This window comes from Mytilus trossulus, chromosome 1, assembly GCF_036588685.1.
Source record: "Mytilus trossulus isolate FHL-02 chromosome 1, PNRI_Mtr1.1.1.hap1, whole genome shotgun sequence".
Classification (NCBI taxonomy): domain Eukaryota; kingdom Metazoa; phylum Mollusca; class Bivalvia; order Mytilida; family Mytilidae; genus Mytilus; species Mytilus trossulus.
In genome coordinates, this window is record NC_086373.1 from 12,555,761 (window position 1) to 12,685,113 (window position 129,353).

The 129,353-nt window shown below is 32.1% G+C and overlaps 2 protein-coding genes and 1 long non-coding RNA gene across 3 annotated transcripts; 1 reads left to right on the plus strand and 2 right to left on the minus strand.

Annotated features, from left to right (window-relative positions):
* Nucleotides 1–432: 432 nt before the first annotated feature.
* On the minus strand, nt 433–43,778 carry LOC134715498 (VWFA and cache domain-containing protein 1-like). Its single transcript, XM_063577706.1, has 23 exons — nt 43,616–43,778; nt 42,577–42,639; nt 41,338–41,502; nt 39,781–39,989; nt 38,395–38,563; nt 37,091–37,307; nt 35,921–36,046; nt 32,172–32,245; nt 29,811–29,952; nt 28,753–29,032; nt 27,070–27,181; nt 26,477–26,657; nt 24,750–24,883; nt 21,673–21,839; nt 18,979–19,089; nt 16,271–16,369; nt 14,113–14,215; nt 13,422–13,517; nt 8,843–8,983; nt 6,634–6,737; nt 4,981–5,100; nt 3,262–3,395; nt 433–1,542 (listed from the first exon to the last, which is right to left on the minus strand). Exons 1-23 carry the CDS (start codon nt 43,748–43,750, stop codon nt 1,271–1,273), a joined length of 3,354 nt encoding a protein of 1,117 aa, XP_063433776.1. The 5' UTR covers nt 43,751–43,778; the 3' UTR covers nt 433–1,270.
* Nucleotides 43,779–87,297: 43,519 nt separating this feature from the next.
* On the plus strand, nt 87,298–88,710 carry LOC134715507 (uncharacterized). Its single transcript, XR_010106735.1, has 2 exons — nt 87,298–87,667; nt 88,172–88,710. It is a non-coding gene; the product is annotated as an uncharacterized LOC134715507 (long non-coding RNA).
* Nucleotides 88,711–97,447: 8,737 nt separating this feature from the next.
* On the minus strand, nt 97,448–98,929 carry LOC134715512 (uncharacterized). Its single transcript, XM_063577727.1, has 2 exons — nt 98,739–98,929; nt 97,448–98,102 (listed from the first exon to the last, which is right to left on the minus strand). The coding sequence occupies exon 2, from the start codon at nt 98,090–98,092 to the stop codon at nt 97,709–97,711; it is 384 nt and encodes a 127-aa protein (XP_063433797.1). The 5' UTR covers nt 98,093–98,102; nt 98,739–98,929; the 3' UTR covers nt 97,448–97,708.
* Nucleotides 98,930–129,353: the final 30,424 nt, after the last annotated feature.

The window sequence follows — 129,353 nt, forward strand, 5'->3', positions numbered from 1 at the left end:
AAGAGGATGATGGTTGGTATCAAATAAAACGTTTAAACGGCCCGCTGCTTTTTACACCAGTCCTTAGTCAGGAACATGATGCTCAATGGTTGTTATTTGTTAATGTGGTTCAACAGTATGTATCGTTCATTTTATAAAGGTTATACCGTTGATGGTCCTGTTTTAATTGCTTTACACTTGTCATTTTTGTGGCCTTTCATAGCTTGCTTTTCTTTGTTAGCCAAGACTCTGTGTTGAAGACCGTTCTATGACCTATAATGGTTTACATTTCCAAATTTTTACTGGATGGAGGATTTTCTCATTGACACTCATACCACGTCTTCTTGTTACCCATTCGTTTGATGTGTTTGGACTTTTGATTTTGCCTTTTGATTTTTGATTTTCCTTTTTGAATTTTCCTCGGAGTTCGGTATTTTTGTGTTTTTACTTTTTACTTCTATAACCTTTTACTCAGATTAGAATAAATTCAAGTTTCTCGATGATACAGTTCTAGTAATATGATTGATTGAATGCGATTGTCTGGAGATCTGTGTAAATTTAATATATGGTTAGTATGATTGGTTTATTCCAATACAGGGTATTAGTGGAGTTACGTCCCTTTAAATAAAAAAAAAAGCATTATTCCTGTTAAACAGGTGACGAAATTTATGAAATATATGCAGAAAACAAATTTAAAGTAAAAGTTGTTATTGTTTGCCCTTTTTGTATAGACAATAGAAGTTGGCCCTTTATATTGGAGACTTGTTCACTTTGATAGTCCATTAGTCTAAATAGCACATGTTAAGCTAGCTGGTAAGATTAATTCGTTACACAGTGTACTAGTGACCCCAACCGTATTATATATATGGGTCAGTTTATTCCATATAGGGTTTGGGCGTCGCTTTTACACTTATGGAATTAAGTAGCGGGTTATTTAACAGTGTGCACCACATTTTTTATGTTATTTTGAAAAAATATTACAGTCATTTCTTTTAATTTAATTCTAAATTCAATTTTAAACCGTAGAAAACTATGAAAAAACGTTCATGACGTCACGGTCACATGACTGAATTATGCCTTTGGGCTGATAAAAAACAACGCCAGCCAATCAGAAGACGCGTTACATCCAAAATTAGATTATTAAGTAATAAAAATACCTGACATCAATCACTTGAAATTATAGCACATTTGAATTAAACAATATAGGTATATACAATACAGTATCAATTGGTTTCAGATACACATCCTGTCGGATATAATGATTGTAAACTTCAATGTTCGACCAATTTCTTTAATGAAAACCATCGTAAAAGTTTTGATCAGCCTTGCCCATGGATTCGGAACCTTTACTTTCTTGTTTCTCTGTATACTGAGGAAGTTCATGATCACCAATAGCATCTATATATGGATCAATCTCATTTGGTCTATCACACATTTTGAAATACTTTACCCCACCAAACACAACAAGAGTTAGTATTATTCCAGCAACCACTGATCCAATGACTATCCCTATTATTCCATTTGAACCAATGCCTTCTGATTGGTTTGGTGTTGAAATTGCCGCTAAAATAAATGACAAATTTAGTTTTCCGCAAAATTGATTTCTTATAAATAAAAATAGTCTGCAAAATAAGCAATTAACAATCAACCTACTTGTGTAGTTATAACAAAACAATCAACTAAAAATAGCAAGAGTGCATACGCTGCAATGTCTCGTCGTCTTTTCTTACCATTGATTTTAAGTTGGTAGTTCTGAATATAAAGCTTGACAACAACTATAGCATAACCCTAATTAGATCCATGAATTGAAGTAAGGACAGAAACATCACACTGGAAATACATGTACACTTTGCAATCATTCCATACCATAATAAATCGAGAATGGAAATCTGAAAAATGTCAAAGAAACCACAACTTGACCAAACAACAGATATCAGCCGAAGGCAACCTATGGATATTCAATGCAGTGAGAAATTCCCGCTACCAGAGGCGTGCATCACCTGGCCCCTATACACACATGTTAACTAGTTCAGTGATGATAGACGTCATGTCATACTAAACTCCGAAAATATATAAAGAAACAAAAACTAAAAATCACACAAGACTATAAAAGGCCAGAGACTCGACTTGGGACGGATGCAAAAATGTGGCGTGGTTAAACATGTTCTTTTTTTTTTTAAATATCAACCCTCCCCTTTACCTCTAGCCAATTGCAATGTAAAAAAAGGCACAACAATACGCACAGGAAAACTCAGTTTACAAGAAGTCTGTGTCTGATGTCTGAAAAGGTTACAAAGGAAACTATGCAAAATGACAATGATCATAAATAAACAAAGGATTAAATTTGCTGATGACCGTACCTTGATCTATAATGGTTTACTTTTATAAATTGTGACTTGGATAGGGAGTTGTCTCATTGGCACTCATACCACATCTTTCTATATCTATTTACAATATAGTTGACCTATTGCATACAGTATTTGAGAAACAAACTTAAGCATTAAACTAAAAACTAATAAAAACTAAAATAGGACCAATGAACCATGAAAATGAGGTCATGGTCAAATGATAATTTCTCGGTATATGAGAGACCCCATGGTGGCCTTCAGCTGTTCCATGTGCTTTGGTTGGGTTATTTTCTCTTTGACACATTCTTACTCTCCATTCTCAATTTTATATACACCTGGCAATCAATTCATATACCAAATAAAGTTGACCTATTTTTTTCCCTTTTGTAACCACACCCTCGTTAACATGGCTTGGGTTACTCTAGTTAGGGACGTGTAAACTTTTGTTGCCATGATCGGTTTCAACATTGCATCGTATGTAATGTTGCCGAGAAAAACAGTGATAGCAAAGAACTGTTACGTTTTTTCCCCTATATAGTGTGCTTCCTGACAGTTTTAAAGAATTGGTTAACACTGTGAGACCGGCCATGGTAGTTTTAAAACATCCTTAATTATCATATTGCTTAAATATCTGCTAAGAAATCCCCGTTCTAGGGTGAAACCTTTTTCTCACGATAGTTCAGAGCCCATTGCTTCAAGGAGACAAGGAGAGGTTGACTGAAATATCATAATCGTAAATAGTTCATTAATCGATAATTAATATTTTTCATCTAAAAACGTCAAAGTTAACACAAAAATGCATTGAACACATTCAAATTAATGTCTCCGTTATGTTTAACATATGTATCACGTAAAGCAATAACTGTTTGTTTCGTTTAAATATTGGGAAAACACTAAAGTAATAGCTGTTTTCAACGTCAGTTATAACACATACCACATGTATCTCTTTTATCGGGCTTTGTTTTACCAAAATAACAATCTTCTTTTAGCCTACAGCATGGGATAGCAATTTGTTGTAGAGTGTCTGTATACTCGCACCATGTGCACTCAGCTTCGCTATAACAGTCTCTAAAATTAAACTTCGATAATTTTACGAGATTCTCCTTCAAGTATACATACAATACAATACAATACAATACAATACAATATTTTTTATTGTGAATCAAGGACGCCCTAAAAGAGCAGTATAATTACAAACAATTTGTTACAATGATTATTATTAATTGGCATGGACAAATGGCCGTATGAGAAAACTGTAAACCAGAGACCGATTGACTATAAGAGGTGAACAACTGTAGGCTACCTCAACAATCCACAAAAATACACTATAAGAATAATAGTTCGCGATCGTTTTCGTTCTAATTATTATCCATCTTTAGACAATATCACTGAACAGAAATGGTGAAAGTCATTGAGCTGATGATTAAAAGGACACAGCTAACATCAAATGTACTCATCTCCCAATCACACACGTAAATATACATTCTTTAATTATGAACAGAGAACATGACTATATCATATGTTATGATTTTAGGCTAGGCTAGTATTTAAACAAAAATTACATCCAAAGTATCACTTTCCGAGATAAGAACGAAAACTATTTCACTGGGACAATGGTACTGAAATTTAAACAAACCAGATATAATTTGATTTAACTTGGTTTATACCTAATTCTATCAATATCTGAAAACTTTAGAATGTTTCTTTCTCAAGTAAAGCTCATATTTCTTTTTCTGAGTCCCTTTTTAATCTAATAAGCCCTTCAACGTTACTATAATGTCTAGATTTTCAAACGTTTTTGGTTCTTGAACAACTGTGGAGACATTACTTGTCGAAATGCCTATCTGATGAAGGAAGTTATGTACCATTATATTTATCACTACCACTGGGTCGATTCTTTTGCCAGTGGACTCATTGTTTCGAAAAGTATCAACAAATCAGCAGTCAGTACTGCAGTAATAACATAAACATACTGATATTTCATTATCAAAATTAATTCAGTAGTCCAACTTAGTATATTTTAACTATTGCAAGGTGACTTTTCTTACATTTAATTCTGCCGATTCCTTTCAGTTGAATATTTCAATGTCAAATAAATCATTCAATCCTGGTATATATGATGTGTTTATTTGTAATGTTTTCCACTAACAATAGGTTGAAGGCACCTGAAAACCTTTCCATTGAAAATATTTGAATAATGCATACTTTTTGTTTAGGATGGGTAGTTGACGAGGTTACATACATTTTTAGGATACTTATAAAATACAGAAATAACAATTTATTGAACAAAAAATATTTTGTATTTATCTTTTGAAACAAAAAAAGTTATGTCTTTCTTTTGAAAGAAAAAATACGGCCACAAATCCGAATTTTGAGCTAATATACAAAATTTCGACCTCATTTAACTCAAAAAGTAGCATATGGAGGTATTTTTTTTTATTACATAATTGATTTAATCAGGCAAAAAATAGCCAATATGAAAATTTTCATCAAACTGTAAATACAGGATCAAAACTGTATCGTATGTCTTTAATGATTTGATTCTACTGACAGAATGAAAGACACAATAGAACAAAGAAAATACACAACCCTATTACATAATTTGGGAGTTTCACAAAAGACAACTGTGGAGTGTCATAAATCCAAATCTTACTGTCTGTTCGTCTTCTTATAACAAGTTGGTACATAGCATGCTTTCAGTCCATCGGTATCATCAGGCTCGTTTTTACCAGATGTGTCTGGAATTCTAGCACTGCATGGTGAACTGGCTGATCTGAAAATAGAAATTTAGAAGTGAAGGACAAAAGTTATTGCAACTACAAAAAACTAGTCGTTGTAGATCTATAGGCTTTTCTCTTTTAAAACACTATCATTTTAAAAGAAATGATTACTATAACCTTAAAGTGTTTCATTTATAACTAATATTTTCTTTTATCAGAGGTAGCGAACGATCTTACGATAAATAAGTGTGATAAACCATATATACTTGTGCTTCAGTTAACTTGACTTTTCCCAGTGCCTGTTCATTAAAATACGTATTTAGTCAATGCAATTTACATATATATTAATTGATCGAACTGACAATTTCAATTTCTTTTCAATCATTACAATGCAAACCCTTTGATTGTTGTCTACTGACGTGCTGATATCGGAAATAATAGTTGCATTATAGCATGTACCTCAATTTCTGCATTGTTTAACATTGTTAACTGTATTTTATTTTTGTGTAGTGTTTCATTGACCAATTTGTTGATTTATCTTTGACTAATTTAAGGAGGCTCGCGGGTATAAGATTTTCATTTAATTTTTATTACAAATTTTATAAATTACCTTTAGTAGTTGTTACTTTATCATATAGCACAAATATCATTTCAAAAAAATAATTCGTTTTGGCCCAAGCTGACTTTTAAAATGTAGATATCATTGAAAAAGCTCGAAATTAACTCCCTTTGGTGCAAAAATGCTATTTTTTTGGCATTATAATTGAAATATCTTTTTTTACTCATCGGTGACCTATATTTTTTATTATTGTTTTCAAAAAAGCTAATCATAAACTAAATAATTGTTAAATTTAAGCGATTTCTGTAATTAGGTTCTTTTTTTTATTTCGATATTACTTCTTTTTCTCCTATTAGTTAAACAGAAAAACAGTACCTTTACAAAAATGTATGTTTCTTTCGAAGGCAGATTGTGAGCGTAAATGATCGGTGACCCCTCTTTTTTATTTCATTTTTCCATTAGGCAGAAGATAAAGTTCATTTATAGAAAAAGTTAGCGAAATCTTATATCAAATAAAAAAAAATGATTTAGACCCGCGAGCCTCCTTAATGTTTGAAATACCTCTTTCCTTCTAGTTATGATATCACTTTTTGACTGTCATTTAGAAAACATGTGTTACTTGTTATTGTTTTTTTTATTGTGTCGCGACGATAGTTAAAAAAATATGAACAGTTTTCAGATATGACCCATGACTTACTCACATACTTTGTTTTATATGAGTACACAAATGATATATCAAAACTTGCTTTGATACAAATACTATACATACAAAAATTTTCCTGAGCATTTATTGCCCTAAATGTTGTTTATTAAAGTGATAAAAGTACGCATAGAATTATCTTTTAGGTTGCAAAATTTATAATATATATGGTGAAAAGAAAGGCTGTGTGTAAATCGGAGATTTTTAAAAGACAGGATTACTATGACCTTAAAGTGTACATAGCATGCTTTTAGTGCTTTTAGTGATTTATTTCTTTGAATGTATGTATCGTTGTAAATTAAAGTAATAAATGTAGTTTGTACTTGCTCAGTTTTATAACTGTTTGAGCAAACATCATATATTATAGGTTCATGACACAAACATTGACAGGAGTTCTTGCATTTTACGACATCCGGGGTCTTTGATCCATCCTAAATTCATAAAAGAAAACGTAGTAATAACAACTCAGAAAATGTCAGATGGATTGCAGTCTGGACTTTCCTGCATTAATATGACAGTTGCAAGTTTAAACCCCCAAACAGGATAAGCCGAAAGAAAAAAAAAATGTTTGTAGGGTTCATAAATGGAATGGTAAAAGTTAATCTGGGCCTGATATTTTGCATTAGTTGTTTTCGCCATTGAACTTGTTGCCAGTAACTGTGAGTACTCTTAACTTTGTATTTAATGTAGGTTTTGTTGTTGGGACGTATGAGTATCTTGCAATCGCCACGTCCACTCTGTTTGTATTACTTGTATTTGTGCTGTGTATTGATCTGATGAGTAAAATCCTTTTCAACTGATTTTTGTATTTTTTTCGTATGATGTATAGTTTCAACACTATCCAGTTGGTAAGGGGAAAACATGGAGCCCGTTAACATGTATAACCTGGCCCCATTTTGTATGCATCTGTCCCTGTTGTTTTTTCGTTCATTTTTTATTGTACATACATTAAGCTGTCCGTCAGTGTTTTACATTTTTTTCGGGGCCTTTAATAGCTTACTATGCAGTATGGGTTTGAATGATTGTTGAATGTCGTTACGGTGACATATAATTTCATAGTCGTCATTTGTCTAGTATGAAGAGTTGTCACATTCGAGATCATATGACATCTTCTTGTTTTGAATAGCGGTATACTACTGTTGCCTTTATATATCACTTTCACTACGAAAGGGCTAACAACTTTACAACGATAAAAATTAACATCGTAAAAATCAATCTCGAATTTCATTTAGTCACCGGAAACAATATATTAAAAAAAAATTGGGTCAAAGCATTTTTCATTTATTTTATAGTACACAGAATGTAAGCCGCCGGATCATCCACCCACCAACCCATACGTCCTTACGCCTGGCCGGCCACCGTATATCACGAAGTTAATAACTTTCCATCAGAAATTTGATTAATGAAGGGAAGAGTCAATATATGTATCCGATTCTGATTATAAAACCATCGACTTGCTAGTTCTGCATTCCCCCCAACTATTCGCCTTTTATCGCCACGGAAGTGTTATTTTCCATTTTCCAAACCAAATGATGGTAATTGGTCTAACGATTTAAACGACAATGCAAGCTGCAGTTATCCTTAATAATTACGACATCGCTTTATCGATTGCTTATTTGCCAACATAACTTCTTAATTCCCATGAGAAATCTTGGCATAACATAGAAGCAGTGGTTATTATAAGGTACCACAAGGTTTTCAACAATGAGAATAACACAGGCCGAATAGTCATTCATATGAGTCTCCAACTTGAAAACTGTGAAGAAAAAAGTAAAATCACAAAAATACTGAACTCAGAGGAAAATCAATTTGGAAAGTCCATAATCACATGGCAAAATCAAAAAACAAAACGCATCAAAAAACGAATGGACAAGAACCACTTTGAATAGTTTAAAAATATTACCTGCTGGTATTCAATTTCAAATTCGACCAAACGTATACATTGATTTAATTGTTGATGTTTCACTTCATTTTTTAATCATCTTCGTGTCTAGCGTTATTGAAATGTTAGTTTATGTTATAACCAAAGAAAATGACGCGGAATAAAAGGAAAGAGATGTTTTAAGGTAGTATAAATTTCAAGATAAAACAATTTTATATATATAAAAAAAAGAATGCACATGTCCTTTTACGAAAAAGAAGAAAAGTTCAATAAGCCTTGCTTTTTTTCTTTTCAAATCTTGTGAAAATAGAAAACAAAAGTCGCTGATGTATATGTCTCGATTTGAATGTTTCCTTCTAGATGAAAGAATTTGTGTACGTCTTAATGGGTTCGTTTTGCGCAGTATTTAGTCTTGTTGTGTTTTGTAGATATAGTTTATTTTGTCGTTTGCTTCTGATTGAACGGTAGTGGCATTTGAAGTAGTTCTTATCTCAGAACTGAAACTTGTTTTCTTTTATTCGTTATAAAATAGCTACTTCAGAAAAGCTATATATCAAAAGAATTGTCCCCACTTTCTTTGAATGATAGCAACCGATTAAAACATAAGAGGGCACACATCGAGAGTAATAGTATCAAGAAGCAGATTTAACTTACACAAGTACATGTGCCTGATGGTGTCGATGTCGACTGTAATCTGATTATAAACAAATTACTGTCAGCAACTGGTCTCATCTCAAATTCATTATTAGTATCTTTAAAATCCAATCCACTAGCAAATTGTCTTGGCAAGAATACCTGTGTACAGTTAAACAAAACACTAACAAAAGGTCTTAATGGATTATTTACAGGTATGAGTTACATTTTTGCAAATACTTTATACCGTAAAAATATTCTATAATGACTGAGTACATACTTTTAAAAGACAGAACAATTATTTTTTAGGTCATTATCAGTCTTTCGGTTAATACTAAGACTCAACCTCTCTATATTTCAGAGAATTTGCCGAACTCAAATACTGTGACCTGACAATGGGTGTAACTGTATAACTTTGCCTATTATTCAACCAGTTTGTATTTTGACAATACAAATGAAACCTCTAAATTGACCAGTTGGTATTGATAGAGTTGAGTCTACCTTGATGCTACCTGTAAAGTCTTTATTCACCTACCCCAACCTTACAGCAGCTTTTTATCATAAACATTTTCTTCACCTAGGATTATTCTACTAAGAAATTAATAGGGAAGAAAATATTTTTGGTTTTATCCTTTTAAATTCCATAACTGATAATTTATCTAAATTTTACTAAAAATCCTAAATCAGTAAAACGTTTTGTAAACCGCATGTTAATATGTATGAAAATTAAAACTGTTTTTACATAATAAATGATTCTTTCAAATTTTAACCTTTTTATATAAGTGTTGTCCAGGAGTAAGTGAAACAATATATAGCTATTTAGGTCTTTTCAATTTCAATTTACAGATGGATATGTTGTACTTTTCTTCATATTTCCAGTTAAAGGTTTTCTTTTTGGATGTTTTTTTCAATGTTTGAAATCTATTGGATTTAATGTGCATACAATTTTGTTTGATAAATATTATGGAAATGAAATCAAATATTAAATTTCTGCAGTGGATATAGGTTTATATAGTGATATAGTGAAAAAAAGTATATTTCCAATATATTCCTTTCGTGAGGGTAATTTTTATGTGAATGTGAAATTGGAAATAATCATTAAAAAGTTCTAGATCTTATATTGTTCAATTTGGAAATATATCATAGGAAATGAAACATAAATATAAATAGGAATACTATGAATATAATAAAATCAAATGATCCAATGAAAAACATGATTAAAATATTCCATGATATTTGAGGGAGGATAATTATGTTGAATATAATGACGGAAAATTACAATTCAGGAAATTCTGCATTATTTAAAGATTCTGCACATGTTTATTTGGGATGCATATCATGAGATATTTAACAGAATATAAAATGAAAATAGAAAAACTCTTATGAAGAGAGAAAAATGTGAAGAAAATTTCCCAAAACGTTAATAAAATAGAAAAATATTTTAAATTTAATTCAAATAGCGAAACTTGAAAATTGAACGAGTTTTCAAATATAAATGGATATACTTAAAAAAATCTGTAAATTCAACTATGATTTTGATATTTCTATATGCATAACAATGTGAACGTGGAATGAATCAATAAATATAAATCAAGGTAAGGAAATTATAATGTAATTCGGATTTCCACAAGAGCAAAAACAAATTATAAAGAGTTATCTTCCACTAGAAATAAAGAGATAAAAATAGGTCTTTTCGACAATATATATAGAAGAAATTCAAGCTTTCATAGTATACAACATACAACTAAATACTCTGCAAGAAGAAAAAAACATGTATATATTTCTAAAATATCAAATGTCAGTAAATGTTTTTTACTCTTTTTCCTTCAAATTTGTTGAATTTCTTTTGCAATTGTTTGACCAATTACTTCTAGGAATACACTCATTCAAATTATACAATTACTGTTATTATAATGTTTTTTCCTTTAATTTTCTTTTAGACTCTCTAATGAAAATCATGGGAAAGCGATATTTTAGCATTATATAGCAAATATTATACATGAAATAAGTTTGCATCTTGTGGAGATATTTTAGCTTTATTTAGAACATACTTATTTAGACTGAAAGAATATTTTATGCAAAATTGAAGCCACATGGATAAGTTTTGAATAACCTATGTCAGTTATACTACATCAGTAATAATTTAACAGCTGAAATGTAAGGAAAGAATCAAGCTAGACTCTAAATGCATATCAAAGTGATCATCTATTGTCAATTGTATTGTAAAATAAGGTCATGTTCACATTGACATAAACGCAGTGTTGTGTTAGTGTAACTCACACGTAAACTAAACACAATTACGTTCCCATTGATAAAACTCAAAGTTTACATGAAGTTTAAATCCTGTTTTGTCTAAATGCAGTCGATAGTTACATGTAATGTAGGCTGTTTATTGCAGGTTTAGTGTACACAAAACTAGGCATTTAGAACATTAATTTTAGCATGCATATTTTAAGAAGAAACAAATTTTGAATAATATTGATATTTAATAACAATTATAAATAAAGTTCTTTACAGAAATATTTGAAAAATTTAATAAATTTATTTGTTATAAAAACACTTAACCATGTTAATGTAGCTTTATTAACCCAGTATAACAACTCAAAGCATCATCATTTCCGAACAAATAAATTATTTAAAATGGTCTTCCCGTATCGACTAGACGTACACAGAGATATTTTTAACTGGTCTTTACTCAAACAAAGATTCACTCATAAATGCATTATTAAAAAAAGTGTGAGGTTAATTGATTTGTTTGTCTAGTATCTCAGATCCGTTAAAAAACACTCAGAATTAAAAAAAATATACCATTAGCCCCCCCCCCCCCCCCTTCTTTTTGCCAAACACTCTTTTGAAGAAAATACCAACCAAAAACAGAAAAAATAGAAATGTAAGGATAAGTAATATCTGAATCCTTTTTCTTCGTCTGTAGGCACGTTAAAACAGTCTTCGTTTTTCAATGCTTAAGCGAGATATCTTTAGTAACTTAAACTACTGCAAACCACCAAAATGGCTTTCATAAAGGAGCAACCTCTTAACTTGAAAAAAAGGGGGGTCTGTGTCAATTTTATTTTCGCGCGAACCTTTTTTCACTTTTTTCGATGCTATCAATCTAATTTTTTTCAATATTTAACACTATAATGTATGGGGAAGCTCCGGGTTGATTCAGGATAATTTTTTTTATCATCGGTATGACCAGGATACTTATTTCTATCAAATTGAGGATCAGATTATTTTTCAAGAAAAAAAAACATCCCCCCCTTCTTTTTGCCAAACACTCTTTGGAAGAAAATACCAACCCAAAACAGAAAAAATAGAAATGTAAGGATAAGTAATATCTGAATCCTTTTTCTTCGTCTGTAGGCACGTTAAAACAGTCTTCGTTTTTCAATGCTTAAGCGAGATATCTTTAGTAACTTAAACTACTGCAAACCACCAAAATGGCTTTCATAAAGGAGCAACCTCATAACTTTAAAAAAAGGGGGGTCTGTGTCAATTTTATTTTCGCGCGAACCTTTTTTCACTTTTTTCGATGCTATCAATCTAATTTTTTTCAATATTTAACACTATAATGTATGGGGAAGCTCCGGGTTGATTCAGGATATTTTTTTTTATCATCGGTATGACCAGAATACTTATTTCTATCAAATTGAGGATCAGATTATTTTTCAAGAAAAAAAAACATCCCCACCCCTTTTTGAAGTCCCCTAACTGCTAAAAAAATTGTCCCAAAAATTTGCTTTCGGTTCTACGTGTAATAAACATTTGAATGAAATAAAGTTTACAGGTGTGAACAAATCTTATGTACAGGTAATTAAACAAGGTGTATAGATGTGAACAAATTTAATGTGAAACCAGTGTGCATTACATTGAACTAATTGTAAACAGTTTATTGTACATGGCGTGAGGTGTGAAAACGGCCTAAGATATGTTCAGTATATGTTCAGACGGGTTAGTAGCTGCATTCCACATGTACAACGCTACACCAAATTGAACAGTAGTCAGAAAGGAAATATAGTTCTAGATCAACTGCAACCACATGTATAAAAATAACCTAATTTAATTTACAACAAGGACATGTTTGAAAATAACAATGAATAAAACTTAACGGTTTTAGTTTAAGACCTTTTCAGTACTAGTGCATCTTATTGCTAGAGAAACGATTTTTATCAAAATGATGTTCATATAAATTTTTAACAAAATCTATTCATATCTTTTTTAAACAAAACTGACTAATTCTAAATTTCAAAAAACAACAACACATACAATAGAGAATGGAAAAAGTATGTTTACCAGAGTACTAATACTCTTTAAATTTTAATTTTAGTAATTGTTATTAAAGAAATGTGAAACTTATCTATAATGCATTACCAAATATAAACATGTTTTCAATTTTCTGTAATTCAAACATTCAGTTTAATTAATTGCTATACAAATTAAGAAAAACAGATAGTTTTTTTTTAAGATATTATTTTGTGAACAATATGAGAAACACAATACATTTTCTTAATACAAAACATAATGGTTTGGTATGTACAATTACAAAACTAATTTAGCAAATATATATTTCGTTGTTGTTATAAGATAGTATAAGTTTTACCCTATAAGACTGCAGATTTGTGTTAACAGAGAAATCTTGGCATTGTACCGGATTCAGCACTCCTTTACCTTTCAACAGTTCTGCAATACCATGTTCCTAAAGATAATTGCAATAATAAGTTTATTAAGTAAGTTATATTTTGATTGCTAAACAATTGATAGTAGATATGAATGATGATTGAAAAGTCTTTGAACTCTTTAAATTTCGAAGGTGGCAGATAGAACTATTTACACACTTTATTTAAGAATATCTGATATATCATTACCTTGAGTAATCAGGAATGCCTGACTAGATGTTTTTAAAAAATCACAATCAATCTCATTTACCAGATTGAAAATATTTAAAATTAAAAATTGCACAATGTTTAAATGAGTGAAAAGGAAGTATAAACCTATCATGATACTTATTCAAAAGTCATGTGAGCCAAATATTGACATTCTTAGGCTTTGTTATCTAGAATTAACAGAATAAGGAAATTTGTGGCATAAGCTTTCACAGAAACTACACGTCTTAATATTCAAAACTAATTGAAGTGATTGTGATTTCCTATTATTTACCTGGGTAAGAACTTATAATTACATCTCTTGATATTATATATATTATGTTTTCCCAAAATAACTGCTTATGTAAATGCTCATTTATACCTATCCATACCTACCTAGTAAATAAAGGTATTTCAAGTAAAGCTTACCTTGACCGTAATATGTTTAGGTTCATGAAAGTCGGATTCAACCTCAGATTGTTTGAAGTGAGGATGCATTACAATAAATCCACTATTGTCCAAAATAATGCAACTGTAAGCATACGAAAGAAAAATGGTTCAAAAGTAAAAACAAACATCAACTAACCAGCTTACCAACAATACATGAAAAATTAATTAATTCTTATTGAAAGAGCCAAGTGATATCTGAAGCTTCCGATTTTGACCGCTACATAATCAGAAAAGTTATTCTGCGAATATAAATAAGCTTTTAAAACACCCAAGACCCTACTTCTTCGATTATTTTATTAAAGAAAATAAATTTGTTGAAAACTAACATATTTACAGTTTAATAAGATCGGAAATTTCTAAACAGACAAAATTCTTCAAAGCCTCGATGAATCAACATGACTAATCTTTACTCGCTGTGTAGAAAAATAAAAAGTAGGTTACTGCTAAAACCAAAAAAAGTGTATGTAATTAACAATTTATCATTGTCAAGAATCTTCATGACCATTACAAATGAGTCATGTTCTGTAGTTACGTACAAGGTTCAAAGATCTTCATTTTCCAAAAAAGGACACCTTACGGGACCCAATGACATCAATACACAATATATTCTTATTCATAACACATAATCAGACAAATGAAGATAAAATTAAAATTCACATAAAGTGAATGAGATTTTTACGTACAAATGATTGACAAAAATATTTGACGTCATTCAACGTATTGACAAAATTTAAAAAAAAACCAACAAAAACGTGTCTGACAGTTATATATAGAACTCTCGCGCAACATTATATCCCTGTCAAACTGCTGCTCGAACATGAAAAAGTTCTGTTTCATATTACCTATCATAAATGAATGAAAACATTTATAAAACGAACAAATGTAGGAACAAGAATATAATACTTTATGAAAATGTGATAGCAATATAGCTCCCACTTCGAGAATGATGTATCATTATATACTTATGTTTAATTATTGCTATTGTCATTTTTCTGTTAATTTATTGTTAACAAAGTATTGAATGATTTGAAAGAGGGACGAAAGATACCAAAGGGACAGTCAAACTCATAAATCTAAAACAAACTGACAACGCCATGGCTAAAGAGGAAAAAGACAAACAGACAAACAATAGTACACATAACACAACATAGAAAACTAAAGAATAAACAACAAGAACCCCACCAAAAAATAGGGGTGATCTCAGGTGCTCCGGAAGGGTAAGCAGATCATGCTCCACATATGGCACCCGTTGTGTTGCTTATGTGATAACAAATCCGGTAAATAGTCTAATTCGGTAGGTCACATTCATAAAAGGGAAGGGGATTGTAGTTACGACGTAAGGAACATATCCGATATCATTTGTGAAACCATTTAGGAACTTCTCAGGTAGAATGAACAGAAGTTATCAATATCATTTAATTTTACTTTCTACAATTTATATGAATATTACTCATCAGATAATTCAACAAGTTGTGATTATGTTGAACGCATCTTTCTTTTAAAAAATGAGATAAATGATACGACAGATACAGTTATGTGTGCCTTATATCTTGTATCTAGAAACTAAAAATGAGGGATGGTTGAAAACAAAATGTTTCGACAAAAAAGATGATTTCAGTTGTTTTAAAAGTTGTGAACTTCCAATTTCTATGCAGCAACATTCCAGGAGAAGCCTGCATGCATACTGATGACTTATTTTCCTGATGATCCAATATTCCAGGGCTTTCATTTCATTTCACGATTAACTTAATGATGCTAACAATGCAGCTACTATATTAAGATTTCAAAGTGGTGAAGTTGAAATCAAGCCTTTTGTTTCACAGTGTTCATTTTCAAATCAACATCAACAGTTAAAAATATGAGAAGTAAAGAATAGGCATACAAAATGTAAATCTTGCCAAAAATTGACATAGCATACACAATGACATAAATGACAGCTTGGAGCTTAATCACTGGATTACAAGAGTATCTGCAAGTATGAAAATACTGAAATACATAGAAAATATGTAATTTACGTGAATCAGTTGAACTTCAAACAAATTATAGTGTTATTTCAACATTTTCAACAGCTTACAAAGACTGCTACCAAAATACTGTCAATGTTTTTTGGGACATTTCTTTGGACTGAATTAATTACCTTATTCCGTCATTACAGGCAGGATAAATGTCACTTATGAACCAATTAAAATACAGTAACGGGAAGTCTGCAGCAATAGTGGCAGTGACCGCATCGGAACTGAAATATGTCAAAGCATAGATAAGTATGAAGAAATATAATTTTATAATATTAATTTTCAAAAATAATTAAAACACTAGTTCATGTCTTATTTTAGTGTACACTACACATATGATTTTTTTATATGTTTCGTTTTGTCATTCTGTGACGTCTAAAAAAGATATCTTACAATCTTTTATGTTTGCTAATAATAGATGAAAATTATGTTTAACGTTGCTTTGATATCTGAATTTTGCTTTAGTCTAACAATTTAGTCAAGTTGAGACTTTCTGGCGATACTATGTCAGCTTATTCTGCGAATAAAATAAAATTGAAAATGTGTTCCCTTGCATACATTTCACGATTTGAGATATTACCATCCGGTCAGTAGTCAGCATTTTCTTGACTGTCCTTTTGGTATCTTTCGTCCCTCTTTTCTTATGACATGAAATATTATCAATCTAACAAATTGCTGTATTTTTTCTGTTGATACGATTCGGGATTATTCAAGCAACGAAGTTGTTTTCTTTGTTAATGCATAGAATACAATGTTTTGTTTCATGCACCGATGATAAGATTATTGAAAAAAAACAAGCCTTTTTGCAAGCCAACTGTTCAAAGTTTTGATTTTTCTACCCTGTATACCACATTGCCTCACATTCTCATTAAGAAAAAAATCACACAACTAATTAAATGGGCATTTAAAAAGTCAGAATGTGAATATATATGTTTAAACTCTTTGAGGTCATTTTTTAGTAGCAATAAACAAAAAAACTATGTCAATTGGACATGCTTTGATACTATAGATGCCCTTGAATATTTACTAGATAACACTTTTGTTCGCTTTGGGAATTCCGTATATCGTCAGTTTATCGAAATTCCAATAGGGACTTACTGTGCACCACTAATTGCGGACCTGTTTTTGTATTGCTATGGGTTACAATTTATGACAAAAATACGCCAAGACCCATCGAAACAACATCTGATACACAAATTTAATAATACTTTTAGATATTTGGATGATATTTTGGTTCTAACTATTCTAAATAATGACGACTTCAGTATGTATATTAAAGAAAGTTATCCTGTTGGACTTACTTTAAATAAAGCTAATTTTAACAATAACCACTGCCCTTTCCTCGATCTTGATATCTATATTACTAACGGAAAGCTGAATATTAAAATTTATGATAAAAGAGATGATTTTTCATTTCCTATCGTTAATTATCAATTTTTAGATGGTGACGTTCCCTTGTCACCATCTCACGGTGTTTATATATCTCAACTTGTACGATTCGCTCGTGTATGTAACAATGTTTTAGATTTTAACGAGAGAAATTTATGTATTACTGAAAAATTGTTACACCAGGGTTTTCGATATTACAAACTAGTCAAAACATTTACTAAATTTTATCATCGGTATAAGGACATCATTCTTAAATATAGCTCAACATGCAGAATTCTTATACGTTCAGGTATTTCACATCCAATTTTTTATGGAAATATTCTTTATAAAGCACATATGTATCAGTATTCACCTCAGAAACTTACAAAACCTTTGAATAGACTTATTAAGAAGGGATATAGTTACGATACTGTTGTCAGGTCATTAAAGATTGCATATTTTGGCGTTAATATTGATTCACTGATAGGGTCTTTTGCGTCGGAACTAAACACATTTATTCAAAATCCAGTTGTTGGCATGACACGGGTTATGTTCTTCTCGTATATGTTATGATGGTATGATACTAAACCCCTAACGGGAAGGATTGTGCCTGATGTTCATATGATGAAATCATAATCTTTCAGTCATTTTAATTGAAGTCTGGAGCTGGCATGTCAGTTAACTGCTAGTAGTCTGTTGTTATTTATGTATTATTGTCATTTTGTTTATTTTCTTTGGTTACATCTTCTGACATCAGACTCGGACTTCTCTTGAACTGAATTTTAATGTGCGTATTGTTATGCGTTTACTTTTCTACATTGGCTAGATGTATAGGAGGAGGGTTGAGATCTCACAAACATGTTTAACCCGCCGCATTTTTGCGCCTGTCCCAAGTTAGGAGCCTCCGGCCTTTGTTAGTACTGTATTATTTTAATTTTAGTTTCTTGTGTACAATTTGGAAATTAGTATGGCGTTCATTATCACTGAACTAATATATATTTGTTAAGGGGCCAGCTGAAGGACGCCTCCGGGAGCGGGAATTTCTCGCTACATTGAAGACCTGTTGGTGACCTTCTGCTGTTTTCTTTTCTACGTTCGGGTTGTTGTCTCTTTGACACATTCCCCATTTCCATTCTCAACTTTATGTGTCTTACCGTCAATAATGACAGTTTTAAGATATTATATATCAGCAAGTTATGTACACAAAAAGTTAAACAGCACAATGAAAGGCTCTCCCAATCTTCGTATAGGGTAAACAATGAAATGTTTTTGAATGAATCAGTTTTCCAATAATCATGAAGATCAAGTATTTCTCGTTAACAAGAAGTTCTTATGTGCCTTGAAATACATGCACTCTATAAATACAAACTTATATGGCATCATTGTTTGCCTTCTTTATTGAAAATGATTTTATAATCACTACGCAACAAGTATCTATGTATCAGAATAATAACTTGCTATTTACCCTGCTTTATGTAATGTATGTATAAATGTCAGAACTATACCGGATCCCCAGCCATCAACATACGGTGTTGTGATATACGTTGTGTTTGGTTGTCCTAGGGCCTGGCGCCACCTAAAATTTACATAATTTTGAAACAATAATTGATATTTTTTATTATTGAATTAAACTTTATTGTAATATGAAATGCATTTTTTCTTATATGTTTATGAAAAAATTTGCTTCAAAAGTTTTTTGAAGGAAACCCATATTATAGTGTATGCAATTTGATGTAGTACCATACTTTAATAGCAAAATATAAAGCTTAACTAGAATCGAAGGGAAAGAGTGTGGAGCTTAGCCAGTGTACAACATGTCAACTTTCATTTGAGTCCATGTCTGAAGCTCCACCCCATTTTGTAACAATATCCGCCTCTTAAATATTTACGAAACTAAAAACGTTAAAGGTTTTTGTTTTTAATTTTTTTGCTTTTTTCGGGGGTTCATACTATTATCTTCATGCTTGATCAAAATTTCAATTAAAAAAAAATGTGTAGGGGTGGGGTGGGGGTCTCATATCTAAGCAAATGTAAACCAATACGTTAAAGGAAGATTTGCATTCATCCCAGCTTTCATTGGTTGAACTGTATACTACAGACCTCACACAATTTAGTATACTTTTCTTGAACCAGTCATATAAAATGTATAAGCTTAAGTCTGTCAAAGGAGGTAATAAATGATTTGCGACAATGCAAGTTCTACATTTAGGATATAAATAAATATCTTTTAACCAATTCAAATACTAATATCTATTCAATTTCACAAATATGTACTGAGTAAGCATCATGTAAATCATTTAATAAAGAAGTAGAAATTTAAAGTTTTAAACAAGGGAAATAACAATGAACATTCTGAAACTGATTATACTAGTAAGGGAGACAACTACATATACACTTTCATATTCAGTCAACGTGCATCACTATGCATCATCTATAAATAAAGCGGTGAAGAGGAATAATTTTTTTCAATACAATGATTGTACCTATTATAAATAATAGATGCAAACAACAGAATTGAAGGTGGAAATAAGCAAAGAATTACGGTCCATTCAAGATAATTGTCTGTGTCTATTGGAAGTAAGTTCTGATTGTATTGCGCATTTCAAATACCTGTAAAACATAGAGTTTTTGTTCGTAAAACCTAGTTACAGGTAGAAAGGCTAAAACTAGAACAGTAGTGCTACTGCACAGCGCAAGAAAAAAATATACAAAACAATTAACGACAAAAACACCATCTGATTTACAGGTTTCTGACTTGAAAGAGGCACATATAGCATATAGAGTGGTAACAAATGATATCAAGCGCCCTCTCCATAACACGGTACAGATGTTCAACAGTAAAACATATGGAAAAAGTGTAAAATTCAGTTGTAAAGGGCTAAAACTCATCACAAAAACACACACAGGATGTCACAGGGTTTTGATACATCCCAACAACTGAACTGTTGTTTTTCTATGGTCGGGTTGTTGTCTCTTTGACACATTCCCCATTTCCATTCTCAATTTTATCTATTAAGATACAGATCTGAGAATGCTCGAATTTAAGTGACAGCTAGTTCAAGGCCAATAAAAACTTACAAAAAAAATCATTTATATAAGCAAATTATCGATCAGCTGACACCCGATATCCAATTGATTAAATGTAAAGACATCATAAACAGTCAAGGAAAAACATGACCTTGTGCAATGCCAATTTTCAAAATGCAGACATCAATAGATTGTAAATGCGTGAATGTGCAAAAGGTATATGTATATTACAATAATATTAGTTTAGGTTTAATTTACAGGTAACAAAATCAATATCTCTACCAACACAACCAATATTGCAACATCTAATTACAGTGTTTAATTGGTATCCTTTAAGAAAAACTGTATTCAAAGGATCGTTTAAATTAACTGATCGTTTATAAACTTCCGGTCTAGGTATACAACATCTCTATAAAAATAGAATTTACTATCCCGTACAGTCAAACTTAAAGAAAACGAATTTCTTTTTATATGGAGGAACTTTTTGTCGAAAATTTAATGTTGAGTTTTCTTGAAAATATCAAAAGATTTAAATCTATGATAGAAATTACCAATCATATTTGATTTATTCAAAATAAGTTTCTTTGGATTTATTTCGGCAGTAAAATTACATTTAGAATAGTAAACATAAAGGCAAGGGCCGATTTTAAAAGATTTTGGTAACTTTTTCATCACCAAAGTGTCTACTTCAGTCGATTCAATTAGTGTATGTGATTTGATCCGATATTATCATTAAAGACGAGCAGAATCTGGCTTATTAATGAGAAATCTATAAAATATGCAATGATATGTCACTTTTCAGATGTTTTTGTTTGGGTCAAAATGAAAGTCGGCGCATCCGTGTTCATTCTCAATCTTTATATATGTTATGTAAGTATCATCAATTTCAACTTGCATTTTAATATAAAGAAGTAACACAAACTCGGCCACTTCCATTTGAAATGGAAACCGTCTTAAATTTAACTCAAATGCTAAAATTGTGAAAATTTCAGTTATTTAGCATGACTTTATGATGCTAGTCAAAAAACATTCCAATAAATAGCTAAACGAGTCTTACGTATTTCTTTAAGTTATGATACAGAACAAACCAGTGCAACACTTTACATAACACTTTAATAGATATGTTTCTCACCAAGGTCTTTTTTCATGGTCAAAGTTTTTATGCATCAAAATTCCCGGATAAGTCCTCATGATTCCTGATTTTGTACCAATGTATCGCCATGATACAAAGCTGACTTGGTTTTGCTTCCAAAACTGCTCAGCTTTATAAGTAGCCCAAACAGATGATCGCACTGTTGACTGTAAAAGTTTTGATAGAACTAGCAGTATTTATTCATTCTTGAAATTTTAAATGTGGTGTATTTTTTTTACGGTATCACTGAATAATTAAATGTTTGAGACAAATGGCATTTTTAAAAATATAAATTATAAAAGGACAATATCAGAAAGATAATGGTTAAAAAAAACCACCACCTTGAATCACCATTCAATCGTCTGCAATTGTCATCACGATTTTGTTTGTTTATATAGACGTTTTTTCTCTATCTCGGTGTGACCAAACAAATGTAACCTGTAACAATGTGGAAGATATATAGATGTATGTCACATTATATTTAACTTTGACTTACAAGAGATACATATAATGTAGCTATTTTTTGCATAATTATATAATTAAGGTGGTATGGGTGTCTTTCGCCATCTTGGATTGTAAAAAACAGAGAATCTAAGGTCCATATTTTCTATCAAATTAGCAAAATTTTATTCAGGAATTCAGATATTTAATGTGAAATTTCATTTAAAAGAACCAATTTATAAGAATATAACTTAGAAATAATAATATTTTTACAAGTGTAGATTATTTTTGGTTGTTTTTGAATATTTTCAAATTGGCATTTTAAGGGGAGGTAACTCTATTAGAGTGCATTTTCTGAAGGACTCTACATGAAATTTTCCTATTTTGTCTTTTTGCCGGAAAAAACGTACGGTGACTCAATCTTTTCTTTTGATATTCTCAAAGCATTGTATGAAAGTAATCTTTTCCTAATTTATTTTACAATTCTATCATTTTGTTTAGTGTCTATTCACAAAATGGTGTTTTTTCCTGTATAATCCATACCAAATTTGTCATTTTGTCACAACCTGTAGCTTGAGAAAATGCGCGGTGACCTATCATTTTTATAATATTTTTGAACATGTATCAATAGATACTAAATTTTGACAAAGTATGAACAAATTCTATCATTTTTATTTTAGACTCCCATACCACCTTAAGGCTTGGTATATTCATGTTATGTTGTCATTTTAATGATTTATTTAACATTGTCTTTTAAGCGGTAGTTTGGCATATCATATAACCAGGTTCAACCCACCATTTTTAATTTATTAAAATGTCCTGTACCAAGGCAGGAAAATGGACATTGCTATATTATAGTTCGCTTCTGTGTTTTTACATTTTAATGTTGTGTTTCTGTTATGTCGTAGCTAGTCTCCTATTATATTTGATGTGTTTCCCTCAGCTTTAGTTTGTAACCCGGATTTGTTTTTTTCTCAATCGATTTTTGAATTTCGAACAGCGGTATACTTCTTTTGCCTTTATATATAACGATTTTGAAGATTTAATAAATTTTTGATCAGCTGACATTGAATACAAAATATAAGCAACTTTTTTGATAGGATCATATAGTGACACGTGTATAATCCTGATCATCACTATCAGAAATATATAAAACCCTCAACATTATAAAACAATAATTCCAAAATATATGCCTATATATATCTAATAACAAGACAATATCCATGTTTTCCATAATATTGTATTCACTTATGACATAGTGAATTTATTCTTTCGATACATTTATATTGACATTGAATTCATATATATTGAATTCACATATATCAAATTCATATATATTGAATTTATATATATTGAATTCATATATATTGAATTTATATATATTGAATTTATATATATTGAATTAATATATATTGAATTCATATATATTGAATTTATATATATTGAAATCATATATATTGAATTTATATATATTGAATTCATTGATTTGGAGGCACACGTACGATGTTTACGATTTTCTAAGAGGAAAGGGGGATTGAATGTCACATCCTGCATTTTTTCAACGAAGAATGAATCAAGCCTGTTTCCTTTACATTAACTTTATCCCCAAATGGTAACTTGTTTACCTCTGAAATCTTTTTGTACATTAATTACTTGCGAAGGCTCATTTTAAAAGTCTCAAATGTGTAAAACAATCACTTTTTATTTGAAATGGTTCTTGTTCCCGTCTACACCGAAGTGCTGACTACTGGACTTGTGATACCCTCGGAGACGAAACGTCCAACAGCAGTGGCATCAACCCAGTGGTGTAAATAGTTATCAAAGGTACCAGGATTATAATTTAGTACGCCAGACGCGCGTTTCGTCTACATAAGACTCATCAGTGACGCTCATAACAAAATATTTATAAAGCCAAACAATTGCAAAGTTGAAGAGCATCGATTATCCAAAGATCCAAAAATACGGCAAAGGTTATCTAATCCAGGGATAAGAAAATTCTTAGTTTATCGAAAAATTCAAAGTTTTGTCAACAGAAAAGTTATAATAATGACCACTTAATTGATATTCATGTATCTTATATGGTATATCAATGCATGACACAAAATCACCAAACGCAACTGCATAAACTGTTTATATCGTGACAAGAAACAATGAAACCTTCAACCTCAAAGCAAGTTTAAGGCACTGATTATGTCATATATATTTGATAAAACAGGAAATGTCGTTCTTTGTTATTCCATTTTTTTTTATGAGATGAGTATTGCAAGAAAGATGCACAACTAATTTAAATAGGGCAACGAAATTCACTGCAATAAACTGAAGGTATGATGTTTTTAAAAATGTTTGAAGCAAACAACAACGATCATACATTGTTATTCTTAATATGACAATTTAATTGGCTTACATGGTTTGATATTTCGACTTCGGAGAATAAATATAGTTGCTTTGGTTTAAAAGAAAGTTTAATGGTCAAATCAAAGCAGTATTTGAAAAAGAGGATGAAGATATATGTACCATGAGAACATCCAAAACAAATGATGGAAAAAAAACTGACAAAAAATGTCATAACAACGCAATAGTTTTGCCACTGATTTAATAAAACATCACTCATTTGCTTGCTTTTTTTTTTAACTTACCTTAAACCCTGGATTACTTCCCTGTTTCTTGATATAATTTTCATATTTCGTGACATTCTGGGCTGTTTCGTCACTATCTATGAATTGAAACGGGTTCTTGAAAGCAGACTGTGTAAATTTGACAGAACTGTGAGCTGAAAGATCAAATTGAATAATAATCGAAGTATTCTATGCAATTATTGAAACCTTGAATAAGAATTGCAGACAACATTCTTATTGCATTTAAGAGATTAATGAAGATGTCCTAAAATGCGTTCGGACGGACCAAATTAAGAAGAGAGTGATTTCTAATCACGAGCAATGCGGCGATACTGTTCTGATATACTGTTACTCTCCGGTGGGATTGAAATATTATGTTTTGAACGTTTCGTGTGATTAGTAGGTCAAGCTCGCATTATTTAAATAATGTTAGATTTATTATATAACAAACAAAAAAAATTACAGAGCAAAAATTTAGAAGCAGTTTTGATCTTACTTAACTGTGGTCGTAAAACAAGATCAGCAATATAATTTAGAATTATGGTGTTAAAAAAACAGCGTTTATTTCTTTTCAATCAGAAAGTAATTTTTATACTTTAGTTTTCCTCTTTGGTATCCCCGGAAATGTTAGAAAAACGAACACCTGTACTCAGATACCAAAGTGTTCGACAAACTCCACTTTCTGTAACAGCTATTACGTCCCACAGGTCAATGAGAAATTGTTAATAAAAAGTTTATATCTTAAATTTAATATTCGGGTAAATTGAAAGGTTGAAATATATCAAACATTAACGATGATTTATTAATTCGAAGGTTATAAGGATAAAGTAACAGTTAGTTACCAAAACTCTTTTGCGTTATTCCTATCTCTTGGTATATCGTATCAACACATGTTATAGAAGTAATACGACGGAAGTGATATGTTAATCATCTGATTTATACTCCGGAACACCATAGACCATCACCGGTTTTACCCAGGTTTTTTGTTGTGTATGTTTTATCTTGTATACTTTTTGTGTCTTTTTGTATTTTCCGATGGCGTTGTCGCGGTCTTTTTTTTCCTTCTTATTCGTTTAAATATATCAACTCGGTATTTTTGGCCCTTTTTGTTTTTGATGAGTACCGTCACCGGCATTGTTTTAATATTAATTTTGATGACGTTTTACTGAAAAGATTTGAGTTTCTTTCATTTGTGGTCATAGCCTTATCAACTTTAGTGATGTAAATTGAATGATTCCAAACATAGTGTAAATGATACAATTCATGGCAATATATAAGTTATGAAATAATCAACTCAATTTTCAATTGTAACCATTGAATTATACAATCAAATATAGTGATACCATAGCACAAAATAGTTAGTGATAATGTGGTTCTTCCACTTTTGTTTTTTTCATGTTTACAATTTTCCTGAGCACCATATATAGTCATCCGTATTTGATTTTTGGAGCATTAAATATCGTAAAATTTGGGGGTTTTTTTCTAAAGAGAAGTTCATTGTCTAAGATTGTAGATAGTATTGTGTAACAACCAGCTTTGAAAAATAACCTCGTTAATATACCCATTGATCTATAATTAGACCCATAAGTGGCATACGGTTGCTGTCTGCTCTTTGGTCGGAGTGTTGTCTTTTTTTTACATATTCCCCAATTCCATTCTCAATTTTTATTAACATAACAACTATATCCTTGCACAAATACATAAATGTTAACTGTGAATTTGATTCAAGATTCACAAAGTCTACCTACCCATTGTAGCTCGTCTCCTGTAAAATTTACAAGTTTTAAAGTTGTCCCTCGAAAGACTCCGATTATGGAACATAAACACATTTTGCAGATCTGTGTCGCTAAGTGGAAACTGTAATTCGTCGATTTCGGAGTATGATTTGTTCACCAGAACAATACACAGAGAAAAGTTACTCCGAGGTACCTGTAAAACATCATATCTCTCTTGTATATTTTGTCGCTAGGCTATTTTTCTGTTTATATTGTGTTATGTGACAAAAAAAAGAAACGAGGCAAATATATATAACAAGAAAGAATAAACAAACGCAAGGAAGCTATTACAACAACGAATTACGATTGAGATTGAATTACAAAACGTATCTGTTTCTGTTAAGATGACCAAGTGACGAATGCGACATAAGTATAACTTTCTTAAACTGAAAGTTATTTTAAATGAAAACGTTTTTTTGCTTAATCTGAAACACACTACAAAAGCAAGTTGTCACATACGCGTTTACCTTACATCATTATATATATTCAACACTTATATTCTTAAATTGTTTATTTTCCTTTTGTTAAAATATTTTAACCTTAAAACTTGTTTTATATGAACTTACAGGACCCCAATGAAAATGTGCTTTTAGGGTGATATCCTTGCTGCCCTCATTAACAAGTTTTCCACGTGGTTTTGTGAACAACTTATTAAACTCTAAAGTTCCATTTCCTCCACTGAAATATGTAAGTGCTTGTATCAAAACAATTTATAATCAAATTGAAATATATGTTAAAGGTTCGTTTCATTTATTGATACAATCAAATGAAATGCTTTAGCATGCGGAAACACACAGTCAAAATTAATGTTCAAGATTGCTTCTTGACATTTTCTACCTTTATAATCCCTATTTACCGATATAATGTCCTACTATGTTGAATTTGATTTGGTTTTTTTATTTGAGCAGTTGGTTTTCCGATGAGTATTTGTTTTGCAAGACTGCTGGCCGACTTGTTTTATTTACTAATTTGAAGCAGATTTCATTTAGAACGATATCAAAGACAAAACAAAATAATCCTGCACATTCTTTAACTTGATGGTATATATATATAGTTAGGATATTCCGTCACTATATAACTCTTATTTAAATGAGTGGGTAAGTCTCATATACCACTGATAACTTGATATTACGGATGCAATCAAAAGTATTAACTTAGCTTGATATCTTGAACTTTTCCACGATACTGACACAGATGGACGACTTTCAACTAAAATCTTATACAAACGTACTGATTTCAGTTGTCTAAAAGTCAACTACCAAGCAGAAACATACTCTACTCTATCGTTTAACTTAAACACATTTACTTTTTTTTTATGTAACACTCGCGCATGTTCACTGTACTGACTTTAGTAACAGTGACGTGATCTTTCAAAAATTGCTGCTCAAATATAACTATGAGGAAAAACGGCTTCAATTAACACTTTATAAGTTTTCCAGTCGGAATCATGAATTGGCTGACAGATCCAATGTGTTGATATCTCAGTTCACTAGGTTAAAATAGTGAACGTTTTCTTGGTCCTGGCTCATTATATTTTAGATGCAAGTATCGGCGTTTTATTTGTATTTTATCGATTTTGTACTGTTTCAAAAGTGACATTTGACTTCGCGTGATGTACATGTAGCATGACAGATGATGTAGGATTATCAGGAGATGTTTACCCAGCCGTCGATCCGTCCGTGTTCCTTGTCTTGGTTATATTTGAATTCATCCTGTTTTCCTAATGATTGTTTAAAACCTTTTATAAATTTACATAATTTGAACATCAGTAGTCTATGTGTTAAAAACCCACTTTATCCTTTTAGATCTTAAATAAGACAAACTTACTAGAAAGCAAATATCGATGTCGAACAAGATCCAATATAAGCTTTGAATTGAGATTGATAATTATTTTGTTAACACAAAAGGTTTTGACATGGGATACATTGCTGATTATTCTTTAAGGTAACGTTTTATTTACCGAGTCATTCTTCTTTTGTCCATTAATTGGTCATTTTTAACAAACGTGACGAAATTGAGATCACCTTTAGTGGATGCGTTCAATTTCTTCATGCGGCTCATTCTTTTTTTTGTATATATTTTATGAAATGTGGATGCCTTTTCTGTATCTCCCGTCTATTTTCCCCGTAATTTTGAAAAAGTTATACATCCTTTACAAGAATCATAAAGATAAAAAAGTAAACAGCAAAATTAATATCTCTTAAGACCAAAATAGAAAGTGTTTTCTTATAATAACAGAAACTTTATACCTTTTCATTGATTCAATAACGAGCTTTGCATCTGATGCACGTTCAAGAACACTTATATCAACTAAAACAGGATCTTCAGAAGATTTTACAAAGGCGGCATTAGGTAACAGGGGGTGCATTAAGACTCTGCCAGTTCCATCTATCATGAATCCATAGGAATATTCTTCTTCAGAGAAGTACTCTATTTCAGACAGTAGTTCACTTATTTTCACATCAGTACACATAACTCCGTGAAACCCTGCGGCTAAATTTACAGTTCGACAGAGTGAAGTTATCAATCCTGCATTGGTATTAATATCATTTGCATTAAAAATATAGTATTTTTACATGTTTCAAATCCACAATACACATTGTAACCTATTTGATAAAAGCACGCTTAATAATAGTTTAAAACATTTCGTTGTCATCACGATTCTAACACAGCCTTACAATAACAGACACAAAAAATATACATGTGTTCCCTTCTGAAGTAGAAGGTAAATTAAGACCGCTGTGTAGCTTCTATAAATTCAATGCATTGAATAAATCTTTTAGATGTCGGACAGCTATAAGTTTTGATGTTTTAAATTTTTATAATTTATTTATAAGGATGTCAACTCCTTGCAATCAATGACAAAATAAAAATGCATTGAATAAATCTTTTAGATGTCGGATAGCTATAAGTTTTGATGTTTTAATTTTTTATAATTTATTTATAAGGATGTCAACTCCTTGCAATCAATGACAAAATAAAAATCTGCCACAGTACTCAGATGCCAGTATCTCGTATTTCACATCAAAACAAACCCCACGACTAACCTCAAATTGAAATTTTCTTAAAAAGAAATGTCAATGATAGTAAACTATCTTTCTATGATTATTATATTTGGCTCGTATCAATTTATCCGGACTATGTGGAAAACACAAATCTTATGTTTAAGACCTTAAAGTAATTTTACATCTGAATCTAAAAATCATATAATGCTATTCCAAAATCAACAAATTAGACGTGATTTCATATGAGTTCTTGGGAAAAAGTATAATAAATATTATCTTTAAACTGTTGTACTCGCCCGTACCGATTTTAGAATATGGGTCAACATATGGTGACGTAAACGTCTGGTCAGACTGGCCGTGTGCAATCAGATTATCGTAAAATGTTGCCAATTTTACAGAAAATAGATTCAGTGTGGATGTATCAAAGTGTTCGAAATGTCCCCTCTGAAAATAAATTGTTGATTCAATTAACATGATCAATGTTAAATCAATAAATAAGCTATTAAAGTTTGGGTCTTTTTTTGTATAAGTGTTGTAATTTGATCGGTATTTTTAAGTTTGCCATATGAGTAAGATGTCTTGTCTAATTATAAATAAAGGCAACAGTAGTATACTGCTGTTCGACTGTCATAAATCGAATGAGAGAAAATAAATCGTTGAAATAGTTAGAGAATTTAGATTTGATATAACCAAACGCAAAAACCGTGGAAAAGCGAAACGAAAGACTTTCGAAAACACTGTCAGAACCATCAAATCAACCTTTCTTATACTTAAGTATAACTAACATTTGAAAATGCCTGTACCAAGTAATGAATATGACAGTTGTTGTCCATTCGGTTGCTGTGGGACTTTCCGTTTTGAATTTAATCCGAGTTCAGTTTTTTGTGATTTTACTTTCTACTCTTTTCATTAGGTTTACCGACCTCGTTAAAACGAACATATGATGCATTTTGGATTGCATACACCAAGCAATATTTTCAGAAAAGTTTCGTTAGGATACTTCATCAAAAAAAATTGGTAGTGCAAAAGATCAAAACCAAAATTAAATACTGAAATGATTCATGATTCATTTTAGAAATTATTAAGAAAATAAGGTTCCAACAGACTCGTGCAATTTGATCTAATAGAGCTTTTGGTTAGAATCTTACATTTCAAATTTGTATTACGTAGTTTTGATTTAACCTTGAGATTCAAATTACAGGCATTGAGGAATCAGGACGAAACTATACATAAAAATACTTTGGACACAAAACAAATGTTAAGTTTAAAAATAATCTATACTTCTTGGTTGATAACGCAGTCCGTGGAATATTCAACTCGATGGTATCATCAGCTTAGCAATCAGAATTTCGGTACCATAGTGATAAATTACATACTTGTTTTCTTATTCTACTTTTTCATTCGAGCCTTTTGTAGACAAACATGTTTAATCATACATTTATTTATGCATTTGTTTAGAAAAGATGATTTGATTGTACATACTTAGAGAATGACAATTGCACTGAACAGCATGAAAACATTAAGACAGGTTGTGTGCCAAAAGTGGTATCCCTTTTCTTAAAAAAAACCCTACACAATACAATCACCCCAACTTATAATGCTTATATGATTTCAGACAAATGTTAACACATCCTCTTTTGGCACTTATATGGCGGCCTTATAGTGTAAATGTTAGAAACTATAATAGAGAGGAGCATTTGAAGTTGTCCCGGCCCATGTCGTAAGGTGAAAATGCTGCATTCGTTGAAGATGAACATTTATCTAATAAGCCAAGTCTTTTAATTTCACCTTTCGGTATATTGATTATGTACTTTCTCTTAATATTTATAGATTCAGTGATAATTTAAATTTATCCAAGTGAACTTAAAATTAAAGATACTAGCTTCACCGATAAATCTGCTTCATATTTAGACCTCTTTCTCGAAATGACTACTGATGGTAGGTTGAATACCACAATTTATGACAAACGCGATGATTTTAATTTTCCTATAGTCAATTTTCCATTTCTGTTTAGCAATATCCCAGCGGCACCAGCATATGAAGTATATGTGTCTCAATTAATGCGTTACTCTAAAGCTAGCTCAAAGTTCGTTGATTTTGTTGAACGAGGAATACTGCTTTCTGCAAAAGTTGCTAAGACAGGGCTATGAATCAATCAAGTTAAAGTCATCATTCAAGAAATTTTACGGTCGCTATCATGAGTTGATTGGCTATTATGACAAAAGTGTGTCAGATATCATATCTGATATTCTTCTTCACTCATAATAACCCTTTCATCATTACCGAACTGAACAAAGAAATAACACGACGGGTACCGTATACGGTACAGGAAATGCTTACCCTTCCGGAGCTCCTGTTTTCACTCCCGTGATGTAAATGTCCCTTGGTTTTGTGAGTCTTTGTTTACTCCTGGGTTTTGATTGTTATTGTCTTATTTCCGATGTAAATATGTAACGGTCAAATAACAATTTGAAAGACTTTAAAAATGTTAAGACCTCGAGCATCACTGAAGAGATATTTATTCTTGAAATGCTCATCTAGTGCCGTGAAATTTGTATGTCTATATCATTCACATTAAAATAAATTGTGGGGTTGAATTGATGCCTGTTTGATGAGTATCCACGCTGTAACATCTTTTATTCGTTTTGATCATTAGTACATACTTGCGTAGGTCCAGAAGACGGATCATTCAAGGTCTGTTCGGACATATTGTGTAACTGAACTTTAGCCTGTTCATCTGAAAGAAAAACACCAAGTATTGATTAATGACGGATGCTTCATGAACACACAGGGACAATTGAGATTGAAAATTTGGAGGAGTTTATGTTCACTTTTGTTTTGTTGTGTTTGTGGTCGATATTGTTTTTTGCCATGGCGTGTTCAATTTGTCTTCGAGTTGTAAGTTAGAAAATTCATTTGTGCTATTTTACACAATCTTATTTTCGTCAATATTTTATTTTGGCGTTTCAGTATATATCAAAACTATTCATACAAACGATAAACGCCTCCAAACAAACTACAGGGGAATCACGATTACATCCGTACCGAGCAAAATCTACTGTAGTGTCTTGAATTCACGCTTATGTAAGCAGTTATAGGACAACGATATATTGTGTGGGAAAAAAAACTGGCTTTTATCCAAAACGCAGTTGTGAATAGCATATATATAGCCTTACTTCAGTTATATCAAACAGAAACATATCAAAACAGTCTACATTCGTCAGTTTTGTAGATATGAGGAAGGCGTTTGATTCAGTATCTAGAAGCCTATTGTGGTATAAACTCCGACGTGCAGGTATTCACGGAAAATTTCTTTCCGCTATATAGTTACTTTACGAGAATGTCAAATGTACAGTCCGCGTGAATGAAAGATACACTTCATGGTTTGATGTTGACTGTGGTGTGAAACAAGGGTGTTTGTTATCACCGGCAATGTTCGCGATCTATATTAATGATTTGTCCGAACGCATTAACAATCTACAGTGCGGCATTCGAATAGGAGATGATCTTTTAAGTATCCTTCTTTACGCCGATGATATAGTGCTTATTGCAACCGATGAAGATAGTTTGCAAAAAATGTTAGATGTTGTCTCAGATTGCTGTAGTCAGTGGAAACTTGATGTTAATCCGTCCAAGAGTGGCATAGTGCATTTCCGAAATCCGTCTTTCGATCGTAGTAACTTGTTCTAGACAAAACATTACCTATGCTACGTCATATAAATATTAAGACATGTGGTTAGATGAACATTTAACGAATGACAAAGCCGTACGCGAACTATCAAAATCAGCGAGCAGAGCACATGGTTCATTGTATGGCAAATGTATAAGCGCAGGTGGAATAACACACTCTGTATATTCCAAGTTGTATTCAACTATGGTTGAACCAGTGTTATTTTATAGTTCGGGAATATGGGGCACAAAACTGCATTCAGTTATAAACTCTATTCAGAACAAAGCAGCTAAATTTTTCATGTATATTGGAAGATACACGGCGAATACTGTGGTTCGAGGAGATATGGGTTGGACCTCGTGTTTTACGAAACAAACAACTGCATGTATACGATTATTAAGTCGGATATTGCGATCTGATGATACGCGCTTAACTCGGAAGATTACCGAGTGGACTAAAAATCGATGTAAAGGATGGTACGTTAAAGTGGAAAGGTTTGCTGAAACTGTTGATGCCACTGCTATTCTTAATGATACATTAATTTCTACAAAACCTTTTATGCGAACAATAAAGGAACACGTTGATGCTGTTGATAACAATGAATTCAAACAAGAGTTTGTAAACGGAAATAAATGAAGGACATACCGTTTATACAAAACAAACGTTAAAACAGAGTGATACCTTAAGCTAAAACTCCCCAAACATGTGCGTCGAACTGTTTCCCTGTTCCATAGCGGGTGTCTGCCGTTGGTGATCGAGACAGGCGGATATGCCCGACCGCAAACACCATTAGATGAAAGACTTTGCCGACTATGTAATGGGAACGATGTTGAAAATGAAAAACATTTTTTTGTTGTTTTGCCCATTATATGACGATCTTAGGTTTGAATTGTTTGCAAAAGCTAGAACTGTAATTGATGGGTTTGATACTCTTGATATGGACAGTAAATTCTTGTGAAGATGTACAAACTTCTTTGTCATATGCAATTTTTAAATCATAATTTTAACTCAAATAATTTATTCATTTTGGAAAGTCTTTTTACTTTTTTATAAGTATAACTGTGATACTTAATATTTCTATTTCTTATTTTTAAAGCTTAGTGTGATGATAATCGTTTTTAGAAGTTGAATTTTATACATTTAAACTATTAAAATGACTTGTTTAGTGATTTTTTTTAACCTTTAGATTTTAGAAATGTTTCTTCATAAGTGTCTCATTAGTCTACATAAGGCTGGATATTTTGTCATTTTATTTTGTGTTGTTTATGTAATTGTGTGGATATATATATGTCTGATCACCTATGTGACACCATAATAAAATAAATCATTATTATTATTATTATTATTATTATTATTATTATTATTATTATTATTATTATTATTATTATTATTATTATCATTATTATTATTTGCTTTTTTTTCTACTCATGAAACTTAAAAAATTCACAAAAATTAGCATGCGTACTCACAATTAGTCTCGGTAATTGAATTTGTTACTTACTGAAATTACATTTTTTCTCTTGAAAACTTATGAAATCTTTAAACTTGTCTATGTACTTGCTGCTTTTATTTTGCAATTTATGTGAAGCAAACTTCAAAGAAGTATTAACGAAACATCAGTTTGTACCAATTCTATTTAAATGTTTCGATTACAATGATCTCCCCTAGAAGAAATTTGTGTCCCTTTGGTTATCACGGTGAGTACGTGCAGCCATGGATTTGTGTTTTGTTAAGGAAATAAAACATCAATGAAAGGATCATATTATACTCTTTATTGTAGTGCTGTATCCATAATGTTCAAGGAAATAACATCTATTTATAGTATCGGTAAATTCAAAAAAAATATTACTGAATGATTTCGAAATAAGGGACTTAGAGTAAAAAAAGAACGTGTTTTGCTGATGAATGGGCTTTCTATATAATAGCTCACCTATATTCGTAGAATTTAATCTGTAAATTTTCAGGAAAGAAAAGTGATAATTTCTTAGTATTCTCTATACTACAGACGACAGACACACACATGACAACCTTTTTTTTGCCATTGACAGCACACCAGAAGAAAACGTGTTACTGAACCCTGTGTCCGAATCAATGCTCGAGCCTAACAGGATAATAACGTCGGACCTCGTCAGTTCAAAAAAAATTTACAAAAATCAAAATTGTGTCATTATGTAACAGATATATGACATCATTTAGAATAATGTAGTTTACTCGGTCAATACGACGGCTATAAGTGAACAATAAAATTGAGAATGGAATTGTGAAGCTACCACAGATAACACATCTTATATATGACCACAACTCAGTCCTCTGATTGGATAGATTTTCATCCGCCGACCGAAAATTAACGATTCCAATATAAAGAATTCAACATTTTCCCGCTATACTGATCGAAACGCGGGAAAATATTATTATTTTCAGATTTTCAGACGAACAACCCTAAGACTAAGTTTTATGTAAATTTTACCAAAATCCTTGACATAGCTCATGTACTTATTACAGTGTTTCTGAAGTCTTTATAGGTTGAATATTGATTCTTTTTTATGATGTTGTTATGTGTTTTGATGTAGATCAATATGTGACACTTTCATAAACTAGTATTTATCTTACTTATTTATCTTAACTTGGTATTATTGGTAATATGTTTAATGAAACTCTGGTATTATGTTCTTCCATTAAATAATTATATATGGTATTAGTTCTAGTTCAGTAAATGAATTATATGATAATGTATAACAATACCTTGTCCAATCAGGTAGGTAAACATAGAAATTTTATTTTGAAGTTTTGAATTTTCAGTACTGATAACTTGTACAGGATCAATGCCGGATGTCGATTTGCCGTCGGTGATGAAAAGAATTAAACGATCTAAAAAAAACAACAACAATACAAAACGACTGATTATTCAAGACTTTACTTGCTTGAGACATAGTTCCAAATATGCCTTAATTTTTCTTGTAAAACAAGAAAGGAGTAGGTCCGGTAGGGACCGATTTTGGCCTCAAATTTCATGTTCATCTAACAAAAGATTTTGACCACTATTTAAACACTTAAAAAATTAAAAACGATCCGATTCAAGTTCAAATATGAAAAATCTATCAAATATGCCAAAAAAATGTCATTTGTCAGATGGTTGTTGGTAAAAATGAAAGTGCCGCCTAAAATTTAACTAAAATGCTAGAACTATGAAAATTTCAGTAATTTAGCATGACTTAATGGTGCTAGTATTGGATATATGTGCATTTTATTGTCAAAAACATGTATGTAGCAGAAGCAATCTACTATCCAATAAATATTTAAAAGTTTACATTTTAACAGTTTTGTAAAACTGCTTTATTTTGGGGACAAAAAGTAGTCTTACTGAATCTACTCCTTTAATACTGTCAAATCATTTATTATTGTGGGTAACACTTTTTTTAAATTGAGTGGAACTTGCATTTTTGTGGATATTTGAATTTGTGTCCTTGTTCATGTCTGTATATAATTCACCAGGAAATTTGTGTTTTGTTGCACATTAAAAATTAAGGTTCACACAATGTTGAAACAAAATTGATCCTTCACTTCGCTTGCTGTTTGAAAACCTTTTTAATTATTGTTGTATACCATATTAGTGTTTTCTATTATTGTGTTGTACAACGATCAGACAGTAAGTTTTATTGATTAAATTAACTTACGCTTGTCATTACAAAGCTTTTCGAAGCCTACTACTCGGTTTGTGTTTGCCTAATTGTTGAAGGCCGTACGATGACATAAACTTAATTTTTTACTTCATTTGGTTTCTGTTAGAGAGTTGTCTCATTTGCAATCATACCACAATTTATTTCCACATGAAATGAATATTAGAATTTTTTTGTATGTTTAATATTCTCATTGATATATATTTCCACGATTGTTAATTCAATAAAAAGTTACCTCGGTTTTCAACTTTTACATTGTCATTGGAAGAATTGAAAAATCTAAAAGCAGCAACCAATGACTTTTCAAAGTTTTTCAAATCTGACTGCCCAACGTTTACACTGAAGACAAACCCTATTAGTTTGTCTGTATTTTCTTTTGTGGCAAATGCAAGCTCACTGTGATAACATTCGGATGGAGAGATTGCATCTTGATTGAATGTGACAACTCCAACCTAGAAATATATATAAATGAAAATTATCTATTTTGTAAAGAGATTTCCCTTCTTGAATTGAACTAGTATTGTTGATGTATACCTAACAACAAAATTGTTTTCATTTACCTGTGTATAATATTTTGCAAATGGCGAATGGCGAATATATTTTCAAGCTTATTGGTTTTTTTTCTGTAAATGTTTTTAACATTTCACAAGTATATAATCCTGTTACTTTAATTAATCATCTCATATTTTATTAATTCAGTGTGTGTTCCCTTTGCTAATATGTGTTTTTATTGCGTTAAGCCATTTTCAATAATATAGTACTGTGTTTTGCAATGTTGTAATTTTACACTATTGTTTTAAATAAGGGTGAAGGTTTGTTACTATTAAAACGTTTAAACCCGCTTCAATCGTTTGCACATGTCCTAAGTCAGGATCTGATGTTCAGTAGCTGTCCTTTGTTGATGAGGTTCATTAGTGTTTCTCGTTTGTCGTGTTTTTATAGAGATAAGATTGTAGGTTTTACCGGTTGAATGGTTTTACACTATTTGCTGTTCGGTGTGGGTTAATGCGCCGTGGTGACGATAATGGTTTGCTTTTATAAAGTTTGATTTCGTTGGAGAGTTGTCTCATTGGCACTCATACCACATCTTGTAATATCTATGAATGCATTGCATATACAATAAAGCAAAAACGGTTAAAATATAAGAATGTGTAAATGTATTATTGTTAAAAAGTACAACACACAGAAGAACTCGGTATGCCCTTTATCTTGGTATGTCTCACAGTTCGGTGAAAGATGTTATAAATCTGCGGATATGTATAATGCCAAATACAAACTTGTTTTGCGCTTTCTTAAACTGTTTGTGATAAGATTTCATTACTGTTGTCTGAAGTATCGGATGTAATTCTAAACCATGTTTTCGTGTACTTTTTGTTCCCTTGCTATTATCTTACTTTTATAGAAATAAGGAAATATTACATTAGTAACTTTTAAAATATCATAGAAAAATGCCTTCAAACTGATGAATTTCGTTGATAAATTATTTTTGTAGTTTTAATAGTAACGATTATTATTTTAGGGCCATGTTAATTTACTTACTCTGTCATTAGGCTTTAGTGTCTGAATCACATTGTTTGCTGCTTCTCTTGCAATGGAGATTTTTTGTTTTGATTGGACACCTCCAGATTGTTGTAACATTGATTCACTTGTATCCATTACAATAACGACATCTTTATCCGTAGGAGAAGCTGTTGAAGCATATGGAGTCCTGAAAGAATAAAACGTAAACATCAATCAATCAACCAGAAATACATGTAAGATAGTCTCATAATTAAGGGGTCTCGCGGGTCTAAATCATTTTTTTTTTAAATTAATATAGGATTTCGCTATCGCTATGTTTAAATGAACTTTATCTTATACAGTTTATTTTTTTGCTGAAAATATTATACCAGCGAGCCTCCTTAAACAGCACAGATAAACTAAAATTATAAAAAGTCTTGAATTGGCATTAAGAGATAAAAGTAAACATAATGTTATTTTTGATTTGTTTAATCATTAACAAATTGATGAATAAATAGTAGCTGATAGAAAGCTAACGACTATCCTGTAAATACGAAATAGTTTTTTAAACATCAGCAATCCATTCTTGAGTACTAATTTTTTTTTTATGGATATGCTGTTTCAATATAACCGTGTTTACTTGTCACTTTCACTTAATGAATAGTTTACATAACTATAAGAAGATGTGATATGATTGCAAATGAGACAACTGGTCTCAATAGCTCAAATCCAGTGGATTTAAGCCAATATAGGCGACCGTATGGTCATCAGCAATGAAAAAATAACATAATGTTAAGTCGGGTTTAAAATACTCCGACATGAAAATTTTTAAACAATTCAAACAAAATCATAGGGCTTATTTATAACGAAACAGTTTAATACAAACGAAAATGACAGACACAAACCAACAACAACCACTGAACTACAGGCGAGACTTTAAAGATGTTTGTGAGCGCTACCCTCCTCCAACTTTTGATGGTGGTGTAGCAGCACAAAATAAGAACAAATCATGAACATCAGTCGATGCGCTTTACTCATCAGATCGATACAAAGAAAAGCATCAAACATAATCACATGCAGATAGGGGTGTTTAATATAGTTATTAGAAAAAATGGCTGAAATTTTGAATTAGATAATCATGCGGTCGCCTTTAAAAATAAGGTGATCATTGCTATCTCAATTTTACAACTTGTGAGAGCTGTTTGAATCCATCGTACGTATGATATATTCCCTACATTACCACGTTTATTGTTATGGTGTTGATTTTGTACTTATTATTTCACAAATGTAAGTTGTAATATATTTTTTGCCGGTATTACCCACTATTTGGTACATATTTATAGACCGCTTTTTTTGTTTTTAATACTGAACGATCAGACAGATTGAAAACATTTTTGTATGCAATCTAAAGTAATTTAATCTTACGTAAATCTTGGATCGAAATACTGACAGTCTGTCCACTTTGTTGCAGGATATAATACAAATACACCTTCTGTAGTACTGTAATGCTGCCACAAAAGATTCCTATTGTTTTGGTAATCTTTCTTCATTATGTCACTGATATCATCGGTCGGATATTTTAAGTTAAAACTTTTTATCGAGGAAGTAGTTACACATGCTTGTTCAAAGTCGACCTGAAAACATCGAAAATGTCAAATCATTAGGGATTCACAATAATTGAATTTACATATTATATTTGTATTTACATAAGCATCGTAGTTTATTGCTATTTATGGAATTAAAAAAGCATTAAAAATGCAAAATATTAAAATGTAGGCAGATGAAGGCAGACTGTGAATAAACTCATCATAGATACCAGGACTAATTTTGTATATACGCCAGACGCGCGTGAAATACCTCAGATTTTTCTGTTAAAATCTTGACCATTTGGTAAAATTGTATTCGATAATAAATACGGAGAATAAAATACTAAAACACACTTCCTATATTAGTTCCGAGGGAATGATCCCCTCAGTAGTCAGTACTTTGGTATTGACATGATTTATACCAAACTTTTCTAAAATTGTCCTTATATAATTTCGACATTTTATAGGATCTAATTCCAAATCGACCTTGGTCATATAGCTCTTCAAATGTTTCGGTCATTTACCATCCTCGGATTTCAGATATTTAGCTTTGAACGTTCATGATGAAGGTTAATCTAGAATACTGTGCTTTGGACGCATGAAATTATAAACACGTGGTTTTAATTGTTTTTCTCAACATGTTCAACATTTATGGACATATTTCAGTTCCAATTCTTCAGCAAGCAAATCTTTCTATGAAATATTTTTTTATTAAGAATTTAAGTCATTCGACTATTGATAGACGTAAATTTACCTAACATTTTGATTACAGCCTTGCCCTACAGTATTTTGTGGATAGTAATCTCATTTCAAATGGTACCACATTTCCTTATATCTAACTAATCCATAGCTATGAATAAGACTAGTTCTGGTTGACGAAAGAATATCAGATTCAAGTAAACGATTGTTTCGATAGACGCTGACTATATGTTTTTCGAATAGCGTTGACAAGAGTGGCGTGAAGTTTACTGACCCAGCAAAACGGCAATAGGCCGACGTTTTGTCTCATGTACATGAGATGAATTTAAGTAAAACATGGATTCTTCAGTTTATCATGTTTATTTTTGTTCGTATCAAAAGCTTCAAACATCCTTGAGACTTGCAATTTATTCTAAATGGTATAATATTTTTTTATGTATCATAAATTCTTTTTTCAAATGAATGTTCTGTATTTTTGTACATTAACTTGAATTTCCTATTGCGATATGGAAATTTAAAACAAAAAGTTATGCAATATCTCTTTTTAAGCAAAATTTTTTGTGGAACTGTGTATGCAATAACGTATTTTGATAAGCAAAACAAAATATGAACTATCAGACAATGTATCATGTTGTAAGCAAAGCTGCTTTTATCTTACAATAACTTTTTATAAAAAAAAACATAAAATTGATCTGACCTTTGTCTGAAATTTCAGTGCGTAGTTAAGACTTTTGTCTGATAAATCACAACAATTTGGAAGACCAATTGTATCAGAGTCTTTGTTAACTGACACAAGTTTATCCTTCACATTGTTCAACACTCTGTCTAGATTTACTATTGTAGTATCAAGATTGGATTGAATCTGAAACAATTATATTATTTAATGTATTTTCAGTATATAATAAATTTTCAGTTTTATACACAACATTTTCAAAGGAGTAGACACGAAGTGTCGAAGGTTGTTCTTAATTAAAAAAATAAGGCAATAAAACAGAGAATGTTCTTATATTTTTTAGATGTTATTCAACTTCAGAGCGCACTTTATACTACGTTATTGACGGGAGGTTGATAGTCATGAAACCAGGTTCAACCAACCATTTCAAGTCAAGAATATGGCAGGTGTTATCAAATATTTAATTTTCATGTATGATGACGTTTGTTTTTGTTGCAATTCAGTGTATCGGTTGTTCCTTTGTTTTCACGTTATTATTGAAGGGTATCCTCGTTTGAGATTGTAACACATATTTGATTTCGCTCATCGATCTTTCAACAGTGGTATACTAATGTTGCCAATATTTATCATGCAGTCTGGATATTGCAATGATCACACAATCGTATTTATCAAAAAACTAGTAAACAGTCGTTATCATTAAATGCCATTCTGTGTCAAAATGCAGATTTAAGCAAAGAGGTAAACCAATTGAATGCGGTATTTATACAACACAAGATGGCGATATGTAAATAATGATTCATGCTCTAGATTGATATACAATTTCAAGTAATTTCACCTGTTATTTTGCTGGTTAATTTTTTCTTCATACACCACTGTTCATACGGTTGTCGCTGGTTCATATCTAACTTATTTGTTTCTCGTTAACCTTTTTTTTTTAATTATGACGTTAGCTTTCTCAATTGAATTATGTCATATTTGTCATTGCTTGGCCTTTTAGGTAGCATATTGTTAACAGCAATACACCTGTAGTAGCTATATATCTGATAAAGTGCTCCCACACTGTAAACGAGACCTATGACTTTGGTTCTTCTTGACATTCTAGTTTAAGCATGCTCACTCTAGAAATGCTATCATCTTGTTTTCTGATACTAGGAATCAATCGTTTCCTATTTGAATTGTTTTTAATTCAGAAATAAATTTTAAACCATAGTTTTTCATTTTTATTTTTACATGTTAATTGTACCATTTCATCATTCTACTTACTCTTTTCAATATTTCATCTCCTGTGTCCGCTTTTTGTACATAAGGAAACTGATTAAATTGTTTCTAAAATTAATCAATCATTAATTGAATAATAAATCACACTTACACTATGAACACATTTCGTACATCCAAAGCGCTAGATGGACTAACCATCATCATGAACGCTTAATCATCAATAATGTTAAATCTCCTACTATGCTTGTAACTACTATCCATTATTGTTTAGGGGCCAGCTGAAGCCCGAACTCGGATGCGGAATTTTCTCAATGAGTTGAAATTGCAATAGGTTTTGTGAAAATTTTGTATCCTTGACACACTCATGTTTTCAATTCTCTACTCTATCAACCGCTATGCGAATCGCACAACCGTATTCATGTGACGAGCAACATTTATGTGAGTGAGACACAAAACTCATCATATTGGCCAATCAATTCGTTATGGTGACTAATAGCTATCAAAGGTACCAAGATTATAATTAAGGACGGCAGACGCGCGTTTCGTCTACATAAGACTCATCAGTGACGCTCATATCAAAATATTTATAAAGCCAAACAAGTACAAAGTTGAAGAGCATTGAGGATCCAAAATTCCAAAAAAATTGTGCAAAATACGGCTTAGGTAATCTATGCCTGGGATAAGAAAATCCTTAGTTTTTTGGAAAATTCAAAGTTTTGTAAACAGGAAAGTTATAAAAATGACCACATTATTGACCTACGCAATGTAGATTTCTGTCAATTCTTCTGCATACATCTGTTGTTAGGACATTTTTACAATAAATGAAGTTGTAAGTATGAAAAAACACATGCGTAAGGTATTGATTAAGATATATAACAACAATATATATAAAATCTGTTATTTTCTGTTTATATATTCCCACTACCTATATATATTTATATATTTATGCAATTAAATATAACACAATTTTCTTCTAATTTAGTCATGTATTCATCATGCAAAAAATGACAAAGAATGTTATTTTGGGAAAACAGTTAGTCACTGGAAATATTTGGGCGGTCTGCTGTGTAATTATATGTTTTACCTGCAAATAATTAACACCAATTTTTTCTTTAATAATTTTCAAATGGTTGGCTAATAAATTTCCATCTATGCTATCATCTGCTGCCACACCAGACTTTGATCCAACACACATCATCAGGATGAGAAAAATCTTCATCTCAATTTGTATTGAAATGAAAATTTCAAATCCTTTAATAAAAATGGTCTATGTTTTTGCTGTTTGAGAAATGAATAAAAGATGAATAAAAAGTTAGCGTTGCATGTGCAAAAACTTGTCTTAGTTGTGCAATCGTTTAGCAAATATGAGTAAATCTGCCTGATCACACGTCATTTTTACCTTATCTAAATACTACACATGTATGGTCAAAACATTTCTTAATCAATCTCAATGTTTAAAAAACAACCACCCATGATTATGATGATAAGTTACTTATTTTTCTATTTGTTGATATATAGGAATATTTACATAAAAGTCAAACATTTAGGACTATTTTTTTAAATTATATATAGAAATGTATTATGTAATCTTCATATAATCTAGACCTGGGTAACATTAAATAATATGTTTCGACATACCAAAGCTCCATGTGATTTACACATGCAAATGAAGAAGAACTGTATAACGCATAACGCAAAACATATGTTATAAGTGGAAAATTAGAAACAACGAGTTCAACTAAACGTGGTGTATATGTTTTTTTTTCGCGTTTTACACTCATTCCTTTGTCTAAAGTAGATACAACGATTTGCAAATCCCAGAGTCAAACTTCCAAATGTTATCGAGTACAAAATAAACCGAACGTTTTCGATTTAATGGATGAATCACATCTTTTTTACTAATTTAAAAAAAAGTATCCGTTCGTTTGTACAAATATTATGGGTACACCTGCTACCTAATTCAGAGAGTATTATTTCCTGTCTCGTAATTGATTACATTTAATGACCAAATTAACGAATCAGAATTTGACTCATCTCACGTCTGGTGTACAAAAAAAATATTTGAATCTTTATTGATTTTTTACAACCACAGCTGGTTGAATTTTTATCTTAGAAGGTTAAAATGAGTAGCACTTGCGTTGACATGAACTTTTATTAATCCCTTGAATAAGCCTATCAAAATAGATCATTACAGAAAACAGACATATTTCTGATTCAGTATTATGGTTTCCGTACATCTGTCTCATATATTTGGAAAAATGCGTTATCTCTTCTATCTTATGAACTATAACTGAATAAATTCGTCGTTCAAAATAGGTGAATGTTTGTGTAGAAAGCAGATACAATTGTCAAAGACCTTTCATAATTTGCTACGAATTTTATTAAAAACTGTTTGCTGTTGATACAAAAGATTCAAATGACATGAAATAGTTATTTGGTAACCGACTTCGTTTTTGTTGTTATATTAACCAACCTGTTATACACCGGGCATGAAACACGTAAACACATGACGTTTTACGGCTAACAACGTAATGAGGTTATGCTGATTTCGACGTTTGTTGTTGAATATATTTAGAACATAAAGCCTCGGTCACACCTAAACGGATAGCTCAAACGGATGCCTAAAGCCTCGGTCACACCTTACCGGATAGTTCAAACGGATACATAAAGCCTCGATCACACCTTACCGGATAAGACGAACGGACGCCTAACGGATGAAAATAAAAGTTGTCCGTTGACAAAATTGTTATCCGTTTGGAGTCCGTTGATGTACTGACCAACTAAAACGGACGCCTAACGAATGCATATCGGACATGCAACGGCTATGCAACGGAAGAGAAACGGAGGCGTTCCGAACAGAACGGATGTCGAACGTACATCCAACGGACAAGTACCTCATAAAACGGACACCTAATGGGAGCGTACCGGATAAAACGGATAAACAAGATATACGAAACATTAAAGGCGACAATTATAATACATGCAAATCGCATTAATATTGAAAATATTCTGTGTAACTGGTTTTGGTTTGTTCTTCAAAATTCCGTTAAAGGGCACGGTCTGACCTGAATAACAGCGTGTTTATCCGTTTGATTGTGAAGATGTGCCCTTCTTCTAAGATCGATTATGAATAATAAGCATTCATGAACTTTAAGAAATCTAATTGGCATTCCTGACGAGAAATTTTCAATTATCCGTTTCAGATCCGTTCATCATCCGTTTTATCCGTTATACGTCCGGTAGAAGTCCGTTTAACATTCGTTCAACATCCGTTTTATCCGTTAGATGTCGTCCGTTGGTGTATTTATCTGCCAGACCTCCATCGGAAGTAGAACGGACACGTAACAGATACAAAACGGAAACGCAACAAACGGACGAGTACCGTACAAAAAGTACGCTTAACGGACATGCAACGGATATGGACGGACGACTAACGGATAAGAACGGTCATCTAACGGACATGAACGGATTGAAAATAAAAGTCATCCGTTAGACGTCCGTTCGAGGTATCCGGTAAGGTGTGACCGAGGCTTACCTTTTTTCAATCCGTTCATGTCCGTTAGATATCCGTTCTTAACCGTTAGACGTCCGTCCTCATCCTTTCATGTCTGTTAAGCGAAAGTGTTATCCTTCGACGTCCGTTCTGTCAGGTGGAAAATTTTGAGCATGTTCAAAACTTTGAACGGACGTCCAACGGATAAAATGTCCTTTGAACAACCGTAAGGCGTCCGTTTTGTACGGTACCCGTCCGTTTCGTCTGGAAGATAAATTCACCAACGGACTTCTACTGGACGTTTAACGGATAAAACGGATGTTGAACGAATGAGAAACGGACTTCTACCGGACGTATCTGTATCGGAAAAATGACAATAGCAAATTATTGAAATGTCAGATTTCTTAAGGTTCATGTGCTTAACATGTATAAGTAAAATCGCAAGAAATTTTTCAATATATCATGTTCATCCCTTTTATCCTGTACGCTTCCGTTAGGTGTCTATTTTATGCTATACTCGTCCGTTGGATGTACATTCGACATCCGTTCTGTCCGTTACGTTTCCGTTTTTCGTACGTTGCATATACGCTGTTTCCGTTATGCATTCGTTAAACGTCCGGTTTTTTTGGTCAGTACATCAACGGACTCCCAACGGATAACAATTTTGTCAACAGACGACTTTTATTTATATATGATTGTCGTCCGTTTGTGCTATCCGGTAAGGTGTGACCGAGGCTAAACGAATAATTTCTGTCAATCCGTTTATGTCAGTTAGACGTCCGTTCTTATCCGTTAGACGTCCGTTCATATCCGTTGCATGTCTGTTTAAATAGCGTACGTTTTATCATTCGACGTCCGTTCTGTCCGATGGAAAATTTTGAGCATGTTCAGAACTCTGAACTGACGTCCAATGGATAAAATGTCCGTTGAACGTCCGGTAGCCGTCCGTTTTGTACGGTACTCGTCCTTTTCGTTTCCGTTTCGTATCTGTTACTTGGTTGTTATACATCCGTTAGAGGTCTGGCAAATAAATTCACCAACGGACTTCTAACGGACGTCTAATGGATAAAACGGATGTTGAACGAATGCGAAACGGACTATTACCTTAGCAATCCTGTGTCAATCGTAATAATTTTGCCAACCGCTGATGATTTGGCAATAAACGCGTCACGTCTACTTATATATCTAGGTTGCCGATTGGTCAATTTTATGGGAAAGTCTAAATGATTTGACGTCATCGGAAAATTTGAATGTAAAAAAGGAAACTCGTTACTTATTAGACATACCAAGTCTCTCTCTTTTTACAGTTGTTTCCAGAAATTGAAGTAGAAAATATATGTTTGACATTTCAAAGTAAGATATTTTACCTCCTTTTTGGAAACCTATAGAAAATTATTTACCAAAGAGCTGTGTTTTTCTGAAACAAACGATACTATCAGTTTAAATAGGTATGGGTACCTTTGTTATCTTAATTTTATCCTCAATTATATCTACTATAGCAAATTAAGTACTCCCTTAAACATTTGCTTGCAGTCATTACAAATCTGTTCAGTAAATGTTTAGACTGTTCAAAGATGTTATTTGACAATTAAAAAAAAACAATAGTATGCAAAATTTTCTGAAAAGGTACTGATCATTACTGGGTTAACTGCAAGCAAGATGCACAAACCTTACTCCATAAAAAGACTTTTCAAATGATGTTAAGATAATATTGACCGGTTTTAGAATAACCGTTGTCAATAACACCTTATTGCGTTTTTCGGCTTTTAACAGTACAATCTTTGAAGCTAGACATATTGCAAGTGATTAAATGTTAAGACGTTCAATTATTGTTTAGTCTTAGAGGCATGCTTTTTTATTAGATGTTAGTGGCTTTAAACTAGCTGTCAGATAACTTCGAGTCCTCTCAGATCTGTTCATTGTGTCTTTTTGTGTCAGGATGTATAAGTACCAGGCCACGTCTACTTGTATTTTTTGTCTATCGGATGAGTTAAGTCTTTTTCAACTGATTTTTATGTTTAGTTCTTATGTTGTACTGTTATACCACTGTCCCAGGTTAGAGGAGTGTTGGGATCGCGCTTACATGTTTAACCCCGCCACATTATTAATGTTTGTGCCTGTCCCAAGTCAGGAGCCTGTAATTCAGTGGTTGTCATTTGTTTATATGTTACATATTTGTTTTTAGTTCATTTTTTTCATAAATAAGGCCGTTAGTTTTCTCGTTTGAATTGTTTTACATTGTCTTATCGGGGCCTTTTATAGCTGACTATGCGGTATGTGTTTTGCTTATTGTGGAAGGCCGTACGGTAACCTATAGTTGTTAATGTTTGTGTCAGTTTGGTCTTTTGTGGATAGTTGTCTCATTGGCAATCATACCACATCTTCTTTTTTATATACAGTTTATATCTGGATTAAGAAACATATAGTCCATTCACTTTAATTTACTATAAGACTATGTCTGTACCAATTAAGGAATATGATAGTTGTTATCCATTCGTAAGTTGTGTTTGAGCTTTTGATTTTGACATTTGATTACAGAATTTCCGATTTTAACTTTCCTCGGTGTTCGGTATTTTTGTTATTTGACTGTTTCTTGTTAAAAGAAAAAAAATATTATAATGAACAAATGATCAACGTGTTATTTTGAGAACATTCAATTCGACATTTCTTTATAAATAAAAAAAGAAGTGAAGTATAAATAAGTTAGCCAACAACTAACAATACAGCACAATAATCGCGAGTAAACATAGTTTTATGTTCTTTTAAAACAATAAGCGCGTTGACATTATGTATTGAATCGTTCCGAGACTAAAAAAAAATGAAACATTCATTTAAACAAAAGCAATCATAGATTGCCAATCGACATCAAATTTTCTGTATGTTAAAAAATGAATATCTGTCAAAAGACACAACTACAAAAAAGATAACGGCTTCAACCCCATCAGTTCACATAAACACTGCATTATAAAAACATATTCTTGACAGAAATTGCAGAAAGCATCCTTCGCACCTTTCGGTCTTAAAAAAGTTTAAACTTAACATGCGACTGATGTCACTATTTTAGTTCGTTCCAGTGCTTGGAATTTGTTATAAAATTAATTTCAAACAATTTCCTTGACATAGATATAAAAATATGTTCCGATGAGACAACACTAAATCCAAATAACAATTTATAAAAGTAAACCTTTAAAGGTCAAAGTATATACTAAATTTAGTCCTGATATCTATGATGAGTTTATATACCACGGATGAATAACGTCCATAAATGCAAGTCAAATGGACATGATATTATTTACTGCTTTTTGGTCATAAGATAATGAGTGCTGAGTGAAATTTTTTCTAATGATTTTTTTTTCACGATGTGCAGACATAAACTCATACAGATTACTTAAAATGCAGTCATTTTCTTCGCATAAATTTTCTTGAACAAAAGTACATTCTTCGCGGATATTTTTTTCGTGGATTAATATAACTATACAGTCATTGCCCCTTTGAAATTTGTTTTTCGTTGAAAATTTATATATATAATCAATTATTTTCCTAGAAATTCCCCAACATGAATTTCCTAAAACTAATGACGTTTCCACAGTCGTCAGTTTTAAAACGTATCAAATGAATAAAAGGGAAGCATTCAACGAGAAAATCAACGATGTGGTCCATATAATTAAACAATTAACGGGAAACAAATATGAATAGCATAATAATAGACGCCTGACATTATAACATGCATCGTTTTGCCTTTTAAACAAATTGTTCCTTTGATCATAAATTATTTTCGAGCCTTTCTAGTCCTGTGTTGTCATTTTGATGTTATATTTCACATGGCCATAAAAGTGTGAGGTTTGACATGCCACAAAACCATGTTCAACTTTCCATTTTTTCCTTTAAAAATGCCCTGTACCAAGTCAAGAATATGGCCATTGTTATATTATAGTTCGTTTCTGTGTGTATTACATTATAACGTTGTGTCGTTTGTTTTCTCTTATTTTTTAGTGTAAATTCAAATTGCGATAAGACGTGTCACGGTACTTGTCTATCCCAAATTCATGTATTCGGTTTTGATGTTATATATATGTTATATTTGTTATTCTCATGGGATTTTGTCTATGTGTTTTACATTTTAGTGTTATGTCGTTGTTCTCCTCTTATATTTAATGCGTTTCCCTCGATTTTAGTTTGTTACCCCGATTTTGTTTTTTGTCCATGGATTTATGAGTTTTGAACAGCGGTATACTACTGTTGCCTTTATTTAGTACTACTACATCGTACTTTTGTTTGGCCTTTTTAACTTCTTTTGATTCGAACGTCACTGATGAGTCTTTTGTAAACGAAACGCGCGTCTGGCGTAAATACGAAATTAATTATTGAATCTCTGATGAGTTAATTTGTAACTGCGTCAAATTTTAACTATTCCAAAGATTTTCTAGGTATTTGTTTTTTTTGTATGTTAATTAAGTTTATTTATATTTGTAATAGAGATACAATTTAGATAAAGCGTACAGGTCTGATATGGAAAAAAAAAACATTTCAGTTTCGATTTCCTCAATGGTTTCATCTTACCCTTTTAAATACACATCTCTTGAAAGTTGATATTCAACATAGTGAATATTAAGTAAGGTAAACATCACAACTACATCGACTAAAACTTTACTTCAGTTTATATTGGATTTGGTTTAAATAAAGCTAATATTTACCACACTTTAAAATATTTTTTTACAGCAGTAGTTAAAATGCAATAAATTGGTCAAACGGTTGGTTTAACTCATATATATATAGTGTATTGTGGGAATATGATTCCACTAGAAAAATATTACCTTTAGTGGAAGTGACTCCTTTTTTACAGTTATCTTATTTTTAACCTTACAATTTAGATGATTTATGGTTTGATGAATCAAAGAAAGCGCTTCGAACACAACACATATATAGTGTTATTAAAATTGGCATATTTTTAAAACTCTTGTCTAAGCAGACTGTATGTTTATTTTTAAATGTTATCTTGTTATTTTCGGCATCAAGTTGATGTCGCAGTGCCGGAGTCATCTAAACTTGTTCAAAAAGGTTGAACAATGAGCTTGGCCGAAATTATCGTCATTTACTTGACTCTTATTTTATAAATCTCTATTTCGATACCAGGACTAAATTGTGTATATACACCAGACGCGCGTTTCGTCGTAATCAGCGTTAAATAAGAAGAAATTGGGTTTGCATTTCCATCAAAGCAAGCTTGATATGGAAGTTGGGTAATCTAAACCTCATAAAAACTATCCTTTATATTTAAAACAAAATTAAGGTTTGATTTGTATCAAAGGTGTTGGTTCGCAATGTATATCTTTGCATTAATTTGAATAAATTTTACAGAATGCAGAATACACATTAGATCAGATGTTAACTATCCCGAATCGCTTTAACATTCCATGAAAATGATACATGCACATAAAAGCTGATTCTTGTAGAAATTATCTTGTGGTAGAGTTTATAATTTAAAAGCAGTGTTTTTCTTGGAGAAGATTTCAAACTGGAATATTTGTGTTTTACTATAAGAGAAATATGAGATAATGAAAACAGATTTACGAAAATGTATGAAAGTTCAAATTTTAGTATCCATTTTTTCATTGTTCATCGATTATTAGCTTAAATATTGACTAATTGTTTAATGAAAAGAGGTGTTTTACTTTTGGATCGATACTTTGTTTGTTATGTCCATTATCGTCAATAAATGTTTCTTGCTTTGTTTTGTGTTGATCTGACGACTCCTCTTCGACTCTATTTTACATTTGTTCATATGATGTATTTTCACAAAACTGTCAAAATTTATCAAAATCCAAAGCCCGTAGTTTCGGCAAACTTAAGCGAAGAACAACTTATCTTAAACTTGATATGTAACTCATCATGGTTTATCATATTCCAAAAAACAGCCCTTCATCTGAAGACGTTTAGAAGAAAAGTCCGAATAACTGCGATTTTCAACAATTTTTCAAAGTCCAAAGCTAGTCACATCGGCAAAAATAAGCGGATCGGAACGGAACGAAGCTGAAACTTGATCTGTAACTCATTATGGTTAACTCACATACTTGCATTCAATCCAATATCTGAAGGCGTGCAGAAAGAAGTCCGTATAATGGTTTGTTGCCAAATGACGTAATGAAAGAATGACGCAATTACGGATGACAAAATGACAGAATGACGGAATGACGGAATCAAAATCACGAACAAGGGTAAAACTATATTGCCGGGCTAACTTTTTTGCGGGGCCATAAAAAATGAATTATAATATATATTAAAAAAATCGCAAAACTAGTACATTTATGGTTTTTGATAATATACGAAAGGAGCATTATGATTTCATTACACTTTAAATGATTGGTTAAATTATCATGAAATAGTTTTTTGATATTAATAAATTTTAAAGGTAGATTGAACCCGATTATAGCTTTTATTTGGTCAATAATGGAATGCATTTCATGATAATTTAAAAAAAAACAACAAGAAAATAAAATGAGTAAATACTAACCCTCCGTAACTGCTTTATAATGTTCATGTACCAAACATCACCCAAAAATAATTTCAAATCTTAATTTGGTTCTTTCCTTTCTTTTTGTTCATGTTCATTGGAGCGAGATACCACGCAAAGTACGGATATTTTTAAGAAATCTATATTTTGATATATTTTGCATCATTCAAATATAGTTATATGATATTTTTTCCGGTTAGAACATGTAAGTAAATAATTACCATTACAAAATTGTATTTGAATTCAATTTGATAAGGAAAACTTTAAATTTTGTCATTATTTCAGAATGTATATGACAAACAATAAAGATATCTTTTTTCATTGAAGATGCTTTGCTTTTTGATAAACAAATTCAACTGTCTTCAACAAAATCAGAAACGTAATTTGATAAATAAGAATTACGGATATAAACAACATGATTTCAACTAAACTTTACTTTTCTTATAAAAAAAAGAGTAGGATATATATGCTTATAGTTATTTATTTATATGAACACTTAAAAAAATATAATTCATAGTTGTTTATCGTTTTGTTCTGCTTATGGTTTTTTCTGTCTTTATATTACCTCTTTTTTTTTTAACCTTTTGCTAACACGTGAGCCTTCACGTGTTATACTAAATGACTTGAATGGTTCTTGTCCTATTCTCTACAAAGTTCTCATTTGTTTATATGATAGGGATATTTAAAATGTACATCCGTTTAAGAATTTGACGTTGATGAGCATCTTAAGGATATACACCTCTAAGGAGCCAAAAAATTCTAGATTTAAATTTTTGTTCTTAACTTGTTTTTTGTGGTTTATATGACTGTCAAACAGTAATTGGTAATGAAAAAATTCATATGGTGTTGCACTTTTAAAGTATCCAATTTTAAAAAAAATCCCATTTTTCATTTAATGACGCAAAAAAAATGGCTATTATCGTGAAAAGAAATACACTTTTTTTCATACTTTCAATAAAGATGAAGTGGATAAATCTGAATAAATTTAACATAAAAAAACTAAAAGGAACGTGTTAATATAAAAATTTTTGTTATATTTTGATGCTTTTTCGTGGCAATTTTACCATGATTTCAATTTTGTAAATTTGTGATTTTTCTCTATTTTTAACAACATGCAAATGATCTCAAGTTTTTTGTTATAAATGATTGGAAAAATACATAACTTAGTAATTTGAAAAGACAAAAGTGATATGGGATCGATGTACATATGTCTGGTAAAATCATGTTTAGTACGTCTTACCTATTATCTGATCTTTTGGTTGCCTTGATTGGTAACAAAATTTGAAAATTTTATTACTCAAAAACTGCTTATTGTAAATACCCATTTTTTTCACAGAGTTTAGTTTGATTATAATAATTATCAAATTTATTGCTATTTTCCACTTGTATCATAAATTTTGTAAATAGTTCCAGAACAACGTTTCAACAAGACTGAAACGTCAGAAGAATACATACTGAAAAAACATTTCATTTAAAAACCTCTCTGCAGAGGAATATAGCAAATACTGGAGTCCCTATGCCCCTATCATAGAATAAATAATGAATGTAAAAATTTGATTGAAACACCACTTATGAATATTGCAAGAACACATAAGATTTCAATATTATAAGATATTTATTTATGTTCAACCTATTATTGCACTATCATACATATTCAATTGTTGTTTTATTATTTAATACTTCTTTTGTGTGAAAATACCATTCTGTATACCTTTGTTCATACATGTTGTGCTAGTCTATTTGTTACAATAAAGAAAATTCATTATAAAAAAAAAATACATACTGAAGGTAATATATCCTATCAGAATAAGAAATCACTTTTCATTTATATCAACATTTTTCAGAATCCAGAAGAAATTTTATATGAGTGTATTCATATGAGCACGCTTTGTTGGTACAATGTTTGTGTGAAAAAATGTATATAATATAAATGTTATCCAAACAATCATTTTACATTTAAAACGTTACAAAACCTTTAATGTTGTTTTTACCTAGTGAATACAAATTGACATTGCAAGGAACTTGGTATACAATTTGATTCTGATGATCTGGGAGCAGTTAACCAGTCTTTTTTGGGAGAAGACTATATAAGTTTGATTAATTTGTGTCTCATCTCTTTTGCATATTTACGCAAATAAAATATGTTTCAACTAAGCAGTTACCGGATATTCTGGATTTTGCTTAATATGTTTAAATTCGTTAACTAATTATTAATTGATAAAATAAAATTATCATAGTTACCAGGATTGAAAATTTGTATTTTTACCAGACGTGTGTGTTGTCTACAAAAGACGCACCATTGAAGCACGAATCAAAAGTACGAAGTTGAAGAGCATTGGAACAAAAAATGCCTATGAGTATAGCAAAATATATCTAAGGTGATCTATTCTTGAGGCAGAAACGCCGCGATTCTGCCGTAAATACAAAATTAAATCCTGGTATCTATGATGAGTTTATTCAGTATTTTAAAAATTCAAATTTTAAAAACAGTTAGTTAATAGAAATTATGACTACATCAATGATAACTCACGTCAACACAAAAGTGCTGTCTACTGAGAGGGTGATACCATAGGAGGATAAAAACTCCACCGACAGTGTCAAAATATTATAGGTTATTATCAAGGTCGTATGCAAATATTTATCATTTTGAGTGTCTTGATATTTTAAGATAGCCTTACAAATTAAAATGAAGTCCTTTTATATGACTTCAATGAATTGTTAAAACAAGAGTGTTTCTTGTTAATATGTTCAGCATTACACGGTCTCAATGTACACAGTGGATATAATTGACAAGCAATTTTATGATTTCTAAAGGCTGCAGTTAAAGCCAAAGTAAGTTTTGCTTCACAGTATTTTACAACGTTATTTTCGGCATATATTCATCATGTTCATATGCTGTTAGGTTACCTTACAAACTGATATCATTGAACTCCAACCAGTGTTTAAGATACAATTGGTTTTGTTGAGTTCAGCATTATTGTGATTTTTACTTTTTACATTAAAACATGCATGTTTATGACAAATTTAAAACTAGGTAGATACTAATAAAACATAAGTTTTTCTTTTTTTTCTTTGAAAATACCCCCAAAATTACATCCTTTATATTAATTTAATACTGCAACAGCAAAACATCTCTTATAAACTATAGTGTTTATCTGTGGTTTATATAAGATATTCTATTTAAACTGATAATCTAAGTTAACACTTTTAAACCTATATGTAAAATTGGAAGGAACAGCGTATACTTCTTTTCCAATCCATCAAGATCATCAAGTGCTGAAACTTTGGAATATTTGTGAATATTCTTAATATCTTTACTTCGTTGTAACATTTTGCCTTCTGTCACTTAATATTTCCGTCACTTAATTATCTAAGTTAAAATGGGGAGATCGATACATTTGTTTTAAGACGACAACAATAGATTCATTTTGTGCTGAATAGTGTTGATTACAAACTTGTCATCTAAGGCAAAATTTGATATAAAGGTGACGCTGTTTAAATCGATCTTAGTTGAAATAATCCCCAAAATTGCTTGGTTAGAATCTTATATTTATTATAAAAAAATTTAACCCCCTTTGTTATGCAAACATATTTAGAAGTTTTAGTTTTTAAATTCTCTTTAATTTTGTATTCAATTTTCTATTTCTACTGCACCTGACATCAGGACAATGAAACATGTACAATTAAAAAGTACCTCTGAACTGACATTTGAACTGTAAGGTTATATAACTTGTCTTTCTTGTTCTTCTCTAAACCATATATATCCTTGCTTTTCATGCCATTTGTACCTTTTATGTGCAACTGATGGTTTACCCTTAGGGAGTTATGCCTTGCCTAATATCTCGAAAATGTTTCAGTTCACCATCTCATATACAATAAATAGACTACATGTATATTGCATTGCAAAAAACCGTAAATATGCCTAAAATTTGAATAAAACGGACATGTTTGATTTAAATTTATTAATTATATGTCTGTGATATAAATTTACACAGTTTTGACTGGTGGATCTTACTTATTTCGATCTGAGCGTCACTGATGAGTCTTATGAAGACAAAACGCGCGTTTGGGCTTTGATCATTATTAAAGGCCGTACGGTGAACTATAATTGGTAATTTCTGTGTCAATTGGTCTCTTGTGATAAGGTGTTTCAATGACAATCATACCACATCCTCCTTCTTTTATTTGAAACCATAGATTGCAAATTGTGAATTTTGATTCATTAAGCACTATTGACAAAAAAAACTCAATATGACATAAAAAGATGGAGATTCCTTATAGCATTTACAAGTTAGAACTCAAGCCTGCATCCCCACACTAATTTATCTCAATGTTCTTATTAAGGTTGCACTTGTAAATACAACTATATCGTGAAGTGGGTGACTCGGACAACTATAAGGCTAACAAAAACAAAGGCGTCTAACATGTATGTCTCTCTTTTCAAACTCTCAAGACAATATGAGTCACAACAAGGTGACGTTACAATGTATAGCGGCAGTGAGAACGTTACGTTTATGTGTTACTTCCAATAAGCTCTTTCCTAATTGATTAAATTCAAAACTATTAATCGTTAAATTTTGGTTTCTATGTTGATATAAGCATACTTAGTTACTACCAAATAGAATTGTGATTTTATATCGATCAAAGTACTAAAAAAGGTCGTTGTATTACTATAAACAGGTATAATGAGAATTTGAGCTAGCTATGAAATAAGTTTTGATCCGCCATTTTCTATACAAGGAAATCCCTGTACTATGTCAGAAATATGATAGTTGGGTGACCGATAGTTGTTTTTCCATTTATTTGTTGTTTTTGAGCTGTTGGTTTTGTCATTTGATTAGGGACTTTTTGTTTATAATTATTCTTTGAGTTTGGTGTTTTTCTTTTTTTACTTTCATTAATCATTTTGTCAAAAACCCAGCAAATGTGAATGAAAAACATATCCTTCAAATCTTGTTAAAAGATGGCATGTCCTTGATCACTCTTCTCATTCCCCTTTGTATGTAAATAAATTCCTTAAGTTTTACGCACCCTCTTTTGTTCATTTAAGAGTTTATGCGTATTATCTTTTCAGCTGGTTATGCTAAACAAGTTAAAACAAATAAGAAAAGCAGATTTATACTTACACTCTTTAATGTTCTTATCGTACACGTTGTGATTTTGTAAACTCTGAGTAAATTACGAAAAGAAAGGACAAGGTGCGATAAGACCCTGTTTTGGCCTGTCTAATTAATCATTTTTCAAATTTTGTTTTTGCAAGCTATTTATCGTGTTAAAATATTTTCTAATAGATATAGGAAGATGTGGTGTGAGTGCCGGTTAGAAGTTTGAATGGATTAACATCTAAACCAATAATTTCAACAAATTGAGAAATGTTACCTGCTCGATCCACGAAATTTACTTGGAGTTGTCGATCTTATCACAGGGTGGGACATAATGTGTAACAAGAATAGTCAGGTACAGTTAAGAGGAAAAATAAGATGATTAGACAATATATACTGATGTAGGTTACAAGAGCTCACCTATTTTTTAACATTTTACCGGCAAGTAGTGGTACTCAGAATAGAATCATGCACGGCTTCTGATTGGTTGATACAGGATTGGAATTACTTTTAACCCATAAGGTTTACAAAATGCAGACAATCATATTAACTTTTTACAAAGTATAGAACATTTCTCCTTTTCGTCACGTCAGAACCATTAGAAATATGCCTTTTTCATTTGGCGATAAAAATAGACGATTTTTTTCAACTGTAGTTTGGTAAATTTTTGCCGCATGACCATATTTATATATCAATCGGATCACCGCCATCACTGCAGGTGATTCGATGGATAAATCTGTTGTAGAGTTGTCACTGATTCATATGTACTTATGAATATAATTATTTTCTGTGACTGTATCTAACATTAATTTGTAGGATCCTTTACTATAGATAATTTAGCTGAACTGTAAGAATAACATCCTCATGCCTTATATATAATGTACTGTAGTACGACGCTAGATTAAAACTGACGTGGGAAGGTAACACCCGGCCACCGAAAGCTTTTTTTTATGAAGCCCAGGTGGTCGTGTGGTCTAGCTATTTGGCTACAGTGCAGGCGATTTAGTGTCACGATATCTCAGTAGCATGGGTTCAAATCCCGGAGAGGGAACAACAAAACATTTGCGAAAGATCTAACATTGTTGGGTTAATGTTTCGACTAGTTGTATATACATAATATACACAGCCATGTATTACCATCACTGCGGGTGATCCGATAAATAAATGTGTTGTAGAGTTGTCGCTGCATGGCTCAGACGTACTTATATGTATATATATGGTTGTAATGCAACACTGACATTTCTTGTAACAGAAACTGATATCCGTTTTCCCTTAGTTTGTGTAGTCTTCGTGAAAAAATTATACGGAACAACACTGGTTACCTATGGAAAATGCATTACGAATAATTGCGCTCTTGTAACCTATATGTCCATTCATCAATTATTAATAAATTTTAAACCATCTTTCGTATAAAACAAATACGAGGACTTTGCTTATGAATAGCAATCATTACTGAATCAACATCGACAGCATTCGAACGATTGCATTATAATTGTAAATACTGTAAATACGTTTTAAAAACTTGTTAAAAACAAGCCAACAAAAAACTATCAAGATGGTAAATAATTTAGAATTAATCCAAAAGTTATAAATAATAAAATTGTAGTAAATCACTGGTTTAAAATTATAATGAATTGAGCACATTTTGCATGCACTAAATGTATGACGTAAATAAGAGGTGAAATGGGACGAGCATAACTAATTCGACAAATGTGTATTTTCTAAATGACATGTTACATAAGCTTTTCGTATTTTCTCATGTTTACAGTACTTATATAGTAACATTTTTTTATTTCACTTATTTTAGATAAAATAGGTCATGTGGTTTTATAACAAAAATAGGTTAGGGTTCAACATATTCTATTTTCAACCAACATCAAGTGAATTAAGTAAGGATTTCACTCGTTCACCACAAAATGTATTCGATGATTGCAAATTTCGCGAAAAATTAAATTAAGGTGTCACATCGAGGGTCCCATAAATCCGAGTATGCCAAATGTTTACTTAAAGAACATTTTATTTTTGCAGAACCTTGAGAAATTTTACAAAATAATGCATTGACAAATAAACATGAATATACTTTGTGTAATGTCATGTATTTTTGTATAAATGTCCAATGTCGGCTATATCCCTATATAACATACAAAACTTGCTTTCATACATAACCTTCCTCAATAAATGTAATAATAGTTTTGTAGTCATCGATTGAGAGAAAACAAACCAGGTTAAAAACTTTAACCGAGGGAAATTCTTTATTAATGCACTTTATGTTGCACGTTGTAAATACAGCTGTTTCTTAAAACACGCCTCTCTTGGGGAGATCTTGAATATTCATAGAAAATTAATTTTGTTTACATGCTGATTCCCAGTTATGCTCTCTGTGTTCCATCTCACATAAACATAACTTGGGAATGTTACTGTTAATAAACATGTGCATATTGTTTACAATTTCAAATCTGTGGTAACCTTTCATTCGAGGTAGGATGTGATTAAGAAAGTTAGTTTTAGTTTAAACTCTGACAAGTTCAGGGCATTTAAACGTTAAAAATATGCCTCACAGCCCTATATTTTGACCTTTGAAAAAAATTGTGGTGCATATGAACTTTCAATTCAAGGATAAGATTTTTTTCAAAACTTCTTAGTGAAAGTGGTACAGTGTTAGCCGTAAAAGGACTTCCTAGGGGAAATTACATTATCAATATTTAAAGAAATGCAACCTTTAATGGGTTCTACCGAGAATCAGATATAGGTCAGGAATCTGAGCAGGGTTTTTTGTATACCTCCCGTCATTATCCTTTGGTGAGAACAGTAATATGCACTTAATAGGTTGATGAAATTTAAACTCATATTGTTAATAATTCAAGAAACAATATAAGTTGAAGATATTAATATCAGGGGTTTATTTCAAAAGCAGAGAATAACTAAAAGATGTCTCTAGTACTATTTAATAGAAGGAAATTCTGTTCCTTATTTATCCTTTGATTTGAGTGTTCCTTTAGTTTCACTTGTTCTATGTATAATATAAAGCAGATATCAATAATATCATCATTTTAGCTACATGTAAAACTAGACTTAATCCATTAATTTACCATTGGTTTTATAAGAGACTTTCCACCTCTACCTGCTCGATCTTAGAAATTAACGTGTATGCCCATTCACTTTTTGATAGACGTCATTCCCACTTTCTTTTAAAACAATTGCGAGTCCAAGCATTGCGACTGTTACTGAATCAACATCAACAATAGCAGTAGTGATTCATTGCATATGTCTTAAAAGCAGTGTTCTCATTATCCAAAAAAATATTTAGAAGTATCAGATCGAGATTGGATCAAAATGACCGTATCCATTCAAAATGTATATTCTTGTGAAAACAAATTTTTACTTTTTCTAATATTAACTTGAGATATATTGTAATGTATCTGTGTGTTGAATTTTTATAGACTTCGCTGACATATGGTACATTGAATAAGTCAAAGGAAAACAATAGCCCAACAAATGATAAACATTCAACGTTTTTCTTAAATATCGGACATCTACTAAGTAAAATGAGAGAGTGTCAGTCAAAAAAAGACACCATGTATCACGATTCATTATCTGTTTTTTTTTTTACTGTTTGCAGTTTATTCAATCATCCGGTCCGATAAGCTGTTCACAAAGTAGCCAAAGTCAAAATAAACGAACAGACTGTATGCTTGACTATTCTGATCTGTCCACTTGTAACTCAAGCAGGTTGAGAGTTGGCTGTTGACATATAGCCTGGCAAGTAGCAATTACTTCTGTTAATTACGTGATATACACTGTTTAAAAATACAACTAACAAAAGATTATCTAGATGATAAATAATCAAAAATTTAAACAAGAGTAAATTAAATTAAACACACATTAAATAAATAACTAGTTTAAAATTATAATTTACAAAACACATTGAATACGATAGATGTATGACGCAAGTAAGGTGAAATGTGGATGAGCATACCTAATTCTGGCTGTCAGTATTACATGTACAATCCGTATCTCAAATACATCAAATGTTTATTTTCTAAATGACAAGTTAAAATAAACGTTTTGTATTTTCTCATGTTGACATTACTAATATAGTAATATTTTATGTTCCATGCTTTGTTAAAAAGTAGGGCATATTGGATTTTTTTAAATGAGGTTAGTGCATAACATATTTTAATATAAACAAACCCTTTAAATTATCAATCGTTTCTAAAAAGATATCTTCTAAATGACGTCAATTTGATCATGGAGGGTTCCATAAATCACAGTATGCAAAATGTTTACCTGAATAACATGGTCTTTTGGGGGAATAAGGACACACATACATCTTACAAAAATACATACATTGCAGACAAATAAACATATCAAAAAGGTTTTTTGGTTCAATGCTGCACAAAGATATGGTTATAAATGTCCAAGGTCTGCTGCAATTAACAGCAGAGTTTGCAATTTTTATATGATTCTTCGATAAACACAATGTTATGTTGGATCTTATTTGTACTTAGATATGATAATAAAAGTTATCAATTAGTCTGATGAAACTCGCGAGTGTAGTATAATCAACATCAATATCAACTATTGTGAAGGTCTCTGAACTTTTTCCATTGGTTGACTCGCATCTGAATACACCAACAGTAAACATGAAGATAAAGAAAACGTTTACATTGAAATATAGAGAACAGTGCAACTATAACAGACTTCAAAAGAGAAGAAAAGGGCTCGCTATTTCTTACATGAGTTTTTTTTTCTGTCATAATTTGGGATATATGCCGTTTGCCACTAAACAAGGCAGTCTTTTTTGAAATGGAGATTTTGGACCAATTGATTTAAAACTATTTACGGAAGGTTTTCTTGTTGTACTACCGTCCGGCTGACCGCGAGTCTGTCTGTCTGTCTGTCTGTCAGTTCGTTCGTCTGATCGTCAGTCGGACAAAAACCTATAAGCACTGTAACCAATTGTCATGAAACATTGGTGCATTGTTGATATCTTTTGTCGTTATCTCCGTTTCTTTGTTTTTTTATTTTTTTTTTGGATTTTAATTTTTTTTAATTTTGGATTTTAATTTTTTTAGATTTTGGATTTTAATTTTTTAAGATTTTGGATTTTATTTATAAAAAGAAAGAATATTTCTAGTTTTTAGGAAAAACACATGAAAAATGCTTTGAGCAGTTTTGAGGAAACTTTGGTGAATGGTTTATAATCTAAGATTTTGTATCAGTTTCTAATATTAATAGTCGAAACTGATTTAAGCAAAAACAATTCTAAGTTAAAAACTTAAACCGAAAGAAACACATCAACTTTAAAGCAAACAACGGAATTACATTCACGCTGAACTACATATATAATATATCCAAATCAGGCATTAGGATCATTGCATGATGGCCTTTTTTTTTTTTATTATCAACAAAGTGCATTGTTTACAGTCAATTCTACAGTTTGATGAAAGAATTTCCGTTTTGAATTTTATTTGGGGTTCGAATGTTATATATTTGGAATATTTTTATGCGTTGCATTTCCCTTTTTTATCAATAGAAATGAAATAAAAAACGGAAAATGATATTAACACCTATAATGACACCGCTTTTATAATATGATCATGACAACTTTAAAATTATTCTGATGGATGTAATCAGTTTTATTTTATAATTATCTAATTAGTTAAAACTCTTAAATTTTAATTGAATGACGTTAATTGTGCTAACATGCAAATCATTAATGATCTTGTGTCCTTAATTAACAAAACAAAATCTTTTGAGACGTCAATCTTTAAAGACCCAAAGGTAGCAATAGACCTTTCCGACCTCTATGACAAATATGTTGTTGTCCCCGCAAATATGTTGTTGTCCCCGCAGATAAAGCCCCAAATAACATCGTTTTTGTGTGTAAAAGTAATTACATTAACTGCTTGATGAAATCTCCAACAGAAATGGCATGGAACAAATGGTAAAAGATAAGCTCATCAGAAAAGCAAGGACTAAGATTTGATTACGCTAGCTTCAAAATTAATAATCGGTTTCATAATGAAATAATGCACTTGTGATGATGAATAAGTTTATGTAAATTTCATAACTATTCATTTTCTTTCGAACACGTGTTTAGTGGTCCAACAAACTAATAATTTTGATTTTGTTTATCCCATGTAGCTCTTGTCGTTGCATCCAATTGTCCTTTAACATCTGGCAAAACATTTTAAAAAAAATATACAGATATAGTTTGACGTCGTTACCTGTCCATTAAATTTTAATAAAACAATATATCTTCAGAGAAGTATTAAATGTCATTTTTTTTCTTCAACTTAATGTGTTATTTCATGATCTGTCAAATAAAACAACAAGCATACACACAAAAGATATGAATTTAAGAAGTGTGGTTAAAAAAAAGAAATACGCAGAATTTTCCTTCTCCGTTTTAGAAGACACTTCGCAAAAGTTACTTTAAACATTTTCTCACAAAGGTGCACTTTGAAATGAAATAAAGTCCTGTTGTATTTTAGGTGTGATTTTTCTTTATAAAAGATAAAAGAAAATGACTCTGGTTATGATTTGAGAGGTTTTTCCCTTTTATATGAAGTTCTCTAAATACCTTCGACATGTCATCTATTAGAACATATGCAATTGCATTGTAAGCATGCCTTCTTCAGGTCATCAGGTCATGGCTGCACTTGTATGATAATATATACGAGAAATGCATGCATAAACAGATAATACATTACACTAAACATTTATTGCATTCATATGGTGATAAAATAGCAATTAAAATATCATAAACCTACGCCTGCAGTTTAAGACAAACACGGTGTACGTGAACTTCCTAATGTTTAAGATCAACGACCATTTCTGTCGGCCTCTTTATTGCAAAATTTTCATATGTTATAATATTAAAACAGTTAATTTACAGGATAAAAGTGACTGGTCATTTTGTATATATAACAAAAGGACCCTTTGTTTAAAGAAAATTGTTAAATTTGTCATAGTATTTGAAAGAAAATAGGGGTTTGGTGGCAAATAAAGGAGTATGCCTTGTTCGGCCCCGAAATATAGCAGTTTTACAAATTGTTAAAATGTTAACCTTTAGCTATTCGTTTGAAGATAAAATACTTCTGTTACATAAATATGGGCTGTTTTTGACAATACAATGAACATTTATAAGGTAAAAGCATTATTAAGTCATGCTAAATTGCTGAAATCGTCACAATTCTAGCATTCGAGCAAACTTTTAGACGATTATCAGTTCAAATCTTTCACACGAACTAATCGAATCGACTGAAGGTAAAGCCTGTAATTTAGTGGTTGTCGTTTGTTTATGTGTTACATTTTTGTTTTTCGTTCATTTTCTATATAAATAAGGCTTTTAGTTTTCTCGTTTGAATTGTTTCACATTGTGATATCGGGGCCTTTTATAGCTGACTATGCGGTATGATCTCATTGTTGAAGGTCGTACGGTGACCTATAGTTGTTAATGTCTGTGTCATTTTGGACTCTTGTGGACAGTTGTCTCATTGGCAATCAAACCACATCTTGTTTTTTATACTTAAATGTTTAAAAGAACTAGTGTTCATAATTTTTCATCAGATGACCCTGCAATTTGAGGCCAAAATCGACCTTGCGAACCTATTCATATTGTCTTTAAATATTCATAAGCAACCTGTACACTCCAAAACGTTTTTTGCTTAGTCGTCGGTCTAATTCTATTTTACATATACTAAAATTACCATGGTACATAGGGCATGTTTAACACATGTATGTAAAATAATGTATCGATTATACCGATGTATATTGAAGTATGTTTTGTGTCAGTATTGTCATGATTTTCACGATCAATGCAACGAGTACCAATTATGGCGCAAGATCTGCTAGATTTCCAGAAGGAAAATTCTGCGGATTTCTTTTTTAACACACTACTGAAATTCAAACTTTGTGTGTGTATGCTTGCTTTATAAAAAAAAACCGGGGGTTTAAAACTATTTGAAAGAAAATTTGCACGGAGTTAAAGTTATCATTAAACTTCATCTTTCACCATTCAGATTCTATCCCCTTATTATATAAATCAAAGTTTGGTGTCTGGGTTAATAACATAATGCCATTGAACTTAAAATATACCCCATAAACGCGATTTCGGAATTCAATAACTCTCTCGATGCACTTGGATTAATACAACATGTTGACTTTCCAACGCATATTCACGGCCGTAGTCTAGACTTGGTTATCACGGAATTCACGAATGGAATTAGGTCCCTGGCTTTATTTAGTCTACGCCGGAACCCTATTCGACATTATTCCACCATCTATTACTGTGTACGGATTTGCCGACGACCATACTGCTAATAAACGTTTCGTGCCAACATTAACGAATGAGATGGATGCAATTCGTGACTTACAGGACTGCGCTGTTCTTATAAACACCTGGATGAACAGTAACAAACTAAAAATGAACAATGCGAAAACAGAGTTTATTCTCTTTGGCAGTCGACAACAACCCTCTAAATGTCAGACAAAAGAAATAATCATTTGTGGAGATGTTATAAAATCAAAAACATGTATACGGTACTTAGGAGCTTTTCTGGATGAGACTCTAAACTTCAAAGACCATATTACTAAAAAATGTAAGACAGCAATGATGAACTACTACAAAATAAAGTGCATAAGATCCTATCTATCGAAAGAAGCAACTGAAACTTTGGTCTTATCTTTGGTTATTTCACATTTAGATTATTGCAATGTTATACTTTTGGAGTTTCACAAACTGATTTATATAAATTGCAACGTATACAGAATATGTGTGCCAAACTTGTGTTAAACCGTTCTAAGTATGACAGTGCCAAGCAGGCATTGTTTGACTTACACTGGCTTCCGATCAAAGCCAGAATTACATTTAAAATCTTAACATATATGTACAACTGTCATGTAGGTAATGCACCGTCATATTTGATCAATTTGTTAAATCCTCAAGTGTCGAAACGTTCATTAAGGTCGTCAGAGTCATCTATTGGTTGTTATGCAGTCCCATATAACAAAAAGAAAACTTTTTCAGATAGAAGCTTTAGTACTATTGGGCCAAAATTGTGGAATGAACTAGGTACAAATGTAAGAAACTCTGAATCTTTGGATATTTTTTAATGTCGGTTGAAAACATTGTATTTCCAAAATTATTTTGAACTTTTCTGACTTTTTTCTTGTGTATCACAGTATAAATTTTCAATTTTTGGTATTGTACATACATATTGTATTTTTGTTTAGTATTTTTGTATTTTATTTGTCTTTTATGTACAACGCCATTGAATACATATTGTATATGTAGAAATAGGCGTTTAATTAAGTTTTCATGTTTCATTAAACAGTTTGATAATCTACACATCTCAGTTTACATATGTAAACTTAACAGATGATAAGTTTAGTCGTTTCAAATTTTCAAATATTTAACATTCAATTATAATGCGTGCAGCACTAAACTACAATCTATTATTTATCATCCGGCTGATTCGATCCGTTTCTATTGTTGATCTCCTTGATTAAGAGTTACTACTTAAAAAGAAAACTAAAAAGTCTAAGAATAAAATCGAAAGTTCCCTGAAAACGATTCGAACGATGCTATGCATCAATTGCCGTAAAAAAAACGTCTGAACCCTGGTCATTCTTTGTAAAATCTCTGTCACTATTTTCGTGCGTATGACATAATCAAATCTACCTTTTGCTGGATAGAAGTGTCTGCTTATTTATTTCAACATAATGTGCGCTTCAGTGTATCTATAGAATACTAAATGCTAAGCCTTTTGGTTTCAGATCGTTATGTGTTCTGTGAGCTAAGGATTGTTTGTTTTCTTCTTTCGTTTGGTCATTTTTATTGTGTGAGATAAGTAACTTCATACTATTATCAATATGAAATGCATTGAAATAAGCATACCGATGACGGAAAATACCGTATGAAATAGATGAGCAATTTTACATTTAATAACATGTCTACATAACTTCTTACACCAAGGATATGCATGACTGTCATAAATGTAATAAAATTTAAAATATTCACCATCAAAGTGGAAAATATTCATGAACAGCTGTCTTTTATTAAATAGACAACAATGTTCTTGAAAAATGTATGGACAATAATTAAAATTGCTACTCTCATTCTGTGCATGATCATTTTCTTGGTCCGAACTGTCAGAGAACTATCTGCAATTCAATACAACAAATGCCTAGTATCAATGAAACTTGATTATTGAATCATACGTCTAGCAATACTATTAACAAATTTTTAAACTGGGCTTCCTATGTGCCGCTTACCTTACATTACGTATATATAGTATCATTACTAGTTTTATTTTAGTATTAATTAAAAATAGAATCATAACAAATAGATCATTGAACTAGACAAAAACTCTCATCCTTCAAATGTGATCGAATATGTCACCAGAATGACTAATGGTCCTATTTGTGAAAGAAAATATGACGTCAATAAAACATTGATAAAGTACTAGTAATGTGAGTCTGGCAGATTTGAGAAACAGTTGGTTGGTGCTTCAGATTTACAGTAGTATACGCATAATAACCTGCATGTTTCTTGAGGTTAACAGCAACATTCAAACATCATTTAATTATTGATCAATCTCTTAATGCTTGTTTACTCACTTCATTTACAACATATTGTATAATTATGATTTCCATAATTGATATTTGATCATGTAAATTAGAAAAAAAGGTCAAGGAAAGTGCAGCCGTTCTCAGTCTAGCTTTGTGTTTTTCTAGTTTTTTCACGCTTTTATATGATTAATGGCTTAGTGATAGCTGTTAATTTACTTATACAGCTTCTAAAGAAGTGATAAACAAAAACATATGGTTTTACGAAGTGCCAAATTTTGGAACTCATGTTGTTACTCATTTGGAGATTTTTTTCTGTAAGGTAAACAGCAAATGCAGTAAATGCAAACGAAAAGTAGAAATCAGTGGAAGAAATAAAATGAAACGGATTCGAAAGAAGATTGACATTTTCAAAGGTCACCTAAACTGATATTTTTTAAAGTTTTATTCAAAATTAAGTTCATAACTTACATACTGAAATAAGGAGCAAACGTATTGGATGCTTAAGGAAAATAAGAAATAACATCAAGGCCTTGGACATGGAACAAGAAAAAAATTTGTGTCAAAAATTGTATTTTGCATTTAAGACGTAGATACTCGGTAGTAAAACATGAGAATTATATATGCATCACTTTTATTTGCGTTGTACGTGTAAAATTACATTATTTTATTTTGAAGTATTTTGTTTTGGACTTGTGTCTTAAACTTTATTCAGGAAAGGCATCTATGGCATGATTGACAATGATACACATATCAACCAGAGAAAGTACAAATATAATAACCTACTGTTACAGAACTCTACAAGTTTGGGATAATGGGTACAGAAGAGTAGATCATATCAAAAGTTCGGGTAAAAAAACTCGGTTGAAATTTTTGTTATTGATATTTTACTTTGAGCAATACAGGAAATTGAAAAAAGTAGTTTAACAATAAAGTCTTCACAAAAAGGTTGGACACTTGATTGCATGCTTCGAGTTAGATTACAGCATAAAGATTATAAAATATTCTTTGGAAACACATTATCAGTTTTATCACTTAGTTCGGTATTGCTCTTCTGAAGCACCTTTCGGAATTAACCCTTTTCAAAGGCGATCTAACCAAATATATATATATATGATGTATAATGATGTATAAGTTCCTTACTCTTGTCGAGCAATTATAATCAATTGTCCTAAAAAAAGTACTAAAACAAAAACAAAAATCCTGTTATTAATGGTCAACTTTGCCAGAGGGAGTTAGAACCTTAGACTCTTGATAATTTCTAAAGTAAACTTTAGAGAATTCAAGATTAGCTTGTTATTAATCATTTCAGTACGAAAGCAGTTACTTATTAGTTGACTAGCAGTCCACCGGCTGTGGTTTCGATAAAATGTCGGTAAAAACAATAACTATTTAATAATTTCGTGTATCTATAGTTTCTATGTGTGTATGTCTTCATCGGGAGCGCTCATATCCCAAAACTTGAAAATCCAAAAATAAATTTCTGTTTCCAAACACTTGAACAGCTATATGACAATGAAAGAATGAAACTCGTATGTCATGTTTGCCTGTGGAATTTGAAACCTTAGTGTATCAATGATTTAAGAATTGAGAAACGACTAATTAATGGAAAATAATATTTGTTATAAATCATGTCAAAAACTCGGACTACTTCGAAATTATAACAAGAAGTCATTTTGCCATAACTGTTTTTTAAAATCATATGTTGACAATCATAACAAAAACCAATATTAATCAGTTAATAAACTAGTTTAGTTACTTAAATAGATGTGGCATAAATCATGACAAATTATATTGTGATGCCTATTTTATATTGTTGAAAGGAAGTCTATTTTGATTCGTTTCTTTAGTCACTACGTTTGCAAATGATAATTTGCTTTTTATGCAAAGACACTGAATAGTACTTGACAAAAATACCGAGAAGCCTCTAATCAAATGGCAAAATCAAAAGCTCAAACACATCAAACGAAGAAATAACAACTTTCATATTCTTTAGTGCAATGGCAACGATAAAAAAAAAAACGATAAAAAATAGCATTTTTCTTGCGAAGTTATCAAAGTATCCACGGCATCAATACTTGAATCGCATTTTCCAGATATATTATTCTGTAGGTTAGGAGGTAATTACATCTATACAATACCATCACTAAACATCCATGCAGTTACAATGTGTTTTCTTATATAAAAAGATGATGGAATTCCCAGTGCAATTTGAACATTCTCATTGTTTAATAAAAAGATATAAAAAGTAGAAAATCTGTTCAACATTGAAATCAAAGTTTTCAAGAGTTCGAAAACATTTATATTCCTGAGAAATTTAATGGCTTCCTTAAAGTTTCAAAACTGAAAAAAAAAATCCTTAAATTTACAAAAAAAGAACGAAGGGAACAAATCACAAATGAGAAATTAGATTGATATCATTTGAAGAATTTCCTATATTCAGTAATATGTGAAACATCCGATAAATCTAAATCTATTTATTTTTCATAGAATTTCATAGATAAGTAATTTTGATCTTTCAAGAATAAACGCTAGAAGAATTTAGTTCATAACAATCAAAGAAAAATCTAATGGTTTCACTTCTGTTCTTTTCCTGTGATAAGTATACACTACACAACTATGATAAACAGTCAACTACAACAAACGACCTTGTAAGTGTGATTTTGTTTTACATTTATATTATTATGCAATAAACATTTTTGTTATATCCTTCATCTATATCGTATGACTCAGAGTACTGATACTAGTAAAAAATAAAATATAAGACCTTTCTTTACTATAAATTGTTTGCGCAATAATGTATGAAAGTCCTTACTTTAAAAAACAACAACATTTATTTGTCTATATTCTTCTTAATTTTTCATTAACCTAATATGTATATATATGCTTGCTGGTTGGTGTTATATTATAGTTCGTTTCTCTATGTGATACATTTTGATGTTGCGTTTCTGTTGTGTTGTATACATACGTAGTTCTCTAATATTTGATACATTTCACTCAGTTTTAGTTTACAACCCGGAGTTGTTTTTTCTCTATCGATTTATGAATTTTGAAAAGCGTTATACTACTGTTTTCTTAATTTAGTAAAGGCTTAGTCTTGAAGGCCTTACTTTGAACAGTAGTGGTATCTGTGGTGAGTTTATTTTCAACCACTTGGACGATGACTCTGCTGGTGGAGATTTATTTCCCCGAGGGTATCAGGAGCTCAGTAGTCAGCACTTTTTGTGCTGACATGAATTATCATTGATATTGCTATATTTATAAATTAACTGTTTACAAAATTATATATTTTTTTAAATACTAAGGCTTTTCTACCTCAGGCATAGATTACCATAGCTGTATTTGACAACACTTTTAGGAATTTTGGATGTCAGTGCTCTTTAACTTCGTACTTTATTCGTTTTTTGTTGTTTTTTTGTTTGTTTGTTTTTTTTTTTTATTTTTTTTTATCTTTTTTGGATTCGAGCGTCACTGATGAGTCTTTTGTAGACCAAACGGGCGTCTGGCGAATATATTAAATTTAGTCCTGGTATCTGTGATGAGTTTATTTACTTATTACATATAGTGACATGGATGGAGTGTTGTCTCATTGACCCTCATACCACATTTTTTTATATCTACTTATTATGAGTATTGAATTATCATCACCATGCACATGTAATATATGCAATCTTGTCTTGCTTTTACGTATGCAAATTTTTGAAGAATTCCTTAATATCTAAAATAAGACACAGAAGAAGAGACGTTGTATCAAAAAGAAAACAATTTAACAATATCAAAACAAGTAAAATCATATATAAGTAATTGGTGTATTTTATCTTTTTATTATGGCTGTGAGTTTCTATCAATCAAAGACAAGTTTCAAAGGCTTTTTACAATTTTAATAGTATATGCTGTTACAATACGCTGTCAGGTTAGTGGATAACTGAGCATCACATTTGTGTATGCCTTTCCTTGGCCATGGATCTGTGTTCAAGTTGTTGTCTTTGGTTGTGGTCTGTTATTATTGGTTTTGTTATTGAGAGTAAGGTTAGGAAAAATCGGATGCTAAAGAAAACTGAAAACAGTGGGAGAAATAAAAACAGACTTGAAAATTTTTAAGATTACCTGAATATTTTTTTTTGTTTTATTTCAAATGAACGGAAAAAAATACGTAGATAGGGGGCAAATAAGTTAATATTTGCATTCAAAGTGCTTTTTATAAGCATTATATCAACGTCGAAATATTTTGCTTTTAATATTTTTAATAAGCATGATTTTCAATAGAATATGCAGGTATTGTATGATTAACAATGCAACAAATTTAAATTCTGATAACTTAGTTTTAAATTATTGTATTCTACATGCAAAGTATTACATCAAATGTGCTAAGAACACACAATTAGACAGACTGTTCATAAGTGTGCAAGCGTTTCTTAAATTTTTGAAAAGCAGGCTGGAGATATTAGAATATTTATACCTTTTTAAAGACAAACACAAGTCATTTGTCGACAGATGGGGGGATTTATGGAAGTTATTTAATTAAATTTATTTTTGATATGATCATAATAATTTAATTTATTCTTAAGTATCCGTAAGAGGTACCATATACTGATTATTCACATCATTTACTTGTAAATTTAAAAAAAATGTCTTATTCGTAAAATATCAATAGTATAACAATGCCATAAAATATCATGTTATTCACTTATGTATTGTAAAAATGTATGTATGCATTGTAGTTTGAACACCAAAACGATCAACAAAAAGTTCAAAAAAAAATGCAACAAATTTCAACAAACAGACACTTTTATACACATCTACAGATCATTATAAAGCCTTTCGCAGTAGAATATATGAAAAGCTAGAGTAAATCAAAAGTAATTAAAAATAATTTGACATCACGTTTTAACTTGAGCCAGTATATGGTATTGGAAAGAAACGTTCATTTGAAAGATTTTTGGGCACTGAAATGTATATTTAAATTTAGAATGCTGCATAACTATTACAAAATATTGTTATTCCTAAACCGGCTTTTTTCGTTCGAAGCGCTTATATTAATCTGCTTTTTTAAAAACAGATAATTTTGAAAATTAAAGTTTATTCTAAATCATGGCGAAAACACTGAGTACTCGAAATCCTTCGTAGACTGCAGGTTGTCAATTTCCTAGACATCTTGGTATGAATAAGTGGGCTGCCGATACAATAATTAATTTAAGTGCGTAATTACTTCAAAAAAGTTGTTAACTTAATATAAATGTGTCATAAATCATGATATATTTTGATGTTTATGAATTGGTTAATGAATTACAACAAGGAAACTTGCTTTGGTTGGATTTCTTGTACTAACTAATTTAAAAGAAATATTTCCTTCAAAATGCGTTCATCGTATACTTGATAATAAATAAAGAAAAATACTCAAATTGTGCAATACTTATTAATTTAATGGGAAAACGTAAAATCAATGATGCCATTTTTTTAATCTTTAGTACAGTTGAAAAAGTCTTACAGTCACCGTTAATATGACTAATTAGCAATATAAGTAGCAGAAGAAGAAAATGGTCTTTAAGAAATGATTTTTTCAAATAAAGTACTTGGTTTACTCCAAAGGCAACTTTAAAGTATGGAAGGGAACGATATTTTTAATATTTGGTCCTATAAAGTTCTCATGTAATAATCTCATAATTTTTACCTGGGAGGGTGGCTGGTCATTTGAAAGCAAACACATAAAATATTCTTGATCCCCTATAATATTTCACTTTTTTTAATTTGACCCTCTCCCCTTTAAATTATTTAAAACATTTAATCCCCCGCCCCCTCTATTAAACATACCAAAATTGTAACATTCAAAAGAATTATGTTATTTCACAAAAATATTGCACACATGAAATATTATCAGTGGATTGAGTCCAAAACATATTTTGACATGAAATAGAGCTCTTCAATGAATATTAGTAGGTTGAGCTTTTTCTGACTTTTTTTTCTGAATTCCTGTAGACTGCTCTATAAAAAAACACAATTCGTAGTAACTCTGAAAAAAAATATACATTAGAAAGTAAAAAAAGTTTTGAAACAGTGACTATGCATTATTTATTTAGAGGGATCTTGATATATTTTACCTCAGTCTCTCAGGAATGCCCCATAAAACTAAACGTTTACGTAAGGCCTTATTGAGTCGGCTAACTTTTATATTGTGTAGTAAATACTATCAGCTTGAACAATTCAACTACTCATTTATTGTCACATTTGATTAATAAATGTGTGATGGTAACCTCAAATTTTGATTTATTTGCCTTAAAATTATAAACTTTGATGAGGAAATGCTAGGCATAAGGACCCTGTGGGATCTTGTAATGCAAACAAAATGGTACATTAGTGGGGTTTTTCATCTCGGAATCATCTTTTGTATCAATATTCATCTTCTGTTTGTAGGATAGATGAATATTTAATCATTTATTAGAGATTTTTTGGCTCTATACTATGTTCTCATGATGCAACGTGTTAAGAATTTTTTTATAAAATTTTGCACAAATTGCTGTAGATTTCTTTTTATTTTATACTTAATTTCTCTCAAACTATTAAGCTGATTAATACAAAAACTTTGCAGTAATGATTATCAAATTTAGTGATCCAAGTGAAAGAAATATAAAGGCTGAAGTATTCGGGTTGTGAAGCACCTATGCATTTTATATGACACAAAAAAAGGCAGCTTCCTTCATCACCAAAGTCTTGTGATGTCTAACTTAATTTTATCTGAATATATTTCGATTTGACTTTTTATTCTTGACATTTTGTCTCATAATGTATCATAACTATACTTATTTTTTTCCATGTGCAAACAATATTGATCCCCGCCCTTTAAATTTATAAAAAAAAAAAGACTTTTTCCAAACACAGAAAAATTTGAATCCCCCCTACATTTTGACCAGCCCACCCTCCAAGATAAAAAATGACAAGTCCCTAAATCATTTTTACTTGTATTGTTATGCTAATGTTCAATGCTTATGTGATGAGTGGGAAACATATTTATGAAAATTTTGGTACGTTTTCAATGCATATTCAAAAACTGATATCTGTTAACGTTTTGACAAAACTATGATTGTACTATATGGTTTAATACATTTTGAAAAAATACGCTAACCCAGCAGGGAATTGAGAGAAAATGACTGAAATAATTAAACAATTCATCAATATCATGATTGACCATTAGACGTGTCTGTTTCTTAGTGAGAGTCAACTGGTATGTACCGATTGTATCCCTTTTCTATGGTATCGCATTTTGACTAATCTTTATTTTGATAACAGGTCATTTTTTTTTATATATATATTATGCGTTTGAATGTCCATCATGTTTCTTTTGCCTCTCTTCTTCTACACTAAGCTACCTTGCTGACCTTCCTCTTACTCGCTACGATAAGATTTACTGCGAGATTTAATCATCGGTAAACTATTATTGATTCTGGTGTATAGACACTACGTGCATTGTGAACTCTATAAAACACTAAATAGAGCAATTTTTCGTTCAAACTTAGAATAATCAAGTAATTCTTTTCAATATTTCAATCGTTTTCTATATTATTCTGTTGGTTAAAACTTGGTAACACGTATGATAATCAAAGAATTGTAACCTAGATATGAATATCAGTCGGGTGAGAACTTTTCATCAATGATCAAATGATAGAAAAGAGACAAAAAGTAAATCTAACAATGTGACCTATATCACAAAGTTTATAACAAGTGTTATCATAGAAATCTTGTGAAAGACATGTATGAAGTAAAAAAATTCAATTCACTTGACAAAAACAACGTTAGGAACAAACACTTGCAAATGAGAATTTAGATGGATATCATTCGGAGAAATTTCGCGAATACAGAAAATGTGAGAAACTTCCTTTCAAAGCTAAATCTATATATATGTTTAAAGATTTTATGAAGCAATAGTACTGTCCATTTTGAAAATAAATGTCTAGAGATTTTAGTTCATACCTATCAAAGAAAGATCTGTTGGTTTTTCTCATGATTCTAATTTTCTATGATGCATATACAAGTACGCTATAATATATGCACTACAACAAGCGACCTTTGAAATGTGATTTTTTTTTTTACATTTATATTATAATGAAATACATATTTTACTTTCATCCTTCATTCCTATCATCGTGTGACTCATCACACATGTACTTGTATTATGTAATATGCTATAGTAGATCTTTCCTGGTTATAAATTTTGCTGCAATTTAATGTAATAATGTCTAATTTTTACAAAGAAAACATATACATATGTCTCACGATGATTATTGCACTTTCATTGTCGTGAACTTGTAATACATGCAATAGTGCCTCGCTTATAGCATGCAAATTCTTGTATAATTTTGTAATCTCATGGAAAAAAAAACATGTGAATACAGAAGACGCTAATTATTTGTATACACCAAGCAGAAAGCAGTTCCCTTAAAAGTAAAATCATGAAAATACCGAACTCTGGGGAAAATTCAATATGGAAAGTCCTTTATAAATGGCAAAATCTTAAGTTCAAACACATCAAACGAATGGACAACAACTGTCATATTCATGACTTGGTACAGACATTTTCTGGTGTTATATCTAGCTAAACCGGCTTTGTCTTTTCTATGTTGTGTCATGTGTACTATTATTTGTCTGTTTGTCTTTGTCTTTTAAGCTATGGCGTTGTCAGTTTATTTTCGTTTTTATGAGTTTGACTGTCCCTCCGGTATATTTCGCCCCTCTTGTATGACAGTCGTATAAAATTCCATAATATTGACAACGATGTGAGAACAAAACAAAATGACATAATAATTAAAGTACAAAAAATGGGTACAGCAGTCAATGTTTTGTTGTTATCTTAATCATTATAAAAAAAACAGATATTTATTTTTTTTATTTTTAGAAAAACAAATTATGATAAAAGTTAGACACGTTTAATTATAAAGTTTCAGTTTACTGAAACAAACGAAGGCTAATTTGCTTATAAAATTATTTAAAAGTTTGCAACAAAAAGATACTATCATTTTTTTCCAAGATTGAACAGAGCAACATGCCAGTAACACTAAATTGCGACCTATTATATATATTACCCGGCTGATACGGTATTTCAGGGCCTTATGTCATCATCGAATTGGCCTATTACTGGATTTATTTCTGCTGACTCTTTCGTAAACAATAAGATGCGTGCCACCTCTACATTTTGTGCAGTCGGAAATATTAATCCTTAGTTCTATCTTTAAGTGTTCTGTAAGTTTACATTTGTTTATGTCTACTTTCATTAAGTCGTTGCTATTGCACATTTGGTAACTTTTAACTTGTTTCAATTGAAAATGCATCAAATTAAAGTGATCATAGCAATGAAAGGAAATAATTATGTGTTTACCAAATTTAATTTAGCACATTCCAATAAAAACATGTAACCTTGTCAAGTTCAGTCTGTGCCTGCATGTCCCAAGCCTGGAGCCTGTAGTTCCGTGGTTGTAGTTTGTTCCTGTATATCATAGTTGTCAATTGTTCCTTGTTTATTGTTTTTTTACATAAACCTGGTCGTTGATTTTTTCGTTTGAATTATTTCACATTTGTCATTTCTTTTATAGCTGACTTTGCAGCTTTGCTCATTGTTGAAGGCCGTATGGTGACCTATAGTATATAGCCGGTAGACGTTTCGTCCCCAAGGGTATCACCAGGCCAGTAGTCAGCAGAGTAGTCTTTGTCATTTTGATCTCTTGTTGACAGTTGTCTTATTGGCAATCATTCCACATCTTCTTTTTTTATATTTGGGTTTTTATCATTGCTGCAGATTGTACGTTGACCTGTAGTTGGTTTAACAACTATGTCATTTGGTCAATGGTGAAGAGTTGTCCATTTGCATTCATATATCACATATCTTAATCTTATAATATCAACATAACTTCTTTTTTTTTTTGAATTTTGAGTATTCAATGCTCTTTCACTTTACACTTGTTTTGCTTCTAACTATTTTGATCTGAGAGTCACTAATGAGTCACATGTAAACAAAAACGCGCGTCTGGCGTATCAAATTATAAGCATGTAACCTTTGATAACTATTTACACCACTGGGATGTTGCCACTGCCGGTAGACGTTTCGTCCCCAAGGGTATCACCAGGCCAGTAGTCAGCACTTCGGTGTTGACATGAAAATTAATTCTATGGTCTTTTTTTCTAAATTCACTGTTTGCAAAATTATGAATTATTTGAAATACTAAGATTTCCGTATCTAGGCATAGATTATTTCAGCCGTATTTGGCACAATTTGCTTTTGGAATTTTGGGTCCTCCATGCTCTTCAACTTTATACTTGTTTGGCTTTCTAACTATTTTGATCTGAGCGTCACTAGTGAGTCTAATGTAGAAGAAACGCGCTTCTGAAGAATTAAATTATAAGCCTGGTACCTGGTAACTATTCTTACACCAAAGACATGCATGACTGTCATGAATTGTAATAAAAAGTACTTAAACGTCATGAACTGTTGTTGGGTTTTTTTATGTCAAGGGCAAAAGATATATTCATAACTTAAGGATTGGAGTATGGCCGATACTATTTTTACAGTGTTTGATGTTATAAGATAACGTTAGATTCAGCAATACGAATATTTACATTTAAAATATGCTTGCGATAACTTTATTTGCCATTTTCATCCTGTATACGACTATCTGCTTGCTCCGAACCATCCTAGAACTGTCCAAAATCCTCATCATTTAACACAGATTTCTGTAAATTGAATCATAAGTCTAACAACTGAAGAAAAGAACCCTTTAATATATTTATTATAAAACTAAACTTTCTAAATATGTGCCGCTTACCCCACAATTTATATCATTGATTATGTATTTATATAATACATATTATCCTTGCTCGGTTAATTTCAATATCAATTTGATATGGAACCATAATATATTGATCATCGAACTAGACATAATCTCTACTCTAATCATTCATATGTGATCGAAAATGTCACCAGAATGACTTATCGTCATGTTTGTGACAGAAAATAGGACATACCATTGAAATATTTTAAAAAACGAGAATGCACTCAGTGTGGTAATTCGAGTCAGGTTTTGATAAACAGGTTTCGATGCTTTATTCCCACAGCCGTATGTTCATAATTACTAGCGTCTAATAAAATAAAAAGCAGTATTCAAACATCATATACTAATGAGTGCATTGTCTAATGCCTTCGTAAGTGTTTACTCACTTGAAGACTTCATATTTACAACAGCTTGTGTAACATGTGTAAGAACTAACGCTTGATCATGTAAATTACAAAACGGTCACGATGAGTGGAACAATTCTTGGTATTTGCTCGTGTTTGGAACCCTAAACTATAATTATCTTCCTTCACGTTATATTTTTATGAAATAATTATTTTCGAATTAGCCTTCATCTTTATTTTGTGTACTGTTATTATATAATAAATAACATCTTGCTTGGCACTAAACCTGTTTGCACTATACTATACAGATGTCCTTACTTTGACAGCAATCATCATTCTTCTGCATTCTTCTCGTCACCTCAGTTAACATAGATATATGTCTTACTACGAGTATTGTACTATCGTTGTCGTGCACATGTCATACATACAAAATTGTCTTGCTTTTAAGCATGCAAATTCTTGTAGAATTTTGTAATACTAGTATGAACAATAGTTATCAAAGGTATCAGGCTTATAATTTGATATGCCAGAAGCGCGTCCCTATTACATAAGACTCATCACTGACGCTCAAATCATAATAATAATAAAGCCAAACAAGTTTCAAGTTGAAGAGCATTAAGGACCAAAATTTCCAAAATATTTGTCCAATTACAGCTGAGGTAATCTATGACTTAGATAAGAAAATCCTTCAGTATTTCTAATTATTCATACTTTTGCAAATCGTTAATAAAAATGGCCATATAATTGATATTCATGTAAACACCGAAGTGCTGACTTCTAGGCTGGTGATTCCCTCAGGAACGAAACTTCCACCCGCAGTGGTGGGAAAACAGTGGTGTAAATAGTTATCAAAGGTACCAGGCTTATTACTTGATACGCCAGGCGCGTTTCGTCTACATTATCGATCTCGAAGCATATACAACGTGCCCTAAACGTGTCTCAAATTTATCTGTAGTGAGTTAAACGCGTTTGTAGCGTGTGTATAACGTGCGTGTAGCGTACAGGTATACGCTAGACATACGCTTGAGCTTGATGAAATGTATTTTGCTAGCTGCATAAAAAATTCCTCGAGTTGTAGCGTTCGACAAGCGTATTCCTTTGTATTTTGACGTACTTCAAACTTATGCAACGCGCGTTAAACGATTGCTTACCCGTGCAACTAACGTATATCGACTTTGTCAATTTTCACTGTATGTTTGGTTTCAGCTGGAGTCATCAGGGACGTTAATATCAACATAAATAGAAAGTCAAACAAGTTTAAAATTGAAGAGCTTTGAGGACCCAAAATACCAAAGAGTTGTGCCAAATAAAGTTGACTTATTGTATAATCGTAATCGTAGAAAACTCGGTTTTGGTTTTTACCCGGATTTGTTTTCTCGCACTCGATTTATGACTTTTGAATTCTATTGTTGCCTTTATTTGTAAACGTATATTTTTTTTTTCAGGTGAATCTAAACAAATTTAAGGGGAAAATAATCAAATATGAATTTTCACATTCTGTTTGTCGTTGGTTTCTATCTGCAATACACGTTTTACATTTATTTACCTAGGAAAAATTCAAGGGGGTCTCATTGGGGAGTTATGATCCCGGATCCCGCTTACTGTTTTGTCAGATTCCCGTATCCCGCTTACACTATTTACGTAAGCAATTCTAATTTTTTTGTCATTTCCCGGGTCCCGCAAGACCTCATTTCCCGTTTTCACGCCAAAATCATTTGACTTTCACGTGTCACGCTTACAAAAAATAGGCAATCCAGCGTCACGCTTAGACCCCAATGAGACCCACGTTAAAGACAATGTTTTTTTTTACTTTTAAAATATTGAACATTTTGGCATTTAAAATATTGAACATTTTGGCATTTAAAACATTTAACATTTTGGCATCCGAGTGAACGAATTGTGCCCTCTTCTTGCCGACTTATTTCTTTGTTAGTATGAGGCTGAATTCATACAGGAACTTCTTAGGAAGAAAGATAAGATGTAAGCAATATCCTTTAACTCTACTTCTTTCCGCTTTATAGATGATGTTCTTTCACTAAATAATTCAAAATTTTGTGACTATGTCGAACACATCTATCCCATTGAACTAGAGATAAAAGATACAACAGATACAGTTAAGTTGGCCTCATATCTTGACTTACATCTAGAAATTGACAATGAGGGTCGATTGAAAACAAAACTTTACTACAATAGAGATGATTTCAGCTTTCCAATTGTGAACTTTCCATTTCTAAGTAGCAACATTCCAGCAGCACCTGCATACGGTGTATATATCTCCCAATTGATAAGATATTCCCGTGCCTGCATTTCCTATCATGATTTTTTTGAGAGAGGGTTGTTGCTCACAAGGAAGCTATCAAATCAAGAGTTGCAAACGGTGAAGTTGAAATCATTTCGTAAGTTTGCTGACGCCATCACAAGTTGGTTGACCGTTATGAAATTACCATTTCACAAATGATATCGGATATGTTCCCTACATCGTAACTACAATCCCTCCTTTTCATAAATGTGACCTACCGAATTAGACTATTTACCAGATTTGATATCTCATAAGCAACACGACGGGTGCCACATGTGGAACAGGATCTGCTTACGCTTCCGGAGCACCTGAGATCACCCCTAGTTTAAAGTGAGGTTCGTGTTGTTTATTCTCAAGTTGACTATGTTGTGTTGTGTGTACTATTGTTTGTCTGTTTGTCCTTTTTATTTTTAAACATGGCGTTGCCAGTTTATTTCCGATTTATGAGTTTGACTGTTCTCTGGTATCTTTCGTCCCTCTTTTATAGCTTAACTGTATTGAATGGATGCTACTAATTGTTACTGGAGGGTCGTTGATCTGTACATGGAGTTGATCATATAGATGTTCTCTTGTCTTAGTTGAACAATTGTTTCATTGGCTAAAATAACAAAGTGTAACTCCTTATTCTTATATTGGATGCTCGTATTAGTTACTTTCGGCATTTTTTTCTTTATATTTTATGACCTTTGTATGAACGAGGAAAAAGATGATCTTCATATGAAAGGTCATCAGCTATTAAATTTAAAATATCCAGGACACAAAACCACTAAACTCAGGCAGTTTTAACAGTATCCGGAAATATCAAGGACATTAAACAAGTATAAATATCTTGATAAAACCAAAGATAATAAAAACCCTTATGAAATAAACCTTGTTGATTATATGAAAATATAAATTACTGTTGTACTTTATTCTCGATTATTTATGTAATTTGGTGATTAAATTATTGCAGATCTCATGTTGTCTCCGACAAATCTGGTTACGTCTTCGATGGCCGTGGGAAGATTTTGAGATGTCCCGATTGATATGTAGGTTTTGAAATGAGAGTTGATTCAGTATAAGCACAATTTACCGTAAACGTGTTATGTTATTGATCGTCGATAAAAAAAAATCCAACCAATATTATTTTTTTATCTTTAGAGATGTTTTTTTCTTTCTTTTCATTTGCAAATATTTTATTTGCACCAAAGATATTGAAGTGTGCAACTGTTCCCGTGGATAATTTTATCATCAGCACCGTCTCAAATTGTATAACACATTTTGTGATTATCTTTTACAGCTAATTTGATTGCTAACAAACAAGATTGCAAACCTTATTACAACTTTAAGAGCTTTTTTTATTTTCCTACGTAAATATCATTTGGTTCTCCTTAACTTTTTTATATGTTTTGTTTCTATCTGGCTTATTGGTCTCGAGCACAGTGGTCTGTTGTTCAAGAACCATTAGTCTTTATTACTGTAGACATACTTCTTCAGACAGCCAGTATGTATCACTGGAATGAGTTTAATCGCTTTTCAAAATAAAATAGATTGAAGAGCCCGCCAATCCATAATGTAATGTAGCAAATTATAAAGGGACAATGGATTTATCATATCATAACGTAAAACTAATTCAAAGACACATACTCGAAATGGGTCGATCAATCAGACAGAATGGTTGGATCGCATTCGGGAGAATTGGGACTCTGTGGTGTTTTATCTTTCGAACCTGAATCAGATTAAGAACTGTATTATGGGGACGCTTCCTGGAAAATATCTGATTGATTTAGCAATTAGATATTTCTCTTTTAAGCTCGGGTTACACATTCACGATTTTTACTGCAGTCCTAAAAAGGACCATTCCCTATCAAAATTTGTTAAAAGCCTAATCAAGATCCCGTGAGTCGTGGCTGAAAATTGAAACTTTGTTATCCATTCGTTTGATGGGTTTGAGATTTAGATTTTACCATTTGAATCGGGAGTTTCCGTCTGAATTTTCCTCGGAGTTCATCAGTATTTTTGTGATTTTACTTTTTAATAAAAATTTGTTAAAACAGTTATTCAATCACGACAACAATGTTGTTCATGAAGCGTCCAAATCAATCCGTTTTGCAGCTGAATAAGTCCACATTATACGTTTCTCAATCGGATATTCATCCGATTTGTATCTATAACATGAAAAAACGACCGAATATATCCCAACAGCGTCCCAATTATACCGATTGTGATCCGACAGAGATCAGACAGTGACCATGCAGACAGTGAACCGAATCATCGAACATTGACGGAAGATACCCGTTAGAAAACCGTCGCAATAATTGTGATGATCGGGTACTGTCGGAACGCTATCCTATCACATTCTGCTGTACATTGCCGCATTACAACGGCTCGGTATGGACTCCGTCATATTGTGTTTTTGAATTGTCAAGACCCTAATGTAGGTGTAATTGAATTATTAAAGTGACTGTTCCGAAACCGTTTCGGTATAGACAGTTCGCACACGGCAAGATCTGGTTGTAATCTGGACTCAGTCGGCAGAAAAATAGTAATGGCAAATGTCTCCAGATTATGCCTTGTTCCACAGAAAACCGTCAAGAAATAACAGAACAGTGTAACAATTTGATCCGATAGAGCAAAATTTGTCACGACATAGTCATAATTGTAATCCGAGTAGACAAAATCGGCTGTTTTATTGCCGTTCTGATACAATGTAAACAAACCCACCAGCACAGAATCAGGACCCACCAGCACCCGTCAGGACCAAATCACCAGCACAGTACGTTCTCTCGCAGGACAACCATACCCACCGTGATAAGACACAATTTACCGTAAACGTGTTATGTTATTGATCGTCGATAAAAAAAAATCTAACCAATATTATTTTTTTATCTTTAGAGATGTTTTTTTCTTTCTTTTCATTTGCAAATATTTTATTTGCACCAAAGATATTGAAGTGTGCAACTGTTCCCGTGGATAATTTTATCATCAGCACCGTCTCAAATTGTATAACACATTTTGTGATTATCTTTTACAGCTAATTTGATTGCTAACAAACAAGATTGCAAACCTTATTACAACTTTAAGAGCTTTTTTTATTTTCCTACGTAAATATCATTTGGTTCTCCTTAACTTTTTTATATGTTTTGTTTCTATCTGGCTTATTGGTCTCGAGCACAGTGGTCTGTTGTTCAAGAACCATTAGTCTTTATTACTGTAGACATACTTCTTCAGACAGCCAGTATGTATCACTGGAATGAGTTTAATCGCTTTTCAAAATAAAATAGATTGAAGAGCCCGCCAATCCATAATGTAATGTAGCAAATTATAAAGGGACAATGGATTTATCATATCATAACGTAAAACTAATTCAAAGACACATACTCGAAATGGGTCGATCAATCAGACAGAATGGTTGGATCGCATTCGGGAGAATTGGGACTCTGTGGTGTTTTATCTTTCGAACCTGAATCAGATTAAGAACTGTATTATGGGGACGCTTCCTGGACAATATCTGATTGATTTAGCAATTAGATATTTCTCTTTTAAGCTCGGGTTACACATTCACGATTTTTACTGCAGTCCTAAAAAGGACCTTTCCCTATCAAAATTTGTTAAAAGCCTAATCAAGATCCCGTGAGTCGTGGCTGAAAATTGAAACTTTGTTATCCATTCGTTTGATGGGTTTGAGATTTTGATTTTACCATTTGAATCGGGAGTTTCCGTCTGAATTTTCCTCGGAGTTCATCAGTATTTTTGTGATTTTACTTTTTAATAAAAATTTGTTAAAACAGTTATTCAATCACGACAACAATGTTGTTCATGAAGCGTCCAAATCAATCCGTTTTTCAGCTGAATAAGTCCACATTATACGTTTCTCAATCGGATATTCATCCGATTTTTATCTATAACATGAAAAAACGACCGAATATATCCCAACAGCGTCCCAATTATACCGATTGTGATCCGATAGAGATCAGACAGTGACCATGCAGACAGTGAACCGAATCATCGAATATTGACGGAAGATACCCGTTAGAAAACCGTCGCAATAATTGTGATGATCGGGTACTGTCGGAACGCTATCCTATCACATTCTGCTGTACATTGCCGCATTACAACGGCTCGGTATGGACTCCGTCATATTGTGTTTTTGAATTGTCAAGACCCTAATGTAGGTGTATTTGAATTATTAAAAAGTGACTGTTCCGAAACCGTTTCGGTATAGACAGTTCGCACACGGCAAGATCTGGTTGTAATCTGGACTCAGTCGGCAGAAAAATAGTAATGGCAAATGTCTCCAGATTATGCCTGTTCCACAGAAAACCGTCAAGAAATAACAGAACAGTGTAACAATTTGATCCGATAGAGCAAAATTTGTCACGACATAGTCAAGATAAAATCGGCTGTGTCTTCCTTCAAATGTTACGGGACATACCTAACTGTCGAAATGCCTGGAAGACTACTCCGGACTATTCTCGATCGGTAGGAATCTGTTACGAACGCGTTCAGACAATAATAGGTCATTCAGGTCATTGAGGATAGTAGTAAGACTTTTTCACTTTGTGTGTCTTATCTCTGTCTGATCTCAAACGGGAGCCATAATCAACATTGTGTGAGCGCCGCATTACATGACTATATAGCAACGAATCACATGGACTTCATTTGTCTTTTGATAAATTTCAAATCGGCAATAACCCTATATATGTATCATGGACGGCAATCTAATAGAGGAGAAAGATAGTTATACCATAAGGACTAGGCTATGGACAGAAACGAAAAACGGTGAAAGACAAACAGTAAACAGAACCAGAACACAGTACATAGAAAAAAAACATTGATTCAAAGTTTATGGCGGAGTCAAACAGGTCTTATATATCTGGCTTACATCCCTCCACATTTCGAGTGTGAAAATTAATGTTTCTGATATTTTTGGTTAGAAAACAGATAAGTTCCAAATCTAGTCTTGCTATAAGATATTATTTACAAACAGACACGTGAATGCTATCCCCCTTTTTTTTCCTTTTTCCGATATTTTTACCCTATAAAATCAAGTACACTATATGAAGTATTTTTAAAACCCTTGACGAAACCTTTATGAATTTATTAGCAGTGCACGTAGACCACAAAAAAAGTGTTATTCTTTAAGGATCGATGACTTATATATAATTACTGAGGAACAAAGGAATCATACGTGATCCCTAGCACAGTAATTTTGTTTGCACTTCTTTACTTATGATCAACAACAAGTTTGTGCGTACTGTTGTTTACTACAACAACGTTATTTTCAAAATTTCAATGACCTAAACATTGTATTGTCAAAACAGCTGAGCATGCAGTAAATGTATGATATAATTATAGACAAGACAATTAATGAATATGCATTAGAATTTATCAGACAGGAGGCAACATAAAGGAGTGCGACATAATGTAGCTGTGATAGTTTAATTTGAGTTTTATCAATATGTATAATTTCTGTAAAACCCATAATCTATAATTGATATAACTGATTGTAATGGGTCGTTGTGAATAGGTAAATCTAAGTTATATAAAGTTGGCGAGATTAGCTTGATCAAATACCGCTGTGCAAAAGTCGTACACGTAAATTTGGTGGTTGCTTCAATGTATCTTGGTTAATTTAAAAAGAACATCATAATCTATACAAAATATCTTTAATATATCCAGGTATATTAACGCCACAAAAGTTAAGTGCAGACAATTAAAATTAATCGGCAAGCAGTCCATTACCCATCAATTTAATGTGCCTTGAAGTTTAACATGTTTAAAGAGTCACGTGTTTTCTCTTTATGTTTACAAACACAGGAAATCCCCACGCGGTTTCTATGTCAAGGCTAAAATTGTTTATGTTATATTTTTGCTGCGGGTTGCACGGCGAAAGTCGGCAGGGGCATCACTATATAAACTTGTGCAATAAAAGTTAAAATTTATATTATTTTATATACTGACCAAAAGCAAAGGTCAAGAATTTGAAAATTAGGAAATTTCCAGCTTCACTTAAAAGGTAAAACTTAATATATATGTTTTATATAAACTAGGGGCACCAGTATTTACCCAAAATGGGATTTTATATTCTCAATTAAAATGTGAATGATTTGGTAGTTGTTTTGGGCCAAATGTGTGTTATATGTAAATTTTAAACCACATTGACAGACTAACCGACCCCCTTTTTTTGGTAATTTGGTGACTATTCTGAAATTTAATCAACAGCTGTGTATTAATTTATTTTGCTGTCTTTTTTTTGTTTAATTCTATAATCATTCTGAGATGCCGTGACATTTATTGCCACTGAGACATGTAACTATATATCCTCCTTCAACCAAAGGACGAAGACGCAAACAACCATATAGGTAACCCTACAGCATTCAACTTATTCAAACCATGATCGAACTTCCAATTATCTTCTATATAGATATATCATGGGAGGGAGCATATGATAATGACTATAGATCCGATTCAGAAAAATATGTCTGTAAACATCTAGGTCATATACTTTTTTCTTTTACAGAGAGGTGTTATGGAGAAACGGGAAATGAGAGAATTTTTGGGAAACACCCAACATTATAATCCCGAATCCAACAATTTTAGTGCAGCAGAAGCTACAAAGGCTAAATTCAGATACAAAGGTGCACATCATATGGGCTCAAATCCAGACGCAGGAATGAGGAATCATGAAGGAGGCCTTAAATTGAACATTTTCACTCAATTTCGACGATCAAGGTCCGAAAGTTGTGGAAGTGAAGGAGAACCCAATTCACCAGTTGTATCTACATCATGTGCATTGCCACCAATTCATGCTATATTATAAACCAGCGCAGAATATGAAAATTGCTTAAACTAGCTCAGATATGTCATAGTAGCGATTGCAATGTCATGCCGAGCAAGTGTTCAAATGTAACGGTATTGTGTTCCGGACGCACCTTTCCGATCAAATTTTTATTTGAATAGTTTAATGTTGTTAGATGTATATATACATGTACATACATGCTCATATTTGTTATTGTTTTGTTTATACAATGTTATTCTAAATAAATTTTCTACAAATTCTTCTATATTTAAATACATTGATTTTACCCAAGCTGTCGGCCAAACATGAGTAATGAAACGTTTTATTTACAAACAACTGAAGTAGGTTAGTGTTCTTTTGTGTAAAGTATGTTAGGTATTGATATGCACTTAAAGAGACATGTCCATAACCAAACATTGAACCCTTGTAACCTTTTGACGACTCGGACGAGAAGAAAGGGCTTTCAATGATCCTTAATCTGATTATTTATGCGCCAACAAGGTTTTCTCTTATTTTCAATTCTTATGAGTTTTCTATTTTTGGACAGCTACTATATAAGTATGTCTGTTGTTGAATTTGAACTGTGAACTGCATACAATTGAATTCGTTGAAGGTCGGGGTTGTAGAGAAATGCAAGATATCATATATGTATTACAGATCCGTCAATGAGACAATAATATATTGGGTTATTATAAAATTATAATTTCAGAATTTATTCAAAACTACATGTATAATTGTTCCATATGTTTTACTGTGTGAACAAACAGTAGGTACTTCTTATTAGAATATAGCTTCAAATGATTGCTTCCAATCACGGTGTGGATCTATTCGTTTCAGTCGACATACAAATTTATTTCTCAATTTGCGAGTTGTATTTTCCGCTGATTGTATGTACACAAAAGATACCACTCAAGTATGTGGTAAAAATTATGTTGATGAGCATGTATACAAGGAAACACTCTTCAAATAATAATAATAAAAACTAGAGGCTCTAAAGAGCCTGTGTCGCTCACCTTGGTCTATGTGAATTATAAACAAAGGAAGCAGATGGATTCATGAGAAAATTGTGTTTTGGTGATAGTGATGTGTTTGTACATCTTACTTTAATGAATAGTCTTGCTGCTTACAATTATCTCTATCTAAAATGAACTTGGCCCTTTACAAATTTTATGAAAATTGTTAAAAATTGACCATTAAGGACAATAACTCCTTAGGGGGTCAATTGACCATTTCAGTCATGTGGACTTATTTGTCAATCTTACTTTGCTGAACATTTTTGCTATTTACATTTTATAGCTATCTATAATAATATTCAAGATAATAACCAAAAACAGTAAAATTTTCTAAAATTGACAATTTAGGGGCAGCAACCAAACAATGGGTTGGGCGATTCATCTGGAAATTTCAAAGCAGATAGATCTTCACCTGATAAACAATTTCTCTGAGCCAGATTTGCTCTAAATGCTTTGATTTTTGAGTTATTAGCCAAAAACTGCATTTTACACCTTTGTTCTATTTTTAGCCGTGGCGGCCATCTTGGATGGTTGGCTGGGTCACCGGACACATTTTTTAAACTAGATACCCCAATAATGATTGTTGCCAAGTTTGGTTTAATTTGGCCCAGTAGTTTCAGAGAAGAAGATTTATGTAAAAGATTACAAAGATTTACAAAAAATGGTTAAAATTGACTATAAAGGGCAATAACTCCTAAAGGGGTCAAGTGACCATTTTGGTCATGTTGACTTATTTGTAAATCTTACTTTGCTGAACATTATTGCTGTTTACAGTTTATCTATATCTATTATAATATTCAAGATAATAACCAAAAACAGCAAAATTCCCTTAAAATTACCAAATCAGGGGCAGCAACCCAACAATGGAATGTTGGATTCATCTGAAAATTTCAGGGCAGATAGATCTTGACCTGATAAACAATTTTAACCGGTCAACTTTGCACTAAATGCTTTGGTTTTTGAGTTATAAGCCAAAAACTGCATTTTAACCCTATGTTCTATTTTTAGCCATGGCGGCCATCTTGGATGGTTGGCTGGGTCACCGGACACATTTTTTAAACTAGATACCCCAATAATGATTGTTGCCAAGTTTGGTTTAATTTGGCCCAGTAGTTTCAGAGAAGAAGATTTTTGTAAAAGATTACAAAGATTTACAAAAAAAGGTTAAAATTGACTATAAAGGGCAATAACTCCTAAAGGGGTCAAGTGACCATTTTGGTCATGTTGACTTATTTGTAAATCTTACTTTGCTGAACATTATTGCTGTTTACAGTTTATCTCTATCTATTATAATATTCAAGATAATAACCAAAAACAGCAAAATTTCCTTAAAATTACCAAATCAGGGACAGCAACCCAACAATGGGTTGTCTGAAACATCTGAAAATTTCAGGGCAGATAGATCTTGACCTGATAAACAATTTTACTCCATGTCAGATTTGCTATTAATGCTTTGGTTTTTGAGTTATAAGCCAAAAACTGCATTTTAACCCTATGTTCTATTTTTAGCCATGGCGGCCATCTTGGATGGTTGGCCGGGTCACCGGACACATTTTTTAAACTAGATACCCCAATGATGATTGTGGCCAAGTTTAGTTTAATTTGGCCTAGTAGTTTCAGAGGAGAAGATTTTTGTAAAAGCTAACGACGGACGACGACGACGACGACAGACGACGCCGGACGCCGGACGCCAAGTGATGAGAAAAGCTCACTTGGCCCTTTGGGCCAGGTGAGCTAAAAAGTAGTTTAAAGGAAGATGTGGTGTGAGCTAGTGCCAATGCAACAACTCTCCATCCAAATTATAATTTATTAGCATGATCGCATACACAAGATTTCAAATCTCGAAAGGGTTTATTTTTAATTCCTGCGAAAAAAATTAAAGTGTCGGAAGTTTCATATATCATCATTATGAGTAAGTTATATAAGTATTCGAGAAACTCGAGGTGGATGGCTGAAAATCTAAGGAAGCTTGGCGATAAACACGTTCGTATGAAGCTGGATTCCTAATTTCAGAAAGCCTAGCTTTTTAGCTTTCATTAAAAACGCGACGAAAATTTCATAGATAAAATAGATATAGGAAGATGTGGTATAAGTGCCAATGAGACAACTCTCCATCCAAAGCAAGCTATAAAAGGTCCTAAAATATTAGTGTTAAACCATTAAAACGGGGAAAACAACGGTTTAATTTATACAAAATAAAGAGAGGAGAACCACATCAACAAACGACAACTATTGAACATCACATGCCTGATATATGACAGGTGCACACAATTGTAGCAGGTGTAAACGTTTTAATGGTACCAAACCTTCACCCTTATCTGAAACAACAGTTTAACATCACAACATAGAAAGGCAAACTAATGATATCAATTGGAATGGTTCACTCACTAAAAAGATGTAGTAACAAGTCCTTTATGTGTGAGACCATACAATTGTACAATTTGGAAATTAGTATGGCGTTCATTATCACTGAACTAGTATATATTTGTTTAGGGGCCAGCTGAAGGACGCCTCCGGATGCGGGAATTTCTCGCTACATTGAAGACCTGTTGGTGACCTTCTGCTGTTGTGTTGTTTTTTTTTTGTTTTGTTTTTTTATTTTGGTCGGGTTGTTGTCTCTTTGACACATTCCCCATTTCCATTCTCAATTTTAAGTATTTGGAAAAACAGGAAATACATTGAATGATGAATCTATCACACAGTGTAACATTTTCACATTAACCTCGTCCTATTTTGTATGTAAAGAATCCCTGTACTCGCAGGAAAAATGTGACCAAAATGTAATGGGACAGAGGATCGGACATACAAAATTGTAAGTGTGTTCAAGGACACTTGCGGTGTAGTAGTTAGTGTAGTGCATCGGACTACTAACACAAAGGCTCCTGGTTCGATTCCCGTTCTGGATGAAAATTTCAGGAACTCAATTTTCGGCTCTCCCTTGACACCATTCGGGATTATGGTCTTCAGGAAACGATGATAGTCCGTCGGAAGGGGACGATAAATGGCTGACCAGTGTTAAGAGAGAGCCATATCGTTAAAGACACCCTTGTAGATTTCGAAAAAAGCAGGATAATGCCGGTACAAGTCAGCACTCGCACCCGCAAAAGTGGAAAGGGATTAATACAAGATGCAAAACTTGTTTCCCCAATCAACTATAAATAATTATGTTTAAACTAAGGACACTCAGACGAAAAACAGTACACATCTTCCTTTGTGAACAGGGGTACCGTATAAGATTGTTTTGATAAAAAAAAAACAATATTTAGAACTAAGATCATTTTAAGATAGGCAAGCTCGTATACGATAAGAAAGGTGCTCAGCTACTAACTTTTAAAAAGATAGAAATACAAAAATACAAAAATTCAAAGAACTATAAAACAAGATTACGAAGGTATTTTACAAAAATCGCGTTAGGTAAAGATATTTTTTTAAAGATAAAGAACATTCTCTATAATATTATGATAAATGCTATCACAAAAGTTGATCTCACGCTGGTTTAACCCTGTTGGATTCAGATATTTATTTTTCTGGAGATGTATATTTTTTAATCATGTAAATTACTGTACAGTAAACTACTTTGCTCTCTAAAAGTCCGTTCGAGCTTATTTCCTAATGCATGTTGAGCAAGACATTGATTAGCTTGATTGCTTTGTTTAAATATATTGTACCATTACAATTGGTATAACGTCTAATAAAATTTAAATATATTTACAGGTTTAATGATGCCTATATGTATTGTTAGAAGATGCAATCTTTTAAAATAACAAAGCTTCAGTAAACGTTTAATGCAAACAAAGCAAGAAGGCCATCCAATGAATTATCTACAAGCATTAGGAAATAAGATCTTTAAAAAAAAAAAAGGATTAAAAGTATTGTATTATGTTGCATGTATTTTATTCGGCCTAACCGGCATTGATATTATTTCTATACATCAATCAAATTTGTCATATTAAAATACGAAATTAAAACTCATATGAATGGACAAACGACTAAAACCGAGTCGTTACTATTTGATGCCGACTTGCAAGATGTTCATACCATATATATATATTTTTCATAATTCTCATTATTCCAGAGACCCCAGAGACAGCCATTATGCTTAACAGGCTTGTCATGCGAGTATTGCGTCATATTATACAAAACATAGCCGACAATATAAAAAAAAATGTCACAAATAACTGATGAGGTTTGATTAAAATTATTACACTAAATCCTTTGAAGATGTACTAGTCTATGAAAATATGGTCTAGTATTGCCGTTTAACTTGCTTTTAGTAAATGTGTAGAATATTCTTGGGATTTGTCTCAGGTCTTTTTGTTGTAGGTACACATGTATAATGATCTGACGAGTCAGACGCTTCAATTTGATTAATAGCGGATTCCAATGAGTGTGTTGTCAAAGGTAATATCTTTGGTTAGTTTGCTTGTTAGCTGAAACTGGAAGTCATTGTTGGGTTAGGTAAACTACCCTACTTTAAGAATAGGCTAGTCCGATAGAAAACCAATCGATCCGTCGAAAGGAGGGTAGTATGCCGGACCTAATAATGACTTCACGGTTCAGCTAACAAGCAAGCTAACCAAAAGTATTACCTGTCGCTACAAACTCAATGGAATCCGCTGTAAAAGCGTGATGTTTCCAATGTCACCAAATAGGAATGTCTATGTTTATTACCATCGCATTCTCTATGTTCCCAACTGATTTCAGGGGCCTTCTCGTATTATAGCCTTTTCACAACAATTTTAAGTTAATTATTGTTGTTCTACTCCGGTATTTCATTTTACTTCCCAGGCCCATTATTTATTATAGCCAAACTGTTATTACGATACGAGTTTTGCTCATTGTTGAAGGTCGTTGCTTTGTTCTTTCCTGTTGGTCAGACCATAAGTCAATAAATACCAAAATGTCCAATTTCTTTTCACCTTGCCGAATTTGAGAGTAATGCTATAAATATAAACTAGAGGCTCTAAAGAGCCTGTGTCGCTCACCTTGGTACATTTGTATATGTGAATATTCAACAAAGGACACAGATGGATTCGTGACAAAATTGTGTTTTGGTGATGGTGATATGTTTGTAGATCTAACTTTACTGAACATTCTTGCTGCGTACATATATCCCCATCTATAATGATTGGCCCAGTAGTTTCAGTTAAAAGTGTTAGTAAAAATTTACAAATTTTATGAAAATTGTTAAAAATTGACTATCGATTCGTCTGAAATTTTCAGGGCAGATAGATCTTGACCTGATAAACAATTTAACCCATGCCAGTTTTGCTCTTAATGCTTTTGTTTTTGAGTTATAAGCCAAAAACTGCATTTTATGCCATGTTCTATTTTTAGCCATGGCAGCCATCTTGGTAGGTTCACCAGGTCAACGGACACAATTTTTAAACTAGATACCCCAATGATGATTGTGGCCAAGTTTGGTTTAATATGGCGCAGTAGTTTCAGAGGAGAAGATTTTTGTAAAAGATAACTAAGATTTACGAAAAATGGTTAAAAATTGACTATAAAGGGCAATAACTCCTAAAGGGGTCATTTGACCATTTCGGTAATGTTGACTTATTTGTAAATCTTATTTTGCTGAACATTATTGCTGTTTACAGTTTATCTCTATCTATAATATTTTTCAAGATAATAACCAAAAACAGCAAAATTTCCTTAAAATTACCAATTTAGGGGTAGCAACCCAACAACAGGTTGTTCGATTCATCTGAACTTTTCAGGGCAGATAGATCTTGACCTGATAAACAATTTTACCCAATGTCAGAATTGCTCTAAATGCTTTGGTTTTTGAGTTATAAGCCAAAAACTGCATTTTACCCCTATGTTCTATTTTTAGCCATGGCGGCCATCTTGGTAGGTTGACCGGGTCACCGGACACAATTTTTAAACTAGATACCCCAATGATGATTGTGGCCAAGTTTAGTTTAATATGGCGCAGTAGTTTCAGAGGAGAAGATTTTTGTAAAAGATAACTAAGATTTACGAAAAATGGTTAAAAATTGACTATAAAGGGAAATAACTCCTAAAGGGGTCATTTGACCATTTCGGTAATGTTGACTTATTTGTAAATCTTATTTTGCTGAACATTATTGCTGTTTACAGTTTATCTCTATCTATAATATTTTTCAAGATAATAACCAAAAACAGCAAAATTTCCTTAAAATTACCAATTTAGGGGTAGCAACCCAACAACAGGTTGTTCGATTCATCTGAAATTTTCAGGGCAGATAGATCTTGACCTGATAAACAATTTTACCCCATGTCAGAATTGCTCTAAATGCTTTGGTTTTTGAGTTATAAGCCAAAAACTGCATTTTACCCCTATGTTCTATTTTTAGCCATGGCGGCCATCTTGGTTGGTTGACCGGGTCACCGGACAAAATTTTTAAACTAGATACCCCAATGATGATTGTGGCCAAGTTTGGTTCAATTTGGCCTAGTTGTTTCAGAGGAGAAGATTTTTGTAAAAGTTAACGCCGGACGCAGGACGACGACGACGGACGACGACGGACGACGACAGACGCCGGACGCAAAGTGATGAGAAAAGCTCACTTGGCCCTTCGGGCCAGGTGAGCTAAAAAAAAGATGTGGTATCATTGTAAATGAGACAACTGTCCACAAGAGACCAAAATGACACAGACATTAACAACTATAGGTCATCGCACGTCCTTCAACAATGAGCAAAGCCCATACTTCATAGTCAGTTATAAAAGGCTCCGATATGACAATGTCAAACAATTCAAAAGATAAAACTAACGGTCTTATTTATATAAAAGAATGAACGAAAACAATTATGTCACACATAAACAAACAACAACCACTGAATTATAGGCTCCTGACTTGGGACATGCACATACATAAATAATGTGGCGGGGTTAAACCCTTCTCTAACCTGGAACAGTGATACAACAGTATAATATAAGAACGAACTATACAAATCAGTTGAAAAAGGCTTAATTCGTCGGATGGACAAAAATATCAGTGGACGTGGCCGGGTACTTGTACATCCCGACAACAAAGACACTAGGAACAGATCTGATAGTACTATTTATCATAACCACACATAACCGTTATGTAATTGTACTGTTTCGTAGTTTCCTTTTTTTGGTACGCCAGATTCTATCCCGGCGACTATATGTAGGGTTGCTTAACCACCCAATTCTTTCTTTAATCTTCTTTCAACGTTCAGATGTACTGCTTGCAAAAAGGAAGTGCTCGTTTTAGACAGTATTTTTTGTTTTAAATCGTCTAGATTTGTATACAATAGATCGAAATCTACTTTAAACTATAAAAGATGTTGTTTAAACGCCAATTAGACAACAGTTACTATCCATCCAAGTCACAATTTGTAAAAGTAAACAATTATAGGTCAAAGTACGGGCTGACATCGAACAGCAAGCTGTAGAGAGTTCCAAATAAAGCTATACTAAAAGTGTCAAACCATTCAAAAAGGAGAACCAATCTATATAAACTGGAGAAACCTGAAACACCTCGAAGTAGCCTAGTCCTACCGACAGATAGATTGGTAATGGTTATTGACAGTCGGACTAATCTACTCTTAACCAAAGATATTACCTTTGCCTACACACTCATTGAAATCGGCTGTAACCTCAGATAAAAATTGTTGTGACATTGAAGTATACCCCTTAATTTTATTTTTTTAAGATTTACGGTTCTCATAGAAGGAAGTCGATTTATATTTAAGAGAGATAAAGAGTCCCTCCTTTTTCATATCTTCTCTCGTATACCTTTACATGGATTGCAATCGGAAAGATGACAGTAGCTATTTATTATTCCAAAAGACGGCAGCGATTTAAAAATGATATGGATTTAAAAATAGATAAAAACAATGCATATCTCTAAGTTACAGATTTATAAATACTTTCCAGGTGACGTTGTAATCGCCAAGGACACTGACCTACTTTTTCTGAAAACTGTAAACAACACACGCGTGCTAGCGGCTTGATTATAAATCGCTTAACAACTTTGTAAACAATTTATTTCTGACAAAAAATATTGTATACACAAAATATCATTATGAGACCTTATGCACACTAAACACAATTTTATTATCACCACGATAGCGATTTGATCGCAAACAATCAGTCATATCTTTGCACTCATTCATGGAAATTCAAACCAATGAGAGATCACTACAATATGTACACATATATACCCTCGTGAGGTAGCACTAGTCTTGAAAACGACCAATCCGACTAGAATTAGTTCTTGGACGAAATATTTATTTGAAATCAAATTCATGTCTAAGCTCCTTCATTTTTAGACTGTTTGCTATTGATACTCCTGGAGCTCCAAACTGAGATTGAGTGTTGGCTTGCATGGCAGCATGAAGTGGTGGGGTAGTTATAGGTGATCCAATGGGTGATGAAGGTTCTCCTTCACTTCCACAACTTTCTGATCTCGTGCGTCTAAACTGTTGACCAAATATTTGCATTTTCGGACTACCTTGATGTGTTCTGACCCCAGCCTCAGGATTAGCTCCCATATAATGTGCACCTTTGAATTTGAATTTTGCTTTGGCAGCATCATCTGGGTTGACTTGATTCATAGCAGGATTAAAATGGGTGGTTGTTCCCAAAAAATCCCTCATTTCTTTTTTCTCCATGATTAACTCACTGAAATGAAATATGTGAACAATATAAATTGACGAGAAAAAATAAAGCATTAGACATTAAAAAAAATATAGCAGTATATAATTATATTTGAATAGTGGCTTAAATTTAAACATTAGAAATTTTCAAATTGCTTTAATTTTTTGCGGTCACGTCTGACGTCGATGTTCAATGTAGACGTCAATTAACGCCTAAAAATAATTTAGCCGTAATAACGAGACGCCATAACAACTGCAACAATTTTCTGTTTACTGGATTATCGATGTTTTGAATTTTCCTTAGAAAGAGTATATGAGAAGCACGGATAATTGGGATGAAGGAGGGCAGGGGACGAGGGGTCCGGGCCCCCTTACGGAGTTTTCTATTCTATAATATTCATTTATACTTTTTAAGGTCCCACTTTAAATATGTTCTTTCAATAGAAGCACCCCTTTTCAAAAAAGAAAAATCCTGGACCCGCAACTGTGTTTACTATAGTTTCAAATAATAATCGCAAATTTCTGGTGAAACATCTTGTATGAAGTGTTTAATTCTAATTGCTGATAAACACATAAATTGTCAATATAAAGTTTCAATCATGACTGAATTATTTTCAATAAATAAAAATATTGAGAATATAATAAAAATGCGGTTTCTTACCTTTGTTAATTACTCTTGAAACACTATTGCCCTATTCTATGTTTTGAATTATGCTTGCACGAGCTAATTGCTCTTCTTTATATACCAATGCCCCTGCCGTCTTCATTCGTAGAACCCGTAGTGGCCTACACATAAACAAAGCCAGCCTTGACTGAAATTATCGCCACGTGGTGACTAACTTGTGTTTGTAAACATTCAAGTAAACCACGTGACACTTTCTCTGTGAGGTAACATACACAGGGGTAATGAAGCTTTAGCATGCAATGATATCTGTATATACATTTTGTTTATATGATGGCCTTATTAAAATCAACTGTCTAAAACTATCAGTATCTCGCAATTAGAATAAGTGTAACTGTTAAAGAATAAAAACTATGACAGCGTGTATTAGTAGTGATCTCATGGTGTAAATCCTGATATAAACATTGTCAGAATATTAAATAGGAAGAGTTTATCTGTTGAAAGCTAGTTAGTTATGTGGTATCAGTATATAAACATTTCTCTTCAGATCTCTAAATATAACTTATTTTAAACAAAATACTTAAACAACGTCTTTTTATAAATACAGATATATCAAAAACAATCGAAACTCCCTTTGTGTACCTTCCTATAAAAATATTGCATATTCATAAACCTGTCTATTTTAATCATACAGTGGACGAATGTTCAGTACTTTTTTTTTGTTACAGACAATCAATAATAAACTTGTTTTGTAAATAAAGCTGAATTTGGATATGTTGACTAGTATCTCCCAGTAAATAACAGACAAATGAAAACAGCACATACGTCACGTATAAATATATGGTGGGAAATATCAGTACCACAGTGTACAAGCGGACAGTGACACAAAACGGAAGTTGCTGATCTGTCCGACGGCGATCGGCTCGTTGTTTTTCAAAAAAATATAGAATATCAACACAAAGTGTCCCATAATGGATTGTTCAGCAGCTCAAGGTAAGTGAATAACTACAATGATGTATTTTTGACCATTTAAAGCTTATTTTATGCTTTTAGCATCAACCGTCTTTTTAAAATAACTCCTGATCATGAAGAGGGGTCAAAATTTTGCGATTTTTCGAGTCATAAATCTTAACAAAACTCCGAAAATTCAAACATTTTCAAGATTTTTAATCGATACATAGTTGAATAATCATATTCCGCATACACACACAAAAGTTTGGTTCATTTTTTTTTATTATATTGTCACAATTGAATCTTTTCTATTCAAAGTGTACTGTCCGCCTCGTTGCCACCGTATGTTTTCATACTGTCCGATTCGTTGGTCATATTCATGATCGATATCTTAAGCAAAAGTAAGATTGAAACATGCAATTTATCCACATTTAAACTTTATTCAACACAGATACTGTCTATGATTATATATGGAAAATATTTATAGATTATATATTCAGCTTGGATCTCGTGTCAATTAAAGGGGGACATTGGTCACTCTTCCAGAACCTTTACTCATGTCTGCTGCTCGTATTCATCGTTTGCGGACCTTGTTGTTAGATTCTCTACCGATATAATATTCTAATAAATGCATGGTGAATTCAGTACACATGTTCCCTATGACATGATCTTTCTAATTTAATGCAAAATTAGAGTTTTGATCCAATTTTACGGCCTAATGAACATAGAAAACGATAGTGCGAGTGGGGCATCCGTGTACTATGGTCACATTCTTGTTTAAAAGTTATTTTAAAACAACAGTAGATGATAGTGAGTGATGCAGCGCACTTAAGAACATCAATTAAATAATGTTTTGCTTATATTTTCAGATATACATGATGAGTACTAGTAATCCTTATAGTTGTACAACATGCTTGTTTTCGTACAAAATATTTTCCGAAATAATAGACCACAATATAATTCGCCATCCGGAACAAACACTTAAAATAAAGGTTTATATTCAAAATAAATGCATTCTTCAGACGAAAAACTTTTGTGTTATACCAAACCAACTACAAAAGGATGGTTATTACATACATAGTGACAATTATAAGGAAACTCTTAATATAGGAAAAACATGTGATCTTTTGGAAACAGCAAGCACTCTTTTTGAAATTGAAAATGATAACTCGCATGAAATTGGAAGCCCAGTTGCAAAAAGAAGAAAAAAATCTCCACATCAACACCCCGCAAATCTGATATTTCTCATGACCTCAAGGAACAGACAGACGAGGAAATCGATATCAGCCCTTGAGAATCGATATTAGCTTTTGAAAATCCATATCAGCCCCAGTAAACTTGGAAATATGTGATAAATAGATCATGACATGTCATTTTACATATCGGCCCTGGTTTCAGCCTTCGACCCATATCAAGCCCTCGGGCTAAAGCCCTCTGGCTTGATATGGAAGTCTAGGGCTGATACCAGGGTCGATATGGAAAATGCCATGTAATAATTTAAAATTATCGTGTGCTTTTCTTCACAGACATTTCAAAAGGAAAATACGCTCTTACTTTGCATCCGTGATCAGACTTTAACATTTCGATCATAATGTATACTATAACATAGATGTAATCGTAGGTACATGGGGACGGGTATTTTTTGCCCCATATTTTCCATATTTGTTAATTTCACTGATATTCGTGTTTTTTAAACTTACAAAAATATAATTCAGGAGCGGATCCAGAAATTGTTAAGAGAGAATTCATACCCAGATGAAAGATTAAAAAAAAAGTAACTAGGGTTCCCAACCCCGGACCCCCGACCGCCTGGATCCGCAACTGCCTAAGCGATTACAAATACATGTATTAAGTAACGTGAATGTATTCATATTAATTTATTTAATCGATGATTTGTACATATAAGAATTGAATAATAACTCATACAGAATAAATGCAAGTTATGATAAAAAATTTAACAAGAAAGGCTTCACCGCATACTTCATGTTAAATGTGTGTATATAAGTATTCTTACCTCTACTAAGGCAATAGGAAAACAAACTCATGGACCATTCAAGTACACCGTAACTTTTCAATTGATTCTTTTTGACTTGAATTCCCAGCCATGAGATTTGTTTGATTATTGGTGAAATAAGACGCAAACTGGGTGTAAAAAACTATTGTTTTGATTTTCTGTGTCAAACGTTTATAAATATAAAAAAGAAGATTTGGTGTAATTGCCAATGAGACAACTCTAAACAAGAGAACAAATTAAATGACACAGAAATGAACAACTATAGGTCACCATACGGCCTTCAACAATGAGCAAAGCCCATACCGCATAGTCAGCTATAAAAGGCCTAGAAATAACTTTTGTTGCATGGTTGTATTTTTCATGAAAAGTTATTACCCCTATTTATGTTTTTAAGTGATAAAAATAACAATGTTCCACATGAATGTATGAATAAATATACCATAAAAATCACCTACGTGCCCCATTTTCCTAAAACAAACTAGAGAAACGTATATTAAATTTTCATGTGCATGCTTTAACAATGCTTTTTATATGTAATAATCAGTAACATTTTATAAATGTTGATATTTCCTAGGAAATCGGTCATGAATGTGGATAAATTGCATGTTTCAATCTTACTTTTGCTTAAGATATCGATCATGAATATGACCAACGAATCGGACAGTATGAAAACATACGGTGGCAACGAGGCGGACAGTACACTTTGAATAGAAAAGATTCAATTGTGACAATATAATAAAAAAAAAATGAACCAAACTTTTGTGTGTGTATGCGGAATATGATTATTCAACTATGTATCGATTAAAAATCTTGAAAATGTTTGAATTTTCGGAGTTTTGTTAAGATTTATGACTCGAAAAATCGCAAAATTTTGACCCCTCTTCATGATCAGGAGTTATTTTAAAAAGACGGTTGATGCTAAAAGCATAAAATAAGCTTTAAATGGTCAAAAATACATCATTGTAGTTATTCACTTACCTTGAGCTGCTGAACAATCCATTATGGGACACTTTGTGTTGATATTCTATATTTTTTTGAAAAACAACGAGCCGATCGCCGTCGGACAGATCAGCAACTTCCGTTTTGTGTCACTGTCCGCTTGTACACTGTGAGTACCTTGACTTTAAAAGTAGTAAAATTACCAAGCTGCATGTCGGCGAGCCATATTGAGGTCAAATAAAACTTTGAAAACATTTTCAATTCTTTAAGATCAATCTTACAAATGCAGTGGCGGATACAGAAGTTTTGGGGCCCTCAGACCTCCTTAACGTGAGCCCGCTCCGGTCACACTTCAGTGATTCCCTATATGATCAATCAATTTTTTCCCAGAAAAAGGGGGACCCGGGGGTGAAAAGGGGAACCCGGATCACCTGCCCTCCCCCTAAATCTGCCTCTGAAATACAATCAGTTTGGGAATATTTATTTGAAATTGGAACATAAATCTTATCAATTTCTGTATATTGAGCAGGGAAGGCATCAGCTGTGACATTAATTTTTTAACGCCAAATATTCTTATATTATACATATTAATATTAAGGTTTTTAATTGATACTGACTGTCTGACATGATCTATGTGTATTAAGATTTTTAATTGATTTAACCATTAACCGTAACATACACTAGTCTATCAATATAATAAAATTGAGAATGGAAATATTTCTACCACTAAAACTAGCATAGTCGTGTTGTCGCTCATTAGTGGCGGACCCAGAACCGTTTGTAAGGGGGTCCGCTGACTGACATAGGAGGGGCTCGCTCCAGTCATGCTCCCGTGACCCCGTGGATTCGTGTATGCTCATGTTTAATTTTGACCGCAACATATTTTGTAAATTTATTTTTTTACCCAAGGCTACTAACTAAACGCACAATTCCATTCAATTAACGCAATTATTTTAGTTAGATATACATCTTGATATCATCACAATTATCAATGTTAAATCTGCAAATTTGCACTAACAAATTTGTGTTCTTCTCTCACCTGGATTCGAACTCATGCTATTATGATATCTATAGACAACACTGCTCGCACTAGACCACTCGGCCACTTAGACTGGATAAATCATTAACCCACTTGAGGGAGATATGTATATACCTGGTAGGAATTTAAGGTCTACTGAAGTTTGATTTTCAACAACCCTATTATCTTAATTATAACATAATCATTCTTCAATTATGATGCTAAATGTCTGGCATTTCATATAAGAATAACCTACATGTATATGACAAAATGTTGAATACGTACAACATGCGTTTTTTTTTTCAGACAACGGAACAGTCTTGTAATCATGACGCGGATCTAGGATTTTGAAAAGGGTCAATTTAAGCAAAGTTTGGAGTGGAACAGGTAAAGTTTAAATGTACCATTGATGTAGCTTCGGATCCATAAGTGGAACGGCACCTTGCTGACACCTTAAATCATTCCACATCTCAATCCAGAATTCAGGCACTTCCCACATTATGGACCAACGAATCGAATTTGGTTTTATTAGTATTACTATATCAATTCTCAAGATTGTAGTCTTAATTTAGGCACTACATAGAGAGAAAGGATACAATTAAGTTTGCCTAAATCCATTAGGAAAGTTGGACGGCAGCAGATACCAATTTAATGTATATAAGTCTTTAATTTGTCCTGGCTGGAAACCCTTTGACTTTTTTTTCTACTCGAGGTTAGCAGTGTTTCATACAGAAAACCGTACACAATATACTTGATATCTCTGATTATCACGTTCCTTTGGTAGAATGTACGATCTGCGGTTGATTTTGCCCTAAAATCAAACTCATGATGTTTTTCAAAATTCTCTCCAATGCCGACTCAGATTTGGAGAAGGTCTTTTTAGGACTTACTTTGGCCTCAATTTTAAAATACATCTGATGAAATATTTTGGACATATTTTAAACACTTAATTAAGTGTCTTCTACATTATAATGATTAGTTAGAGTAAAGTATTAGAACTGAATTGGTCAGTAGAGAACAAGCCTTAATTCAAGCTGAAATATGAAAATCTATCAAATTTTCCCAAAAACGTCACTTTTCAGATGTTTTTTTGTCTAAAATGGAAGTGGCCGCATTCGTGTTCAATCTCAAACTTTATGCATGTTATGTATCTCCATCAAAACAACATATATTTATATGTTGAGATTGAACACAAGTATGTACAGCCACTTCTATTTCAGCCAAAATCCGTCTAAAATTAGCAGAAATGTGGTATTTTTACGTGAATTACTGATGCATATGAATATGATGTCAAAACGAGCCAATATTTGTGTTGAAAAAGTATTCTTTTTTCCAATGAATAGCTTAAAGTTTATTATTTTATCATTTTTTTTAAATGCTACATGTATATTCTAGGACAAAAAAAGGGTCTTACCGGACCTACTCGTTTATATTAATATTATGTGATATGCTAAATAAGATCGGCGAACTTACACCAAATGTTGACTATGTGACTCATATTATTATGTTCCTTTAGAAATAGAACGGATCACAAACATCGCCTGATTGGGCATTTGATTCGATTCTAGCACAACTGGCAATTATCAAAAACTACCCTTCAATTGATACTATAAGATGTAAAAACATAAGATCGGCCAGGCAGATAATTATTTATTAGGATCAATTTGCAAATATTATTTATTTAGAGCTTCTATATGATATTTAACTAAAGCAACGTTATATTAAAATATTCAGATAGAGAAATGAACAGAAATTTGACGTGTATGTTATTTATAAATATTATTCACCAAGCTGTTGCATGACAATTAAGTCAACATTGATTTCCTTGCCAATAGAACAACTATGATTTGATAAAATATGACATAATCAAAACAAAATAAATAAATGTAAAAGTACACAAAACCACGCCATTGATTAAGGTTAAGCATCGGAAGCACACTCAATACAGTCCTTGACACTACACTGGATTCTTCCCTGTAAATAAAGACAGAATATAATCGAAAAAATAGGGTGTTTACAAGTATTTACTATCATAGTTCATATGAGTTCTATTCAAAGTCAGGCATTGGGGGTTTGGAACCCCTACGTAGTAATGGGAGGAAGGGAAGAGAGACGAAAGATATCAAAGGAACATTCAAACTCATATAAGTCGAGAGTAAACTGACAATGCAATGTCAAAAAACAAAAAGACCGAAAGACAAACAGCATTTACCAAAAAACATTCAGAAAACTACATACTGAGCAACACGAACACCACTTAAAAAACCAGGCGTGATCTCGGCCGATAAAAAGGTTGTTGTTTCAAGCATAAATAAGATCGATAAATTAAGATGTAATATATAAAAAATATACAAAAATGTATCTGAAACTAATCAGATGTCGTTTAATTTCTTGTCACAGATGGAACAGTCGACTACTCTAAAAGCAGATATTTGTTTAATCTAATAATCTGTCAACATTTACGATGGGGTACTATATATAATATATGCACCTATATGCCTAGAGCGGGGCTGGAACATGTACTTTTATTTCTAACTTCTACGACAACACCGCCTAGCATTGCGCTGAGACCTTATCCCTTCCTCTAACTCTAGCTTATTTATATATAGATCTAAGATTGTTGGGTTGGTGTTTAGACGAGTTGTACATAATGTGCATAGCCATGTATTACCATCACTGCTGTTGATCCGTTGGATAAATCTGTTGTAGAGTTGTCACTGGCTCAGACGTTCTTATAAATGTAATTATTTTCTGTGACTGTATCCAGGCGCGGATCCAGGGGGGAGGGGGGGGGGAAGTTCCGGGTGTTGGAACCCCCCTTTTTTTCGGCCGATCAATGCATTTGAATGGGGACATATAGTTGGAACCCCCCCCTTTTTTTAAATGGCTGGATCCGCCCCTGGTATCTTACATTTATTTGAAGGATCCTTTACTACAGATAATTTAGCTGATCTGTAAGAATAACATCTTCATGCCTTATATATTATGTACTGTAGTACGACGCTAGATTAAAACTGACGTGGAAAGCTTAAGGGAACACCCGGCCACCGAAAGCTTCATTTTCATAAAGCGCAGGTGGCCGTGTGGTCTAGCGGTACGGCTACAGTGCAGGCGATTTGATGTCACGATATCTCAGTAGCATAGGTTCTAATCCCAGCGAGGGAGGAACAAAACATTTGCGAAAGCAAATTTACAGATCTAACATTGTTGGGTTGATGTTAAGACGAGTTGTATTTATATATTTAAAATATGATGAGGATGGTCTTTTTGGATTTTTGACAGTTTGGTATAGTATATCCTACATTATATTTACTCCAGGACCTTTAATAGGTTTTTCTTGGTTTTTTTTTTTTTAGATTTGTTGGCTATATAATGTAGTTTGTCATTAACATTGACTAACATCAACTGATTCAGAACAGCATTTCAATCCACTAAAAGTTTTTTTTTTTACATACTGTTCATATTAAGCGTATTTTCATCTTAAAGTTCGTCCCAAAGAGCTTTCTGCCAAATCCGTATTCATATGCAAATTATATGGAAATTATGTGAAATTAATGCAGTTAATGATGCTGATATGTTAAATTATGTATGTGGCGGATGGCAATTGGAGGTTATGGGTTGCATTTTGGGAGGGTGCATATTTTATGGTCGATTTGAACCCACCCCTACTGACAAATGATCATGTTCATGTTCAGTTATTTATCTATTTTAACACGACCTTGAGAGATGAATTGTGTTTGTTTGTCATTTTTTTTAAAACTATTACCTTTTGTTACAACAGTCCATCAATACTGACTGGAAGTAAATGTGATTTGGTTTTCTTGCTGGGCAATTATCATTGGCAAGCCAGTTATGCCTAATTTTCCTTATTTTAACGGATTTCTGACAAAACAGTGATATAGATTTTTCACACCAGCTTTTTTGGGGTCATATTTTACATGTACATCATTCTGTTACTGTATACACCATCTATGCGTAAATTGAGGATAATAGTTAATTCCTATGGTCAATTCCATCCCATCTGATTTTTGGCTACTTTTCACATTTTTTCACATTTTAAACTTAATAGGAAGTGTATTTAAGTTGTCATATTTTCATAAAAGCACATCTCGGACAAGTTAATTGGCAATGAATTGCATTTTTAAACTCCTTTTTGTCAAAACTGTTCTGCTGAAGTAAGTTTAAAAAAAAAACATATGAAGGGTCATACGAGCTATCAAATAATGGCGATTGCTAACATGACTACAGGCATGGATGGGACGAAGGGTTGACATGATAAGTACTTACACCTTTAAAACAAAGATACTGACAAGAACGACATTAGATGGTTCTGAAGTTTATTTATATCGTGTATATCTAAGTGCCGTCAAATTCGGTAGTGAAAATCACAACAACAAAAAAAGATATGTCCACCTAATCATAGATAAGTGATAAGAATACCTACTAGCCTGTAGCTTATCACATGACTTGGCCCATATATCTGTTTTCTCAACTTTATTCGGGTCTATCAATTTTCTACGTATAAGCCTGCCCTCCATAGTTTAACATACTGTCTAGGCACACATTAAGATATCGACCTTGACAAAAGTACATGTATTGATAAAGTATAGTGGGTCAATATTTGATTGTATATCAGATCGTTCACTTTAGAAGTTAAGATATTTTCACATAAAACACGTCATTATTTATCTTAAACAAACAACAATATTTACAAAACATAGCGTTTTATACAAACACAAAGGAAAAGAAGGTCAAAAGAGATGTATGATTGATTCATGGTGTTTGCTTAATGTCCAGTGGCAAACATGTTATGCAAATTTGGATGGTTAATGTATTCATGGTATTGTAAACACTAACATGATTCTTATCATAAAAAACAAGGACTTAATATTGTACACAGCCATCTCCATACAAGAATAAAAAGGTCGAGGCACTATGCAAAACATCTGACAGGTAGAACAGAAACAAGATCCACTAGAAAATGACAGAAACCTTTACATCATTAAAATGGCATGCACTCAAAAATTATTAATTCAAAAATAAAAATCTGAATGGTGTAAATACATTGTATAAAAACGTAACAACACTATACATGCTATACACTTCATTAATTCAACTGATAAAGATTGCCATCTTCTCTTCTGTATGTAAAAAAGAAGATGTGGTATGATTGCTAATGAGACAACTGTCCACAAGAGACCAAAATGATACAGACATTAACAACTGTAGGTCACCGTACGGCCTAAAACAATGAGCAAAGCCAATACCGCATAGTCAGCTATAAAAGGCCTCGATAAGACAATGTAAAACAATTCAAACGAGAAAACTAACGGCCTAATTTATTTAAAAAGAAATGAACGAAAAACAAATGTGTAACATATAAAGGAACGACAACCACTGAATTACAGTCTCCTGACTTGGGACAGGCACATACATAAATAATGTGACGGGGTTAAACATGTTAGCGGGATCCCCTCCTCCCTTTACTTGGGACAGTGGTTTAACAGTACAACATAAGAACGAACTATAAAAATCAGTTGAAAAAGGCTTAACTCATCAGATGGACAAAATACAAGTGGTCGTGGCCGGGTACTTATACATCCCGACACAAAAAATGAAATTAGTATATTAAATCTAAAGCACCACTAGATAATATGAATAACAAGGTATTCAGGTATTAACACAAAACATGTCATGTCTATATTTGTCGAAACTGTTTACTAACTTCTGGTTGTCAGAACTTGTTTTCATGTTGGTTGTGGGCTATTTCATCATTTTGCGTCAACAATCAAGAAATATTTTGAACTTCCAACCAGTTATTTAGGCTTGAAAATTTCTCTTACTGGTTATTCGAGGTTCTAAATTAAGCTGTTTTACAAAATTTTAAAAATATAACAGTGTATGCGGTATGGGCTTTGCTCAATGTTGAAGGCCGTACGGTTACCTATAGTTGTAAATGTTTGTGTCATTGTGGTCTTTGTGGATAGTTGTCTCATACCACATCTTCTTTTTAATAGGTTAACTTAAAATTTAGTCTTAGATGCATGATTTGTTTGTATTAGTTGTTAGTGAATTTGAACTTGTTGTAAGCAACTGTAAGTACTCTCAGATCTGTACTTAGTGTCTTTGTTTCTGGGATTTATAGTATTTGTATTTTTATTCATCTGATGGCCCCTTTATAGCTGCCTATGCGGTATGGGCTTTGCTCATTGTTGAAGACTGTACGGTGACCTATACATGTAGTGGCTTTTTTCTGAGTTACTTGGTCTCTTGTGGAGAGTTGTCTTATTGGCATTCATACCACATTATCTTTTGTTTATATTACATACATCAAACATAGTTGTTTTCATGAAATCAAATGGGCATTATCATATATTTTGATGATTTCGATAACAGTTAACCACAAGACTTTCTCGGCTTTATAAGTGATAAATATTGGCACATATTCACAACGTATTATTTGACCTCAAAGTAGATCATAACTTTAATATATTCTGAAATAATCAGAAATATATTAAAACGGGTTAAACTATTTCTTTAATGAAGATGTATTATGTCATGTAAATTACATATGATAAAATATAGGTAATACGCCAAAAGGTAAATGTTCATACGACAAACTTTAAGTTATGATGTCCTATATGAAGTAAACAAATTCATGGCAAATTTCATTCGTAAAGCAAATTGAGGTGATTATAAGATTGAATGCAAATACAAGTATATTATACTAATAGCTATGTTCTGCGTACTAAACAAAAGTCAACGTGGTAAGAAAATGGAAAACATGGACATAAATCATTACAAATGCGAAAAGCATAAACATTACATAGTCAAAGATCCTCCGGGAGAATCTAGTAAAACACATTTCAATATGTTCCTGCGTATTTGAATACATTTGAATACACTAATGAACGTTACCTTTCATAAAACCATAATATTGTATGATCGACAATTGATTATAATTCTAAACTTTTAATACACATTTGTATCGAAGGTATGATATCATCTATCACCCTATCTATCTTCCCGTCAAGGAGAGGACTCATTTTTGAGTGTATTATAGTTTAACGCTTTCGAATATGCTTGCCATGATGAATCATTTTTGTTTGTACATACGTTGCGCATTATTTTAATCTAGACTTCTTTGAAGGTTAGCTTCAGATGAAGCTCTTAAAGATCTGTTTATAGAAAAAGAAAAAATCTTTGAATATACTCGCACACGTCATTATAAAGTATATTTTCATTATATCTAAATTGCATCATTAGCAGGGCTCGAAAAAAACGAAACAATAATTCAATATTGAAAACTACCTCATTGGAAATTTGTCACTTTTTTAATAATCGAATGACCCGGGAAGTGCCAAAATCTAATTTTCCTCAGTTGAAGGGAGTTAACCAATATTTTAAAACCAATTCTCAAAATCCACTCTTCCAACTTCAGCTACAATACATATCAAATTTGTGTGTTTAAGCAAACATTGTTAAAAAAGATATCATTGTCAAATTTTATCGAGATTCACGTATGGTAATTATTGAGTTATGTCCCTTAGTTCTTTCAAATTTTATTAATTTTCATAAAAATTCTGTAAAATACTTTTCAAATGTATTACCATAACTTAACAAAGTTATATTTGATTTTGAGGTATATGGACTTCAAACACCATTTAATGTTTCACTGACCAGTTACCCCGATATGACAGCAATAAGCCTTGGCAATGTACTTTACTTTAGTTAATCTAACTAGGTAATGATAATATATGTAGTTTGCTCTTACGGCAATTGAACTTTACTTCAGGACACCCATTAAGTGTAATTAACTTTAATGAAGATCTTTTTTTATTCAGCTAAGATTGATCTATGATTAATTATTCATTAAACTGTTCGCAACTTTTCTATGTAGTTACTAAAATATTGTTTATTTGTTGTGTGAACATGGAATGAATTTAAAGAAACACAGCTGTTATGACAATCTAAACAAGTCGTTGGTAACAAATAGATAACAAAAACAAAGGTTTTTTTTCATATATTTATAGGTTACCTTACAAAAAGTCGTTCAACAAGTATGCAAACCTCAGATGTAAACTTACATTTCCACATTTAGAAAACGCGTGCTCGTAAACATATTTCGAGATCTAATATATTTAAAAAGATAGCCAGGATAACATAATGTGAGAAAACCCGAAAGAGTAAACTATTTGTTTTCTTCATACAAATTATATGAAACAGTTTTAAGATATATTTGTAGTAACAAAGATAAAAAGTTTTTAAAGGCATATGGACTTCCAACGACATCCGATGTTTTACTGACCTGTTATCCCGATATGATAGCAATAAGCCTTGACAAAATACTTAAATTACATAAGTTTTTCTAAATTGATAATTATATGCATTATATGAAATTTAACGTTATGAGACTTCGACTAAAACTAAAACGACACCTTTTAGATTCAACGAATTCAAATAAACATAGTAATCGTGTTTGTTTTAACATATAGCCAAGATTGATATTAAATTAATTAATCATTAAACTGTTGGCAACTGTTCTAGGTGTTTACTTACACATTGTTTTTTTGTTGTTCTTTAGAAGCTTATCAAAGGTACCAGGATTATAATTTAGTACGTCAGACGCGCGATTCGTCTACATAAGACTCATCAGTGACGCTCATATCAAAATATTTATAAAGCCAAACACGTACAAATACGGTTAAGGTAATCTATGCCTAGGATAAGAAAAACCTTAGTTTTTCGAAAAATTCAAAGTTTCGTAAACAGGAATTATTTTTTTTAAATGACCACACTATTGATATTCATGTCAACACCGAAGTGTTGACTACTGGACTGGTGATACCCTGGGAACGAAACGTCCACTAGTAGATGAGTTTAAAGTAACGTCTACCAGCGGATGAGTTTAAAGAAACCAGCCGTTATCACAATCTAAACAAGTCATAAGTAACAAATAGATAACAAAAAACAAAAGTGTTTTCATATTTATAAAGGCTTTCAAAATCGCTCAACAAAATATGTAACCCTACAATTTCAGATTTGGGACACATTTAAAAAGTTCAGCTAGATTGAAAAATGTGTTCAAAGATGAATCACGGGACTTGTTTTCGTGACGCACTGTGATGTTTAAAAATCATAATGCAAGTAAAAAATCCTTATACAAGATGGATTATTACAGTTGGTATAAAAACTAGGAGTTTTGGTTCATGTGTATGATACTAAGTAGTCGATGAGACGACTTTTTACCGAGAGCAAGGATGAAAACAGGGAATAAATATTGGTTACCATACGGCCTTTCACAATGACCACTACCATTACCGTATAGTAAGCCTAAAAGGACACTGGAATAAAAATCTAAATAACCCTCGTCGTAGCTACATTAACTCGCGTGCTCGTAAACATATAGGAGAATAACAAAATCAGAGTTCTATTATAATTCAGAAAGGTTACGGGATATTAAAATGTGAGAACATAAAAAAGAACAAACTATCGGGACGATTTAAGCTAATAAATTTTCAACTAAATTCAATTGTAACAGACGACAAACAACCAAAACTACGACCTCTGATTTGTGGCGTTGTTACCAGCTTATAAGCTCTGAGGCAGCATGTACCAAAGTTACAAGTAAAAAACCTAGTTAAAAAAGGCGACGATAATAACAAAATAAAAACCTCCCACATTTTCATGACAAAATACAAGAATCAGTAGACTAAAAACAGAGCAAGGAGAACCCTTCACCAAAATCCAGAGATGATATCAGGTTCTCCGTAAGAACAAGTACATCATGGTCTATAAGTCGCACCGTTCAATTGCCTGAAGGTTTTAGCTATTATTTGAATTTTACATTAATGGTGCATGGTTAATCACTGTTAGCTATTGTTTTCTATGCAAGTATTAGAAATGTTCTGATTAATATAATCATTCATACTTAGTATGTGCCAACATTTCTAAATATTCGAAATTTGAAGGGAGTTAATTATATAACCAACATTTCAAAACACATCATCAAATACTACCCTTTAAATTACTAATTTAATAGCTATTAAATTTGTATAGTTTGAACAGAACGTAAAAGAATATTCTCATAATTAAATTTTATCCATCAAATATTCCTTTCAATATTAAAAGGAGACAGTGGTTATTGATTATATTCCTTTCTTTAATATTTCATATTTTTTCAATTTTAATTATATGAAACCCTTTTCAAAAATATTTTCAGAAACAAAGATAAAAAATATTAAAGGCAGATGGACTTTAAACAACATTCGATGTTTCACTGACCCATTATCCTATATTACACCAAAAGTCCTTGACAACATACTTTTTTTACACCTTTTTATCTAAATGATATTTACACATGTATGATATACAGTGCATGTAGTTTGATTTTTAAGTTAAGGAACTTCGCTTAAAACAATCAAAGTACTGCAGTACTGAACATCGGATGACCCCAGGTTCTTGTGGATGGCCAAAAGCACATGTCACAGAAACAGATCACATCCCTTAAACTGAAACTGAGGTTAATTTACAGAGATAGTATTTTCTGATACAAGTTCGTGCTAAGATGATGAATAAATGACAGGAAATTCAACCGCACCGTAATAACTATTATATTGTAGTGATACAAATCAGTATATCTTGGACTATTATAATATTATAATAGTCCCAGAGAATACACTGGTTTGTTGTTATATATCATATTAATATTACAGTTGCATGTATATATAATTTATATCTATTTATATCATATAATTCTATTCTACTAATATTATAGTGCAGTGCAAGTGCATGTTAGACACTCTTCTGCAATAGAAATCAAAGTCCTAAAGGCTGTAAAAGCAATTTCTGTCATGTTAATGTTTTTGGGATTAGATTACAGGTAACCATTTTACTCTAGGATTTTATAAAAGAGGGAAGAAAGATACCAGAGGGACAGTCAAACTCAGAAATCGAAAATAAACTGACAACGCCATGGCTACAAACGAAAAGGACAAACACACAAACAATAGTACACATTACACAACATAGAAAACTAAAGAATAAACAACACGAATCCCGCCAAAAACTATGGGTAATATTATGTGCTCCGGAAGTGTAAGCAGATTCTGCTCCACATGTGGCACCCGTCGTGTTGTTTATGAGATTTCAAAATCGGTAAATAGTATAATTCTGTAGGTCACATTCATGAAAGGGAAGGGGATTGTAATCACTACGTAAGGAACATATCCGATATCATTTGGGAAACGGTTATTTCATAACCTTTCATAGTAGACTAGCCCAACAGATAAAAAAATCTGGCTCTCTGTAGGACTAAGCTACTTTAAAAGGAGGGAAGTTTACCTTGCCTAACAATGACTTCACGGTTCAGCTAACAAGCAAGCTAACCAAAGATATTACCATTAGCTACATACTGACTGAAATGTGCTGTAACAGATTTATGAGATGTGAGACAGCATGACTCCAAGGGACAATAAAAAAAAACATTAGTCACAGAGGCTGCGACACAACAAGGACTTTTTGCAAATTTGAATCACAAAGCTTTTTTTAAAACTCAAAGTAAGTGTAAAACAAAACTATTATTGCAGAATTCGAATCTATGACATGAATGAATAGAAGGTGGTACTGTGTAAAAGTGTTAACAGATTTGTGAGATTTGAGGCAACCTGACTCCAAGGGACAATAACAAAAAAACATTATAGTAACAGAGGCCGCGACAATACAAGGACATAAAATGGAAAGCCAAAAAATAAGACAAAGAACTTCACGCACAAAACACTACGAGTATAAGATAAAGACTGAGTAAGATGAATACAACCAAAGCCCAAGGGTGATCACATGTAATCTTCAGGATAAATAGACCATACTCCATTACTAATAAATAATCATGTTAATTAAGATAGGTGAACACGATAAAAATTAGTTATAAATGATCATTTAAAAACTATAACTCGAATTAGCTATTGAATGCTTAATCAAATTGATTTTCGTTGATCTTGTTTTTTTGCAAGCCATAGGAGTTTCTAGCTGTAATAGTTTTCTGTGATTGTATTGAGAACTTTCATAGTATTAAATATTTTTTGGTTTATAACTTGTTAAAAAAATATTCATGTGTTTTATCAGTTTAAGGCACAAATGTTTTGTGTAAACTATGCATAGTTGATGACTTGGACAAAGTCTCTTTTACAAATGGAAATTGTTAACTAATACATATATATATTTATAAGTACGTCTGAGTTAGTGACAACTCTACAACAGAGTTATCCATCGGATCGCCATCAATGATGGTGATACATGTCTGTGTATATTATGTATATACAACTCGTCTAAACATCAACCCAACAATGTTAGATCTGTAAATTTGCTTTCGCAAATTTTTTTTGTTCTTCCCTCGCCGGGATTCGTTCCCATGCTACTGTGATATCGTGACACCAAATCGCCTGCACTGCAGCCGTCCAGATAGACCGCACGACCACCTTGGCTCTACAAAAATAAAGCTTTCAGTGTCAGTGTAATACCTTAGTTTCCTCGTCAGTTTTCATCTAGCGGCGTACTACAGTACGTGATATATAAGGCATGGAGATGTTATTGTCACAGGTTAGTTCAATTATCTATAGTAAAGGATCCTACAAATTAATGTAAGATACAGTCACAGAAAACAATTATATTTATAAGTACGTCAGAGTCAGTGCCAACTCTACAACAGATTTATCCATCGGATCGCCATCATAAATTTGGCAGTCAGCAGGGTTAAAGAACATCAGTTGTTCGACCTGTTAGTCAAATGCGTTTTGTTTAAATATACTTTTTCACTTTTTTGGTCTTTTGGAAAATGTTGTTTGTGCTGTTTTTAGACCCTTCTACAACGAAATTTGTTTTACATGCACACGTATAAGAATTGCTGTTTTTATCCAACGCAATCATAGGTTTGAACGTAGTTTTCAATTTAGACTCGTTTATATTTTTTAGTTTGGGCTTGTATCATATTTTCACTCCGGTTTATATGATCCGTTCATCCTATATTGACTCTTAAAATTCAAGAGTTTATCTAAAAATGAGGGTACTTTTTATATGGCCTTCAAAATACCGTTTCGATCCCTAACATCACTGAAGAGACATTTATTGTCGAAATCCGGATCTGGTGTACTAAAAAAATATTGACACCGTATGTTTGTGGCATAACATCGTGGCAACAAGTTTCAAAAAAATATTCTGTTTAGTATTAAATTTATATTAAGATCCATTTTGTTACATCTTGTGATCAATTTTATTTGGCAGTCGCCAATGACAGTCAGCAGGGTTTAAGAACATCAGTTGTTCGACCTGTTAGTCAAATGCGTTTTGTTTAAATATACTTTTTCACTTTTTTGGTCTTTTGGAAAATGTTGTTTGTGCTGTTTTTAGACCCTTCTACAACGAAATTTGTTTTACATGCACACGTATAAGAATTGCGGTTCTCATCCAACGCTATCAAAGGTTTGAACGTAGTTTTCAATTTAGACTCGTTTATATATAGATATAGATATACAACTCGTCTAAACATAACCCCAACAAAGTTAGATTTGTAAATTTGCTTTCGCAAATTTTTTGTTCTTCCCTCGCCAGGATTCCAACCCATGCTACTGCGATATCGCGACACCAAATCGCCTGCACTGCAGCCGTCATGCTAGACCACACGACCACCTGGGCTTCACAAAAAAATAGCTTTCGGTGGCCGTGTGTAACCTTTCCTCGTCAGTTTTAATCTAGCGTCGTACTACAGTACATGATATATAAGACATGGAGATGTTATTGCATATAAATATATATTATAACAAATGGTTATGGGAATTAAGGAATAAGTTTTACACATAATACCATAAACCATTTGATACAACATGTAAAGGAACCATACCTAGTTGATATCATTTGAATTGCGCAATACAATTGATATGATATTGTAATTGTCATGTTAATTTATCTTGGCCTAATTTGTTTTGTATAGCTATATAAAATGTTAAATTAGTTATTTACAAATGTTATTATTGTGCAGTTAAGAAATCACTGGGGAACAAAAATAGATACAAATGGAATGGCTGGAACTTTCTATTTGTTTTAAATAACAACTTCTGAATAATCATAGTTAATGAATGCGTATTTCAAAGTTATGCAATAATCTCGAACTTTCCATTCTACAGAGTCCCTTTTACATTGTTCTAGAAGTATATATATATATATATATAAACATTTACCGAATTAGACTAACAGACATAAATTACATCATCCTAGTGAACTTTATATTGGATTATTCAGTAAGATTTAAGACAAGAATTCTGGATAAAGAACAATCAAAGGATCGGACTGATATTTTTACAGTTAAGTTGACACTTACATGTATATCTGTATAGTTTCTTTTGTGAATTTGCGTATAATAAATCTGGTTACATTTCATTATTGATTTGTTTCTGTTTTGGCTATAATCTAGAGGCACTTTAAGTTTAGCTTGAAAACATTGTTTCTATTAAATTGAAACAGTTTGAATTAGAACATGAACAAGTTAGATTGAAACAATTAGAAAACGAAGATAAATTTGAAATATGACATACAGAACTTGATATGAAGGAAATGATAGAAAGGGAGACAATAAAGATTAGAATTGTCAAAGTAGAAAGCAACACTTATGTAGAGTAAAAATCAGAATATTTTGATGCAGCTAAACTGATACATTTGGTCCCCAGTCTTTCCAATGAGTTTTAATGTCCCATTTATATCTTTCGTTCCTCTGTGATTGTGTGCTAAATATTCTTTTTTGGGTAATGAAAAGCGACCTGATGTCCCCACCTTCGTTAACTTGTTTATGACATCACATTAACATGCATTATTAAAAAACAAGTAAACATCCAAAGTTTTTGGTGTTGTTCGTGTTGCTTATAGTCTTTAGTTTTCTATGTCGCGTCTTGTGTACCATCATTTGATTGTTTGTCTTTTTCTTTTTTGGCCATGGTGTTGTAAGTTGATTTCCATCTTGAAGTTTGAATTTTCCTCTGTTTTTTTTTACCCCTCTTTTTGATATACAAGATCAAATCAATAGAGATATCACTGAAATACAATGAGATATTTCTCAATGAAGAATTGGAAAGGGAAATCCCATAAAAACTAATATAAAAGAACAAATTTTTAATGAAAAAGTTCTGAAATATAAAAGAAGCAAATATAGAAAGGAGAATAAATTGTACAAACTAACAAAACAGAAAGAAATTACAGACCAGTTTGAAGCCTTCAAGCATTGCAAATCACGATTCGTAATGAGCCATTACCATTGAGAAAAAGGCAACATAAAAACAATTGAAGACTTTAAAAATAGACACGTGACCAATTGGAGACAGCGCTACAAGACTGTTGATCGTGCATCTTAGTTGCTCACCGCGTATACACAGATTCTCCATTGCATATCCGTAGTACAAATAGCCTTTTGGAGAACTATGCATATAGAGATTAAAACCTAGATAGACATCGATCGAATTTTCATGTTGATTCATATATACCTTGACATAATATTTTATGTTTAGTGAGGTCTAGGGGCAATATTTTGCTATACCTAATATTTATACAGCACAATGTGCTTATATCAAATCAAAATATTATAAACTGCAATAACAATTAGTGTGTTATAAATCCAAATTTGAGTTTGATAATTTGTTAGTCAAGAAAATTCAAGATGTAATTCGAAAATAAGTAAGTACTCAAATTTTATATATGCTGTATAGTAATTTTTTTTTTGTATTTTAACTATTGTCGGCTGGTATACAAGGTGTTGTATTGAGTATTCAGCAGATAGAAAATAAGCCATGTCGGGTGACACTGTATTCGGTAAATTTTAAGATAGGCAAAATTATTTACAATGGTATTCACTTTGGTAGTCGAGCATGTATGCAATAGGGTATAGAAATGGTTATCATACATCATTCAGGAGGCTGCCAATTACAGTTATGTTCATACTCTTTTAATCATTCTAAAGCTTGCACAACAAATGCAACAATCGCAACATGTCGATATACCGTCATATTCAAATATCAACATTCCAGTAGTTTTACAATTTAACCAAAAATATAAATTTACAACATAATGTAATAACAAAAAATAAAGGATCTATTAACACGCATATTCAAATTGAACCTTTTTTTCCTGTAATTGTATACAAAATATCAAAATGGAAAACTCAGGTAAACAAAATATATTTTAAAGTAAGATATGAGAAGTTATCTACTTATTTTTTTTCTCAACAATTTAGAATTTATTCAGGGAATAAAAGTAAAATAAGTTCAAAAAAATCAAACTTCATACCTTCGTTTTGAAGTCAACTATGTAATACTGGAGATATTTTCTTGTATTTTGTAAACTTGTGCTTTAAAAACGCAAACAAAAACCACCTGGAAGACAATTTGAGGCTTATCTTTGTGTATAATTACGGTATCAGTAAGGAACTTTTCACTTTTTCATTAAAGGATAAATTTTTAAAAAAGTATCAAAAATAGCAGTTTAAAACCCTCTTGTAGCAGATTCATTTATAGTTCACATTTTGGTTTTCTATCGTTAAGAATCTATTTTTTTTTAGGAAACATGACATTGAGTCAAACTATAAAAAATGTTCTGTGCGTTTTATATATATATATATATATATATATATTTGAAAAAAATACCACATAATTCAGTAATAGGGATAGTGAAATTTCTTTTAGTGCAATTGCACTTTATTTTCATTTATATGCAGTTTTAATAAGAGTTCAATCTGAAGGTAAGCATATAATTTACGACAGACGACACGTATCATGTATTATCTACGTGTTAGACTGATTATTATCCATTTCTAAAGTCGTTGCACTGTTGTTTTTTTTCAAACCACACACGCACAAACCCATTAACTAATAATCTTTTTGTATTAATTAAATATATCACGGCAATCGCCCATTTTTTGAAAAATTGATGTCCGATTGATACAACCATATTTTCAAAAACATCCGAAAAAGGTAAACAAAAAACAGGAAACAAAAACAAAAGGAAGAGTAACTTTTTCTAATATTCTACAGATGTGCTTCTGTTTAATTTATTATAAAAAAGTAAGACAGATTGTCTTGGTCACCAAGGACCGGACGATAACATACAGCTTATACAATGACTAGTTAAGTCGATCTTGCTCACAACCCTGATAAAGAAGTTACAAAAGTTATATTTATGAAGTCCTAAAAATGAGATCTTGGACAGTTGACAATGTTGAAAATAGAAATCGGCACGTGTGTAATTTTTAGACATGAGGCAGATCTTCTAGTTTCAGTATTATCGGGTATGTTGACTGTCAGGAGTTCTACAATGCAGCTTGAAATTAAAGCAAAACGTACAGTATTCTGACTTGTTACCTTTTATGAAGACAGAATCAAATCTGGTACACAATAATTTAATATTGGTACAGAGACTGCTCAATAGAATATCAGTTAACGCAATCCGATACATATTAAGTCAGTCAGAAACTTTAACAAATTTGTCTTTGTTGTATTTGGTGAAGTAATCATGGAGTGTCATGATTTTGTTCGCACATCGCTGTCAAACTAATGGAAGTTTATATGACTGTCTTTCAAGTAAGAGATTGGCTAGCTATAAAACAAAATTTAATCCACAATTTTCTACATAAGATTATGCATGTACTATGGCAGGGATATGATAGTAACGTTGATATTCATTTGTTTGATGTGTTTCAGCTTTCGGTTTTGTCATCTGATTAAGGACTTTTCGTTTAGAATTTCCCTTCGAGTTCGGTATTTTTGTGATTTTACTTTGCTTTGCATAAAGTATATTTTTCATGAAGTTGTGTCATTTCTCTTTCCCACTTTTTGGTATATAAAACTGTTTTATTAGCTTATTAAGATTTTCTATGAATTTAGCTCGATGTATAGCAGTGTTCAGTTTAAGAAATATTTTTGAAAAATATTATGAAAGCCATTCAAGATACTCAGCTGAACACTTAGGTTCTGCTGAGATAAATATTATACTTTGTTAATGTAAATATCAAAGGAGGGGGACCTAACCTTTTACTGTATTTACAATGTCCTCTGTCATTAGTGATGTAGGTCTTTATGCTGGATATTGATATTTAAGTCTTCTTTTCACCTGTTTGCCGCATGAATAATTTAACGCACATTTTGATTATTGAAACTGTCATTAATTAATTACTTTCAATGTTATCTTTATATAAAGTACCAAATAGATGTACAATTAATACATGATATGGTATCTATAAATATTATCAACTCTCACACTGAGGTATTTGTGTTATCAAACTAACAAAAAAAAACGAATAATGATATGCTGCAAAGTCCTTGACATTGATGGTTGTGATATTGGGAACCATGATATTGGCAATACAGTAAATAATTAGCCGACAAATTTAAAGTAAGAAATTTTAAAAATATGGAACAATAATGAAGTGGAAAGTTTTACTTAGCCGAGGGTATCACTAGCCCAAAGGACAGCACTGTTAAGAATATTTTAATATGCGAAACAATAAGGTTTCCTACACTGATCATAATTTTTTGTTTGTTTGTTTATGCTCTCCAACATACTTAATGATGTTGACCTTCCGATTGTTTAAATTCAAGTGCCAATAATGAGCATTTTGCAAACAAAATGCGGATCTTGGCCAAACGATTTGCAACCCTGATATATTTGATAATTAATCACCTTCACTGGTTCGAAGTTTACGTGTGCGGGTAACTCAACACAAATAGTAAACACTTCAATGTGCTCAATACAATATGAATGATCTGGTCAATTTGAGTAAATTCCAAAAAATTGGAATTAATTGAAACTCCAAAATTGACAAATGCATGGTGATGTCACAGTTTGTTTTGACCATTGATCTTCAGTGACACCGACGTCGCCCTTCGGCATAGCTCTAAAACAAGATAGCTTCAAATAACGCCACCATTGCACTTCAGCGTGATCAGCGTCATGCCAACGGACCTTAGCGTGACCATCGCGGTTCAATCTCTCTCGCATATATACATTTAAGAAGAATGTTTAAGTATATATATATAAATTGGTCTAGCGGGACGGCTATAGTGCAGGAGATTTGGTGTCACGATACCTCAATAGCATGGGTTCGAATCTCGGCGAGGGAAGAACAAAAATTTGCGAAAGCAAATTTACAGATCTAACATTGTTGGGTTGATGTTTTGACGAGTTGTATATAAATTTATAAATACAAGTCTAAATTGAAAACTACTTTCAAACCTAAATATCAGTAATCTGTTTACAGGAAGATGATGAACAATAAATTTGAAACCAGTTAACACAGTATGCATGGAGCATGCTGATTTCAAGCATGATAGCAAATTTCAAGAAGTTTGTATTTGTAGTTCCATAAACGAATGCGACATACAAATGAAGTGATATGAATCCCATTTATTTGTAGATTGTGTTAGTCTCTAAAATGCAAAATAGGCGAGTATAAAGCATTATAAATATATCTAATGTTTAACTTTCGCGTGGTGCACCAGTTTCGATTTTTCTTCAAATAATCTTCTCATTAATGTTATATCTTTCTTTACATATTGTCAACATTCTTTTGACTCCCTCTTTTTTTTTATAATGAAATTAAAAAAAAAGTCATTAACGGTCATCGATAATAGTCATATATGGTGTTTGCATAATAAATATAAATCCAAAAACTTAATCACATCAAACTGAACTACACACAAAAGAATAGAGTTTTATTCATATGCAATAATTTACAAAATATGATAAAAACAGGACTGACAAATAGCGTTTTTAATATTATAATGTCATAATAGTTATCAAAAGTACCAGGATTATAATTTAGTACGCCAAATGCGCGTTTCGTCTACATAAGACTCATCAGTGACGCTCATATCAAAATATTTATAGAGTCAAACAAGTACAAAGTTGAAGAGCATTGAGGATCCAAAATTCACAAAAGTTGTGCCAAATACGGCTAAGGTAATCTATGCCTGGAATAAGAAAATCCTTAGTTTTTCGAAAAATTCAAAGTTTGGTAAACAGGGAATTTATTAAAATGATAACATTATTGATACTCATGTCAACACCGAAGTGTTGAATACTGGGCTGGTGATACCCTCGGGGACAAAACATCCACCAGCAGTGGCATCGACCAAGTGGTGTAAATAGTTATCAAAGGTACCAGGATTATAATTAAGTACGCCAGACGCACATTTCGTCTACATAAGACTCATCAGTGACGCTCATATCAAAATATTTATAAAGCCAAACAAGTACAAAGTTGAGAGCATTGAGGATCCAAAAATTCAAAAAGTTGTGCCAAATACGGCTAAGGTAATCTATCCCTGGAATAAGAAAATCCTTAGTTTTTCGAAAAATTCAAAGTTTGGTAAACAGGAAATTTATTAAAATGACCACAATATTGATATACATGTCAACACCGAAGTGTTGACTACTGGGCCGGTGATACCATCGGGGACGAAACATCCACTAGCAGTGGCATCGACCCAGTGGTGTAAATAGTTATCAAGGGTACCAGGATTATAATTTAGTACGCCAGACGCGAGTTTCGTCTCAATAAGACTCATCAGTGACGCTCATATCAAAATATTTATAAAGCCAAACAAGTACAAAGTTGAAGAGCATTGAGGATCCAAAATTCCAAAAAGTTGTGCCAAATACGGTTAAGGTAATCTATGCCTATAAGTGTTGGGAGATATACATGTAGACAATGAAACTTGTACTATGGTGTTTTGGTTGGCTTGTCGGAATGTAGGTATGTGAACGATGAAGCTTGTTGTTTTGCTTGGTCAGCTGGGCAGTGGGTCTGAAAATCGATAAGTGAACAATACAGCTTGCGTTATGACGTTTATAATACGTGCGTCGGCATATCAGTGTGTCAACAGGCATACAAGCTTAATGTAGGATACTTCAGTATGCTTGTCGGCAGGTGATCATGCACACAATGAAACTTGTATACTTTACTTTTGGATAGGTACTATTTCTGTACTAAAAATCTCTAGGACTGGAAATTTACCTTTAATATTAAGTACTATTTCTTCTTTTTTTTTAATTGTTGTTAATATATTTAGGTACCTGTATTTTAAAGTACTTGTTTTGTACTTACACATTTGGTACAGAAATAGTGATCGCAATATTAAAATTTTAAGAGATTTGAAATAGACAAACTGCTGAAAATGTAACTGTGTAACCAAAAATCTGTAGTTCTAAGATTTCAAGTACAAATCAATACTGTAAAATACATGTACCTAAACATTACAATAATTTTAAGGTTACAAAATTGTACTGATTATTAAAAGTAAATTTTCAGTTCTACATATTTTTGGTACAGAAATAGTACCTACATGTATGCAACAGTAGCTGTGTAGTACGGTATGTAGTATTAACAGATTGGTAAATCGGACGATATTTTTGGTTTTCAATATAATACAAAAATTTGAACTGGTTGTATTTTGATTTATTCGCCTAGTTTATGGGTTGTAAGATAAATCAGTAAGGAAAATCTTATATCCAGTTATAATAAGGAGGACAAACGTCTGTTACGGTATGCTGAGAATGTAGACAATAGCATAGGGCATGTAAAATGCCTAGCAATCGTTGTTGAACAGACAGACTGTTACACATTTTACGCAACCATATATTATTTTGTTTATTTACAAAACACAGAATAAACAAAGAACTAATATGTGCATGCTGCTCCCGTCGCTTTTTCAAATAATAAAATCTCATAAATTCTCAATGTCATCAGAAAATCAAAATATAAAATCTGAAGGGAGGTTATTTTAATAGATATAAAACGGTCACCAAAATCTCTGAAAACAACTATAAGCACTCTTGCGTTATTGTCCGCAAACTGGAAAATCCTCCCTATATTGTGAATAAAATCCCATAACTCGGAAAAATTAAGTTCTGGAATTTGAAATATTTAAAGAGAGATTACGTCGATAAGTCACCAAAGTTTGTTGTTTTTTTTTGGGGGGGGAGGGGGGGGATTATTGTCCGAAAAGTGGATAATTCCCCTGTTTAATGAATAAACACCATTACTAAGAAACATTACATCTAAAATTATTAAGTCGTTTATTTAGAATATATAAAGAGACAAGCTTTTAATTTAGTACGACGAATTGCAGCTAGTGTAGTGTTAGAAAAAGAGATTTTGGTGAGAATTTGTAAAATTATAAGAATTCCAATTCTTCTATTGCCAGTGCTGGTTGTGTTTAACTTCTGATAAATTTATGAATGCCGTCTTTCTATAGAAGAATGGTGATATATTTTTTTTCTAATGATAAGGTTAAAAGAGCAAGAAGGAGAAGAGGGACAATCGATGCCAGAGTGACATTCCAAATCATATATCGAAAATAAACAGATAACACCATTGCACAAAAAGATATACACCAAAAAGACAAACAAAAGTACACAAAATACAACATGGAAGAACCAAAGTCTTACCAACACGACCATAACCCCCCCCCCCCCCCCCCAAACCTTAAACCTTAACTGGGGAAATCTTAGGTGCTTTGGAAGGGTAAACAGATCAAGCTCCACATGTGACAAATGTGTTGTTCATTGTTCATGTTACATTTTTGTATTACAAACATAGAGTTAAGTCTAATTCGGTAGGTCACACTCGCGAAAAGATTGAGTAAAGTGCGGTTTTCAGTCTATCTAAAATCTAAAATCTGTAGGCAGGATATTGAGATTTAAGCCATCTTTTTACCTGTTTGCTGCATGAATAATTTAACGTACAATTATCTTGTTGATACTGTCATTAGTTAAATACTGCCATAATCTATAAATATAGTGCCAAATATATGCTATTTATCATGATATGGTATTGATAAAAAAAAAAAATAACTCTGAGGTTTATGTTATAAGCGAATTTGGTCAACAATGAACGAATAATGATATGCTACAAGGTCCTTGACATTAATGGTTATGCTAATGGCAAACATAAAATCGATGTTACAGTTAAAAAAAACTAAAAAAAACTATAACCGATAAACATTAATGAAAGAAGAATGATTTTCATACCCGAGGATATCACTAATCCAAAGTCTAAACTGATGTGTTAACGTGGAAAAAATTATACGGTCAAATTTGATTCATTAATTGTTTTGATTTTTTTTCTAAATTATGTGGAATAAAAGGCTTCATACATTGAAGGACTACGACCTATTTGGTACAGAAAATGAGAATTTTTGGTTTGTGAAAGCTCTTCTTATTTGATATTAACTTTCTTACTTATTTAATTCAGCGGTAATAATCCATTTTTCAAACGAAAAGCGCGTCTTGTGTTACGATGCGCAACCCTGATATCTTTGATAGTATTCACAATCACTGGTTCGAGATTTCATGTAACTGAAATAGTAAACATCTTACTTTTTGCATAAAATATAAATTTTCTGGTCAATTTGTGTAAATTTCTTTTCAAAATTTGGAATTTTTTAACACACCAAGGTGCTTACCACCAGTCAGAGATATTTCGCAAAACATTTTAATATATTTGGTTTTTAAATGCTTTGGATTCGAGTTCTAATGTTGGATTACTGTAACGTCTGTGTAGGCGAATTATGATAGTTACAACAAAAGGATAAGTATGTTCTCAAAACATAATGGTAAACAATACATTTTCAAAACGGTTTGTATTATGGAAGTAGCAAACAAATTAATCCTTGGTCAACGGAGAGTCCATTGATAGTGATACTGTTATTGCAGCAAATGGAGTTACATAAATATAAATATATATAAATATAAATATGGAGTTAAATATATAAAAACTTAACAGTACAGACCTTACCTTTGAAAATGAAATAGATGAACCGATTAGGAAGTCATTTTAATAATATTTTGAAGAAGCATTAAAACCGTGTAACATAATTTAAAAAAAAAGACTATTTCTTTTAGAAAATTAACAAATGAATGTCTAGCCTCAATGTGCGTTCGGTGACGTGATTGCTGTTGTTTGTAAAATGTCTAAATATATCCTCTTAAATTTTGTTTTAGATGAAAATAAAGCGGGGAACATTCTTAACAATCTGTGAAATGTTTGGGTTTGTTAATCCTTTTTGTAATAGCTTAGTGATAACTTTGTAGCTTTTTATATGTAGGTGCGGAAAATACTTAAATAAATATGATTTTAACAACAAAACATTAATACAATTGAAATGTTTAACAAGCCAACGGTATTATCAATTAAGTATCGACAAAATTATTCAGAACGGTTTTTTTTATAATGCGACACAATAATAAGATTGCCATACCCCAAGTCCTACATTGCACACATTTTCGGAATCTGTGTATTACAATGCTTTTCGTATTTGATAATGGGCCCCCGGATTATGTTTTTCATTTCAATCGCAACTAATGAGAATTTCGTAAACCAAACGCGAGTCCGCAATCCCTGGTTCGAGGTTTCGTCAGCTAGGGTATCACAATCTAAGTAGTCGGCACTTATAATCGATCAGGTAAATATCGATAAATATTCACTTTTCAAAATATTCCAAACACAAAGGTTGCAGAACTCTCATAGACTACCAACATAACAACATAGTTTATAATTCATTTGGAGGAGAGTTAATAATTACTATCTCGGTAAACTGAAGGTGTGTATGTCTCGAGAGAGGCAAATTTTCAATACGAATTTGTATGTCTCTGGAATGCCGAACACTAGCTTCAAGGTTGATTATATCCTGGTAAATGATGAGTCCATATGGGAGTGATATTGTCCTAGCAGTAATTTAGTTACACAGATATATGAAACCAATTGATGTACAGAATTCACGTGTTTTGAAGAAAAAAATGTATGTGTAGCTGTAAAAAAAAATGAATAATAACAATTTTGAAAATATTAATTCGGTTACGTTGATATTAAATTCTATAATTATTGTCAACATATAAATTTGTTTAGTGATTGATGTTGGTCATAAAATTTCTAAATATAAATTGTTATATTAATTCTTGTAAATACCGTTGAAGTTATTTACAAAAACCTGTTCCTAAAATATGTTTAACCTGCAATTCAAGTAACACCTGATCTTGAAATATATTTTCTGCTATCATGTTACAGAAGAGAAAGATGCCCGACTGTATGTGAGAGTCCAGTAGATCTTTTCCGGTATGTATTGCATTGGCAGGCAGGAATATTATAAAATTCAAACAAAAACATTTCACAGATGAATGTAAGTATTGTGACATTTGTTGTTCATTAAAGTGATAAAATTTCTGAGTATTGCAATGACAAAAGGCGACACAACATTACCATTTGATAGACGTTGGGCATATTTTATAAACTTAAAAAGAAGTGGGGAACATTCTCAACAAAATCGTCCTCCACAACAACTTGTTAGCCTTAATGACGTTTTCCTTTTTTATGTAAAACAAAGCGACAAAAATACTCAAACGAAAGTTGTGTCTGTTGGAGCCAAAGGTATACGCACAAAAATAAACCCCGGGTAAACTAAGCAAAAAATCATTTGACTAAATGTTTTAGAGCCATTTAAATAGGGAACTGTTGCAGTCATCGGTCAATCCAAATTGTCATCCATATAGACCTGCAATTCGAGCATATAAAGGGCACCAGAGAGAATAAATAAAGGCAACATTAGTATACCGCTGTTCAAAACTCATAAATCCATGGGAAAAAAACAAAATCGGGGTTACAAACTAAAACTGAAAGAAACGCATTAAATATAAGAGGAGAACA

Excerpts from the sequence above, each read along its gene's own strand:
- LOC134715498 (XM_063577706.1), bottom strand. The coding sequence starts at position 43,750 with ATGAAGATTTTTCTCATCCTGATGATGTGTGTTGGATCAAAGTCTGGT. Across the intron at positions 41,503-42,576 it reads GAGATGAAATATTGAAAAGA|ATTCAATCCAATCTTGATAC; the intron begins GTAAGTAGAATG and ends TAATTGTTTCAG. Across the intron at positions 29,033-29,810 it reads TGACCCATATTCTAAAATCG|GATTGATAACTTCACTCTGT; the intron begins GTACGGGCGAGT and ends ATACCAATGCAG.
- LOC134715512 (XM_063577727.1), bottom strand. The coding sequence starts at position 98,092 with ATGGAGAAAAAAGAAATGAGGGATTTTTTGGGAACAACCACCCATTTT.